The sequence below is a fragment of the Entelurus aequoreus genome, linkage group LG13 (assembly GCF_033978785.1).
Source record: "Entelurus aequoreus isolate RoL-2023_Sb linkage group LG13, RoL_Eaeq_v1.1, whole genome shotgun sequence".
NCBI lineage: Eukaryota > Metazoa > Chordata > Actinopteri > Syngnathiformes > Syngnathidae > Entelurus > Entelurus aequoreus.
The window spans coordinates 52,380,318-52,524,496 of record NC_084743.1 but is presented as its reverse complement, the minus strand read 5'-3'; the positions used below and the strand labels follow the sequence as shown (position 1 = coordinate 52,524,496).

General features: G+C 39.5%; 4 protein-coding genes and 1 long non-coding RNA gene across 7 annotated transcripts; 3 read left to right on the top strand and 2 right to left on the bottom strand.

Annotated features, from left to right (window-relative positions):
• The first annotated feature begins 28,276 nt into the window (after positions 1–28,276).
• LOC133663906 (distal membrane-arm assembly complex protein 2-like) lies at positions 28,277–36,914 on the top strand. Its single transcript, XM_062068635.1, has 6 exons — positions 28,277–28,405; positions 28,648–28,838; positions 32,765–32,845; positions 36,023–36,162; positions 36,269–36,431; positions 36,524–36,914. Exons 1-6 carry the CDS (start codon positions 28,388–28,390, stop codon positions 36,660–36,662), a joined length of 732 nt encoding a protein of 243 aa, XP_061924619.1. The 5' UTR covers positions 28,277–28,387; the 3' UTR covers positions 36,663–36,914.
• Positions 36,915–42,962: 6,048 nt separating this feature from the next.
• LOC133663905 (NAD-dependent protein deacetylase sirtuin-2-like) lies at positions 42,963–58,894 on the top strand. 2 transcript variants are annotated; one of them, XM_062068633.1, is made up of 16 exons: positions 42,963–43,141; positions 43,268–43,314; positions 43,432–43,480; positions 46,422–46,532; positions 46,611–46,652; positions 46,724–46,830; positions 46,986–47,042; positions 47,143–47,211; positions 47,293–47,422; positions 47,483–47,542; positions 47,648–47,703; positions 47,779–47,855; positions 47,938–47,989; positions 48,083–48,150; positions 53,555–53,621; positions 57,221–58,894. In XM_062068633.1, the coding sequence occupies exons 1-16, from the start codon at positions 43,126–43,128 to the stop codon at positions 57,338–57,340; spliced, it is 1,128 nt and encodes a 375-aa protein (XP_061924617.1). In that variant the 5' UTR covers positions 42,963–43,125; the 3' UTR covers positions 57,341–58,894. The 2 variants fall into 2 exon arrangements, with proteins under 2 accessions (XP_061924617.1, XP_061924618.1); XM_062068634.1 differs by having other exon boundaries at positions 42,967–43,117.
• A 1,401-nt stretch (positions 58,895–60,295) lies between these two features.
• On the top strand, positions 60,296–102,280 carry LOC133663904 (ras and Rab interactor 2-like). Of its 2 annotated transcripts, XM_062068631.1 has the most exons (11): positions 60,296–60,454; positions 60,531–60,746; positions 72,618–72,729; positions 79,368–79,440; positions 82,666–82,754; positions 84,290–84,375; positions 86,437–86,665; positions 88,625–89,284; positions 91,180–91,497; positions 91,562–91,693; positions 98,780–102,280. In XM_062068631.1, exons 2-11 carry the CDS (start codon positions 60,567–60,569, stop codon positions 99,100–99,102), a joined length of 2,202 nt encoding a protein of 733 aa, XP_061924615.1. In that variant the 5' UTR covers positions 60,296–60,454; positions 60,531–60,566; the 3' UTR covers positions 99,103–102,280. The 2 variants fall into 2 exon arrangements, with proteins under 2 accessions (XP_061924615.1, XP_061924616.1); XM_062068632.1 differs by lacking the exons at positions 60,296–60,454; positions 60,531–60,746 and adding an exon at positions 70,280–70,366.
• Positions 72,052–103,014, bottom strand: LOC133663486 (uncharacterized). The gene is made up of 3 exons (XR_009828358.1): positions 102,993–103,014; positions 101,056–101,122; positions 72,052–72,672 (listed from the first exon to the last, which is right to left on the bottom strand). It is a non-coding gene; the product is annotated as an uncharacterized LOC133663486 (long non-coding RNA).
• A 9,814-nt stretch (positions 103,015–112,828) lies between these two features.
• On the bottom strand, positions 112,829–142,888 carry LOC133663029 (solute carrier family 15 member 2-like). Its single transcript, XM_062067209.1, has 23 exons — positions 142,880–142,888; positions 142,341–142,457; positions 138,018–138,105; positions 137,003–137,144; positions 136,838–136,930; positions 136,661–136,760; positions 136,449–136,539; positions 136,302–136,379; positions 136,082–136,164; positions 135,930–136,013; positions 135,759–135,848; positions 135,638–135,682; positions 135,436–135,474; positions 135,122–135,207; positions 133,815–133,896; positions 121,275–121,400; positions 121,051–121,215; positions 120,943–120,989; positions 120,757–120,864; positions 120,330–120,429; positions 120,117–120,260; positions 119,945–120,049; positions 112,829–113,390 (listed from the first exon to the last, which is right to left on the bottom strand). The coding sequence occupies exons 1-23, from the start codon at positions 142,886–142,888 to the stop codon at positions 113,211–113,213; spliced, it is 2,202 nt and encodes a 733-aa protein (XP_061923193.1). The 3' UTR covers positions 112,829–113,210.
• Between the last annotated feature and the right edge of the window lie 1,291 nt (positions 142,889–144,179).

Below are 144,179 nucleotides of genomic sequence, written 5' to 3'. Positions count from 1 at the left end.
AAATAAATAATGTACCATAGTAAGCAAACAAGTATTAAATACATAAATAATATTTGTCTTAATAAAAAAAAAGGTTAATCATAATTCTTGTTCTGTGTACTTTGTGAACACTTGTAGTTCAAACAGTCTCTTAAACTGAATCATATTGGTGCTTTGTTTGATTTCTTTGGTTAATCCATTCCATAATTGAATTCCACATACAGATATGCTAAAGGTTTTAAGTGTTGTACGAGCATACAAATGTTTTAAATTAGATTTTAATTTAAAGTTATATTTCTCCTCTTTTGTTGAGAATAATTGTTGTACATTCTTGGGTAGCAGGTTATAGTTTGCTTTGTACATAATTTTAGCTGTTTGCAAATGCACCAAATCGTTGAATTTCAATAGTTGTGATTTAATAAATAAATGGTTTGTATGTTCTCTATATCCAACATTATGTGCTTAAGAAATACAAATAATATCAAAATGATACTTAAAAGGGAAACACTAAACGTTTGTGTTGTTGTTATATGTATTTATGAAAACTTTTGCTTCCCTCTTGGCCAGGTCACTCTTGTAAAATAGATTTTAATCTCAATGATTTTTTACTTGGTGAAATAAAGGATATTGATTGACATGCTTTTATGTCTCCAAAATATCAGAAGAAGTCGCTATATATGTCGCTAGTTGCTTTTCAGAAACAAAGGTGTTAAGAAGAGTTGGAAAGTTGTCGGATTTAGCCAGAAAGTTGCATGGTTGGCAGCACTGGATGGTGTGCTTGGGCCCATCCTGTCATGGCGCATGCGCAATCCCGCATGTCATCTGCGGCAAGCTCTGTCGGCACCTCCGCTAGAAGCGCGCCGGGAAACGCCCCTGCTCGTTCTGCGCGCATCGCGACCACGCGCCAGCAAGGCTGCAGGCAATCTTCAATCTGCGCACCTGGGTCTGATGAGGGCGGGCAGCATAAAGACAAGCGGACCCGAAGATCCAGTGCCGGAACGTAGTTCACTCTCGTAGTAAGCATCCCGTCTCTGGCTTCCCTGTTCCTGTGTCTTATGTCCTTTGTGTTTCCCGCAGTGCTTCATCTGTCTCCTGTGATCGAGCTATGGGCCTCGGCTTCCCACTGGATTCCGGATTGCCTCCCTCAATCCTCGACCCCTGCTTGGACACGGATCTCGTTGCTTCTCTCCAGCCCCCGACCGCTTGCCTGCCCACGGACTGCCTTCTCGCCTCGCCCCTTTGGTCTGACGAAGGATTCATCCAACACGCACATACAACAAACTCTGGTAACATTCACATGGTTAATTCTACACATCGTCTAGCACCTGTCACTTAGAGTAGCATACACATCCCACCTAATCATCAAGTTCAATAAACCTATTGAACTGATTCCTGCCGTGGTGTCATGTCCTTCCCCCGCCGTACGTAACACATCCCAAGCGCACGGTCGCTAGGGATGACAGGGGGCTTCGTCGGGTTCCCCATCTCAGAACATCTTCCCTACACACGATTCGACAGCGAGGTTGATAGTCCAATCGACCTCCCGAGTATCGAATTGTCAAAAAGTGGACTATTCAAGACACCCCTAGTCACGAGTACAGGTATAATGGAAATGTGTCCATGCATATCTCAATCCCACTTCAGTTTTTGTGCCCCAACAGTTTATGGACATCATCTTCAGTATCCGCACTTCAACTTTCCCCCTTTGCCTAATAGCTAATGAGCTCATATCACATTATGGTCTCACTTGGGGACATCTGAGGACTGCAGCATGAATGAAAAACGTAATTAGAACTTCTGCGTGTGTGATAGCGGGCTGTCTTTTAAAATATGCACATTCATTTTCTACCCCAACCAGGCATCTAATTTAAGAGCAATAAAATGTAAATTTGTGCAGTGGAAAGGAGGTTAGCCGCTTGTAGCTATACTTTGTGTGGCCAATGAACATGTAATGTGTAACTTAATGAGACCAGCCACAAAAAACTGTCTCGGAGGCTTTTTTAAAGTTTTTTTGAGAGCTTTCGTTTCTACATTTTTTAGCAAACGATAGCTGGGTTGCCATCATTTGACCAAGAGGCACTTCCGGTCTACTGTCCCATAAGCCACTGTTTATTTACCTGCATCAGTGAAGATTTGGGCACATTTGAAAGGTTTAGATGCAAATATGTAAGCGAGGGGTGTCGAACCTACGGCCCGCGGGCCTGTTTTGAACAGGTTTAATCCAGCCCGCGTGATGAGTTTGCCAAGTATTAAAATGAGCTGCTTTTTTTTTTTTAATGAAAAAAACTGCTGTTCTAAATGTGTCCACTGGATGTCACAATAACTATTCTGTTAGGCAAGCAGACGGTTTATACCGGGGCCAAGTAAGAAGTACACAGTAAAGGGTGACTGTGGCTCCTCCTCCTCGACCCACATGAAACTTAAAACCTGCCGTTTTATGTATTCTGCTTCGAACACATCTTTATTTGGCACTCTCGTTGCCCCAAAATGTCTCTGTAAAACACAAGAAAAGTGAACTTAACCCTTTTGAATAAGAGTGGATTGATACGTGGACATGACAAAGGAGGTATTTGATACCTAGAAGAGTTTGCTTGTTGTTTTTTGTTCAATCCCAGAAATTTAGTTTAATCTTGATGATTATTTGTGATTTGTACATTTTCATAATGTGCTTGTTCTATTTTTGGCCAAAGTAAAACAAAGAAACCAACCTGGAGTTGTCTTTATTTTTCAGTTATCATGCCATGATTTTACCCCTTGGTAATAGATTTTCCTCCATGCGGCCCCTGAGCTAAAATGACTTTGACACCCCTGATGTAAGCGATCATGAAAAACATTTTTAAAATGGGATGGAGTTGATTTATACACTCTTAATGAAAATAGTTTTTCAAAGATTTCAACCATTCATCATCACCAATATGTTATTGCTCGCTACGATTGCGCTTCATTTGACACTCACACGTATTTAGAGAAGAAAAGATTGGAGGTACATCACGTCTTTACAAATCGAAAAACATTTATTCGTGCATCGTTAAGTAACGTATTTGATTGACATAACGAGAACCGTGCAGCTGTGAACGTGACGCTAAAGAGAAAAAAGATAAGTTTGTTTGCAGTTGATTTCCTGCTACAAATATTAGTCTCATCTACATTTCATGTCTGCAGTTGTTTTTATGGTGTGAAGTTCATATTTTGTCTCATTATTTGGCTATGAATGTCCCTGTTGTTCAGCAATGTTTGCTAGCGATACCAAGATTCAGTATAGACCAGGGGTCCCCAAACTTTTTGACTCCGGGGCCGCATTTGGGTAAAACAATTTGGCTGGGGGCCGCACTATATATATATATATATATATATATATATATATATATATATATATATATATATATATATATATATATATATATATATATATATATATATATATATATATATATATTATATGTAAATGTGTGCGTGTGTGTGTGTGTGCGTGTATATGTATATGTAAATGTGTATATATGTATATGTATATGTAAATGTGTATATATGTGTGTGTGTCAGAGGTGTGGACTCGAGTCACATGACTTGGACTCGAGTCAGACTCGAGTCATGAATTTGATGACTTTAGACTCAACTTGACAAAATGTAAAGAGACTTGCAACTCGACTTAGACTTTAACATCAATGACTTGTGACTTCACTTGGACTTGAGCCTTTTGACTTGACATGACTTGCTACTTTCCCCAAAACCTAAAGCTTAAAAAGTTATTTGGGAGCGCTCCGTAGCTTTCATTTTGTACGTGTCTGTCTATCTATCAGCGTGTGTGCTGCGTGTCAGCGTGTGTGCTCTCAGTACAACAGCCAATCAAATTAGATCTACATTGTTTTCATCCCACAGCATTCATCCAATCAAATTGCAGGACAACCAATGAACAAGAGTTGTCAAACAACGCGCCAGTGAGAAAGATTTATACCAAAGTTGGTTTTGCTCGGGTATAAAAACTACGACTTGGTCAACAAAAAACTAATTGCCGTATGCAAATCACGCAGTTCGAATATTACAGACGGAGACGCAACAACTTCCAACTTTGTTCGACATTTGAAGTTGCACAAAGAAGGGTAAGTTTTGAATGTAAGCTAACGTTTATTGGCTAAGTAACATGACTTTTATTTGCTGTGTAGTTAAATCAGTGAGGCTGCAAACTCACTGCTAACGTTATAACCATAGACATCTTATAAGTAGACGCAGCATGGAGCGCTACTGCCTACAGGCGCAGACGAGACGCGGGGCCGCCATCTTGGAGTGGTGATCCGCTCCACTCAGTGCAATTCATTTGGCAGGAGCAATGAACTGTCAGTGCATTTAATTCATTTTACCTCACTGAATACCACTCATTTTCACGCGCTTTTTTGTCATACGTGTAGCTATGATAACGGAAACATGTTTTATTATTCATGGTTTGCTTAACAGTAATAAAATATTCTTATATGCTATAAGTGACCAGACGTCCGAGATCAAAACTGGGAATATAAACCCAGAGAAGAGGGAGAAAAAGGGTCAGCTATTTTTAAGTTGAAGAAACAATATGATTAGGTTATATATACATGCGTATATCCTACATAAACAATGTATGAATACATTAGATATCTATATATCTTATAGACTGTATCTCTGTTGCTGCAGCAACAGAGAGTTTATTCTGTCTTGACACTTTGTATTGATATTTTGTATTACATTCTTCCCTTAAATGATCATGTTTACAGTGATTGTTATATATGTATTTTTTATGTATGTCGCTTTGGTTAAAAGCGTCTGCCAAATACTTAAACATATATAAACACCTGAAAGTCTTTATACCAGCTAAAACCACCAATCTGTTTCACTGGATTCAGAATAAAACCAAATGCTGCCTTACCCAACAATGTTAGTATTTGAATATTGTTACTTGAAGACTTATTCCTGGTTACAATTATACTGTTAAGAAAGTATTGTCTTATATTTTGCCTAAAATGAGAATGCATCATAATCAGTGGCGGCTGGTGAATTTTGTTTTAGGTGGGGCAGAAAGTTTGTAAACCAAACCCCTGTAGGGGCGTCATCCTCCCCCAGAAGATTTCTTTGTGATTTTCACATACAAATATTGAAGATCTTTGCTCCTTCTCAACTCTGTGGTAATGTTATTTTCATAAAATACAACCAATAGTACATTAATGTTAAATCTTACTTGTGAAAAGTAATCCCCCGATTCCTATTTTCAACAGTCCGCTCATTTGAGCAGGAAAACGCTGAACACCAGCCCGGCATCTTTGTTTTCTACCTGTCAACTGTCAGTTTAGGCTGCTCGCCGGCTCCTCATCACCACTTCAAGATGCAAATTGCTCGCGTCACAGCAACCAATGCTGCGTCTACTTATAAGATGTCTATGGTTATAACGTCATTGCAAACACGGCAATCTGTTGCGTCCACTGCAGTTCGCTACCTTATTCATACTTTTTGTCAAGTGATTTTTTTTAAGCAGGGTTGCATGAGGTACCTACACTTAACGTTACGTTAGTCAATGTATCAACCACAGTAACGTAACGTTAGACGGCGGTCAGCAGCACCGCGTATTTTAGCCACCTACAAAAAGACAAACATAGTCAAATAAAGGTCAGTTAAAATGTATACTATATTAAGAATATGTGTACATATTGCATAGGGCCCTGACATCTAAAAAGTACAACTCTGTTCATTGTTATGTTCATGTATTTGTTATGTTTTTCATGTGTACGCACACATCAACACACATACAGTACGAGATGAGATCAATGAGATAAGGTAAGAACAGAATAGAAACTGCTGTGGAACTAGTTACAATGCAATATGCCACGGAAATACAATGTTAACACTTTTGTACAAATAAGTACAGTTGCACTTGTTTTTGCAAATGTGTTTATTCTGTAAAGGAATGAGTTAAATGTTTAAAATTGTTTACACTATTAAAATGACTGGTTAATAGTGCTATTATGAATTGCAATGTCAGTACTATTTTTTTTCCTGCAATTTCAAATGCACTTTTAATAAATAAATACAACGTTTTAAAAGCATACACAATCTGTGTAAAAATATTAGTCTGTGGTTAAAAGGACTTGAAAGGACTCGAAACTCAAAATGCAGGACTTGTGACTTGACTTGAGACTTTCCAGTCTTGACTTTGGACTTGACTCTGGACTTGCCTGTCTTGACTCGGGACTTGACTCGAGACTTGAGGGCAAAGACTTGAGACTTACTTGTGACTTGCAAAGCAATGACTTGGTCCCACCTCTGGTGTGTGTGTGTATATATGTATAAGTCTATGTATATGTATATGTCCATGTATGTATATGTGTATATATGTATATATATATATATATATATATATATATATATATATATATATATATATATATATATATATATATATATATATATACACACATATAGACATATATATATGTATATATATATATATATATATATATATATATATATATATATATATATATATACACACACACATATAGACACATATATATATATATATATATATATATATATATATATATATATATATGTATATATATATATATATATATATATATATATATATATAAGTCTATGTATATGTATATGTCCATGTATGTATATGTGTATATATATATATATATATATATATATATATATATATATATATATATATATATATATATATATATATATATATATATATATATATATATATATATATATATATATATATATATATATACATATATATATATATATATATACACACATATAAACATATATATATATGTATATATATATATATATATATATATATATATATATATATATACACACATATAAACATATATATATATGTATATATATATATATATATATATATATATATATATATATATATATATATATATATATATATATATATATATATATATATATACACACACACATATAGACACATATATATATATATATATGTATATATATATATATACACACACATATAGACATATATATATATATGTATGTGTCTATATGTGTGTATATATATATGTCTATATGTGTGTGTATATATATATATATATATATATATATATATATATATATATATATATATATATATATATATATATATATATATATATATATATATATATATATATATATATATATATATATATATATATATATATATATATATATATATATATATGTATGTGTCTATATGTGTGTATATATATATGTCTATATGTGTGTGTATATATATATATATATATATATATATATATATATATATGTATGTGTCTATATGTGTGTATATATATATGTCTATATGTGTGTGTATATATATATATATATATATATATATATATATATATATATATATATATATATATATATATATATATATATATATATATATATATGTATTCATACATATATTCCTCGCGCACTAATTGACTTAAAGAGCACACTTGCTGCATGTCACGTTATCGATGGTAAAATGCATTTTTAGACCATATGATTTGCCTGAGTGGCTCGGAGACGGTAGAAAAAGGACTAGTAAGCACAAATAATATACTCAGGCTTTTGAGTTTTTACAAGCTGCTTTTGATGTCATCCAGGCTCGCTTATTTGATCTTAAATTGGTTTTAAATACAGATAAAAGCAAGGTAATGGTTTTCTCTCATTCAAGGGTGCTACTGGAAAATATTCCAAATATTGTAACATCAAATGGAAACCCTATAGAGCAGGTCTTAAATTACAAGTACTTGGGTTTTACTCTTGATCAGGAGCTTTCATTTAAAGCCCATATTAACAACTTGGTCTCTAAGCTTAGGGTAAAGCTTGCTTTCTTTTTTAGAAATAAAAACTGCTTCTCTCTTAAAGTCAGAAAGAAATTGGTGACAGCGACTATCTTGCCTATAATTGATTATGGAGACGTGCTTTATTTTAGTGCTTCATCTAAATGCCTCCAGTCCTTGGACACTGTTTTTCATTCAGCACTAAGATTTGTTACTGGCTGTCGTAGTCTCACCCACCATTGTCAACTGTATATGAAGTCAGACTTATCTTCATTGAGTGCACGCAGATACACACATTGGCTGACTATCATTTATAAGGCTCTTTTAGGTTTAATACCTCCATACTTGTGTACTCTGTTGCAAAGAAAAAGCAGCTCTTACGCATTACGTTCTAACAATTTGTATGCTTTAACTGTTCCTCATGTACGGACTGAATTTGGCAAAAGAGCTTTTGGCATTGCTGCCCCTATGGCATGGAATGCATTGCAGACGAAACTGAAACTTACAGAACCACTTCCATTTGGAGCCTTCCGTTCTGTCCTGAGGGACAAACAGCGAGAGACGTTTGCACAGTGCCTGTGTTTTTAAAGATGTAAATCTCTGTTGTTTTACAGTTCTCTTATGTATTTTAAAATGTATGTCTTAATGTATTATTTTTGAAACTGCTCTGTGACATGTGCTGTTGACCTCTTGGCCAGGTCACCCTTGTGAAAGAGATCTTGATCTCAATGGGTTTTCTTATCTGGTTAAATAAAGGTTCTAAAATGTAAAAAAAAATAATAATAAAAAATTTAAAAATTAAAAAAAAAAAAAAAAAAAATTTAACTTGCGGTTTCCCGCGGGCCGGATTTTGGACGCTGGGGGGCCGTATCCGGCCCGCGGGCCGTAGTTTGGGGACCCCTGGTATAGACTGTTGAGCCTACAAGAGATGTATTCATCTTGTTTATTAATACTATTAAGGATATTTTCTTGATGCTAACAAACATCACAACATATGGTGGTCATCCGTGTCAAATAAAGCACATGGCGTTTCCTGCACAACAACACAGAATGACAAATCATAACACTTTTTATCCAAATGAGAATCGATAAATGAACCGATAAAGAACTGAGTCGTTGGGCAGAATCGAAAGTGGAATCAGAACCGGAAAATTCATATCAATCAATCAGTCAAAGTTTACTTATATAGCCCTAAATCACAAGTGTCTCAAAGGGCTGCACAAGCCACAACGACATCATCGGCTCAGATCTCACATCAGGGCACGAAAAAACTCAAACCAATGGGATGACAATACCCATCTCTACCTTTTGGGGGTGTTTCTTTCTGTAATTATAATTAATTATGACTATTATTAATTATAATTATTTAAAACAGTACAGTAATTTAAAAATGAGCTCTGAGCATACGCTTCTACGGTCATCGACTGTCTACTTTTAAGTCTGTGGTATATAAGGAGTAAAACAACACCGTAATTGAGTTCCAATTTTTTATTTAAATCCTGTGCTTTTTCAGGTGAATGCTACAAGGGACATTTAAAACTTTGATAACAAACTCGTAAAATCACAAGTTGATTCAATGTTATTGAGAAAATAAACCTCAACTTTTGCAGCAACTTTCTGAAAAAGCTGCCGCAAATTCAGGCTGCGACAATCCCGCCCCCAAAAAGCACAAAAAAATATCCTGGGGGGACTGATTAATAACATGAGCGAGGCTGATCGTGCACACTGGGACATCATAATAGGAAAAACAAATGCTTTCATGAACATGATTGTGCTGCAATACCATATCAGAATACCCCGTGAGACACACATCTATAAAGCATTTACTTTTGATGTCATATTGCAATCCAGCACTAATTTGCAAATTAGACCTAATAAGACCACTCAGGATTTTGAAGTTGCAATCGCACCACTTTATGCGAATTTAACCAATCCCTAAGAATTAAGCGTGATGTTGCAATTTTGTCCAATCCCCACTACTACCCCGCAGATTTTACCTGTTCAGTGGCCTAGTGTCCGCCCTGAGATCGGTAGGTTGTGAGTTCAAACCCCGGCCAACTCATACCAAAGACTATAAAAATGGGACCCATTACCACCCTGCTTGACACTCAGCATCAAGGGTTGGAATTGGGGGTTTGAATCACCAAAAATTATTCCTGGGCATGGCCACCGCTGCTGCTCACTGCTCCCCTCACCTCCCAGGGGGTGATCAAGGGTGATGGGTCAAATGCAGAGAATAATTTCGCCACACCTAGTGTGTGTGTGACAATCATTGGTAATTTAACTTTTTTATTTTGACTGACCGTTGTCCTTTTGGCCAAATCAATTCAAAGATCTTAAAGGCATACTTCAGCGATAGTAGAGCGTTGCACAACAGTACAGTGAAATTGGCTTCACTGCAAGTTACTTCAGCTTAGGCCCCTTCCAAACTAAGGTTATCCAGGGTAAATCCCACCTAACCTTATCCTTGTCCACACAGCGGTTGTTTAAGAATGCCCCCCCCCCCCCCCCCCCCCCGCGACATAGTACGCATGGGCGGAAAATGCGCACGTCATAGTCACCTCCAGTGTTGCTTTGTGTGCAAGTTCTTAAATTAAATGTAACTTATCTGAACAATATCCAGTGTTGTGGTATTTCAATTAACTGGAATCCAGTGTGCTATTGTAGTGAATCACACCTGAGCCATCATAAATTAATCAAATCTTTAATGGACACGTGAAAGTGAACAATGTGATAAAGAACATTTTACATCAATCAATCTAGGGATCTAGATATCTGGTTAGGACACTCCTCACTCTTTTGCCTTCACCTTCATTGTCCTTTCATTGTTGGTGACTTTATATACTCTTGACCTAGACGTTGAGTCCATGACATACATGGCGGACAATAACTGATACAGTCTGCTTTGCCAGTCCAAAAACATTCAATGTTTTCCGTAGTTGTCAGAATAATTTTATCTAAGTTATCACAAAACTTTGTGTTACATTGAGTTCAGCTCGCCCTGCGAGAGGACAAAAGCTGTCTTTGATCCTACCAAGCAAAAGGCTTGTAAAACTCCACTGTGTAGGATGGGGAGCGACATGAGGGTGTCGGTTTCTTTGATGTATTGTAATCCACAGGAAGATTTTGTCTGTACCCGAGATCTACAAAGTGGAGAGGAGGCAGGGCCTGACCTTCCTCCAGGCACCTTTTCTTTGAACTGTTTTTTACGAACTTTTCTTTGAACTGTTTTGTAACCAAAAGTGATGGCTGTTTACGACCCCCCTCACTTAGAAACAGCTGTTGCCATGTAATCAGGGAAAGTCCAAATAAAAGAGGAGGCGTACAATCTTTCGTCAGAGCGTGGAACGACACTGTACAAGGGTACAATGTCTACGCGTTTCTCCTCAATTGAGCTAAATTGAATTCTGTTTCTGTTTAATTCCTTGCTTCTTGTCTTGTTTAATAGATAGTCATCAGTCTTTGAATCTGACAGTAGTCTTCCCTCGACGGCCAGGTAACACAAAGCACACGCTACCTTTTTTATCACATCCACGGGAGCCCGCATTCTCGTTGTCTCTCCTTCGACAAATGGACAAAGTTTTTTGGTATGTAGAATCACAGCTGACCTGGACATTCGAAAGTTCTCTTGTCGTCTGAGAAATAGCTGCAATCGCTTTCTCTTAAGGTATTCATGTGTGATTTCCACAAGCGTCAGTACATGTAGAGGAAGGAGAGACACGGGCACGTCTGGATGACTCGCCTCCATCTTTCTAGTTTTTACCTCCGAGTGGAAACAGGTTGTTATGAAGCTGGCTGTGGCGCGTTGTTTCCGACGTCACTTCCTCTCCGAACTCAGTTTGTAAACGATTGATGAGTCCATACAAAGATAAGAGCCGGAGATTGAAGAAATACACGGCACACTTAACCCGTGTAAAAAATTATCCAAGGAGGGAGACCTTAAACGATGGTTTAGTGTGGCTGAAACGGGGCTTAGGCTAAATAATTATATGTTTAAGGAGTTATCCGGCTTAATGTAGACAGGGCCTTAGTTTCACACTAACACTCATTGGTTGACATGCAGTACAGGTTCCATTATCAGGCTAATGAAGTCACACTGGCGTGATTGATGACCCCAAAAAGAGGAAGAAGAGTGCACTGTTACCATGTTTTAAGTTATTCATGAGTTTTAGCTGGAACGCGCTGCCGTTATAAACCTAATGAGTCTTTTCCATTTTCTCTACCTTTTCTACTTGTTTTTGATTGAAAAGCGTGGGCGTTTTTCTGTTCTCAAGCCCTGACGTATGTCAGCAGTGTTGACACGGGCAACGAGAGGGCAGATTGGTAAAGAATAGAAATAGAAACGATCCCGCTGAGCATAATATGTAGATTCAAAATCTGGCTTGCATGTTCTTTCACAGGAAAGGGTTCTTTGTGTAAATGTTTTCTTCTGGCAGAAAGTTGGGCTTCTCGCTTCATGTATTTTTTTTTTTTGCTCCTGAAAATTAAATAGAATGGGATGGAACTTTGTTGTCAGTGCACTTAAAAAGCACAACAAAGCACAAAAAAACATAACAAACATACAAACAAACATAGTTTATTTTTCGCCACGGAGTTGAGGATTGCCGACTTAGACGCGGCTTTGCACTGTGGAGAGACGTTAGCTGCTATCTCGTTAGCGAGAATGCTACATTGCGTTGAGTCATTCACTTGTCGCTGTCAAATGTGCAGGACGCAGCTTCAATGTATCATCAACATGATATGACGATAACATCAAATTTATATTGTCTATATCGTGCAACCCTACTTCAAATGTAGGGTTGGATCACATCGGACTGTCTGCCTTGCAGGATTTTGAGGATCAGTCATAGACAATTTAGAGTGAAAAGCAAATTTTATTTTCACTCGCATACAAAACATTCTAACTTGGATTGTTTCCCTGGCTTCGAGACTCTCCCGAAGGACAGTGCGGTGAAGACACAACAAACTCCCTTCTTGTCTCTCATGGACACACACCTGTTGTTGTTGACTTTGGACTGACTATCGGCTAAACAACATCAAGGCCGCGGAACAGAGACACACTGCAGGCTTACACACACATGCATCCACAAAAATATACGCCACACACACATACCCCACCCCCAATCCAACGCCCTTGACGCAAATCCCATAGGGGTGATGGAAGGATGAGAGCTGCAGCCTGCTACCATGGCCCCCCACTCCCTCCCCTCTGTTGCTAGATATCTCGAGATGTACGTTGTAATATGTATATGTGCTTTGCTATGGAGGTTTTTTTCCCACTCCAGACTGGGCCCCCTTAGGAGCCCAGTCTAGATTGTATTTTTTTACTCATCCTTCCCCAGCGTTTACCTTTTTCCCATCCTTTACGGGGCGCCTTGTGGCGACCCATCAGCGTTCTGTAACCCTGTACACTGTTTGTCTAATCTTGAACAGGTTTGTGCTGAAACAAAGTTTCGTTGTACTTGTGCAATGACAATAAAGACCTACCTACCTACCTACCTACCCTACTTCAAATGTGTCATAGTTACTCATGTGCAGGATCAAGGGCCGGTGGATGAGAGAAGGTTTCAAATGACGGCGGAAGCAAGGCAGAGAATTGCATTAGTTTACAACTTCCGTATGAGGTGTCATAACTCATGTAGCTGTTGTGCAGAAAAAAGCCCTTTATTTCCCTTGAATAATTCAACTGCTACTATGTAGCTGACGCTTTGGAAAGAATCTCTCCAGCCTAACGGGAATTGTCATACAGGGTGTACAGTCGCGGTCCTTCAGGGGACCAGATAGTCAAAGAACTCCATGGAGTTTTTAAGATGTGTGAAAGCACATGAGAATGTTCAAAGGGTTTGATGAAACTTTCATTTTCTGAAAGGAAGTCTCTTGTGAGAAGCATAACCTCAACTTTTCAACTCGACACAGACACTCTGGAGGTTTCTTCACAGGGTCAGAAAGAGTCGCCAATGCAATGTGTGGACCTACTGTATGATATACTGTAGCAGAATATGCGTGCACACTTCAGTCCACTTGACATTCTGAGAGAAAAGGTCATTTCTGGAGTGTCAGAATTATTTTAATCCTCTGATATTTTAAGCTATTTATGGCCAATGAGCTATTTTCTCAGTGACTTCTCCCTGAAAGATAATGGTGCTGTTGTATAATTTCACAGCTTGCCAAAGGAGGAGGGGTTGGGCCGACGTGAGGTTAGTCTCCATGGTAATGAATTCTGCCAATGGAAATTAGCACAGATGTGTGAAGGAGAGAGATAACAAGGTGATAAAGATAGACTTTTTGCGCAGGTGTTTTAATAATGAGAAGATAAAAAAGACCTTACATTCGAATGAGCATGGGTCCCTTCTAATGCTGACAACATTGACACTTATTTCATAGTTCTGGTATTAAAAACTGGTTGTCCTCAAATTTTCTCTAGATAAATTCAAACAAAATGGGAACACTGATCATTTTTCCTGATAAAAAGATCCCCCTGATCAAGAACTCCCTTGGTGCTCTGGGTGCATCTGTTAAAAGCAGCCTCAGAAACCTTGGGGTTGTGTTTGATCAGTCCATGTCTTTGAAGGGTCACTGTCATCAACTGACCAAAAACAGTTTTTATTATCTCAGAAATATTTCTAAAGTGAGAAATTTGTTGTCAAAATTGGATCTCGAAATGATCATTCGGCGCATTCATTTCGTCTCGCATTGACTATTGCAATTCTCTTTTCACTCTTCAACAAGTCAACACTAAAGAGACTTCAGACTGTACAAAATGCAGCTGCCAGACTTTTGACTGGTGCACCCAGAACAGCCCATATCATCCCCGTTTTATCCAGTCTTTATTGGCTCTCATTTAATTTCTGCATTGAGTTTAAGATTTTAGTCCTGACATTCCGTGCGCTGCATGGTGTGGCCCCTCAGTACATCACTGACTTGCTAGGCCCCTACTCTTCAGGGCGCAGCCTCCGGTCTTCAGGCCAGGGTCTTCTAAAGATCACAAAAATGTGTTTTAATACCTGTTGAGACCTGGCATTCCAGGCTATAGCTCCCACACATTGGAACAATTTACACCAGTCCCTCCGTGATCTTGACTGTGTTGAAACTTTTAAGAAACATTAGAAAATGTCTCCTTTTAGTAAATCATTTAGTTAATGTTCCTTTTTAACTATCATTTTTAATCCACTTTGTATCCTTTTTATGATGTTGCCCCTGTTGTTTTAAACTGAATTGTTGTTTTACTTCACCTATGTTTTGTACAGCTGTGAAAAGCACTTTATAAATAACATTTACTTACCTACTTACTTAAAAACACAGTTGTGAATTTTGGTCTATTTTCTAATACGTTTCAGCACATTTTCAGCCCACTTACAGACGACTTGAGGCAATTTCATATTGCGTAATGTGTCTTTTGGTAGCATCTTCATCTCGTATCATGTTATTTTTGCGCAGAATTTGAAGTAATTGCAGGTGGTAGCAATTACTTTTTCAAATGATTGGAATATGAGGCAAGTGTGGAACTCTTCAGTCAAATTAAGTTAAAGTACCAATGATTGTCACACACACACTAGGTGTGGTGAAATTTGTCCTCTGCATTTAACCCATCCCCTTGTTCACCCCCTGGGAGGTGAGGGGAGCAGTGGGCAGCAGCGGTGCCACGCTCGGGAATCATTTTTGGTGATTTAACCCCCAATTCCAACCCTTGATGCTGAGTGCCAAGCAGGAAGGTAATGGGTCCCATTTTTATAGTCTTTGGTATGACTCGGCCGGGGTTTGAACTCACAACCTACCGATCTCAGGGCGGACACTCTAACCACTAGGCCACTGAGTAGTTGATTCGTGCAAAATGGGACGAACCAAGAAGCGTGTAATTTGCAGAAGGGGTGCAACGATTCGTCGACGTTGTCAGCATATGTAGACACAAAAAAAATTGTTGCGACAAATAAATTTGTCGACATGGCCATGACGTCATCGCTTCGTGATCTTCCGGAGGACGCGAGTCAGCACCGCCACTTGCGTCAACATCGGGGGTGAAACATTTTAAGTTGGGGAATATTTCCTCCTAGTCTTGTTAAATGGTAAATGGTAAATGGGTTATACTTGTATAGTGCTTTTCTACTACTACTCAAAGCGCTTTGACACTATTTCCACATTCACCCATTCACACACACATTCACACACTGATGGCGGGAGCTGCCATGCAAGGCCCTAACCACGACCCATCAGGAGCAAGGGTGAAGTGTCTTGCTCAAGGACACAACGGACATGACGAAGTTGGTAGAAGGTGGGGATTGAACCAGGAACCCTCAGTTTGCTGGCACATTTTCCACATCGTAATATGTGAACACCTAAGGAAAAATGACACATTTAATTTTTTACTCTCTATGATGCCATCAGCAGGCGACTCATTGTGACATCTACACAATTGTAAGTTAGCTTTGTGTATTTGCTGCTTCTACCGGACTCATTGACAAATTATGATGAAGGCATGCATCGTAACTTTGTTTCACACCACCAGAGGTGTATAGCATAAATTAATAAATGATAAATGGGTTATACTTGTATAGCGCTTTTCTACCTTCAAGGTACTCAAAGCGCTTTGACAGTATTTCCACATTTACCCATTCACACACACATTCACACACTGATGGCGGGAGCTGCCATGCAAGGCGCTAACCAGCAGCCATCAGAGGCAAAGGGTGAAGTGTCTTGCCCAAGGACACAACGGACGTGACTAGGAAGGTAGAAGGTGGGAATTGAACCCCAGTAACCAGCAACACTCCGATTGCTGGCACAGCCACTCTACCAACTTCGCCACACATAAAAAAATTAAGTTTCCCTGAGTAAAGGAGTTAAGAATACAGAAACATTGAGGCATGATGCAGCTGACCTGATGATAAACTCATTTGAGAAGAATGTTTTTGTAATATTCATAAGACTACTGTGTGTGGAGGGAGAGTGTGATCAGTGCACCTGCAGGAGCAAAGGTCACCGCCTCTGTCGATGGTGTTGAGGGCGGAGCACCATCGGATAGGGGAGGTCATGTGCTGACGGCGAGACACAGCTGGCAGGTGATTAGATTTCACAGGTGGTACGTGGTAATCTAATCATCTGTTGTCTTTAACAGTGAGCAGCCGGGAGCAGAGAGAGAGAGAGGATACGGACGTGGCTGAAAGGTCACGTTCTACTGGAGAGAAAACTTGTGTTGAAGTATTATCATTAAAACTTTGTTAAAACCTGCACGCTGGGCTCCTGTGCCGTGTCTGACAGTGGGACCGCTAGGAAGCGACTTCCACACTGTACTTTTTAGTTTTGTAAATATCGACTATTGTGTGTGAAACCCTACTTAGGGTTAAATTCAATTTAAGATTTAGGCCATCTAGTTAAGATAAATGCCGTGATGGTTGATGAAATGTGGATGAAAGATACCATACTTGCCAACCTTGAGACCTCCAATATCGGGAGGTGGGGGGTAGGGGGTGGTGGTGGGGGGGTGTTGGGGTCGGGGGGCGTGGTTGGGGGCGTGGTTATTTACAGCTAGAATTCACCAACTCGAGTATTTCATATATATTTCATATATATATATATATATATATATATATATATATATATATATATATATATATATATATATATATATATATATATACATATATATATATATATATATATATATATATATATATATATATATATATATATATATATATATATATGTATATATATATATATATATATATATATATATATATATATATATATATATATGTATGAAATACTTGACTTTCAGTTAATTCTAGCTATATATATATATATATATATATATATATATATATATATATATATATATATATATATATATATATATATATATATATAGCTAGAATTCACTGAAAGTCAAGTATTTCATACATATATATATATTTATTTTATTTACATAAAAGAAATACTTGAATTTCAGTGTTCCGGTGGCTATCCATTAGGTGGCAGTATTGTCCTGTTTAACTTCTCCGTTCATGATGAGTATATCATTTCGTCCACCGTGTTCAATGGAGAAGTCTGTTCTACATATTTACAGGCAACATACACCTTCCCCTTCGAACTGTCCTGGATTAACTGAGATTCTTGTTTCCATTCGTTTGAATTCGTTAGGCAAGCTGTTTATATTGTGGGAAAGCGGACGTGAGAACAGGCTGTCCCCACTCAGTCTCAGGTCCGCATTGAGCTGGAGGGGGCGTGGCCTCCAGCTCCGGCTGAATACCGGGAGTTTGTCGGGAGAAAATCTCTGCCGGGAGGTTGTCGGGAGAGGCGCTGAATACCGGGATTCTCCCGCTAAAAACGGGAGGGTTGGCAAGTATGGATACTTAAACATTTTCATTTTGCTTTGATTTCCACCCTATTATGGTTGAAGGGTTGCGTACCTCAGTGGCCTTAAGAGCTACATACCAGCAGGAGGTTAGTCTTCAGGTTCCCCCTCATATATGCCTGCCGAGAAACGGCCATGATAGAAAAAATAGCTTTTACAAGAAAGGTTTTCCTAGAGAATAGGTGCTTGTACTTGTGTTTTTCAGTTGTATAAATTAAAATTGGATTAAGAGTTTGAAAACAACAATGTTACCTACAGGCCACACTGTGGGTAGGCACACCCCTCTTGTAGTGGTAATTGTCAACATGAAGCCATTGGTCCGATGTGGTCCATCTGCTAATGGCTTTCCCGCACTACAGAGCTCCACAGAGTCCACTGGTCTTACGGGACCAACCGCTGACAGACGCTAACGGTCTTGAGAACGGCGCAGATAAGAGCTGTGTCCTACAGTCCGCCGTGTATTTGTGTATGTGTTTGTTTCAGAGCCAAAGAAGGAGCGAGACAACCCGAGACTAATGGCTTTCCCACAAGGCCATCACTTACTCCATACTTGCCGTAAAAACGAGGCAGCAGCTGCTCTCAAACCTCAGGATTTAAAAGCATTTCTGTTGATTCTTCTGAAGAGAATTATAAAACAGGTGTGGATGTGTTTCAAGGATTTAAGATGTTGATGTCTTATAGAGATGGGTAGGTTGTGAGTTCAAACCCCGGCCGAGTCATACCAAAGACTATAAAAATGGGACCCATTACCTCCCTGCTTGGCACTCAGCATCAAGGGTTGGAATTGGGGGTTAAATCACCAAAAATTATTCCCGGGTGCGGCCACCGCTGCTGCTCACTGTTCCCCTCACCTCCCAGGGGGTGATCAAGGGTGATGGGTGAAATGCAGAGAATAATTTTGCCACACCTGGTGTGTGTGTGACAATCATGGGAACTTTAACTTTAAATATGCATTGTGAGCTAAATACACACACTCTGATTTATATACAGACACACAAATTAGTACACACAAACGCAAATTGGATTACACACGCACAGATTGAGATACACATTTGCAAATAATTTTGCTACAATAATATTTCCATACATACATTAAAACACAGTGTTACTGCTCAAATGGTGTGTAATGCTACAGTGGCCAAATGATTAAATATACATGTTAAATAAAACCTCTGCCTTGTTTTAAATGAATACTTAGGCCTACTATTGTACTTTAATGTTCGTCATTGGAGGGCTAAGTTTTTTCTGAGGTGGTAGTTGGTGAAACAAGTTTGAGAACCACTGGCCGACAGTATGAAGCCTACTTAACTAGTGATGAAGTAACCAAAATGTGTATTTTTTCAAGCGTTTTGGCAAGTCCAATTTACTTTGTTTTGCTCGGTTATTTAGCATTTTTCAGGTAACATCTAAAATTGTAATACCTTTTAAGATCATTATCAAATTAGATACAAATATGTATTGTCAGTCAAAAATAAGTATTTATATACTTGTGTTTAGATGTCTATTTTTACATTGTGTAGCAATACGACACAATTAATGTATACTGAACGTGTACAGTAGAGTCTCGCTATTGGCAGAAGTCAGAAATTAGTCCTGAATTGCAAATAGTAATTGATATGCTAATAACATTTTCTATTTCTGACACTCTAAAAAAAGCCTTGACTGTGATGCTACATTAAGGCACCACCATACACTACGTCGGCTCGCTCAAATCCCAATCCAATTTTCGAACCAACCTCTCCAACAAAAAGTGATTGTGGTAATCCAGGTCACTCCTCGTTTCTCCTAAATTGCCATTGTTTGCTTGCAAAGAACGCTAACAAGCTAACTCCATGAAGGCATAATCCAAGTTGAAGACCTGATTATGTATCAATGATCATTTACTAACTTGTCTTTTTTGATGATTGTAGGAAATCAGCTATAGTTGTCAAACACAAAGCCCGGGTCCAGATGTGGCCCGCGACATCATTTTATCTGGCCCGCAAACACCTGGAAATGATATGCGTCAATAAAGTACTTAATATTTTCTCACAAAATATAATGTATTTGTCATGTCTGTGTGATCATGTTTTGTTTTGGTTATGTTCGGTTTGGTTTTTGGACTCTTTGTGCACTCTTGTTTGTTTTGTTTCCATGACAACCCATTAGTTTTCACCTGTCCTCATGTCACGCACCTGTCTCACGTTTTGCACTCGCGCACCTGTCACTAATCATGTCGGTATTATTTAAGCTTTCAGTTGCCAGGCAGTCTGTCTGGCGACATTAACTCTGATTGACTTCTATGACTTCTGCTACCCATGCTTTCATAGTTCCATGCCAAGTGAGTTTTGTCTATATTCTTGTCACAGTAAGTGTTTATTTGTTTCATGTTCATAGTTTTTTGCCCAAGTGCTAGTTTTTGTTTCATTAGTCAAGTTTGTTCTCCGCCTTTGTGCGCGCCTTTAGTTTTGTACCTTTTTATAGTCATTATTAAATCATGTACCTACTTTCATCCGAAGTCCACTCCAACTATTCTTGCATCTCAGGAAAACGAACAACCCAAAGTCCACGCCGTTATGACAGTATTTTTTTCATTTTGACAGAAAAAAAATATGTACTGCTTGAAATTGCATGCCTTTTAAAGTTTAATAGTATCCATTATTGCAACAAATATTACAGTATATTATCAAACATTTTTGTCTAAATAAAAATGAATACTTAAATATCTGCTTGATTTATGATTTTACAGCAAACTACCTATCAAATTAATGAAAATGACAATACATTTTACGGTGTTCTTTACATCAAATTCCTGTAAACAAAAACATTTTTGCATTAAAATTCTGTTTACTGAGCTGCCATATTTTTACTGTAAAATGTTGTTTTTAACGGTGTACTACTCTAAATGGTAAAACGATACATTTGTTTTTACGGTAGAAAAACTGGCAGCTAAGTTGCCAGAATAAAAAAGGAATTTGTACCGTTTTTCCATTAACAGTATAATGTTGTAACATCCATCCATCCATTTTCTACCGCTTGTCCCTTTTTTGGGGGTCGCGGGGCGTGCTGGAGCCTATCTCAGCTGCATTCGGGCGGAAGGCGGGGTACACACTGGACAAGTCGCCACCTCATCGCAGGGCCAACACAGATGGACAGACAACATTCACACTCACATTCACACAACAACCATTGTAAATGTATTTGTACAATTCTGGCAACTAAGCAGCAAGCTTTTTCCGAAAAAACAGAACAGTGGTACTGTCTTTACATTTACCGTAAAATGTTGTAAGAAATTTAAAAAAAAACACTATTTTACACTAACATTTTGTAAATGTAAAGTTTTTACTGTAAAATCGACAGTCTACTTAAAAATATATATGTATAATTAATAATGAAATCCAGAGGCAAATTCATACATTATTCGCTGTTACAAGCGCCCCTCTGATGGCAGCCATAACTGCGACGTGGCCCTCAATGAAAACCAGATTGACATCCCTGAGCTATAGCTTTCAATGTCATACAGGGCACCGCCATCTTGGACCAACCTCATATTCTAAAGGGGAATACAAGCAAACGTTCAGTAGCTCAGACCCTCTGTCTTTCCACACAATCATTTATTTGTGACGGCCCCTTACAAATAAATTTGGACAGCCACAATTAGATTTGCAGCTTATCGTTACAACTCCATACAGTAGATGGCATTATAACTCCGATTCTTAAAAGGGGAACTGCACCTTTTTTGGAATTTTGCCTATCATTCACAATCATTATTAAAGACAAGACAATGGATAGATATATTTTTCTTTTAAAGCATTCTAAATATAAAATAAACGTGAATAAAGCCAATGGGAAATCCACTATTCTGCACATAGAATCATATAAATAACCATTCAAAAAGTGCCAACAATATTCAATTTATATTTCGTGACTTGAATATTAACCAAGTATTAGTGATATTGTTATTGTAAGCGCGAACGCAGACAAACTATTTATAGCAGCGACGTGATCACTTATGTTTGTCCCTATGTTTACATCATCGAGTGGTCTGCTGTTTCCTCGCTTCCCTGCTCCCCGGAAGTTTGTTGTAAATCCTAAATCATGCCTCTCACCTGAAAAGTAAATGGCTGAGAATTGGGGATGATATTATCGGCCGATAAGTGCTTTAAAATGTAATGTCGTAAATTATCGGTATCGGTTTCATAATTATCGGTATCTAAAAGTAAAATGTATGACGTTTTAAAACGCCGCTGTTTACATGGACGTAGGGAGAGGTACAGAGTGCCAATAAACCTTAAAGGCATTTCCTTTGCATGCGTGCCACATAATATCTACCAGCTGTTCTCATCACAAATTAATGCAAGGCATACTTGATCAACAGCCATACAGGTCACACTGACGGTGGCCGTATAAACAACTTTAACACTGTTCCAAATATGCGCCACACTGTGAACCCACACCAAACAAGAATGACAAACACATTTCGGGAGAACATCCGCACCGTAACACAACATAAACACAACAGAACAAATACCCAGAATCCCTTGCAGTACTAACTCTTCCGGGACGCTACAATATAAACCCCCTGCTGCCCCCTACCCCCACCCACCCCAACCCCGCCCACCTCAACCTCCTCATAGTCTCTCTCAGGGAGAGCATGTCCCAAATTCCAAGCTGCTGTTTGGATAGATAGATAGATAGTACTTTATTGATTCCTTCAGGAGAGTTCCCTCAGAAAAATTAAAATTCCAGCAGCACTGTACAGAATTGAGATCGAATTTAAAAAGTAAAAAGTAAATAATGGGGGTATAAATGAAAACAGAATAGAAAAATATTACAATAAGAATAAAAATAAAAAGCAACAATGAGAATAAAAACATAACAGTAAAATAAGAATATAACAAGAGAAACTAGGCAGTAGTGACCATGTTATGAAAAAGTATTGCACTGTTATTGTTTTGAGGCATATTTAAAAAAAAAAGCACTTTGTGACTTCAATAATAAATATGGCAGTGCCATGTTGGCATTTTTTTCCATAACTTGAGTTGATTTATTTTGGAAAACCTTGTTACATTGTTTAATGCATCCAGCGGGGCATCACAACAAAATTAGGGATAATAATGTGTTAATTCCACGACTGTATATATCGGTATCGGTTGATATTGGTATCGGTAATTAAGAGTTGGACAATATCGGAATATCGGATATCGGTAAAAAAGCCATTATCGGACATCTCTACTGAGAATATAATTCAAAGTTGGGACACTTTGACCGCCATTTAGAACCTGGAACTGGTGAGAACGACACGAAAAGTTCTTGACTTTATATGCTTAATTGTGTTTCATTGTATCCATTAAACCATATCCAATTGTATTTACAATCGCAAAGTATGTGAAAATACCGTTTAAACATCACAAAATGCCACAAATTCAGTCAGCCACTTTGAATATTCTTCTTCTTTTTCTTTTAGTTTTCTTGCGGCACGCGAATGGGAAAAGCGGGAATGACGTATGCCGTAAAGCAAGTGAGTACATTCGTAGTTTTTTGTGTGTCAGGGTTCCTGACACCCCCCTCAAAGTCACAAAGTGCCAGTAAAAGTGATACAGACCCCCTCAGGGCATGACACAGGTGTTATTCAACTAGTTGTAAATCCATGTATCATCCCAAAAGTTATTAATATGTATTTTATGAAGGTACTTAGTTTTGCTTTAATATCATGTAAAATTATTAAGATTTAGAGTAAATTAATGTGTATTTTGTGGAAAATAAATTGCTGTTTTTTGGGCGGATTATTTTTAAAGAGTGGGGCCCTAAAGGCTCCTAAAAGACCCTTTCGGAGTCTTGTGTATGGGGGGCCCCAGAATTTGGTGCTACGGCCCTGGCTATAGTGGTTGACAAAATTTAAAAAAAACTACAAAAAAAAAACACCTGAGTATTTCATAATGATGAATATGAAATGTGTCATGTTAACATGTATTGTGCTGTGAAAAATAACAAAAATAACAGAAATAAAAAAACATGCTGAAAGTGATTTTCATTTGACAGCGTTTTGGAAGTCGACCATCAAGTAGTACTACGCTTTTCAAGAATGTACTGCCTTTAAGAAACTAAGAAACTATACATTCTTTATATGCCGTGTATACTTTTTTGCCCCCAAACATTGCCTTTTTCAGCGTGCATTAACGTTTGATAAAATATTGATGAGGCCAACATATGTAGTGGCTGCACCAGATACCAACAAAGACCCAATCAATATTACCGTATGATAGTTTCAAAGGGAAATACTTTGATGCAATCACGTCAGCGTTCTTGGCTTTGGATGAACTGGGATCTGAACCTGCCACTGATTGATCCGAGGACGTTCAGAGACATATCAATGTTGCACACATAGAATATTAATGTACGCAATAACATCAGAATGCTAATCATCCGCTTCTGTGCTAAGAGTCGGGACATAATGCACAGAAACCCAGTTTGGAGAGCAATACATTTTGTATTAGTACAGTGCTTCTCATTTTTTTTCTATTACGTCCCCCCCAAGGAAGACAAAAATATTTCTCCACCGTGACTATAAATAGTATAATTTAGCTATAAAATTGTTATAACTATACCTCTGCATAACATTGTAAGCTTTTTAACATTAAAGGAAAACAACACACTGGCCTTTCCTGGTCTCCCACCATGGTTACAGTGAAGCCAAGTGCTACATACGCTTTGTCATATTCTGTTACGGAGAAAAGCATGTTCCCCGGGGTCACAGCCGGGGTCACAGGAGGTCACTTTACTGAACCAAAAGTTGCTTTATTACAACAAGTGTCATTATACAGGATTGCAGTTCATGGAGGAGGTCAGGTCAGAATAATGAGGCATTCCTAACTTGGGGAAGTCAAACCATCAGTTTTTTTTTCATTTTATTTTTATTGACACCCAGCATCAGACATTCATATCCATTACATCATATTCACATAAATCATATATCTATCGTCTACCCTAAATGTCAAAATATTTTTGTTTATATCTATATATGTGAATACTTATGTACTGTACATGTAATTCATTTGTTTTTTATTTTTGTTAAATTTTCAAAAGTCTCCAAAAAAAAAAATGTTTTCACATCGTCTTTAGTGGGTATTGTGTGTAGAATTTTTGGGGACAAAAATGAATGTATTACATTTTGGAATAAGGCTGTAACTTAACGAAATGTGGCCCTGCGATGAAGTGGCGACTTGTCCAGGGGGTACCCCGCCTTCTGCCCAAATGCAGCTGGGATAGGCTCCAGCACCCCCGTGACCTCGCGAGGGACGAGCGGTAGAACATGAATGGATAACAAAATGTCACGGCCCGGGCGCATTCTAATGCGTATTCATCGGTGCGCTGCGCTGAGCGCACCTCCAAGCGTGCACCTGCGCGCGCCACTCCGGCAGCAGATTCACCGGTGCAATTAGTCAGCAATCTGCACACCAGTAGCCGATGAGACGCCGAGCTTCTTAAGCCAGAGCAAACCTGCGTTCCGGGCCAGAACGTAGTTCCCTGTTCCGTACAGTAAGCCAACTCGTGTCCAGCGCTATGCTCACTCTCTCGCTCTTTGTGTTCTTCCCCGTCATGCTCATTGTGTCCTGTGTTGTGTCGTCATCCAGCTACCCGTCTTCCTTACCCGTTGTCGAGATGTGTGTCTCGTCTTCCCGGATCCCCTCTGGACTCTCTGCTGCCTCTCTGGATCTCGACCTCACGCCTACCCTCTGACCACGACGCCTCGCTCCAGCCCTTGACCTTCCACCTGTCTCTGGACTCCTGAGCCTGCCTTGCCCTATATTGGACTTCTGCCTCGCACGCACCTTTAACAACTCCCGGTAACACTCAACATATAATCACTAAACATAGTCGCACACACCACACATATTTGGATTATCCATCCATCCATCTTCTTCCGCTTATCCGAGGTCGGGTCGCGGGGGCAGCAGCGGTAGAAAATGGATGGATGGATGGACTCCAATTAAGCTGTATGAAACATCTCAAGGATGATCAGTTTTAACAGGATGCTCCTGAGCTCAATTGTGCGCTTCATGGCAAAGGCTGTGAATACTTATGTACATGTAATTCATTTGTTTTGTTTTTTTGTTACATTTTCAAAAGTCTCCAAAAAAAAAAGGTTTTCACATCGTCTATAGTGGGTATTGTGCAGCAGCCTAAGCAGGGAAGCCCAGACTTCCCTCTCCCCAGCCACTTCGTCCAGCTCTTCCCGGGGGATCCCGAGGCGTTCCCAGGCCAGCCGGGAGACATAGTCTTCCCAACGTGTCCTGGGTCTTCCCCGTGGCCTCCTACCGATCGGACGTGCCCGAAACACCTCCCTAGGGAGGCGTTCGGGTGGGATCCTGACCAGATGCCCGAACCACCTCATCTGGCTCCTCTCGATGTGGAGGAGCAGCGGCTTTACTCTGAGTTCCTCCCGGATGACAGAGCTTCTCACCCTATCTCTAAGGGAGAGCCCCGCCACCCGGCGGAGGAAGCTCATTTCAGCCGCTTGTACCCGTGATCGTGTCCTTTCGGTCATAACCAAAAGCTCATGACCATAGGTGAGGATGGGAACGTAGATCGACCGGTAAATTGAGAGCTTTGCGTTCCGGCTCAACTCCTTCTTCACCACAACGGATCGATACAGCGTCCGCATTACTGAAGACGCCGCACCGATCAGCCTGTCAATCTCACGATCCACTTTTCCCTCACTCGTGAACAAGACTCCGAGGTACTTGAACTCCTCCACTTGGGGCAAGATCTCCTCCCCAACCCGATTACACACTTCATAATATCGTTGTTAAATAAATAGAGCTAAAACGACGGGCCTGCCTCTGTGCCGTCTTCTTCCCCCGCTGTACCGTAACACAAAATGTGGGAAAAGTGAAGTGCTGTGAACACTTTCTGGATGCACTGTACACACTCTGAACATTTTATTCATCTTTTCACCACATTTTTTTTTTTGGTTCATTCATGTAGTTTCCATACACTAGCACTTCTTTTCATAAAGGGAAAGAGTAAGCCATGATGGGGTTTTTTTTGGTTGTTGTTGCTAATTGGTGATACCAGCAGGTGCCAGACGTCTCTCACACGAGAGTGTTATTTGTGTGGGTGTGGGTGTTTGTGCGCGTGCGTGTGAGTGCGCGCGCACGTGTTTACTCTGTGTGCGCACGCATTGGAGGCAGACCGGGGTCACATCTGCCAGCTGAGCGCTTAACCTGCTTTTGTGTTGGCTGTCCCAAGGTAGTACAAAATGTGCCGGTTGAAAGTGTACTAGAGTCAACCTGACATCTCACAATTGTGCTAATTACATGACATAGATTAATTAAAGTACACTAACACCATCAATCTACTCAGTGGCCTAGTGGTTAGAGCAGTGGTTCTTAACCTTGTTAGAGGTACCGAACCCCACCAGTTTCATATGCGCATTCACCAAACCCTTCTTTAGTGAAAAATAAAATGGTTTTTTTCTCAAATTCAAGACAAAGTTATGTTTTTTTTTACTGGTGCTCAAAATGAACCGTACATGAACATCATCTTGTTCAAAGAACAAAACCAACACAGTGCATGAACTCACAACAAATTACACACCTGCTAATCAGATGGAAAATTAGAGGGAACATTGTTTGGGGGTATCCATAATAAGTTTTTATTTACACGATGAGTCGGGTGTGTCTTGACCTCGGCGGCAGAGGCTGCGCCGAACCCCTGAGGCCGACTCACCGAACCCCTTGGGTTCGATCGAACCCAGGTTAAGAACCACTGGGTTACCAAAGACTATAAAAATGAGACCCATTACCTCCCTGCTTGGCACTCAGCATCAAGGGTTGGAATTGGGGGTTAATTCACCAAAAAATTATTCCCGGGCGCGGCACCGCTGCTGCCCACTGCTCCCCTCACCTCCCAGGGGGTGAACAAGGGGATGGGTCAAATGCAGAGGACAAATTTCACCACACCTAGTGTGTGTGTGTGACAATCATTGGTACAAAAAATATATATATATTTGGTTTATTTTCTATTTTTTATGAGGATTGAACATGTTTTATTTGAAGAATCGCAACGCTTGAACCTTTTATGTTTAATGTACTACATAAATACTGTTAAGTGTATGCCATCTCGTCTAAGCTGTAATAGGGAAGGCACGTATCTACAGCGACACCGTGTGGTCAAGGAAATCATTACGACACGGTCTCATAAAGCGGAAGTACAATTAGACCCTCGTAGCTTCCTGTAGAACAACATGTCGGCCACCTTGGTGGTAAGTTACCCTTCACGTTTGGCTCTATTATGTGAATAATTCTCAACTACTTTGCAAAAGTGTCGAAATAAACGACACCTTTAGCTCAGCTGCCGTATTTAAATGTTTGTTTGTCATAGTCATGTTGTTTAAACGTTCACTTCGCACATGCGCAAAGGGCTACATGTTCTGTTATAAATGGCCTAGTAAAAACTGACGGTCAATGTTATGGCTTATTATAACTGTTGGGTACCTTTGCTAAGTCTCTACTCAGGTGCTGTCAGCGACCATCTTGGCTCCTTGTTGTCAAGCGACCATGGAGCTCCAGCCCCGTGAGCACGCCTTCCCTGTACACAAAGATGATGCTCTTCCTCACCCAGCGCTTCTATGACGTTGAGATGTTCCTCGGTTGGAAGTATCAGTTTATTAGGACACAAAAAAAGAAGCAGAACTCGTAAGATTTTTTGTTTGTTTCTGCAGCATGTTGGTCATCCACTCCAGTGTTTTTCAACCTTTTCTGAGCCAAGGCACATTTTTGTCATTGAAAAAGTTCAGAGGCACACCACCAGCAGAAAACATAAAAAATGAAACTCAGTAGCCGATATTGACAATGACAAGTCGTTCTCGCAATTGTTGGATATGAATTCAAACCATAACCAACCATGTATCATCACTATAGCTCTTGTCTCAAAGTAGGTGTACTGTCACGACCTGTCACATCACGCCGTGACTTATTTTGAGTTTTTTGCTGTTTTCCTGTGTGGAGTGTTTTAGTTATTGTCTTGCGCTCCTATTTTGCTGGCTTTTCCTCTTTTGTTGGTATTTTCCTGTAGCACCTTGAATGCTATTCCCCGCACATGCTTTGTTTTCGCAATCAAGACTACCGTATTTTTCGGAGTATAAGTTGCTCCGGAGTATAAGTCGCACCGGCCGAAAATGCATAATAAAGAAGGAAAAAAACATATATAAGTCGCACTGGAGTATAAGTCGCATTTTTGGGGGAAATTTATTTGATAAAACCCAACACCAAGAATAGACATTTGAAAGGCAATTTAAAATAAATAAAGAATAGTGAACAACAGGCTGAATAAGTGTACGTTATATGACGCATAAATAACCAACTGAGAACGTATGTTAACGTAACATATTATGTTAAGAGTCATTCAAATAACTATAACATATAGAACATGCTATACGTTTACCAAACAATGTGTCACTCCTAATCGCTAAATCCCATGAAATCTTATACGTCTAGTCTCTTACGTGAATGAGCTAAATAATATTATTTGATATTTTACGGTAATGTGTTAATAATTTCACACATAAGTCGCTCCTGAGTATAAGTCACACTCCCAGCCAAACTATGGAAAAAACTGCGACTTATAGTCCAAAAATACGGTATTTAAGTTGTGCGGACGCAATTCTTCTTTGTGGGCACATTGTTGATTGTCATGTCATGTACGGATGTACTTTGTGGACGCCGTCTGCTCCACACGCTGTAAGTCTTTGCTGTCGTCCAGCATTTTGTTTTTGTTTACTTTGCAGCCAGTTCAGTTTTAGTTTAGTTTTGCATAGCCATCACTAAGCTTCAATGCCTTTTCTTAGTGGCACTCGCCTTTTGTTTATTTTTGGTTTATGTGTTAAGATACTTTTTTACCTGCACGCTGCTTCCCGTATATTGTGATGAAAAAATTCTGAGGCACACCACCGGCTGAAAAGATAAAAAAATTAAACTCAGTAGCCGATATTGACAAAAAAGTCATTCTCGCAATTGTTGGATATAAATTCAAACCATAACCAACAATGCATCACAATAGCACTTGTCTCAAAGTAGGTGTACTGTCATGACCTGTCACATCACGCTGTAACTTATTTTGAGTTTTTTGCTGTTTTCCTGTGTGTAGTGTTTTAGTTATTGTCTTGCGCTCCTATTTTGGTGGCTTTTCCTCTTTTGTTGGTATTTTCCTGTAGCAGTTTCATGTCTTCCTTGAATGCTATTTGCCGCACCTGCTATGTTTTCGCAATCAAGACTATTTAAGATGTGCGGATGCAATCCTTCTTTGTGGGGACGTTGTTGATTGTAAGGCTGCAGCTAACGATTATTTTTCTATCGATTAATCTATAGATTTTTTTTTCGATTAATCGGTTAATCTATAGATTTTCCCGATTAATCTATAGATTATTTTTCCTTTTACCGATTATTTTTTTATTTAAAATGAAGATGAAAAAATAAATGTAGGCCCGTTTTTTCAAAAGGCATGGCTTTTATTTACAAAATAAAAGAAGTATGGCCACTCAGTCAACATTGACAACAACATGACAAAATATTCTGTAACAATGTAAACATTTAAAACTTCTAACATTTAACAAAATTAAAAGTAGCTTATTTGCTTTTTAATGTGCAAATATAAAAGTAAACATCTAGTGCAAATCTTAATATTCTGCAATAGTATAAGCATTTCAAATGTAAAAGTATTGCTTATTTTGCTTTAAAATGTGCAAAAATAAAGATAAACATCCAATACAAAAAAGTGCAAAACGAAATATTCTGTAACAACAGTGTAAACATTTCAACAAAAGTGAAAGTATTGCTTATTTGCTAAAATGTGCAAAAATATAGATAAACATCCAATACAAAAAAGTGCCAATCTAAATATTCTGGAGCACTGTAAACATTAAGTATTGCTTTTAAAATGTGCAAAATAAACATCCAGTCCAACACAGTACACAATAACCAATTCTACTCATTCCAGTGAGTGACTAACAGTTGTAATGAAGAAAGGTTAGCATGTCTACATGCTCTGGTTCTTTTCTTGTTTACAATATTCCCAGCAGCTGAAAATAGGCGTTTAGAAGGGGTCGATGTGGCTGGAACTGAGAGGTAATTAGCCTTCACCTCAAGCCAGGACTGCGAGTGAGCTGAGCTGCAGTTTAAGTTTCTAGAAGGTCAACGGGCTCATAGTGATGTTACTAGTAGTTGACTGGGAGGTGTTTATTATCATTTGGGGAGAGTCCGCTGCCTGATGCTCACCTGCTAAACACCTATCTGCTCGACGCTGAAGCGCTGACTACATGCGCTCTGAATACGCACTGCTGATTGACTGGTAACGTTTTGAATACGCACTGCTGATTGGCTGATAACGCTTTGTGTGTACCAATCAGATGGTTGTGTGGGTGGGACAATGCTGCGTGCTGAGACAGAAGCAGAAGGAGAAAAGCAGCTTGTTAAGACTTTAGCTTAGAAACTCGTTCGGTACACCCCCATACCGAACCGAAAGCCCGGTTCAAGACTAAACACGTACCGTTACACCCCTAGCAGATACAAATGACACATTCATGTTTTTGTGTAATGATGACAACGTATGCTCACGCGGACGATTGACTAGTTGATGGTTTTCTTTTCAAATGTTCGTTCATAGCCGTTGTGCTGCTATTATAGGCCATTTCCGCTCGACACAGTGTGCATACAACAACATTATTAGGCCGTGTATTGAAATACTCCCACACTTTTGACGACTTTTGGCGTGATTTTTTTCCCCCTCGCTCGCACCGTCTGCTTTGCGGGCCGCCATGACGGTAGTGTGACGTAAATATGCGACGCGTCGACGCACAAAAACGGCGTCGACGTATTTACGTAACCGATGACGTCGACCATGTCGACGCGTCGTTTCAGCCTTAGTTGATTGTCATGTACGGATGTATTTTGTGGACGCCGTCTGCTCCACACGCTGTAAGTCTTTGCTGTCGTCCAGCATTCTGTTTTCGTTTACTTTGCAGCCAGTTCAGTGTTAGTTTCGTTTTGCTTCAATGCCTTTTCTTAGCGGCACTCGCCGTTTGTTTATTTTTGGTTTAAGTGTTAGATACCTTTTTACTTACACGCTGCCTACCGCATATTGTGATCACGACAAACCATGTTCCTGACATCTACAAAGCAATTAGCTACCTGCTGCCACCAACTGATATGGAAGAGTATTACACGGTTACTCTGCCCAGCTCTAGACAGCACCGACACTCAACAAAAACACATAATTTGCAGACTATAATTACTGGTTTGCAAAAAATATTTTTAACCCAATTAGGTGAAATTACATAATCTCCCACGGCACACCAGACTGTATCTCACAGCACACTAGTGTGTTGCGGCACAGTGGTTGAAAAACACCGCCATTAGGTAAACACAATACAAAGTTTATAACCCACCTTTATAGTCATTTTCTCTAAATAGATTGTAGACATATACATTTCTATTAAATACAAATAAAATGTGCTGCTTGTAAATTAAAAACTAGACCAAAACACAATTTATTTACCAATTTCATTTACTATTTAATGCAATATACATTCGATTCTCTGACCTAAGTGTCTCCTTGTCTTTCACAGTTACTTCTATTACACTGAGAGCCATTACGGGGCTGACATTGCTTCCGCCTACTTTGTCTTGAAACTAAAGGGAGGATTTCGGTAAGTGGTGTCTGAGATTGTTCATGTTTATGGTGTACGTTGGTATTATTAAAAATTGCTATTAGTATTAGTAAATATGTGTGTATATATATATATATATTTGTTTATTTATTTATATATATGTGTGTGTGTATGTATATATATATATATATATATATATATATATATATATATATATATATATATATATATATATATATATATATATATATATATATATATATATATATATATATATATATATACATACATATATATGTGTATATATATATATATATGTGTATATATATACATATATATATATATGTATATGTATATATATATATATATATATATATATATGTATATGTATATATGTATATGTATATATATACATATATATATATATATATGTATATGTATATATATATATATGTATATATATACATACACACACACACACAGTACAGGCCAAAAGTTTGGACACACCTTCTCCTAATTCAACACGTTTTCTTTATTTTCATGACTATTTACATTGTAGATTGTCACTGAAGGCCTCAAAACTATGAATTAACACATGTGGAGTTATGTACCTAACACAAAAAAGGTGAAATAACTGAAAACATGTTTTATATTCTAGTTTCTTCAAAATAGCCACCATTTGCTCTGATTACTGCTTTGCACACTCTAGGCATTCTCTCGATGAGCTTCAAGCACACCTGTGAAGTGAAAACCATTTCAGGTGACTACCTCTTGAAGCTCATCGAAAGAATGCCAAGAGTGTGCGAAAAAATAATCAGGGCAAAGGGTGGCTATTTTGAAGAAACTTGAATATAAAACATGTTTTCAGTTATTTCACCTTTTTTGTTAAGTACATAACTCCACATGTGTTCATTCATAGTTATGATGCCTTCAGTGACAATCTACAATGTAAATAGTCATGAAAATAAAGAAAACGCATTGAATGAGATGTGTCCAAACGTTTGGCCTGTACTGTATATGGCGCACTGCCGATGAGCGGGTCTATGAGGGATCTATTCAGGTCTATTTTCATACAAAAGGATTAAAAGGCGCACGCATTAAAGGGCTAATATTATGAAAAAAAATCTACATTTAAAACACTTCCTTGTGGCCAACATAAAATGTAATGGTGGTTCTGTGGTCAAAATGTTGCATAGATTATGTTTTTACAGACAATCTTCAAGCCGCTTTCAGACCGTCTCTTCAGGATGCGCCGTTTTGTGGGCGGTCTTATTTACGTGCCTCCACTTTGACAGCGTCTTCTCTCCGTCGTCTTTGTTGTACAGGTAGTGTTTAGCGCTCCCATAGTGAGTCTACTGACAGATATAAAATATAATTGTGCGCTACTTTGTATTAGAACTGGCAATAGTGGAGGATGAATGCCCCACAACAAGACGATAGAGAAAAGAAGGAACTTATTTACTATGGCGGGCACATGCACATTTTCGGGACTTATACAGATCCCAAATACACAACAGCAGGAACCAAGTAAAGGTTCGCCATCAACACTGGAAAGCCACTGAAAACAGCGTCTTCTGCCAGGTAAACACACGACACAACGTCTGCATTTTGTTCAGGAGAGAACACACAGAAGCTAATACTAATAACAGAACAAATTCATGAATTAAAGAGATGGTTTGACACAAACAGACTACCTTTGAATTTGAGTAAACCAAAATAATGCTATTCTTTAACAGCAGAAGAGAGTCAAACACAAATACAAATAGACGGTACATTGAAAGAGTAAAAGAAACCAAATTATCCGAATAGTACGTTATCAAACAAATGTTGTTGTTTTTTAATCGGATTAATCACATTTTGAAATTTGGATTAATCATGATTAATCACAGCCTGGTGATTACTTGCTTGCAAAATAAACATGTGCTTAAGATTTGCTTTTATTGTCAGAATGTCATCCAGGAACGTTTTCAAACATTTTACATGAATGCATGTCATATATTTGCAGAAAAGTTGGTAACAGTTTTACTTTAAGTTCTTCCAGGCTGTATTTTGAGTTAAATGTGTCAGTGAGCACACCAATGAGTCTCCTCACTCATTGTTGTACATATGTATCCGTTGTACTGTCAAAATAAATTGCATGATTAATGCGTTATTTTGTGTCATTAATTCCATGCGTTCCATGTGCTCTGAACTCAAAACACTTGTATCTTTAATCAATGTCTCCCATTGGAATTAATACAAATCAACTTAATTGTTGCTTGCGCCCCAAATTCCGCCAAATTAAAAAAAAAAAAAAACTTTATATAATAAATATTGTATGGAGAACAATACAATAGAATGTAATGCAAACAACTACAATAGTTTTATGAAGTAATGGGATAATAATGTAAAGCATTTGGAGAGTGGACTTCTTGGGTATCCATCTCCTTTGAGCTGTTTCTCTGTTAAAACACAACATCAGCAGCTTTTCCTTATTTTCATGGATTAATGCATGATGGTTCGATATTGTTTTTCGGTAACACTATAGTATGGGGAACATATTCTAAGTAACAAAGGCTTAATTTAGAGTTGTTTGGACACTTGTGGAACATATAAGGGTTAGGGTTAATAATAAGCAATAATTCTGAGGTTTTTGAGGGAAGACTCTTAGTTAATGGCTTACTGGTTGTATAATAAGGCCATGCAGAATAAGGCATTAATAAGTACTTAATAATGACTAATTAAGAGCCAATATGTTACTAATTTGCATGTTACTAAGCAATTAATGGTGAATATGTTCCCCATACTAAAGTGTTACCTATTTTATTTTTCTTTGGCTGGCGTTAGACTCATTCTGTTTCAGTATAGGGCAGACGAGCTATCATGTTTTTGATTATTTATTGTTTTTCCATTCAATGAATATCATTCACCTTTTCTTCTCAGCACTGTCCTTCACACTCACTTTATACCGTCCCATGGTTGGAAAACAAAGTCATGCCAATCTCTAGCTATAAGCTAATGCTAGCAAGTAAGACCAGAAGTTTTGTTCGGATCTTACGGGGTTCAGTGTGACATTTGCTACGCCAACTATAATGGCGGGGATGCTTGTAACTTTGATTTTTGCTTACAATTTAAAGCATAACAATTAGCCAAGAGACGGCTCTTATCTCAAAACATTTGATGTACCAATGTATTACAAAAATATATATTTTCTGCATGTCTATTGTGCATCCTCAGCTTTGTTGGCCAGTCAGAATGGTTCCGTGCAGACCGCAACGGCAAGTTCAACTGGGACTTCTTGAATTACAAAGACACACCTCTTGAGGAAGTCGACATGAGCTATACAATCATGAATTACATTGGATTGTCCAACTTGGGTAAAAATTAGTAGTTTTGTTTTCCATTTAAAAAAATCACACCCTACTGAGTTGGTAATGCCATTAATCTTTATTATTGTGTTTTGCATGGGCCGTCCTCCCCAAGAGAAGCAGCAGCTTTTGCAGACTCTGTCCGTAAGAGGGTGTCCTGAAGTGGACGACTGGTTCCTGGCCAGGCTCCATGTGCTCCAAGACTCCCTAAAGGAGCTGGACATCTCTCATTGTCCACGCATCACCATCGGCGGGCTGGCTGCCCTGAGGAACCTCAAGTAATTCATACTCACAGGATCAGCTTCAAAATTAATGTTGATGATCACTTCTGTTATGTTAAATATTAATTGTTCTAATCTGCATGTTGCAGGGGCCTGCGTCGTTTGGATGTGTCATCCCTCCCAGGGATTACAAATCCAGGTTTGGTGGTCATCCTGTTAGAAGAAATGCTTCCACAATGCGAGGTCATCGCTAACGGCTATGAGTACAGTTTAGAGTCGGTGAGTTGAGGTACAAGACAAGTTGGGAGTAGAGTTTACACAAGGACAAGAAACGATGTACTACATCGCAGACATGGTAAGTCTAAAGAGGACTTTATTGGAGATAAGACATTTCGTTATTTTGCCATCCATGTTATATCACATTATGAAAATAGAAAAGTATGACCCATAATTATTTTTATTATTATCTTGCATACTTTCCTGTTTACTGAAAGTCCAATCATGTCCCTGTCCAGACAATGCCGATTTTGCTTGTTTACATGGCAATAATTGTATGTGTTGTTCAGTATGTATTAAATAAATAATAAAGGTTGATATGATATTGAACCCGTGTCATTTTTTAATATATAACTCCTGAGGTCATATTTCTAATTATTGTCAAATACACAATACTTGATGTAATGTCAATCAAAACCAAATGATGTTGACTTGAACCTTACAGAAATGTGTTGTTTATCGCTATTAATTGGTTCCCGGCCTGTCTAGTTAATGAATTGCCTCAAATTAGAAATTAAAGTAGCATAGTAGAGCATAAAAACCCTGTTTATGACCTTCTAAATGTTGTTTTTAATACTATGAGAGCCCTCCAGACTTGAAATAACACCCTTAAGTCACATTTACGGCAGCACGGTGGAACAGGGGTTAGTGCATGTGCCTTAAGGTCCTGGGTTCGATCCCCGGGCTCGGGGTCTTTCTGTGTGGAGTTTGCATGTTCTCCCCGTGACTGCGTGGGTTCTCTCCGGTTACTCCGGCTTCCTCCCACCTCCAAAGACATGGTTGATTGGCAACACTAAATCAGCCCTGGTGTGTGAATGTGAGTGTGAATGTCTGCGTTGGCCCTGCGACGAGGTGGCGACTTGTCCAGGGTGTACCCCGCCTACCGCCGGATGCAGCTGATATCGGCACTGTCACGCCAAATTTCTTCCCTCTACAAAAACCTTCCCTCCCCCATTTACTTCCGTGGTCATGTTTCCTCGTACGTCATTGACAGCGATCGATAGCACTTCGACTTTGACTGCCCGTCGCTGGAAGGATACTTCGTCTTTGACAGCTGCTGGAATCTGAAGAAATCGATTATTGTTTGTTTTTTTTGTACAGGCGCGAAACAGGATAGTCACGTGCAGGTTAAGGACCCCCGGCAACTTTGTGATTTTATTGGACGCAGCCCCAGAAGTAAATGGGGGAGGGAAGGTTTTTGTAGAGGGAAGAAATTTGGCGTGACAGCTCCAGCACCCCCCGCGGCCCCAAAAAGGACAAGCGGTTTAAAAAAAAAAATGGATGGATGAAAGTCACATCTACACTCATTTAATCCAATATAGTAATGTTGCCTGAGGGTGATTCAATCAGTGGCCACGTTATTGAAGAGCATGCTCTGCTTGGTTTGGTGTCATCTTTTGGCCAATACTACTGCATTTTTTAGTTTATTCAGCCATTTTAGGCTGAATTTAGGCCAAAAATACATAGAATATGCCTTAGGAAAAATATTATTTTAAATGATGATGCTGCGATGAGGTGGTGACTTGTCCAGGGTGTACCCCGCCTTCCGCCCGAATGCAGCTGAGATAGGCTCCAGCAACCCCCGCGACCCTGAAAGGGACAAGTGGTAGAAGATTGATGGATGGATGATGATGATAATCATAATCTAATTGTTATTGACTTAAATCTTTATAACAGTACGATCAAGTTAAGTATTTTATAGAGGGCGACTGTCTCCTGTGGACAACATGGGTCATCGCAGCTGGTACTGCCAGTGTGAGTGTATGAAAGTCAAATACACATAGTCATCCCACGCCAGAGGTGGGACCAAGTCATTGCTTTGCAAGTCACAAGTAAGTCTCAAGTCTTTGCCCTCAAGTCTCGAGTCAAGTCCCGAGTCAAGACAGGCAAGTCCAAAGTCAAGACTGGAAAGTCTCAAGTCAAGTCACAAGTCCTGCATTTTGAGTTTCGAGTCCTTTCAAGTCCTTTTAACCACAGACTAATATTTTTTACACAGATTGTGTATGCTTTTAAAACGTTGTATTTATTTATTAAAACAAGTGCATTTGAAATTGCAGGAAAAAAAATAGTACTGACATTGCAATTCATAATAGCACTATTAACCAGTCATTTTAATAGTGTAAACAATTTTAAACATTTAACTCATTCCTTTACAGAATAAACACATTTGCAAAAACAAGTGCAACTGTACTTATTTGTACAAAAGTGTTAACATTGTATTTCCGTGGCATATTGCATTGTAACTAGTTCCACAGCAGTTTCTATTCTGTTCTTACCTTATCTCATTGATCTCATCTCGTACTGTATGTGTGTTGATGTGTGCGTACACATGAAAAACATAACAAATACATGAACATAACAATGAACAGAGTTGTACTTTTAAGATGTCAGGGCCCTATGCAATATGTACACATATTCTTAATATAGTATACATTTTAACTGACCTTTATTTGACTATGTTTGTCTTTTTGTAGGTGGCTAAAATATGCGGTGCTGCTGACCGCCGTCTAACGTTACGTTACTGTGGTTGATACATTGACTAACGTAACGTTATGTATAGGTACCTCATGCAACCCTGCTTAAAAAAAATCACTTGACAAAAAGTATGAATAAGGTAGCGAACTGCAGTGGACGCAACAGATTGCCGTGTTTGCAATGACGTTATAACCATAGACATCTTATAAGTAGACGCAGCATTGGTTGCTGTGACGCGAGCAATTTGCATCTTGAAGTGGTGATGAGGAGCCGGCGAGCAGCCTAAACTGACAGTTGACAGGTAGAAAACAAAGATGCCGGGCTGGTGTTCAGCGTTTTCCTGCTCAAATGAGCGGACTGTTGAAAATAGGAATCGGGGGATTACTTTTCACAAGTAAGATTTAACATTAATGTACTATTGGTTGTATTTTATGAAAATAACATTACCACAGAGTTGAGAAGGAGCAAAGATCTTCAATATTTGTATGTGAAAATCACAAAGAAATCTTCTACAGGGGTTTGGTTTACAAACTTTCAGCCCCACCTAAAACAAAATTCACCAGCCGCCACTGATTATGATGCATTCTCATTTTAGGCAAAATATAAATGGGTTATATTTGTATAGCGCTTTTCTACCTTCAAGGTACTCAAAGCGCTTTGACAGTATTTCCACATTCACACACACATTCACACACTGATGGCGGGAGCTGCCATGCAAGGCGCTAACCAGCAGCCATCAGAGGCAAAGGGTGAAGTGTCTTGCCCAAGGACACAACGGACGTGACTAGGAAGGTAGAAGGTGGGAATTGAACCCCAGTAACCAGCAACACTCCGATTGCTGGCACAGCCACTCTACCAACTTCGCCACGCCGTCCCTTTATATATATATATATATATATATATATATATATATATATATATATATATATATATATATATATATATATATATATATATATATATATATATATATATATATATATATATATATATATATATATATATATATATATATATATGACAATACTTTCTTAACAGTACAATTGTAACCAGGAATAAGTCTTCAAGTAACAATATTCAAATACTAACATTGTTGGGTAAGGCAGCATTTGGTTTTATTCTGAATCCAGTGAAACAGATTGGTGGTTTTAGCTGGTATAAAGACTTTCAGGTGTTTATATATGTTTAAGTATTTGGCAGACGCTTTTAACCAAAGCGACATACATAAAAAATACATATATAACAATCACTGTAAACATGATCATTTAAGGGAAGAATGTAATACAAAATATCAATACAAAGTGTCAAGACAGAATAAACTCTCTGTTGCTGCAGCAACAGAGATACAGTCTATAAGATATATAGATATCTAATGTATTCATACATTGTTTATGTAGGATATACGCATGTATATATAACCTAATCATATTGTTTCTTCAACTTAAAAATAGCTGACCCTTTTTCTCCCTCTTCTCTGGGTTTATATTCCCAGTTTTGATCTCGGACGTCTGGTCACTTATAGCATATAAGAATATTTTATTACTGTTAAGCAAACCATGAATAATAAAACATGTTTCCGTTATCATAGCTACACGTATGACAAAAAAGCGCGTGAAAATGAGTGGTATTCGGTGAGGTAAAATGAATTAAATGCGCTGACAGTTCCATGCTCCTGCCAAATTGCACTGAGTGGAGCGGATCACCACTCCAAGATGGCGGCCCCGCGTCTCGTCTGCGCCTGTAGGCAGTAGCGCTCCATGCTGCGTCTACTTATAAGATGTCTATGGTTATAACGTTAGCAGTGAGTTTGCAGCCTCACTGATTTAACTACACAGCAAATAAAAGTCACGTTACTTAGCCAATAAACGTTAGCTTACATTCAAAACTTACCCTTATTTGTGCAACTTCAAATGTCGAACAAAGATGGAAGTTGTTGCGTCTCCGTCTGTAATATTCGAACTGCGTGATTTGCATACGGCAATTCGTTTTTTGTTGACCAAGTCGTAGTTTTTATACCCGAGCAAAACCAACTTTGGTATAAATCTTTCTCACTGGCGCGTTGTTTGACAACTCTTGTTCATTGGTTGTCCTGCAATTTGATTGGATGAATGCTGTGGGATGAAAACAATGTAGATCTAATTTGATTGGCTGTTGTACTGAGAGCACACACGCTGACACGCAGCACACACGCTGATAGACAGACACGTACAAAATGAAAGCTACGGAGCGCTCCCAAATAACTTTTTAAGCTTTAGGTTTTGGGGAAAGTAGCAAGTCATGTCAAGTCAAAAGGCTCAAGTCCAAGTGAAGTCACAAGTCATTGATGTTAAAGTCTAAGTCGAGTTGCAAGTCTCTTTACATGTTGTCAAGTCGAGTCTAAAGTCATCAAATTCATGACTCGAGTCCAAGTCATGTGACTCGAGTCCACACCTCTGTCCCACGCCATATCGCGCTTCAAAATCTGCAGCTTCACTCATTCACAGAATTTTTAAATCATATTTTTGGCCTGAAATAAACAATATTTAAGCCTATCAATAGAAAAATGAAAATAAATATCAATACTACAGTAGTGACAGCATGGTGTAACAGGGGTTAGTGCATGTACCTCACAATACAAAGGTCCTTTGTTCGATCCCCGGGCTCTGGGTCTTTCTGTGTGGATTTGCATGTTCTCCCCGTGACTGCGTGGGTTCCCTTCGGGTACTCCGGCTTCCTCCCACCTCCAAAGACATGCACCTGGGGATAGGTTGATTGGCAACACTAAATTGGCCCTTTAGTAGTAAAATGGATGGATGGATGGATGGACTACAGTAGTGTTGGCCACTACATGAGAACAATCCATCACACCAATTAGAACATGCTGGTCAATATTGTGGCCACTGATTGGTTCATTGCTGCGTTAGATTAAACAAGTGTAAAAGTCACTATGTGGGGTCTATAGGGCTCTTGGTGTTAAAAACTATATATATTTAGTTTTTATGCCCTAGCTATGAAAATATTTATTTTAAAAGCAGCACAAACTTTGCAGAAATGAATTCACCGCGGTCAGGCCCAGAACCACTCAACAGCGACAGACGAGGAATAACTGTAATTACGAAAAAAGAAACAAGCGATGGGCAAGTTCGATCGGTATTTCCACAATTATTTGTGTCTTTTTTTGTGTTGTTTTTTATATATGGTTATGTTTTTATAATTTGATATTGTTTACAAACTCTTAGAATAAGTCCTTGGACACAGCAGGACTTGGGGGCTTAAGGATTTGAATGAGAGCTTATAGTAGTTTTTTGCTTTTGTTTAATTATTTGTGTACAATTCATATGTTATTAAAGGTAATTATGTGCTATTTTGTTGTTATAATTGTTACGTTGTCTTTATTATTTAAGTCCCATCTTAAAACTAATTTGTATACTCTAGCCTTTAAATAGACCCCCCTTTTAGACTAGTTGATCTGCCGTCTCTTTTCTGCTTTGCCCCCCTCTCCTTTATGGAGAGGGGGGGCACATCTGCCGTCCCCTCCAAGGTTTCTCATTGTAGCCCATTGGGTTGAGTTTTTCCTTGCCCTGATGTGGGATCTGAGCCGAGGATGTCGTTGTGGATGTGCAGCCCTTTGAGACATACTCGTGATCTAGAGCTATATAAATAAACTTTGATTGATATTATAGTACTTGTGTATTCGTAAATTGTTCAAGTCGCATAATAAAACATGTGTAAGTCCCAGCGTCAATCGTACTAGTACTTGAAGGTTTAAAAACGTATTTAAAAAAAAAAAAAAAGAGGCAATATATTTTTTTTTTCTTTGAGGAAACACAGAATGTGTTTGTTATGAGGGGAACCAAATACGCGCTTAACGTCACTTGAAACCCGGATCCTATTTTGAGGCGGACAATAACATAGGCTAACTGGCTGGTGGCTAATCGCGAGTGAATATCAGTCATAACTGTGTGAAAACAGCAAGATTAAGCGGGCCCTAGAACTAGGAAAGGGTCCAAAAGGTGAATAAATGTCTGATGCATCAGGTAGGATAAATGTCACATTATTCGGATGACGTCATTTCTTCGCTCTTGTTTAGCTGGCCGTAGCTAGCATAAACGCCAACAATTGATTCCCAAAACTGTTCATTGTGAATTGTTTTACGTTTTTAGGACCTCCTAATAAAAAGGAAGAAGAAGACACTACATCTGAACCAGAGGTAAAAATAATGGATACTTGCATATCCAGCATGCTATCACGAGTAGACATTGTAGCACATATAGTGAAACATGACCTAATTAGTACAATGACGTCGTTTCACTTGTTTGTCTGCTAGGAGCAATCCGACGACAGCAGTGAAGAGGAAGCAGTTGGAAACTCAGAGAGTAAATCATAATATCTTTATTTATTGGTCATCACTGTAGTTATCACCGTGACCTAAGTTGTTTCTTACATTAAATTTGATATATGAGTTGGGAAATTGTGTTGGATGTAAATATAAACGGAATACAATGATTTGCAAATCATTTTCAACCCATATTCAAATTGAATGCGCTACTAAGACAAGATATTTGATGTTCAAACTCATAAACTTTTTTTTTTTTTTGCAAATAATAATTAACTTAGAATTTCATGGCTGCAACACGTGCCAAAGTAGTTGAGAAAGGGCATGTGCACCACTGTGTTACATGGCCTTTCCTTTTAACAACACTCAGTAAACGTTTGGGAACTGAGGAGACACATTTTTTAAGCTTCTCAGGTGGAATTCTTTCCCATTCTTGCTTGATGTACAGCTTAAGTTGTTCAACAGTTCGGGGGTCTCCGTTGTGGTAATTTAGGCTTCATAATGCGCCACACATTTTCAATGGGAGACAGGTCTGGACTACAGGCAGGCCAGTCTAGTACCCGCACTCTTTTACTATGAAGCCACGTTGATGTAACACGTGGCTTGGCATTGTCTTGCTGAAATAAGCAGGGGCGTCCATGATAACGTTGCTTTGATGGCAACATATGTTGCTCCAAAACCTGTATGTACCTTTCAGCATTAATGACGCCTTCACAGATGTGTAAGTTACCCATGTCTTGGGCACTAATACACCCCCATACCATCACTGATGCTGGCTTTTACACTTTGCGCCTATAACAATCCGGATGGTTCTTTTCCTCTTTGGTCCGGAGGACACAACGTCCACAGTTTCCAAAAACAATTTGAAATGTGGACTCGTCACACCACAGAACACTTTTCCACTTCGTATCAGTCCATCTTAGATGAGCTCAGGCCCAGCGAAGCCGACGGCGTTTCTGGGTGTTGTTGATAAACGGTTTTCGCCTTGCATAGGAGAGTTTTAACTTGCACTTACAGATGTACCGACCAACTGTAGTTACTGACAGTGGGTTTCTGAAGTGTTCCTGAGCCCATGTGGTGATATCCTTTACGCACCGATGTCGCTTATTGATGCAGTACAGCCTGAGGGATCGAAGGTCACGGGCTTAGCTGCTTACGTGCAGTGATTTCTCCAGATTCTCTGAACCCTTTGATGATATTACGGACCGTAGATGGTGAAATCCCTAAATTCCTTGCAATAGCTGGTTGAGAAACGTTGTTCTTAAACTGTTCAACAATTTGCTCACGCATTTGTTGACGAAGTGGTGACCCTCGCCCCATCCTTGCTTGTGAATGACTGAGCATTTCATGGAATCTACTTTTATACCCAATAATGGCACCCACCTGTTCCCAATTTGCCTGTTCACCTGTGGGATGTTCCAAATAAGTGTTTGATGAGCATTCCTCAACTTTATCAGTATTTATTGCCACCTTTCCCAACTTCTTTGTCACGTGTTGCTGGCATCAAATTCTAAAGTTATTGATTATTTGCAAAAAAAAAATGTTTATCAGTTTGAACATCAAATATGTTGTCTTTGTAGCATATTCAACTGAATATTGGTTGAAAATGATTTGCAAATCATTGTATTCCGTTTATATTTACATCTAACACAATTCCCCAACTCATAGGGATCAATAAAGTACTTTCTATTCTATTCTATTCCATACTTGCCAACCCTCCCGTTTTTAGCGGGAGAATCCCGTTATTCAGCGCCTCTCCCGACAACCTCCCGGCAGAGATTTTCTCCCGACAAACTCCCGGTATTCAGCCGGAGCTGGAGGCCACGCCCCCTCCAGCTCAATGCGGACCTGAGACTGAGTGGGGACAGCCTATTCTCACGTCCGCTTTACCTCAATATAAATACGCTTGCAAGTTCCGAAACGAATGGAAACAAGAATTTCAGTTCATCCAGGACAGTTCGAAGGGGAAGGTGTATGTTGCCTGTAAATATGTAGAACAGACTTCTCCATTGAACACGGTGGCCGAAATGATTTCTCAGTCATGAACAGAGAAGTTAAACAGGACAATACTGCCATCTAATGGATAGATAATTCAAGTATTTCTTTTATGTAAATAAAATAAATATATATATATAGCTAGAATTCACTGAAAGTCAAGTATTTCATACATATATATGTATATATATATATATATATATATATATATATATATATATATATATATATATATATATATATATATATATATATATGTATGTATATATGTATATATATATGTATATATATATGTATATATATATGTATGTATATATGTATATATATATGTATATATATATGTATATATGTATATATATATATATATATATATATATGTATATATGTATATATATATATATATATATATATATGTATATATATATATGTATATATATATATATGTATATATATATATATATGTATATATGTATATATATATATATATGTATATATATATATATATATATATACAGTGGGGCAAAAAAGTATTTAGTCAGCCACCCATTGACAATCAATGGGTGGCTGACTAAACTGTATATATATATATATATATATATATATATATATATATATATATATACAGAAAACTGTATATATATGTGTATATATATATATATATATATATGAAATATGTATGAAATACTCGAGTTGGTGAATTCTAGCGGTAAATAACCACGCCCCCAACCCCTCCCCCCTCCCCCCTACCCCCCACCTCCCGATATTGGAGGTCTCAAGGTTGGCAAGTATGTTCTATTCTATATGGAAATGGGGTTTGTATTTATTAATGGAAAACCCCTTGAGATGCAGCATTGGGTTTTCATTAGTCAATAAAGTGATTAGTAGTGTTGATTAAACTATTAATTTATATACTATTGTGCAACAATCATAAGCCACCATTAAAAGTGGAGTTAATTTTTTTGCTCTTGTCCCTGTCATCCTGCCAGTGGACTTCCTGCGGAATTTGTTTTCTCGCTCTTTGGGCCTTGGCTCAACAGAAAAGGTTTTGGATGATTTGACTTTGGAAGGAGTGGCGCAATACATTCTAAGTGGCAAATGTGAGTCTCCGTCCGTGCTGTTTCACTTTGTCATCAACTTTTGTGGTGTAAAGTTGACTACAATGTGCTTCTTTACAGGTAAAAATATCATCTGCTTGGCTGGTGCAGGCATATCTACATGTGAGTATTTAAAGGGAAGAGATAGTTGTGTTTAAACAAGGCTTCACTTCAATAACTCAAAATGTGCACAGCGGCTGGGATTCCCGATTTTCGCTCACCCGGTACTGGCCTGTATGCAAACCTGCAGAAATATAACCTTCCATACCCAGAGGCCATCTTCCAGTTAGATTACTTTAAGGTTGGTTGATGTTTTTTTTTGTTAAAAGCAAATGCAACTGACCTAAAATCATAGACTATAACACTGTAGTATGCCTATCATGATTGCTCACAAAATAAATCAAATGACAGTGAAAAGGTAACTTATACACTTTGGACCCCTTTTTTTTATCCTAGAAACATCCAGAGCCCTTCTTTGCCTTGGCCAAGGAGCTTTTCCCTGGAGAATTCAGGGTAAAACCAAGTCAGCCATGATAACATACTGTACATGCCTTGAATTATAACCTCAGCAATGGATTTACTTCAGCTGTGTTTCCTCTTTCTTTTGCTACAGCCGACCGTCTGTCACTACTTCATGAAGCTGCTGAAAGACAAGGGTCTTCTCAAACGCTGCTACACGCAGGCAAGGAGAAAAAAAATCGGGTCTCTTTTTCATACGTCCACCAGTTTCCGTACTAATATTGACTTGTTTGTGACCATTTAGAATATCGACACACTGGAGCGCGTGGCCGGGCTTAAGGGTGGCGATCTGATTGAAGCTCACGGAACGTTTCACAAGTCCCACTGCGTCAAATTCACCTGCCGCAAAGAGTACGACCTGGACTGGATGAAAGGTGTTTATTTAGGTTATTTCCACTTTCAGTTTTGGGACTAAAACTTCCTTCTCTTCGTAGAACAAATCTTTTCGGATGACATTCCAAAATGTGAGAAATGCAACAGTCTGGTTAAACCAGGTCAGTTTCCCCCCCGATTTAATTTTTCTACTGTCCCTTCATCAATCTACCTTACTTTTGACCAAAAACATGTCAGTCATCCTCTGTGCGTCCTCCTTTTCCAAGATATCATCTTCTTTGGAGAGAGCTTGCCTGTGCGGTTCTTTACCTCGATGAAGACGGTGAGCTGACATGAAGGCTGCATTTGCAAAGGATGCGTTGCAAGTTATCTGTTTATTTTCTCTTGGCACATGCAGGACTTCCCCCGCTGTGATCTTCTCATCATTATGGGCACGTCTCTGCAGGTGCAACCTTTTGCAAGTCTGGTCAACAGGTACTGTGAATCATTTAAACTTTTGCTGAATAGTTTGTATCTTTTCTCATTCTCCCTTCCTCTGTTGTTTTTTTCTATTCAGGGTTTCCAAAACCTGCCCCAGGTTGCTCATCAACATGGAAAAAGCCGGCCAGGTGAGGTCCTTACCTTATATCTGATAACTTGGCTCCGATTTATGTAGTATTAATTGTGTGTCTGGTATACTTTAAACCATATTGTTTGTTTAGTCTGACCCTATGCTAGGTATGCTGGGTTTTGGAGGAGGGATGGACTTTGACTCAGATAATGCTTACAGGTAAGATGTGATGCACCTACCGTATTTCTATCCAGCTATTTCACACACCTGTCTGCAGGGGTAGGCGGATCAATACAAATATAAACAGAAACAATACACAATATAGCATCAGTATTTGGTAGTTACTAGAATGCCATCCATCCATCCATTTTCTACCGCTTATTCCCTTCGGGGTCGCGGGGGGCGCTGGAGCCTATCTCAGCTACAATCGGGCGAATGATTAAAGAAATATTTTATATTGTCCCAAAATAAATTTCTATTTTTTAGGAAATAAAATTATTTTTTGTATCCAAACAACAGAATAATAAGTTCTTGTTACATTCTAATAGAACGGTATATGGGTCTGTGTTGCAGCAGAAAGTAACAAGCTAGGAACAGTAAATTAGCAACTAGATGCTTGTAGGATAAGGAAATAGCAAACGGATACCAGGTAGAAGTTTATTTATTTGCAACAGAGAGGTGCACAGGAAGCCGACTAACAAGTAGAGAACGATCCAGCACAAAAGGAGGAACCCAGGTGGAAAAGTTAAGTTAAAGTTAAAGTACCAATGATTGTCACACCCCCTAGGTGTGGTGAAATGTGTCCTCTGCATTTGACCCATCCCCTTGTTCACTCCCTGGGAGGTGAGGGGAGCAGTGGGCAGCAGCGGTGGCCGCGCCCGGGAATCATTGTTGGTGATTTAACCCCCAATTCCAACCCTTGATGCTGAGTGCCAAGCAGGGAGGTAATGGGTTCCATTTTTATAGTCTTTGGTATGACTCGGCCGGGGTTTGAACTCCCACCCTACCGATCTCAGGGCGGACACTCTAACGACAAGACCACAGAGTAGGTAACTAGGTAGCTAATTAATGAGAACCGGTTGTGCTGGCAGGACATGAACAGAAAGTAAAGTGGCTTCAAAACACAAAGACCAAACAGGAAATACTGACCAAACAAGAGCACCAAGACAGGAAGTGATTCCAAAACACAGGAAGTAGAAACTACAAATAAGAGCGCTGGACAGGTATTGAAACACCAAACACAGGAAAACACAAACACGACCAAACTGTCGGTAGCAAGCCTGACATAATAGTTTTAAAGAAATTATACAATATGAAATTGTATTAAATTTAGGAGCCTTTGTAACCTGTTTTAAAATGGTTCTATTATCTATAAATAAGTATATATCAGCACAATATTATAACTATTTCCTTATTCTCTTTTATTACATACAATTGTTTGAGCAAAACAAAGTCAATAGCACACAAAAGCTAAACAAAACCAAATTATACTATCTATTAGACATTCTAACCCTTTTTGCCCTGTATGTGTCCAAGGAATTATTCCATGAATTTGTAAACATTAACAAAAAAACCCTATTTAATATCGCCCTTATCACTCTAGTATCGATCATATACTGATATTACCCTTGCTCTCCACGCTAACAATTCATAGCTTGATCCGCCCTCCTCACATTGTGGCTACAACAATGCTGACACTCCAACAGTTATATTATTATCTCTTAAGACTCTTATGAATATACTCATTAATTTCATGTTAATAACTGCATACTTTCTTCTGTAACCCGTTTCCATCGACACTTCCTGAACTTTTCAATGTACTTATTTCTTATTTTCTTTAAACTAGCTAGCTTAGCTAGCACGCCTGCTCCTGTTTGCTCTCGGTGTGTAACGTGTGTCACGTCCCAATACTTGATAATGACACATAAAATACTAAGAAATGCAGTTTATTTGTGGTAATTTAAGTGATTATTATTAACTTAGGGGAGTGTCTCCACATTGTGTATGGAGATACACAATTAGCTGCTAGCTAGTCAACCGGCAGATTAAAAAAATGCCATATTAGCCAGAGGGTATCAGCGTTTGTGATCAATTTTAAAAGCTGGTAATCGGAAATGATAATAATGTGTATCTTAATGAAAACCTTCCAATACTGATCCGTGGCCGATCGTTCGCCACGTCCCTACAAATAATATATTGTGATATATATCGTTATCGTGATATAGATTTTTAGGCCATATCCTTGCCTACGCAGCAAGCATCTTGACACTTGCATTTTGTTACACTTAGCAAGTTTCCGTTTCGAGTTCAGTCTTAGAAACCTGGATACATAGCTTTCACTACACCGACTATCTCCTCCCCCTGTAAACCCTCCCACATAGGGTGCATGTAACTCTAAAACAAACTTAACGCTGCGTTGGTGCAGACCCTGAAGGCTGTGTTTTCTCATTTTGTAGGAAATAACCTCCTGTGTATAATCGACTCATTAAGAGCGCGTACATCCCTTCTCTACGAACAGACACCTTCTCCGATGTTGGATAAACACTTGAAAATGAAAAATTACTGTTGTAAAGCATTGATAAGTTCCAGCTTCAATAACACTTGCCTTCTTTCTTTAATTACCAATGTACGCTCGTGACAAAGGAATCTAACAAGCTAACTTATCGACGAGAATTGTGGTTGCTCACACTGACAAAAAGCAATAAAAGCAGGGGTGTCCTGAGTGCAGCCCTGGGGCCATTTGTTGTTTTTAATGTCCCAATTTAATGGCTCTGGTTTTATCATTATGTTTGATAAGATGATGAACAGGTAATGCTAACAAACCATTAAGGCCAAGTTGGTGAAAACAATATCTGATGGAGGTAATGATTTGTGTGGCGATTACTGGGATAGGCTCCAGCCCACCCAAACCCCCATCCCCCCTGACTCCCCGCTACCCCAAGAAGGACAATCAGTAGAAAATGGATGGATGGATAATGGATACTGTACTGTACTGATGAATGGATACAGTCACCTTCTGGTATATTCAACCAGAAGATGCCAAAGACAAAGATTATTATTGTCTCTGTTAGAAATTGTTCATTGGTGTGTTTGTTTTGTTTGGAAGATCATTTGATTTACCTCCAGCGATTTTAATTACCATTTGTTAAAGTTAGCAAAATGTATTAAAAAACAATATCCACCTCATTTATAATTGCCTCTTTCCTCAAAACGATTTTAATACAATTATAAAACAAATTGTCCTTCTGACGGCAATTGCAATGTAGTTTTAATTATATTTATACACGTTTAGGTATAAAATCCCAATAGAACATGTCATTTCTAATGTACATTTTTCTGCTTGTATAAAGAACAACATTTCAGTACTGTACCTTCTTTTAAAGGCCTACTGAAATTAATTTTTTTTATTCAAACGGGGATAGCAGATCTATTCTATGTGTCATACTTGATCATTTCGCGATATTGCCATATTTTTGCTGAAAGGATTTAGTATAGAACGACGATAAAGATCGCAACTTTTGGTATCTGATAAAAAAAGGCTTGCCCCTACCGGAAGTAGCGTGACGTAGTCAATTGAACATATACGCAAAGTTCCCTATTGTTTACAATGATGGCCGCATGAAGTGAGAGAGATTCGGACCGAGAAAGCGACGATTTCCCCATTATTTTGAGCGAGGATGAAATATTTTTAAATGAGGAAAGTGCAAGTGAAGGACTAGTGGGGAGTGGAAGATGCTGTGAGAGCCGGGGGTGACCTGATATTCAGCTGGAAATGACTACAACAGTAAATAAACACAAGACATATATATACTCTATTAGCCACAACACAACCAGGCTTATATTTAATATGCCACAAATTAATCCCGCATAAAAACACCTAGGTGTTTGTTATGCTAGCTCCTAGCTACTAGCTCGAGCTAGTTATAGCTCGAGCGGGTAATATGGACGGGATCCTGTATATATAACCCGCCAATACAATTCAAACACCTGCACAACACACACACTCACTCAGCCCAAACAACCGTTCACCTAACCCAAGGTTCATAAAGCTTGTATATTTAATCAAAGTTACGTACATGACACGCACGTACTGGCAAGCAATCAAATGTTTGGAAGCGCGCGGGTGGGACCTGATATTCAGCTGGGAATGACTACAACAGTAAATAAACACAAGACATATATATACTCTATTAGCCACAACACAACCAGGCTTATATTTAATATGCCACAAATTAATCCCGCATAAAAACACCTAGGTGTTTGTTATGCTAGCTCCTAGCTACTAGCTACTAGCTCGAGCTAGTTATAGCTCGAGCGGGTAATATAGACGGGATCCCGTATATATAACCCGCCAATACAATTCAAACACCTGCATAACACACACACTCACTCAGCCCAAACAACCGTTCACCTAACCCAAGGTACATAAAGCTTATATATTTAATCAAAGTTACGTACATGACACGCACGTACGGGCAAGCAATCAAATGTTTGGAAGCGCGCGGGTGGGACCTGATATTCAGCTGGGAATGACTACAACAATAAATAAACACAAGACATATATATACTCTATTAGCCACAACACAACCAGGCTTATATTTAATATGCCACAAATTAATCCTAATGCTAGCTCCTAGCTACTAGCTACTAGCTCGAGCTAGTTATAGCAAGCGATCAAATGTTCGGAAGCGCAGCTGTGTACTCACGTTATCACAACTGTGTATCCAAATCAAAGTCCTCCTGGTAAGAGTCTCTGTTGTCCGAGTTCTTCCATCTTGACTGCATCTTTCGGGAATGTAAACAAAGAAGCGCCGGCTGTGTACGTGTTGTTGCTGACTTCCCTCGCAAAATAGACACTTCGCACCGACAACTTTCTTCTTTGCTTGCTCAGCTTCTTTCTCCATAACGCAATGAACAAATTGCAACAGATTCACCAACACAGATGTCCAGAATACTGTGGAATAATGAGATGAAAACAGAGCTATTTCGTATTGACTTCAATGGTGTCCGAATACTTCCGTTTCAATGATTGACGTCACGCGCATACGTCAACCCTCAGAGGCGTTTCGAACCGGAAGTTTAGCGGGAAATTTAAAATTGCACTTTATAAGTTAACCCGGCCGTATTGGCATGTGTTGCAATGTTAAGATTTCATCATTGATATATAAACTATCAGACTGCGTGGTCGGTAGTAGTGGCTTTCAGTAGGCCTTTAAGATGCTAGATTGGTGGCTGCTACCAATGTTGTTGTTGTTGAACCTAGTTGTGATGTATACTAACTAAGAATTCTGTTAAATGAATGACATGTTACGTCTAAGGTATCACTGAGTTATGAATATTAAGGGTATTATTTGCAACACCGAAGAAGAAAAAATCTACAGTGTGTTATTCAACAGCAAAAATATTTTAGAAAATCGAAGCTACAGGAAATTAAATTAATAATTTATATACAAAACATAGACAGAGGAACATTTTAGCACATTGCTACTCTGCTGCTCCCACCGCTGATATAAAAGAGGATGTAAGTTTTGTTTCCGTCTAAGTGAATTAGTATCAGAAATAGCTGGTAGAAAATGTTTGATCCAGATAATACATGGATGGTTTCTCTTTCCTCCCCAACCAGAGATGTCGCTCATATCAGTACATGCGATGACGGCTGTATGGCACTAGCTGAGCTGCTGGGATGGAAGGTAATATCACTGTTTTTTACTTCTATGTTTCTTCAGTAATTTTTTTAATTGTCAGGCACTTCACTTGCAACAACAATTTAAAGCATTTGTGCTGTGTTGGTGAAAGAAATTACTTTTTCTACTCTTAAAGTGGTACTATGCTATATATATGTGTGTGTATATATATGTATATATATAAATTGTGTGTATGTATGTATATGTGTGTGTACAGTTTATGTATGTGTGTATACAGTATATATATATATATATGTATATGTTTATATATATATATATATGTGTATATATATATATATATATATATATATATATATAAACATATATATATATATATATATATATATATATATATATATATATAAGGCTGTATGTATGGGTGTGCGTGTATGTAGATATATATGTGTATATACTGTATATTTGTCAAAACAAGAGCACTACAACAGAAAGTGATACTAAACACAGGTAAATAATGAACAAATTCCAAACTGTACGCCCCCCTCACATAACGGATTGCAGACGAGGGTTGTACGGTATACCGGTATTAATTAATTAAAATGTTACAATACTGCTTTTGAAAAATACAGATACCGTTTTTTCATCCATATGATGCTGTGCGACGGTGACTACAGAGCCGAGGAGGTGCATGATGTTGAGTTTGTCAAAACACACACACAAAGTGCATACAAGCAATAACATCATGGAGCGGAAGAATGGCAAAAAAAACGTAAATTCTACTGGTTAATGCGTGAAGCGCAATATGGAGGTATTTGGGCTTCAAAACTAAAAACAGGGAGGCGCCACGCTGCAAGAATTGCTTTAAAACGTGCCTCGCCAAATGTGGCGATTAGTATTATCACCTTTGCTTCAAACTTAAAGCATTCAGAGCTGCACAATGAGTTATAAAGAGTGACAGGTAATATTGTAGTTGTTACACCTACATGCAGACCGTATTCGAGGAGCACGGGGAGATATTCCCTCCAGGCCGATGTTTTCGTCTGGGGTAACACCCTTCACTTTAACCGGCAATGGGTCTGGTAAGCTCTGCTTTCAAACGAAGCCGCCGATTATTATTAGTTTTGCAGGACGAAACCGGACCTGTTCATCACTCTACTGCGCAGTGCACAGTGCACACTCCACCCCTCTCTCTTTACTCGCCCACTCACTCACTGACATCACTCAGCCAACACTTTGCCATTCTCGCAAACACACATACGCTACTCTCATAGCATAGTTAACCAGCTCCCCTGCTGTGCACATGTAGATACGTAGCAGACGGCTGCTTGTCTCGATGCCAAATATTAGCGGAGTTAAAACCGCCCAATTAGCTAACTAATGCAAGTGAAATCACTGAATTTTGTAACAAATTACTACAATTTGTGTTGTATCTTTTACAATGTGAGTTTTGCATGCTACATGGCTTATCTGTATACTTTTATCCATAGTTTTGTTTTTAGTATTTACTAATAATCGTATTGTTCTTAAAGTACAGACCAGGAGGTGTAAATCATAAATAATGAAGCATTTAATATAATGTCAATATAGCTTTTTATTTTATTCTAACCTAATCATTGATTATGGCAGACTATATGTACCGGGTAATATGGAAAATTGTAAATTGTTGTTTGAGTGCAACAAGAAAAGCCCAATGTGTTTAATACCTTTTATTTGTTAACCATCTGAAATTGTTCTTTGAGTGCAATAGGAAACATTTGTTTAATGTATCGTAAGATTTTCTGTTAAAATAAAGCCACTATTGACATTTTTTGTAGTTCCCTTTATTTTTAAATTATCGATATACATTTTGGTGCAGGTACCAAATTATTGGTATCGGGACAACCCTATTGCAGACATTATAAGGCGGTCCCAGACAAAACATAAACAATAGGACGCTCAAAAGAAAGGCTCTAATTTTCCAAAATGCACTACCTCGATGCTAATATACTTTGGCTTTGTCATATAAGTGCTACTGGTAAGCATCAGAGACTGAAACTGAGCATTAGACTCAGTAGTGTAAGACAAAATGCTGGACAGTATAGTTATAATAAGCTTATTGTTAAATTTCAAATAAAAAATATATTTTATTGATAAAGAATTAACATTTATTAACACATTAACACATGCCATTGAGTATTTGTATTGATTCCCAGGTACTAGGAATTGGCACCGTATTGGTTCAAATGTGAATGATACCCTCCCTACTTCTCGCACAGCTGTTTTGTGAACAAAGCACAGTTGGACACTGGGATTGTCCAATAGTCATTCAAATATATCCACTATCTAATTCTTCTTTACTGTTCGCTAATAGCCATTAGCATGTAACCGCTTGAGAAGGTGTCGTCCACTGACCAATTGCAACAGAGTAGGCTTGGTCAGGAAAAGAGGAGAGAATGCAGATTTACCCAGTATCAATCCAAATTCAATCAAAGTTTATTTATATAGCTCTAAATTACAAGTGTCTCAAAGGGCTGCACAAGCAACAACGACATCCTCGACTCAGATCCCACATTAGAGCAAGAAAAACTCAACCCAATGGGATACAATGAGAAACCTTGGAGGGGACCGCAGATGTAGGGCACCGCAGATGTGGGGGACCCCTAACCCACTCCCACTATGAACTCCCACCACTTGAGTGGAGACAAGTCCCCAACCAATGCACAAATGAGTGGTCCACCCCGGGTACCGACTTTAAACAGCTAGCGCGTCATCTGTGGTTATCTAATAACCTCTCCACGCAGGAGAGGGGGGCAGAGCAGAAAAGAGACGGCAGATCAACTGGTCTAAAAGGGGGGTCTATTTAAAGGCTAGTGTATACATATGAGTTTTAAGATGGGACTTAAATGCTTCTACTGAGGTAGCATCTATAACAGTACACATTAGGATTATGGAGTATTTTTGTTTTTATAGTGCTGGGATCCAGTAGCATAGTATAGGACCCCCTTAAGTACAACTAAAACATTGTATGAACGAACTGAATGAAAATGTAGTATTTCAAATGTATACTCTTGCTTGTACAGCTTTATGTCGTACAAAGTTTGTACTCTTTCCTGCTGCCTGATTCACTTCAACATATTTACCAATAGGCGTCGTTATTTTGCTCCAGTTGTGTAGTAGAAGAAAACATATAGTTTTTTTCATTACAATAGGATGGACCTTATATATCCCACAATGTGGAAATTCTGTGGTTGCAGTGCAGATTTACATACGGTAAAAAAGTAAAACGTAATAAAAACAATACAAAAACTAAATACGAGTAAAGATAATGATAATAACCCTATTGCATGCTAAATGATTGCACTATTTACAAATTATAAAACAACAACACCAAATAGGTTATTTCTATTTTGGTGAATTTTAGATTGATATATGTTGGAAATATGGCTTAGTTTAAAGGACATATTGTCAGTTTCTTGTAAATGCACACCAGCAACAGAAACCACAGACAGCTTCAAATGCACCCTCTGTGTTCCTGTGCTCTGTGGTCGCCCGTCACCACTGCCGAGGGTCTTCTCAGTATTGCACTGTTAATATTGCACCCAATTGTTGGTTCTTGTGTATGACATCCGTGTCAGTTTGAGTCACCAAAAGTTGTCTCGTGTCACCAGGCTGAGCTGGAAGAATTAGTCAAGCGAGAGCATGCCAGAATCGACGCTCAGGGCGTGGAAGGAAAGTCGAGCCAGAGCCAAGGAGCAAGCTCTTCTTCAGTGGCACCAGAGTCCAAATAAGAAGTGTAATCCTTAAGAAAGCTAGATGATGGTAGAAGTTGTCCTTTGAAAGGAGATTATTATGGCTATATTTATTGTTCACAAATGAAGCTCTGTGTAAACTAACATGCTCTAAACTGCATTTGTTTTGCACTTCAATGAAACATCTTATGTCTGTTCAGTTTTTTTTGATACCGTATACCACACAGCTGTTTATTTTCCTGTGAGGTGTGCCAATAGATTTTAGTGAGTTGACTGTGATGGGTACTCAAGATCAAAACATCTATCGATCTAATTGAGTGCAGATTTACTGATGCTTATCATGGCCATTCCACTGCATCGGTTGCATTTGTGTCCCTAGGAAATAAAATGCATATAAATTCCCGATGAAATTAATATATTTTTTTTACTAAGCGGATTGAATCGATTGCATATTTACCTAAAAAAATGTAAAATATTGATTTAAAGTACTTTGACTTCACCATGAAATATAATACCTGTAATTTATAATACATGCATAATATTTTGTATCAATCACTATTATTATTGAAATATTTTTTAATATTATTATTAATAATAATATCATGCAATCTTTATTTTACTTTTTTATTTTATTTTCATTCTCTTTGACTAATCCCAATGGGAACAAAAAAAAACATTACATTTAATTATATTAAGTCCATGCTCAATAAAAATTAAGTCAATAAATAAATGGTATTTTTTATATGCGTTACTTCCGATGTTCAACAATATGTTTTATTTAAAAACAGCAATTTGGTTATATTTCACAACTAAGTCGTCACTGTTACCCTAACTAAATTTGGAATATTCAACAAGTAACATGATCCACAGGAAGTTGCATAATTCAGCTCCTATTCAAGCCATGGGACCGCCAAAAGTAGGTCCACTCATTTATGTTTCTGTATTTCCGAAGATACTGTTAACGACAGAGCGGGGGGTAAAATTGTAATCATTGAATAATTTTGATTTGCTATTTTTGAAACATCTGATTAGCATAAATGCTATGTAAATGTTGTGTATTTGCTAATTGTATGCTAAAAACTCACTCCTGTTATTTTCGGTCGTGGCATTTTAGGCTCGTTTTGGCTAATAGACATTTTGTGTAGTTCATTAGATTGAAAGTTGAAAAAAAGACAGACAATAGGTTTATTTTAGGAGAATTACAACAACTAAGTAATATGGTGGAATCTTATAACCAGTCTGCTTGGTTTGATCTAACATTGTTTCTCTTGTTACAGTCAAAAATAATTATGTAATGGACTAACAATGAACAATTTTGTACTGTAAGTAAAGTGAGGTGGGTCGTCAGTAAGAACAGTGCAATCTTTAATCTTTTGGGGTGGGGGGGGTGATGTGGCAGTTTTGAAATATTTAATTTGCTTGGACAGAAATTGCAATATTCAACAACACATTATGTGTGTTCAATACAAATATTGACAAAAAAATTACAATGCGATGTAACATCTGTTTAATGAGTGAACTCAATATTACCATATATGTGCAAAACAATGCATAAATAAAGTCTGGCAATAAATTTTACTTTTTTTAAACTAATTTATGTTTCTTGTCTTATTGAAGATGTCTGCTTTATTGTTCAACCGCATGCATTTAACCACTTGTGTGAGTGATAAGCCCTGATTTAGGTCACACAACCACTAAAAACATTCTAATAAAGCCAGGGTGAAATGTACAGTGCAAAATTCCACTCAGTGAACTTTCTCACAGCAATCAATTTTCAAAACAGTAAATAGAATGAGCAGCACAATTAGGGGGATTACACTAAAAATATAAAACCGATTTTTATCAAACATTGTAAAGGGGTGACAAGGGTCAAAGAAAAATTGCATTTTGATGAGCTTCTGGATAAAGAAGTTATTCCCAGAACGTGTTACTACAGTTCGAGCCACTTAGAATTTGGTTTGTTATCCTCCATTAATCAGGAAGTGGTCTACATCTGACATTTGTGTGATGTAAAAGTAGTTCTTAAACAACATTTCTAATGGAGATGTAAGACTTTTGCGCAGTTGATTTTTAATGCCTTCTTCTTTGGTTGTTGAATTCTAAGGACTATGCTCGCATCTGTCGAAATAGTTTGGGAAAATGTCCTTCTGTGCTGCACCATGACGGTGCATAAAAAAGGCCTGGTTGGACAAGTTTAGCCTGAAAGAACTTAACCAGCTCCCTAGTTAGTTAACTATATCCATATCTAGATTTGTAGTGAACATTTGCATGACTTTATATCTTCCTGCCAAGTCTGGGAACATGTCAGCAACACTAAGCTTACTTTGTTGAGCATTTAATATGTAAGTTGAGTTTGTGGGAGCCACAAAAGAATATAATACAGTAAATTACAATATAATATTGTTCATAATTATCACCTCAACATCTCAGAACATACACTGAAATGTTTGAAATCACATTTAAAAAAACAAAACACTGTAAAAGAATTAAAAGATTAATATTAAAGCTAAACCAAATCTTGTCTAGGGCCACAGAAAGCCATAAGCCTCTGTGAAACTTCAATGTAATGCATCTTGTAGGCAATAAAGCCGGGCCTTCAAAATAAAAGCACATCGGTAAAATAACACGTTTGCACCACAGTGGACATTCAGGTTGTTCCCCATCACAATTTGACATATTTTTCTGGAAAATGTCCTTTTTTTTCTCCAAATACAAATGTTGACAGGTACAGTACTTTTAAGAATGAAATAATATAGTTTTATCAATGCAAATATATGCTAGTAACATAACAAAGGCTTTGAGATCATGCAACCGAAACTAGTGTCTCTATATGCATTGATGACGTATATTTGTTGCTGCCTCTAAAGAAAGACAATACAACAGGACCCATTTTGTATGTCATGCTGCAGGGCGAACCGCAGAGAGAGAAACCACAAGTGAACAGTTTGACTTTAAACTGCAAGCACGTTAAAAGGACAGACGCACCAAGTGACAGTTGTTCATTCGTTGCTTTCTTGGAAGATTTCTGACAACACCGTTAGCTTCCCATTTTTCAGTCTGTGCTGAAATAGATTGTGCCATGCAGAAAGGAAGAGAGGCTTGCATCACGTGGAGACGTTTGAGTATAGATGAAGTGAAATAGCCACAAAGCATGTAAGTACAACAAAAGATTACAGTTTGTGACACAATCTGATTTTTTTTTGTCATTTCTCTGCTTGTGCACACACAGCATCAGGGGTGGCGCAAGGGTCGTTTGTAAAGCAACATGCACGTGTCCAGGGCGGATCCCTGTCCAGTTAACGGGACAGCAGCCATTCCAAGGAGGCGCAGCATGAGGAACATGTCTCTCCTGGAGCACCTGCGAGGCTGTCAGAGAGGCTGGTGCCCTGTGGCGCCCTGGGATAGAGCGAAGGCCCACTCTGCCCTCTGTGGGACGCCTGCTGGGGTGAGCTGCTATTGGTTTACATGAGAATGTATTTCTATTAATAGGGCTGTCAAACGATTAAAATATATATTGCGATTAATCACGGTTTGTTCATAGTTAACTCAAAATTAATTGCGATTAATTGCAAGTATAATTTTTCATCATTATTTAGGTGTATCTAGACCAGTGGTTCTTAACCTTGTTAGAGGTACCGAACCCCACCAGTTTCATATGCGCATTCACCGAACCCGGTGGCAGAGGGGTTAGTGCATCTGCCTCACAATACGAAGGTCCTGAGTAGTCGTGAGTTCAATACCGGCCTCGGGATCTTTCTGTGTGGAGTTTGCATGTTCTCCCCGTGACTGCGTGGGTTCCCTCCGGGTACTCCGGCTTCCTCCCACCTCCAAAGACATGCACCTGGGGATAGGTTGATTGGCAACACTAAATTGGCCCTAGTGTGTGAATGTGAGTGTGAATGTTGTCTGTCTATCTGTGTTGGCCCTGCGATAAGGTGGCGGCTTGTCCAGGGTGTATCCCGCCTTCCGCCCGATTGTAGCTGAGATAGGCTCCAGCACCCCCCGCGACCCCGAAGGGAATAAGCGGTAGAAAATGGATGGATGGATAGACCAGTGGTTCTTAACCTTGTTGGAGGTACCGAACCCCACCAGTTTCATATGCGCATTCACCGAACCCTTCTTTAGTGAAAAATATATATATACACTACCGTTCAAAAGTTTGGGGTCACATTTAAATATCCTTATTTTTGAAGGAAAAGCACTGTACTTTTCAATGAAGATAACTTTAAACTAGTCTTAACTTTAAAGAAATACACTCTATACATTGCTAATGTGGTAAATGACTATTCTAGCTGCAAATGTCTGGTTTTTGGTGCAATATCTACATAGGTGTATAGAGGCCCATTTCCAGCAACTACCACTCCAGTGTTCTAATGGTACAATGTGTTTGCTCATTGGCTCAGAAGGCTAATTGATGATTAGAAAACCCTTGTGCAATCATGTTCACACATCTGAAAACAGTTTAGCTCGTTACAGAAGCTACAAAACTGACCTTCCTTTGAGCAGATTGAGTTTCTGGAGCATCACATTTGTGGGGTCAATTAAACGCTCAAAATGGCCAGAAAAAGAGAACTTTCATCTGAAACTCGACAGTCTATTCTTGTTCTTAGAAATGAAGGCTATTCCACAAAAGTGTTTGGGTGACCCCAAACTTTTGAACGGTAGTGTATATTTTTTTCAAATTCAAGAAAAAGTTGTATGTTTTTTTACTGGTGCACAAAATGAACCGTGCATGTACATCACCTTGTTCAAAGAACAAAACCAACACAGTGCATGAACTCACAACAAATTACACACCTTACACACATTACCATGAATTGATTAACGTGGACCCCGACTTAAACAAGTTGAAAAACTTATTCGGCTGTTACCATTTAGTGGTCAATTGTAATGTTGTCTGTCTATCTGTGTTGGCCCTGCGATGAGGTGGCGACTTGTCCAGGGTGTACCCCGCCTTCCGCCCGATTGTAGTTGAGATAGGCTCCCGCGACCCCGAAGGGAATAAGCGGTAGAAAATGGATGGATGTACGGAATATGTACTGTACTGTGTAAACTGTACCGTGTATTCTCTTCCTTTGCAATCTGCTAGTAAAATTTTAAATCAATCAATCAAAAAACCTGCAAATCAGATGGAAAATTAGAGGGAACATTGTTTGGGGGTGTCCATAATACGCTGATAGGGAGAAGTTTTTATTTACACGATAAGTCGGATGTGTTTTTACCTCCGTGGCAGAGGCTCTGCCGAACCCCTGAGGCCGACTCACCGAACCCCTAGGGTTCGATCGAACCCAGATTAAGAACCACTGATCTAGACAGATCTTTTTCAAGTTTTAAATACCATGACTAAACATTAGTTTACTTTAATGAAATGTTTGTTTAAACATTATGCTTTTTTAAACAGCTCAACACAAAAATACATATACATGCTTTTAATGACTATAAAAAAGTGTTGTTGTCTTGCTAGATTTTGTATTTTGTAGGATTACAGAATTTGTATTGCTGCTGTAGAAGCACTTGAATTTAGATTGATTCATTGATTGATTGATTGAGACTTTTATTAGTAGATTGCACAGTACAGTACATATTCCGTACAATTGACCACGAAATGGTAACACCCCAATACGTTTTTCAACTTGTTTAAATCGGGGTCCACGTTAATCAATTCATGGTAGATGAGGAGCAACACAATATTTAGACAGCAGGTTCACGCATCAATTGTTATGATCATGCTTTGAATTTCAAAGGCGGTAATGTAATCTCTATCTCTTATATTTCTACCTAAAAAATGCTTCTGATATTCTGTACATTGCATGTTGTACAAGTTTATTGCATTCATATCTCTGCATGACAATGTTTTAACCTTCTCTATTTATTATCAAAATGTAATATTCAGCCTGCTAAAAAATTATGTAATTGCGAACTATCAATCAGAACCGGTTATAGAAGAATATACACTTTAGTTAAATCTGCCAGAAAACATTTATTTTGGTACAAGTATCACAGATTACATTACAAACATTTTTTACAAAGCATGATCCTAATGTAAGACAATTTTTCAGTTTGTTTTAGTAGTTTGACCGGATTTGACACATAGCATTATTATTGTGAAGCCGGAAGTGTGGGATTGGTTTGAGAAGAGGTGTCTTGACTCTAGACTTCCTCTCTACCGTCTGTTTTTCTGCTGAGCTTTTATTCCATCTTACTACAGTGGTTAGTGTAACAATCTACATTTTATGTTATCAATGCACTCAACCGTATTCAAAACATGGAAGTAAAGCTCTACCTCCCTTCCAGCATGCGTTCGCTCCGATGATGTCGTCTCACTGCCATCGAAGATAAATAGTCTTGTCCTGTCAGGAGAACGACTTGCCATGGCTTTTGACCTGAGATTTTCATAATGTCCCCATTTCTTTGTGCATTTCTGCTCGCAATTTTCGAGCTTGTGGCTCAACAGTAACTGAACGTTATTACGTTTTCTCACGCTAGGGAATAGACCGAGGTTCAAAAATGAGCATACTTGCCAACCCTCCCGAATTTTCCGGGAGACTCCCGAAGTTCAGCGCCTCTCCCGAAAACCTACCGGGACAAATATTCTCCCGAAAATCTCCCGATTTTCAGCCGGAGCTGGAGGCCACGCCCCCTCCAACTCCATGCGGACCTGAGTGAGGACAGCCTGTTTTCACGTCCGCTTTCCCACAATATAAACAGCGTGCCTGCCCAATCACGTTATTCCATACGAGGCGTCCGGCATACCGCCAATGAGCATGGTGCAGATGGAGAAGATCTTCTCGGCGTCCGTGTTGGCGCACACGTTGCCAAAGCTGACGCTGGTCAGGCTGCTGAGGGTGAAGTAGAGGGCGGCGATGTACGAGCTGCGCACCGAAGGGCCGCCGACCGTGTTGTTGACGTAGGGCATCTCCAGGCGTTTGCCCAGCTCATGGAGCCATCCTTGGGGAAGAGACGGGAGGACAACAGGGTGACAAGAACTAAATCATCCAGTCTAGAGATAAATTGTATTATTATGTTTATCTTACCTAAAAATAAATATATTTATTAATTTTTTTTTTTAAAAACTAAATACATTTTTACTATATTTTGCTAAAAACATCAAAATTAATTCTATTTTTATTTGTATTTTTTCTGACTCCTTATTACATCCAGCCATAGAATTATACATTAAAATAAACATATTTGAAATAATTAATTTTAAATGATCATAATAATTCATTTAAAATGACCATATTTAATTATTAAAATAATTGCTTGTTTATCAACAACTTTAGCATTTTATTCATTACATTTTGAAGCCCTCAGAAGCCCAGTTATGTTATATTCCTTAAGATTTATTTATGCAAGAAGTATCAATTATCTAAACACTGTTTTGTTTGCATATTTTCAGGATGTATATATATATATATATATATATATATATATATATATATATATATATATATATATATATATATATATATATATATATATATATATATATATATATATATGAAATACTTGACTTGGTGAATTCTAGCTGTAAATATACTCCTCCCCTCTTAACCACGCCCCCCCTCCCCCCCACCTCCCGAAATTGGAGGTCTCAAGGTTGGCAAGTATGAAAATGAGTCAGAACACATGCACGTTTCAAAAAATTATCGCAGTTGAAAGAATTTGTAGTCAACGCATTATCGTGTTAACTTTTACAGCCCTAATTTCTATTGATATTGTGACCTTAAAATACCAGTAAAGTGGAAAGGCAAGATGCCTCTATATTGAAGCTATCATCACATATATCTGATTTATGACACCTAAAGACTTCCAAAGTTTACAAATAAATAGATATGATAGAAGTAGTTTCAATCTCACAGAGATTCCCAAAGGGATTTAATTAAGATTAAAGATTAAAGTACCAATGATTGTCACACACACACTAGATGTGGTGAAATTTGTCCTCTGCATTTGACCCATCCCCTTGGGGAGCAGTGGGCAGCAGCTGCGCCGCGCCCGGGAATCATTTTGGTGATTTAACCCCCAACTCCAACCCTTGATGCTGAGTGCCAAGCAGGGAGGGAAACGGGTCCCATTTTTATAGTCTTTGGTATGACTCGGCTGGGATTTGAACTCCAACCTACCGATCTCAGGTGAGGAAGCCAGTTATGTGATCGCGTGACGTTGCGCTAGAAAACAAAGATCCCTTCCCCATCAACAACAATGCAAATCAAGCAGACTTTGTGAGAGCCAACAACGATAACTTTGCGAAAAATTATGATACAGGACCTTATATTTTTGAACCCGAACACAAAGAGTTATGAGTTATAGGTTTTAGAAAGCAGAGTGCTGAACGGATGCAGCTTTATTGTGACACTAGCATCCGCAGCATTGCTAGTTGCTGAACATACAAACTAACAGTGATTGTCAAGCTACTTGGAAATTGTAGTAAGCTAAGCTACAAGTTACTCTCAATCAAATGTAGCTCAGCTACAGTGGAAGCTATCCCTGAAGAATTGTAGCAAACTACACTACAAACTGCACAAAAGCAAAAGTAGCTTACTACATCAAAGCTACATTTAAACGGCATTTATATTTATGAGCCCACATTTATAATATCAATGTTAATGTAACTGAGAGTGTACAAATAAGGGTCCATTAATATTAACTATCTGTCATTTAGTTGGGGACAGCCGACATCCATTCTTTTTTTTGAGTCGTCAGCTTGAAGCGCCCCTCTGTCTCCGACTCCCTCGTCCTCATGTGACATGCGTGACTCTTATGATTTTGCTTACTATTTTCGATGGCCCGCCTTATCTTGCTTCTGATTGGCCAGTCCGTAATGTTTTGCCCTAACCTTAGCCAATTGTGACTCATCACACGAACACCAACCAATCATCATGGATTTTCTCCGTATGGATGGATGTTCTCATACATCCAGGTCATTGTATTTTCTCCATATTTTTTCGGCCTAGATTAGCAGTCCATTTTCTCTCTTTGTAGCTTGCAGCTTTGATGTAAACTACCTAGCTACATGGGTCTAAGGCCATGTCTACACTAAGTCGTTTAACCCCTTAAACAAATAATTATTTAGCCTAAGCCCCGTTTCAGCCACAATAAACCAGCGTTTGAGGTCCCCCTCCTCGGACAAATTTTTACACGGGTAAGTCAGCTGTGCAATTCTTGAATCTCCGGCACTTAGCTTTGTATGGACTCATTGATCGTTTACAAAGTGAGTTCGGAGAGGAAGTGACGCCAGAAAGACCGCGCACCACACAGGAAGTGACGCCAGAAAGTCCGCGCCACACACAGGCACGGACATAACAAAGATGGAGGCGGATCATCCAGACATGCCCGTCTTTCTTCTTCTTGTACATAAATATAGCTCTTTTAAAATAACTTCACAGTCAAGTAAAGTCCTCTACTTGACTTTTTGTTTTTTTTCTCCGCGTATGCGTACTCGGTTGCGTTGCGCCGGCGGCCGGAGGGGTGCGGGGGTCTTAAACGGTGGCATTGTTGTGTGTGGACACGGGTAAGGTTAGGTGTGATTTACCCTGGATAACCTTATCCTGCCTAAAAGTAGCTAAGTTACAGAAAAAGATACCATACCTGCCAACCTTGAGACCTCCGAATTCGGGAGATGGGGGGGAGGTGTTCCAATCATTTTGGAACTTGCAAGCGTATTTCTTCTTCTTACTCGTCATCGCCATGTCTCTTCTTCGTTATTCTGCTTCGTCTCCTTCTTGTTGCGTGTGCAGTCGTGCACTGAGCTCCAAAAGCCGTAGATGTTATTGTAGCGTCCCGGAAGAGTTAGTGCTGCAAGGGGTTCTGGGTATTTGTTCTGTTGTGTTTATGTTGTGTTACGGTGCGGATGTTCTCCCGAAATGTGTTTGTCATTCTTGTTTGGGGTGGGTTCACAGTGTGGCGCATATTTGTAACAGTGTTAAAGTTGTTTATACGGTCACCCTCAGTGTGACATGTATGGCTGTTGACCAAGTATTCACTTGTGTGTGTGTGTGTGTGCTTGAAATTAACGTTATCATTAAACCAGTTAAAAGATCATACAACGTGTCAGTGTTTCTTGGCATCTTCGAGTAAAGACCATTGTTAAACCCGTCCAACGCTACATTATTATGTGACGCTGTTTATATGGAGGAAAAGCAGACGCCTGGACAGCATGCGGCTGTTAAGGGGTGAAGGTTTCAGGTGAGAGAGGACGCTAAAGGCAATGCCTTAAATATTGTTGTCCGGGTGGAAATCGGGAGAATGGTTGCCCCTGGGAGATTTTCGGGAGGGGCACTGAAATTCGTGAGTCTCCCGGGAAAATCGGGAGGGTTGGCAAGTATGAAAGCTACTCATTAAAAAAAAGTAGCCAAGCTACTGGAAAATGTAGTTAAGTTACATAGCACAGTTACATGTAGCTTGTTACTGCCCATCACTACAAACTAACCATATTAAACCATAATAAAACAAACACTTACTGTAATATTTCCACTCCCGCTGGGATGCCGGCCGACGGGACGCTTACATAATCCTGTTTAGATGAAGATTCAATCACAATCCCCACAAAGGGTTAGGAAAAAGTTGCTGAAACAAGCGTCTTTTTGTGCCATCCTCGCCATCTCGGGAGATGTGAAAGTCGACCAGCCTGTCGGTCCATTGCCATATTTGTCTACTACCAGGTGAGAGATGCATGAATTATAATCTAGAATTTACTTTTAGCAAGTTTGAGACGAAGCAAAAGCAGCCGCCGGCTTATAGTGTGTCGACAGCAGCAGCGTAAGCTAGCATTAGCTCACAGCTATCAATGCGCCGCTAAAATAGTCTGTATGCGTTGGCGCTTATAGTAACAAGATAACTCATATTTGGTTAAATTTCAGGTCATGACATGTGAGTAAGAGTATTGTTGGTGGTTTCTGGATGTTTTTAGAGAGAATATAATGACCGCAACAGAGGACCCTCGATCTGTTGACTTAATTGTTAGCTATTTATTTACAATTTTGAATGCATAAAAAAGCCAAGCATATGTGTTTTTGTCTTATATAAGGACTATGAATGATAAACAGCACACCTCTTTCCAATTTTTTTCATATTTCCAGTGTGTCTGATCTGATAATATGGTCAGAGCGCAGAAGCGTTCCCATTGTAATGTCAATCTACAAAAATTACAGAAGGTGTTGGGAGCGGAATATTCAAAATTGCTGACTGAATTTGTGGAATTTTGGGACATTTTACAAAACCCAAAACCAGTGAAGTTGGCACGTTGTGTAAATCCTAAATAAAACAGAATACAATGATTAGCAAATCCTTCTCAACTTATATTCAATTGAATAGACTTCAAAGACAAGATATTTAATGTTCGAACTGAGAAACTTAATTTTTTTTTTGCAAATAATCATTAACTTAGAATTTAACACGTTACAAAAAAGTTGGCACAGGGGCATTTTTACCACTGTGTTACATGGCCTTTCGTTTTAACAACACCCAGTAAACGTTTGGGAACTGGGGAGATCAATTTTTGAAGCTTTTCAGGTGGAATTATTTCCCATTCTTGCTTGATGTACAGCTTAAGTTGTTCAACAGTCCGGTGTCTCCGTTGTGGTATTTTAGGCTTCATATTGTGGCACACATTTTCAATAGGAGACAGGTCTGGACTACAGGCAGGCCAGTCTAGTACCCACACTCTTTTACTAAGAAGCCACGCTGTTGTAACACGTGCAGAATGTGGCTTGGCATTGTCTTGCTGAAATAAGCAGGGGCGTCCTTGAAAAAGAAGTTGCTTGGATGGCACATATGTTGCTTCAAAACCTGTATGTACCTTTCAGCATTAATGGTGCCTTCACAGATGTGTAAGTTACCCATGCTTTGGGCACTTATACACCCCCATACCATCACAGATGCTGGCTTTTGAACGTTGTGCCTATAACAGTCCGGATGTTTCTTTTCCTCTTTGTTTCCGGAGGACACGACGTCCAGTTTCCAAAAACAATTTGAAATGTGGACTCGTCAGACCACAGAACACTTTTCCACTTTGCATCTATTCATATTAGATGAGCTAGGGCCTAGTGAAGCCGGTGCCGTTTCTGGGTGTTGTTGATAAATGGCTTTCGCTTTGCATAGTAGAGTTTTAACTTGCACTTACAGATGTAGCGACCAACTGTAGTTACTGACAATAGTTTTCTGAAGTGTTTCTGAGCCCATGTGGTGATATCTTTTACACACTGATGTCGCTTTTTGATGCAGTACCGCCTGAGGGATTGAAGGTCAAGGCTGGGATCTGCTTTTATACCCAATCATGGCAACCAACTGTTCCCAATTAACCTGTTCACCTGTGGGATGTTCCAAATAAGTGTTTGATAAGCATTCCTGAACTTTCTCAGTCTTTTTTGCCACTTGTGCCAGCTTTTTTGAAACATGTTGCAGGCATCAAATTCCAAAATAGCTAATATTTGCAAAAAATACCAAAGTTTTCCAGTTCGAACGTTAAGTATCTTGTCTTTGCAGTCTATTCGATTTAATATAGGTTGAAAACGTTTTGCAAATCATTGTATTCTGTTTTTATTTACGATTTACACAACGTGCCAACTTCACTGGTTTTGGGTTTTGTAGACGGTATTTTCACATACTTTGCAGATTGTAAATACAATTGGCTATGGTTTAATGGATACAATGAAACACAAATAAGCATATAAAAAGCAAATTGTTTTTTCCACTCTACAGGTACTTTAAAGGAGCAAAAATAAAAATATATATAAACATCTGTTCCGATACAATACAGTTCTAAACCACTACAAAAAACAATCAAAGAAGTGCATCTTGCTGCTTAAGTCCTAACTAGGTTATCTGTCCGTATTTCTTTTCAAAAAAATGCACTAGACAAATGCATTTTGTTGTGCTAAAGTAGATTTCTGCAACTGCACAAGCTGCTACTATAAAAGGACATGCTGTTCTTTGACAAACAACTATAGTTCCTTTTTTCTGTTTGGCATCCAATGACAGAACATAAGTTGATTGCACAAGTAGTAGAATACAAGAGCAAAGCATTGACATATCACGCTGAGCGAGGATGTGAGGACCAACAAGGTAGAGTCTGCATTTATATTTGATTTTACAGCACGTTACTAACCCCAAATGCAAAGTGGTCGCAAGCATGAATGCATGTCTTACAGTGTGTAGTGTGGAAGGAAATACGAGAAGAGGCTGGCTTAGATCATGTTTTTAGAAGGTATTTTTTTGCTATTCTGTTGAGTTCATGCAGTCAGTACGGAAACTGGATTCTCGTGAGCACAAAGCCACTTCCTGTTTAAGTGCAATTAAGGCCACGTGCAAAGTTGCAGTGACAAAAGCTAGTATTGATTAGGGGTGGGCCAAAAATATCAAAATGGCAACTGCAAATGAATGCAATGTTATAGCAGCCAAATTAGGAGCCTTTGTAACCCATTTTGAAATGTTAAATTTGTTATTTATTTGGCAAATAAAATATGGTGATATAGATTTTAGGTTATGTGGCGCATCCTTAATTTTCATGTTTTTTACTCACCTTATGCCAGGGGTGTCCAAACTTTTTCCACTGAGGGCCGCACACTGAAAAATCAAAGCAAGCGGGGGCCAATTTGATGTTTTTTATTTTAAAAACCAATACAATATATGTTTAAAAAATATACATTTAGGCCTCCACTCAGGCTTGATCCTGGGGACACCAAAGGGTTTTGGTCAAAAAAATTTAAAAAATGTGTCATTATTCAGTATTATTATTATTATTATTAATAATATTATTCAAGGCTTAAATCTCTAGATAAACATTAGGTCTATCTATCAATATAAAATTTTCAAAAATTTAAGTTGTATGCTCTTTTTGTCAAAGAAAACCATTTTTTTTATAGAAAAAAAACAAAATATGCAATATTTTCAACCAATAACATTTTTAAGTGGAATATTTCATATTATATAATAAGTTTAGCTTTAAAAAGGTCAATAAGTCATAACAACATTGATTTTTGAGCAATGACACAAAAAAAAAAAAAAATCACACTAAAATGATTGGGGATCCAAAAGGGTCCATCTCATTAAAGTGTTAAAAAATAAAACTTTTTTTTTTTTTTACTGTTTACTTTTAACACAATAATCTCGAGATCAACTTCAGATCCATCCGTCAATTATAAGTTTTATTGTTGTTCATGTTTTTTGTTTGTTTGTTTTAGACCCTTATTTAAAAAAACAAAAAAACTTATGGCAAACACAAAATATGCAACAAAGTGGAATATTTAATGTGACGTAATTGGAGCCTTGAACAGGTCAATAATTCATAATGACATTGATTTGGATTCTTTTTTTTTTTTTAAAGAAAGAAACAGCCTGCATGGCAGCTTTGTGTTATTAGAGTCAACATTGCAACATTTTCTCGTTAAATTTCACCTGTTTGCTCTTTTATACCACTTTTTATGTGTTGTATTTTTTTAATCGTATTTTTAGAATGTGCCGTGGGGGCGATAAAAAATTCCCTGCGGGCCGCAAATGGCCCCCGGGCCGCACTTTGGACACCCCTGCCTTATGCAAATCTGTCATTACATTATTCCTGCGGCCTTGTGGCCGACATTAATGGCTTATAATGAAGCCCGGGGATGGCAACAGGTTTTTTCAAGCCGTCATCTATCATTATTACACCATTAATGTTTATCATTTCCTAGACTTGTGATAGGATGTCAATTCACTATAATAAACTATTGAGGTGATCAACAACAGCTAAAAAGAAAAACTAAGGTTAATGTAATATTTTATTATTACATATGAGCTATGATGGAATAAAAGCATTGTTTCTCACTTTTGCAGAAGCTATATGCAAATACAGATCCAGTCATATTTAAAAGGCATCTACAGTGAGCATGGCATGTCCATATACTGTATAATGCATGATGCCTCTCTTGGTGAACTGACAAGTGAGATATAATATTAAATATAAAAAACATCCCCTGGATGGATGTGAGGTCTCTGAGGCCCATTGAGAGGCTCAGACATGCTAATGGTTGAGAGCAACAAGTTGCGGTGGTTTAGTTTGTACTATGACCACTATTGACTTATTATTTATTCATTCAATTAAATGTGCAACTGACAGAAGACATTTCTAAATGAATTAACAGTTGCGTAGAAATGTGTAAAAAATGCATAAAAAGGAGTGAATGTTCCAGCAACGGTGTGACGTCATGGTTCACTTTCAAGATAGTTTCCAGGCTTCTTCTTTGTTTTGGTCATTGCTGTATTTTAGTGTTTCTCAGCAGGCTGCTGTCACGTCTTTCCGTTTGAGGTACTGAGATGAGTCATTCTGTGTCTCCTCTAGAGTTTCATGGTCGTGCGGGATGGTTTGACATCTCTGCCCAGTTTGCTGTGCGTTTCTGCAGAAGGAGAGGATGAAGCGGTTCTTGATTATGATGTCACATGCACAGGCACAGGTATACAGCGGCGTCCCACTTGGGGGGTAGGTGGGGATGTTGTAGCAGGGCCCCCAGCACAGGGGTTGGGGGCACTTGGGCTTTTCTTTTTTCAGCCATTAAATATGTATTTAGTTTTCTTTACAAATACATCATAAATGTTAATATAAGATTCATATAGCCCTGAAAGTTCAATAATAAGGTTGCTTGAATCAAATTAAGAATATCTAAGATTACCTACACCCCATATCAAAAAAGACCTAGCATTGAACACTTCACTCAACACAGACGTCATAATGACATCAAAGCTCCGCTTTAAGCATTCACACACTGCACCAGCATTTTGGAACAAGAATAGAAGAAAGGTAAAAAAAATATAATAAATCTATCTATATGTTCAGGTTTCACTTACAGTATGTATCTCATTGCACATAACTGTGGTGCATTCAAGGACGCCCTATTAAAGTTATAAACAGAGGTGTCACTAGTTTTTAAAGACTGAGGAGACTTAACCCCCAGGAGATGCACATAATAATAAAGTGATTTATTATTATGATTCATTTTATCCACTGATACTTTTATGTGAATGAGCTAATTTCTCTTTTACACTTTGAAGTCAAGGAACACTTGTTGTATTTATAATCATATTCAAGACAATAATGGCAGGTAGTATGAGTATTTAAAGTCATATTCTGAATTTGTCTGCTTTTTTTGGTTAAAAAAAAATAATTTTTTTAAACATAACTAAATTATTTTGGGGGTTTTATCAAGATATGTTGTAGATATGTTAAACCTATCTTTTAAAAAATAAATAAAATAAAATTAAGGTTTTCACATGTGTTTTAAAAAGCTGGTTTCAACCAAATCCATGCAATAATTGTTTTTTTGTGTGCATGTAAACCAGAGGTGTCAAACTCATTTTAGATTGGGGGGCCACATGGAGAAAAATCTACTCCCAATTGGGCCGGACTGGTAAAATCACAGCACAATAACTTAAAAATAAAGACAACTTCAAATTGTTTTCTTTGTTTAAAAATAGAAAAAGCACATTCTGAAAATAACCAAATCATAATGTTGTTGTGTTTTTTTTTACACTTACATGGTTAATAGTATTGTATCTTTGTCATAATTTTGAATAAATTATGTGATTATGTTCATCAGTCAACTCATTGGTGTTAATTTTCAATCTATCAAGATAAAAAGATTATATCAAAATCAAATTACAGGATGTTATTTATGTGGTTTGCTCATTTTCCTCGACTGGTGCACTGGTTTATTTTTTATTTTTTTACATATGTAGCATAATCTACAAAGATACAAAGGATTGCTATTGCCACATCTAGTGGACACATTTAGAACAGCAGTTTCTTTCATTCAAAAATTTTGGCTAATTTTTATACTTAGCAAACTCATCCCGCGGGCTGGACAAAACCTGCTTGTGGGCCCGCGGGCCTTACGTTTGACACCCCTGATGTAAACATATCAAGTGTGTATGGGGCGGCCACGTTGGGTTCAGGGTGGGAATGGAGGGCCCTTTAGGAGTTCTGTGTATGGGGGCATAGAATTTAGTGCTATGAGACTTGCCATTTATTTTGGTAAAAAAAAAAAGGCCACTGAATGTTTTATATTTAGTAGCTATTTTATCATTAAGGCTCAGGAGTCTTTCTCAGTCACACAGACGCTCCATTTCAACTTGTGTCAAAAGCACAGACGTCAAACATTCTTTAAATGGAGAAACTAGGTCAAGTAAAACCTGATCAGAGATGTCCCACCATGGTTTTGTCATTGTGCTGTCACGTTATTTCTCACTTGTAAGCGTTTTATGGGGCAGGAAGTAGAGCTGAGACATTCGCAAACGAATCGCGCCTTTTTAACGGCTCTATTAGGTGAACGATGAGAACCGATTCGCAGTCGTGAGCCATTCGTTTGGGTGCCGTTTTTTATGCACATGCAAAAACAGCGTCCTCATATTGCATGTGCGTGCCACATGCATATATACAGTATATACTGTATATATATATATACAGTACAGGCCAAAAATTTGGACACAGCTCATTTCAATGCGTTTTCTTTATTTTCATGACTATTTACATTGTAGATTGTCACTGAAGGCATCAAAATTATGAATGAACACATGTGGAGTTATGTACTTAACAAAAAAAGGTTAAATAACTGAAAACATGTTTTATATTGTAGTTTCTTCAAAATAGCCACCCTTTGCTCTGATAACTGTTTTGCACACTCTTGGCATTCTCTCAATGAAGGCATCAATACTATGACACCTGTGAAGTGAAAACCCTATCAGGTGACTACCTCTTGAAGCTCATTGAGAGAATGCCAAGAGTGTGCAAAACAGTTGTTAGGCATATATATATATATATATATATATATATATATATATATATATATATATATATATATATATATATATATATATATATATATATATATATATATATATATATCCATATATCCATGTATATATATATATATATATATATATATATATATATATATATATATATATATATATATATATACATATATATATATATATATATATATATATATATATATATATATATATATATATATATATATATATATATGTATATATATATATATATATATATATATATATATATATATATATATATATATACACATATATATATATGTATATATATATATATATACATGGATATATGTATACAGATATATATATATATATATATATACATATATATATATATATATATATATACATGCAATACAACATGACACCACCTTCCTATTGGTGGTTAAAAACAGCTTGTCCTCAATCAATCAAAGTACTGTATGAACAGTCATTTGGTTGCAAAGGGAGAGAGGGTAAAGGGGATCCAACATTGCCATCAAGTGACACCAAAGCCCAATGATGCAAAAAAGCATATAATGGCCAACACAGGCCTGACATTTTACTCTTCACTGAGGATATCTTATTTTTAAAGGGGACACATTATTTATTATGAACAAAGTTATTAAATAGTACCTTGCCTGGTTTAAAGGTAAATAATTATTGTAACGTAAGTATTTGAATCCATGTATTTTCTTAGCTAAATATGCAACTTATATTTTTAATATATACATTTTATATTTGCATTTTATGTTGTAAGAAGGGTTTATTACCCGTTTTACACAGTTTTACACTATAGCGATACCTGAAATTAAGAATGTTTTGAGATAAGACTCTGCTATTTTTTCTGCTTCAGGTTACAAGCATCTCCGCCATTAGTTGGTGTAACGATTGTCACGGTGAATCCTGTAAGCTCGACCCAAACATCTGTTTTTACTCGCTAGCATTAGCTTATTGCTAGAGATCGACATAAGGTAGAAAGTGAGCGTGAAGGACAGTGCTGAGGATAAGAAGTGGATAATATTTATTGAATTAAAAAAATTATTAATCAACAACATGGCAGAGCATGTGCACATTACTGAAGCAGAATGAGTCTAATGCCAGCCAAGAATATTAAAATGATATCTAAACGGCAGTCATTAATCAATGAAAATATGGAAAAGCTGCTGATGGTGGGTTTGACCGAGAAGCAGTTGGAAGAAAATACCGTAGAAGTCCACTTTTCAAATATTGTACATTATTATTAAACTCCTATATAGTAGTACATTATATTGTATTGTTTTTAAACAGTTGTTCTTATCTAAAATTTAGTTTTCTTTTTAAAAGGCATGTTACTCGTTAAGGTAGCATGGTGGTACATGGGTTAGTGTGTGCGCCTCACAATAGGAAGGTCCTGGGTTTGATCCCCGTCTTTCTGTGTGGAGTTTGCATGTTCTCCCCGTGACTGCATGGGTTCTCCCCGGGTACTCCTGGGGATAGGTTGATTGGCAACACTAAATGGTCCCTAGTGTGTGAATGTGAGTGTGAATGTTGTCTGTCTATCTGTGTTGGCCCTGCGATGAGGTGGCGACTTGTCCAGGGTGTACCCCGCCTTTGCCCGAATGCAAGCTGGGATAGGCTCCAGCACCCTTGCAACCCCGAGAGGGACAAGGGTTAGAAAATGGATGGATGGATGGATGTTACATGTAAAATTGTGGAGGGGAAAGCATGAGTCAAATTGATTTTAATTCATTTTATTGGGAGATGTTGATTTTAGACATAAGTGTTTTGAGTTAAGAGCTATGTCACAAAACCAAATAAGCTTGTAAGTTTAGGTACTACTGTGCTCACGTGTTAAAATTTGGTTGATTTCAGGCCCAATGGTTTAACACTGCGTACTACACTAACATAAACAAACATTTTTTAAGGTGAGGTATAAAGGTAAACACAAAAGTGCAAGGCACCACTAAAACTTACCAGAGGTGGGACCAAGTCATTGTTTTGCAAGTCATAAGTAAGTCTCAAGTCTTTGCCCTCAAGTCCGAGTCAAGTCCCGAGTCAAGACAGGCAAGTCCCGAGTCAAGTCCAAAGTCAAGACTGGAAAGTCTCAAGTCAAGTCCCAAGTCCTGCATTTTGAGTTTCGAGTCCTTTCAAGTCCTTTTAACCACAGAGTAATATATTTACACAGATCGTGTAAGCTTTTAAAACGCTGTATTTATTTATTAAAACAAGTGCATTTGAAATTGCAGGAAAAAAATAGTGCTGACGTTGCACTTCATAGTAGCACTGTTAACCAGTCATTTTAAACATGTAACTCATTCCTTTACAGAATAAACACATTTGAAAAAACAAGTGCAACTGTACTTATTTGCACAAAAGTGTAAACATTGTATTTCCATTGCATATTGCATCGTAACTAGTTCCACAGCAGTTTCTATCCTGTTCTTACCTTATCTCATTGATCTCATCTCATACTGTATGTGTGTTTATGTGTGCGTACACATGAAAAACATAACAAATACATAAACATAACAATGAACAGAGTTTTACTTTTTAGATGTCAGGGCCCTATTCAATATGTACACATATTCTTAATATAGTATACATTTTAACTGACCTTTATTTGACTATGTTTGTCTTTTTGTAGGTGGCTAAAATAGGTGTTGCTGACCGCCGTCTAACGTTCCGTTACTGTGTGTGATACATTGACTAACGTAACGTTATGTGTAGGTACCTCATGCAACCCTGCTTAAAAAAAATCACTTAACAAAAAGTTTGAATAAGGTAGCGAACTGCAGTGAACGCAACAGATTGCCGTGTTTGCAATGACGTTATAACCATAGACATTTTATAAGTAGACGCAGCATTGGCTGCTGTGACGCAAGAAATCGGCCGCCATCTTGAAGTGGTGATGAGGAGCCGGCGAGCAATTTGATTGGATGAATGCTGTGGGATGAAAACAACGTAGATCTAATTTGATTGGCTGTTGTACTGACAGCGCGCACGCTGACAGACACACACACATACACAATGGAAGATACGAAGCGCTCCTGAATGACTTTTTAAGCTTTAGGTTTTGGGGAAAGTAGCAAGTCATGTCAAGTCAAAAGGCTCAAGTCCAAGTGAAGTCACAAGTCATTGATGTTGAAGTCTAAGTCGAATTGCAAGTCTCTTTACATTTTGTCAAGTCGAGTCTAAAGTCATCAAATTCATGACTCGAGTCTGACTCGAGTCCAAGTCATGTCACCTCTGAAACTTACCCTTTAAACCAGGGGTGTCCGGATCAGGCCCGCCAACAGGTTTTATCCGGCCCGCGTGATGAGTTTGCCAAGTATTAAAATGAGCTGCTTTTTTTTTAAACTAAAGAAACTGCTGTTCTAAATGTGTCCACTGCATGTCACAATAGCTAATCTGTTAGGCAAGCAAACGGTTTATACCGGGGCCAAGCAAGCGGTACACAGTAAAGGGTGACTGTGGCTCCTCCTCCTCGACCCACATGAAACTTATGTCTTCTGCTTCGAACAAATCGTCATTTGGCACCCTTACTCCCCCAAAATGTCTCTGTCAAACACTACAAAAGTGAACTTAACCCTTTTCAATAGTTTTTACCTCCGTTTCTTACGGTTTGTTGAGTTAGCACTGGATTGATACGTGGACATGACAATGGAGGTATTTGATACCTAGAATAGTTTACATGTTGTGTTTTTTGTTCAATCCCAGAAAGACTGTGACTTAAAGTTTAATCCTGGCTTTGTAGATACACTGAGACGAAGTGTACGCTCATTGTGTTTTTAAAGCTGCACCAATTTCCTCAGAATTTTCAACAAACTTGAAGTGTTTTGTCCAGAGGGTTATTTGTGATTTGTGCGTTTTCAGAATTTGCCAAAGTAAAACAAAGAAAACAACCTGGAGTTGTCTTTATTTTTAAGTTATCATGCCATGATTTTACCATTCCGGCCCACTTGGGAATAGATTTTCCTCCATGCGGCCCCCGAGCTGAAATGACTTTGACACCCCTGCTTTAAACACTCGAAAGGGGTAAAACATGCACAACAGAATGTTCTAATGAACAAGTGACAGCTTGATTAGCACAAGTAAAAAGATACAGTACACTTAAAATTACAAAAACATGAGGGAGTATTGTATAAAAACTAAAATAAAGACCAGGCCAGCTTCAGAAATCCCCCTTTATGATAACTGGTACAATATTTTCAGTGTTTACAAGAATGTAAAAACATTTCACACCTAAACCCTGCCCACTCTTCTCTTGTTTCTTCTACTTTAGTCTTCCAGCTGTCTGAGTCGTGTCTTTCTTTCTCGGAGTTGGCTCACTTGGTGTTCTTCTACTCTTTGAGCAGGTGAGCTTTGCAGTACGGCTAAATTTATTTGAGCTAAAAACCAGCAACATGTCAATCTGTGCACAGACTGCTCACACTATTAGCTTAGTTTTGATTGCCACTGGCACAGGGCTTTTAACAGGGGTGCTGGAGAAAAAAATCGATTCACATCCAATTCACGATTATTGTTTAAAAAATGGATTAAAAAGAAAAAAATATAGAGAAAAAAAAAACATCTTCGCCTTTATAACATGAAACCTGATATAAAAGGTTTTATTATAATTTTTATACCAAATAATATACTGCAAAAATCTAATTGAATCGAGAATCAATTCTGAATCAAATCGTCACCCCAGGAATCAGAATCGGATGGTGAGTTGTTGTAAAATTCACGTCCCTAGTATTTACTATCATATGCATTTATCACTGCAGTCATTTTCAACAGGTTGTGTCCAATATTTTCCCACCTTAGCTAGTAAATAAGGCACCTATTTAAAAAGTTTTAAGTATGACACAGTGAAGTTCTTTATTGCTGCAAACAATAAAGAAATACATACAGCAGTACCTCAGTTTCGTTATTAATTTGTTCCACAATGTCCGACAAAGACCTGCTAATCCAATGTATCTGTTCCAGACACCCAAAAATAATAACACAAACACATTTTATAGAGAATAATTATAGTGTTACATGCATAAAACAATGTCAAATACATATAAATGAGCCTAGCATATCTCCAACAAACAGTTTCATTTAGAGATGTCCCAATCCCTAAAATGGGATCAAATTGGGGGCTGATATCAACCTTTTTTAACTGATCTTTACTGCTGATGTTTACATGGCTAAAGAGTTCACTCTCGTGAGAGATTCCTTCAAAAGGGACACAATTACGTGTCCATATTCCTTGTTACACACATGCAGGAGTTGCGCTGTAAGGCGCGTGTCTTGGCTCGGATTTGAGCACGAGCTACAACGAAACTGTCACAAGCTGAGGAGGTGTTTGTTCAGCTTCCTTTAAAAGGTATTCATGCCTTTAAGAAGAGGCTGAACTAACACCTCCTCAGCTCTCAGCTTGGGACTGTAATCCCTTAAAGCTCAAGGACTTTTATTCATCAAACATTTAATTCATATATACCTAGAGTAGAGTAGATGCAGATCAGTGATAGGTTATTTGAATGTATTTTCTTAAACCTGTATCCGCAAAAGCGTAACAAAAAAATAAAATAAACAAAAACTAACATGTTGTCTATCCACAGTGTAGAGCCACTTCTGCGATACTAATCTTCAACACCATGGTGAAAAATTAACTAAGTTCTCACCATACTTGCCAACCCTCCCGATTTTCCCGGGAGACTCATGAATTTCAGTGCCCCTCCCGAAAATCTCCCGGGGCAACCATTCTCCCGAATTTCTCCCGATTTCCACCCGTACAACAATATTAGGGGCGTGCCTTAAAGGCACTGCCTTTAGCGTCCTCTACAACCTGTCGTCACGTCCGTTTTACCTCCATACAAACAGCGTGCCGGACCAGTCACATAATATATGCAGCTTTTACACACACATAAGTGAATGCACTGCATACTTGACCAACAGCCATACAGGTCACACTGAGGGTGACCGTATAAACAACTTTAACACTGTTACAAATATGCGCCATACTGTGAACCCACACCAAACAAGAATGACAAACACATTTCGGGAGAACATTCGCACCGTAACACAACATAAACACAACAGAACAAATACCCAGAACCCCTTGCAGCACTAACTCTTCCGGGACGCTACAATATACACCCCCGCTACCACCAAACCCCGCCCACCTCAACCCAGCCGCAAGGTTGGCAAGTATGGTTCTCACTGGAGGACTAGAGAAAAAGGAATTGCTAAGCATGCTACACACACACACACACACACACACACACACACACACACACACATTCTTATGTTTGGTACCTTCTTGAGACCTCCGAAAAATGCCTACATCTTTAGGACCAGCCTTTCTAGATATATAAAGATTTGTATTTACAACATTAATGATATATATATACTATGCAAATATAAAAAAGGTAAGCTTTGAGTTATTTTTTTGTTGTTGTTTTGTTTGTAATTGTTTTTTATTCTTCATTATTTACTTCAAGTTATGACAGTGTGTCTCTCTATACATATTTTTTTAAATTCATTTTGGCCAAAGGGAGCACATTTCAATTTCTTACACACATGTGTTATTACATATGTTGGCCAGAGGGGGAGCACTACAAATTTTTTACACACACTTGTTATTTCATATGTTATTTCATATGTTAAAACCGACACACAGTCAATTTGAAAAATCCCTCCTTTTTTGGAGCCACCCTAATTTTGATAGATTTCACCACCAGGGGTGCAAATGAGACATTCTTTATTAGATGCAATGGTTTTCCGTATTGGGACCATGATTTCGGTCCTAAGTTGTTCTCCGGTCCTCATATGGAAGGTACTTTTCCTTGTTGATGTCTCAAGAAGGGTAGAAATACAAGAACACACACGCACACGCACACACACACACACACACACACACACACACACACACACACACACACACACACACACACACACACACACACACACACACACACACACACACACACACACACACACACACCGAGCAGTACAACACAAGAAGCTTTAGTGTAAAGGGGTGATCGATCCAGATGTCGATACTATTGATACCTAGAGTACTATCACTATATAAACGATACTAAAGTGATTCGATCAGTATTTTTCTTTTTCTTGTTTTTACTATCACAAAATACATTTTTTGGTCGTTTCTGTTATAGGTTAACAAGTTCCGGGAGTAAGTGTATGGATAGAGGAATGATTTAAATGGGAGCCAATAGTTTTTGTTAAGTGCACTCGCCACTTTATTTTGTTAAAAAAAATTATGTGTAGCATTCAATATGACACATTTTTAGCACATCATTTGATTTACAACAATACTAGCAAATTTCTACATTTAATAAGATAAGCTTCATGAAAAGGTGTTATTCTGTTAACTTTAGTTACTGTACTCACTATAAAACATTTTCAGTTCTATATTATCCGATATGAGACCCAAATAAATTGCATCAGAGGCCAAAAATGTTGGTCGTAACATCCCTAGTTTCAATTCCTATTTTTGTCAACAGTGGGATTTAAACCAGAACCCTCTGTATAGGAAGTTTGATTTCTGTAAACCTGTGCCTTAAATGTATGTTTATCTTTCATGTTAGGGACGTGTTGGCTGTCTGTCTAAAGTTTCCTCGCTGGATCTACAATGTAACTGGGATCGCCAAAGATCGTCTTTCTCAGCTCCAACCCAGTGAGTATTTTGTTTGAGTCATGAGCTCGGTGTACACACAAACTACACACATCAACATAATCAGGCTGATCTAGTGGTGTTGGGGGATTTTTGGGGATAAAATTGTATTAGTGCCTTCACAGAAGTGAAGGCACCATTAGTACATACAGGTTTTGGAGCAACATACAGTATGTTGCCATCCAAGCAACGTCTTTTTCATTGACGCCCCTGCTTATTTCAGCAAGACAATGCCAATTAAGTCACATTCTGCACGTGTTACAACAGTGTGGCTTCTTGGTAAAAGAGTGCGGGTACTAGACTGGCCTGCCTGTAGTCCAGACCTGTGTCCCATTGAAAATGTGTGGCGCATTGTGAAGCGTAAAATACCAAAACAGAGACCCCGGACTTTTGAACAACTTAAGCTGTACATCAAGCAAGAATGGGAAAGAAATCTACCTGAAAAGCTTTAAAAATTGGTCTCCTCAGTTCCCAAATGTTCACTGAGTGTTGTTAAAAGGAAAGGCCATGTAACACAGTGGTAAAAATGCCCCTGTGCCAACTTTTTTGCAATGTGTTGCTGCCATTAAATTCTAAGTTAATGATTATTTGCAAAAAAAAATTAAGTTTCTCAGTTCTCAGTTAAATATCTTGTCTTTGCAGTCTATTCAATTGAATATAAATTGAAAAGGATTTGCAAATCATTGTATTCTGTTTTTATTTATGATTTACACAACGTGCCAACTTCACTGGTTTTGGGTTTTGTAAATAGTGAATTGATTGTCAAAGCCTGCAGATATGGTACCACCTAATGGAATGTACACAGTAAAAAGAAACGCTAGACAGATTAAATTATGATATTTTACAATAATTTCCACTAACAGAGTAAATACTGGTGGGATATCTACATTTAAATAAATAAATGGGTTACACTTGTATAGCGCTTTTCTACCTTCAAGGTACTCAAAGCGCTTTGACACTATTTCCACATTCACCCATTCACTCACACACTGATGGCGGGAGCTGCCATGCAAGGCGCTAACCAGCACCCATCAGGAGCAAGGGTGAAGTGTCTTGCCCAAGGACACAACGGACGTGACTAGGATGGTAGAAGGTCGGGATTGAACCCCAGTAACCAGCAACCCTCCGATTGCTGGCACGGCCACTCTACCAACTTCGCCACGCCGTCGATCCATTTCAATTACTGTATTCAGAGATTAATCTAATCTTATAACTGTAGTAAATAAATAATAATTTTCAGACCAATTAAATGAAATTGGATATTTTACCGCCAACCTGACGATCTCTCATGGCACACCAATGTGCCACAGCACAGTGGTTGGGAATCACTGTCCTTATAGTAACAATAAGAACATACGTTAGAGTCTTTAATATTTACGTCTCCCACATCCAGGAAATCTGCTTTAAAAATCTGTACTCATGCCTTCTTCCATGCGAATTATGTAAACTGCCTGACTGCAAAAGTGCCTCATCAATGATTCCTTGTCATGGACCATCAACATATTTGACGAATATATAATATAACTTTCATCATGTAGAAACCTGGCTCAGCACACCGCCTGACCAGATGACTGATGCAGATGTGAATGAGTTGGAGCCAAACACCATGATGTGCTCCATACAGGTATGACATAATAATAATAATAATAATGAGTATAATGTGGAAATTCAAAATCAAAAACTGAACTAGAGCTGCTAATAATACAAGCGCTGCAAATGCCTTTATAAAGATATTAATGTGCAGTAATATGATTTATAATTTGTTTTCAATGTACTGTAGTTGTGTATAGATGCAATGAAATATTGTTATACTGAGGGACGGATGTATGGGATGGTGAACTGCAGGTGTATTCATGTTGAGTAGAGATGTTCCCATCAGGGTTTTATGCTGCCAATTCCGATGCAGATCATCCATGGGTGAGATCGGCCGATACCAATACTGATCACATGTATCAACTGTACATTGTTCAATGTATTTATGGTGAGACATTTGATCAATACCAACACAATATTTAAAATAGGTAATTTTCAATTGTCAATTGTATAAAATAACTAAACCAAAGCAAAAACTACTTAGTTATTCATTTAAACCCTTTGGATCATGCTCTCCCGTGCCCAGGAAATTATTCCCTTAATTTGTAAACGTGATAAAAACAACAAAATATTTTGAGTATGTAAAAATATCGATCTGATCACATTAGTATCGATCCTATGCTGGTACTACTCTTTGGTATGGACACCACCACTTACTGTGACAATGCTGACACATCAACAGTTGTTGTCATGTTATCCTTTCTCTAGCTTTGTCCTCCAATGATAATAATACTTGATAATGACACTTAAGATACTAAGAAATGCACTTTATTTGCCCTAATGGAAGTGAATATTATTAGTTTAGAGAATGGGCTCCACACTGTGTATGGAGACACATAATTAGCTGCCAACCGCTTGTCAGCCAGAGAGGATCAGCGTTTGTGATCGGCATTAATCGGTAATGGCCAATCACATACTTTTTCACAAAAAAACGGTCAATACCAATCAATCGGCACATCCCTAATGTCAAGTATATACAGGCGTGGTCAAGAACATAATGTCATGGCTGTCTTGAGTTTCCAATAATTTGTACAACTCTTATTTGTTTGTGATAGAGTGATTGGAGCACATACTTGTTGGTCACAAAAAACATTCATGAAGTTTGGTTCTTTTCTGAATTTATTATGGGTCTACTGAAAATGTGACCAAATCTGCTGGGTCAAAAGTATACATACAGCAATGTTAATATTTGGTTACATGTCCCTTGGCAAGTTTCACTGCCATAAGGCGCTTTTGGTAGCCATCCACAAGCTTCTGACATAGATAGAGACAAAGATAAGACCTTCTTGAGGAAAGTTCTGTGGGCAGATGAAACAAAAATTTAGCTGTTTGGCCACAATACCCAGCAATATGTTTGGAGGAGAAAAGGTGAGGCCTTTAATCCCAGGAACACCATTCCTACCGTCAAGCATGGTGGTGGTAGTATTATGCTCTGGGCCTGTTTTGCTGCCAATGGAACTGGTGCTTTACAGAGAGTAAATGGGACAATGAAAAAGGAGGATTACCTCCAAATTCTTCAGGACAACCTAAAATCATCAGCCTGGAGGTTGGGTCTTGGGCGCAGTTGGGTATTCCAACAGGACAATGACCCCAAACACATGTCAAAAGTGGCTAAATCAGGCTAGAATTAAGGTTTTAGAATGGCCTTCCCAAAGTCCTGACTTAAACGTGTGGACAATGCTGAAGAAACAAGTCCATGTCAGAAAACCAACAAATTTAGCTGAACTGCACCAATTTTGTCAAGAGGAGTGGTCAAAAATTCGACCAGAAGCTTGTGGATGGCTACCAAAAGCGCCTTATTGCAGTGAAACTTGCCAAGGGACATGTAACCAAATATGTAACCCAGCAGATTTGGTCACATTTTCAGTAGACCCATAATAAATTTATAAAAGAACCAAACTTCATGAATGTTTTTTGTGACCAACAAGTATGTGCTCCAATCACTCTATCACAAAAAAATAAAAGTTGTTGAAATTATTGAAAACTCAAGACAGCCATGACATTATGTTCTTTACAAGTGTATGTAAACTTTTGACCAAGACTGTATACATTGCATTTACAGCTTGTCCACCTTTTGTGTGTGTTCCTGTAGTTAACCTCAGCCAACGGAGCTCTGTGTGTCATCAACCCGCTCTATCTTCTTGAGCATGGAGATGATTGGCTGACGCATCAGGCAACCAGCGTGCAGTGCCCAACACAGACGCCAACTTACAGGCGAGAGAGGCGCCTCAGTTCCACTCGAAAGTGGGTTGGGGCCGGCCTGAGGAGCAGCCGAGCCGTCTCACTGGACCAAGAAGCCTTTGTTGGCACTGAAGTCTCAGGTAGATTTTGTTCCTGACTGTCACACTTTTGTCCTTTGCTGAATTATGGTGGCCTGGAAGTGCAAAACACTTTAACCTGTGGTTTGCGCAATCGGAAGTTGTTTTGTTAATTGCTTCCTTTTCTGTAATTGTAATTTGTTTGATCAACTTCCAGGCCAGCATATCTGACTAAATGTACCAAAAACACTCAAAATATTCATGTGCATTATGGATGATGCATTTGAGGACAGCATTTACTTATACTGCCAGCTTTAGTGCACCTGGCACAAGATACATATTTTCATTTTAATCCATTAGGTTTTTAAGATTTGCATCTAATTGATGCAATATTTTAGATTCAAATAAGTGTCGTAAAACTTGTTTGATTTGAAGGTGGATTCACATTTAAGATCATGTCGACATTAACGGCATGGAAATATTGTCACTGGGCACTCAAGGACACCGTACAAAATCACAACAATAAAATCAAATTGGATTAAAAAAAAAAAAAACAAAGAGAAAAGAAAAGATGATTACAATGAATAAGCAGTCAGGAATAGGTGTGTTTTGAGTCTTGATTTGAAGAGGGATATTGAATATAAGTTGCGAAGGTCTGGTGGTAAAGAGTTCCAAAGATGTGGGGCAGAGCGGCTGAAAGCTCGGGCACCCATGGTGGACAGTTTAAATAAAGGGACAGTGAGATGGATGGATGAAGAGGATCTTAGGGAACGTGAGGGCGTGGCGACATGGATCAGGTCAGAGAGATAAGATGGAGAGAGGTTATGGATGGCTTTGAAAGTGAGGAGAATTATATTAAAGTGGATGCGATGTTTGATGGGTAGCCAGTGGAGTTGCTGCAGAACAGGGGGGAGGTGCTGGACTGAAGGGGTTCTGGTGATTATCCGGGCTGCAGAGTTCTGAAGAAGCTGAAGTTTGTGAAGTGACTTGTGCGGGAGACCAAACAGGAGAGAGTTGCAGTAGTCCAGGCGAGAGGTGACCAGGCTATGGACTAGTATGGCAGCAGTATGAGGGGTAAGGGATGGGAGAAGACGATTAATGTTCCAAAGATGAAAGTAAGCAGACCGGGTAATGTTGTTCATGTGGGCTTGAAAGGAGAGTGTGCTGTCGAGGATGACACCCAGACTTTTGACTTGGGAGGAGGGTGAGACAGAGAAATTGCAGAGAGTAATGGACAAGCTGTTGTTTTTGGCGAGAATGGTTTTTGTACCGACAAGTAAGATTTCGGTTTTATTACTATTGAGTTGAAGGAAATTGGATGAGAACCACTGCTTGAGTTCACTGAGGCAGTCTGTAAGGGAGGAAGGAGGGAGAGAGGCAGTTGGTTTGGTGGAGATGTAGAGCTGGGTGTCATCCGCATAACAGTGAAAATAAATTTTAAATTTACGGAAAATATTGCCCAGGGGAAGAATGTAAATGATAAGAAGCAGGGGACCAAGAACAGAGCCCTGGGGGACACCAGAGGAAACGGGAGACGGAGGGGATTTGAATGAACGGAGTTGAACAAACTGAGTGCGGTCGGAGAGATATGATCTAAACCAGTGAAGGGGTGTGCTTGTGATGCCAATACTGTGCAATCTATGGAGGAGGACAGTGTGTGAAATGGTGTCAAAGGCTGCAGTGAGATCTAAGAGGATTAGGATAGTGAGAAGACCAGAATCAGCTGCCAGGAGGAGATAGTTAGTGATTTTTACTAATGCTGTTTCAGTGCTGTGCAGGGGGGCGGAAACCAAACTTTTGAGTAATTTCACTTGTTTAAAGCCTTTACAAACATTCCACAATACAACATTTTAAAAGCATGCATGACTTGTGCCGATGTTGTATCGGATCAATATTGGTATCGGCCAATACTTAAGGCTCCTATATCAGTATTGCATCGGAAGTGATCGGGAAACCCCTAATCTTTACTGTGTTTTACCATGTGACAGACATGAGGTGTTAATCATCCTGTTTGGTATCCAGGTCGGATCAGACGCAAGTCTGAAGAATCCGAGCCAACCTCGTCGGTGTCATCCCCTCAAGGAGGCGTTGTCCTCAGGAGGTCCAGCCAAGGTTCCACCTCTACCCTCTCCAACAAAGGGAGCACGGGGAGCTTGTCTGCTTCTAGCACTGAGCTGCAGAACCGTGACAGCGCCGGGTCTCAGTCCCCTCACAGGGTCTCCTGGATCGAGGATGGCTTCTGGCTGCCACCGCCCACCAGGCCTTCTTCGTTACTCCCGCCACCGTACTCTGAGCTGGACTCGCTGTCCATCAGCAGCATAGAAGAAGAACAGGAACACCAGTCGCCGAGCCCCACGTCCCATCACCCGTCGGCCCACCGGCTGGCTGACAAAGTCATAAATCGCCTCTCCGCAGTGGGCCAGGCGCTCGGCAGCCTGGTGTGTCAGAAGAAGAGGCTGACCAATCGCGTTGTGGAGCTGAGCGACAGGAAACGGGGACCTTTTGCAATGGCCGTGAAGGAATTTGTGGAGGCAACGCTGGAGAGAGGAACTGACATCACGGGGTCAGAGTTCTTACAGGAAGTGAGGTCATCGCTTACATCACTGAGGGAGACTCTCCTGGATTACCCTGATATCCAGGCGCTGTTGGACAGTATGACCGACCTCAGTGACTCAGAGATAGGTAAGTGATATCATTTCATTTCTGCAGGGAACCTTTTTCTTTTGCAGTTTTGGACAGATCCAATGCAAAAGCTTGACCAAAAAATGTTGATTTTAAAATACTTAAATGCAATAATGCTATTTTTTTCACTGTATATTTGAACCTGGGCAATGTGGGAGTCTCAATAGTCTAATGGGCATAAAAAAAACATTTATTAATTGAAAAATGTATCTATTTATCCCACACTTTTCTTTTGTAAAGTAAATTTGTACAGCCGATATGGGCATCTACAGTCATGGCCAAAAGTTTACATACACTTGTAAAGAACATAATGTCATGGCTGTCTTGAGTTTCCAATCATTTCTACAACTCTTATTTTTTTGTGATAGAGTGATTGGAGAACATACTTGTTGGTCACAAAAAACATTCATGAAGTTTGGTTCTTTTATGAATTCATTATGTGTCTACTGAAAATGTGACCAAATCTGCTGGGTCAAAAGTATACATACAGCAATGTTATTATTTTTTTACATGTCCCTTGACAGGTTTCACTGCAATAGGTGCTTTTGGTAGCCATCCACAAGCTCCTGGTTGAATTTTTGACCACTCATCTTGACAAAATTGGTGCAGTTCAGCTAAATGTGTTGGTTTTCTGACTGACATGGACTTGTTTCTTCAACAAAAATTTAGCTGTTTGGTCACTATACCCAGCAAAATGTTTGGAGAAGAAAAGGTGAAGCCTTTAATCCCAGGAACACCATCCCTACCGTCAAGCATGGGTGTGGTAGTATTATGCTCTGGGCCTGTTTTGCTGCCTATGGAACTGGTGCTTTACAGAGAGTAAATGGGACAATGAAAAAGGAGGATTACCTCCAAATTCTTCAGGACAACCTAAAATCCTCAGCCCGGAGGTTGGGTCTTGGGCGCAGTTGGGTGTTTCAACAGGACAATGACCCCAAACACATGGCAGAAGTGGTAAAGGAATGGCTAAATCAGGCTACAAAAATAAGGTGTTAGAATGGCCTTCCCAAAGTCCTGACCTACACGTGTGGACAATGCTGAAGAAACAAGTCCATGTCAGAAAACCAACAATCTTAGCTGAACTGCACCAATTTTGTCAAGAGGAGTGGTCAAAAATTCAACCAGAAGCTTGCCAGAAGCTTGTGGATGGCTACCAAAAAAGCCTTATTGCAGTGAAACTTGCCAAGGGACATGTAACCAAATATTAACATTGCTGTATGTATACTTTTGACCCAGCAGATTTGGTCACATTTTCAGTAGACCCATAATAAGAGAAAAGATAAAAGAACCAAACTTCATGAATGTTCTTTGTGACCAACAAGTATGTGCTCCAATCACTGTATCACAAAAAAATAAGAGTTGTAGAAATTATTGGGAACTCATTATTTGCCTGAGTAGCTGGACAGGACAAAAAATTTAAAATTAAATTAAATTAAATTTAAAAAAAATTATCTATTGAGCACTTGACGCCAGACTAACACCAGACTGGATTAACTTGCTGGAATATAAAGACAATATAACATACATCCATAAACCTGGATGCATATGCAAAAGTGCAATATATTTATCTGTACAGTAATTTATTTATTTATATCTGCACCTTATTGCTCTTTTATCCTGCACTACCATGAGCTAATGCAACGAAATGTCGTTCTTATCTGTACTTTAAAGTTCAAATTTGAATGACAATAAAAAGGAAGTCTAGTCTAGTCTAGACTGCCCTCCTAAGTTCAGTCCCAAACTTGGGAGAGTCTTTACATGTTTGCAGCCTTTTTAAACAGGTTTGTAAATTGTCAGTATCAGACATCGGTACCATTTTGCACAACTGCCTGTACAGTCAAATACACACATAGATTAATATTAGTAACCATAGGGATGTTTTCCCTATTCAATAGACCCCCTGGTGGAGCTCTCCGTGCACAAGGTGGCCTTAAAGCCGGTGTCGGCTCACCTCTACTCCTGCATCCACATCTGGCGGTCCAACGACGGCAGTTTGCAGCGTCTGGAGCACAACCAGCGTGTTCTGGAAGACAACGGCGTGGAGGCGCTGGGGGGAGCGTCGGGCGTCGGAGTTCCGGACTTAGTCACCCTTGAGCGGATCCAGCAAAGATGGGCAAGTATGCACAAGGCCTACTCCCCCAACAAGAAGGTCCATATCTTGCTCAAAGTCTGCAAGAGCATCTACCACAGCATGAGCTCCAATTCCAATTCAGGTACTTTTTTTTTTGTCGCACGAAAGATGGCGTATAGTCCCAGTCCTCCTTTCCTGTCTTGCAGATGTGGTATTGGGAGCTGACGACTTCCTGCCCTGCCTGACGTGGGTGTTGCTGCGCAGTGACCTGCTCAACTTGCAGATTGACACAGACTACATGATGGAGCTGCTGGACCCCGCACAGCTTCAGGGAGAAGGTATGGAAGATACACCCAGACTCGACTAACACTAATTAAAGCAGCACTAACTAACTTTTCAATCTTCATCAAATATTTTCATCACTTTTGGGATGATACATTGACTTACAACTAGTTGAATGACACCTCTGTCATGGCCTGAGGGGGTCTGTATCGCTTTTACTGGTACTCAGCGACTTTGAGGAGGGTGGCAGGAACCATGACACACAAAAAAACTACAAATGACTTGCTTTACGGCATACGTCACTTGCCCTTTCCTATTCGTTAAAACGACGGAAGTCGATGCGACGCCAAAAACAAATAGAAGAACGCCTACGTGCAATTACTGCTATCATGGCAGAAGCTCCAAAACAACCAAAGAAACAAAAAGTTTTTTCTGAGGAGACAAGAAAAGAAAAACGGAGCCTCCCCAGATAAAAGGACAGTCAAGATCAACTAGTATGTGACTTTCGATGCTCAAATCAAGATGATAATGCTAATTAGGGGTGTGGGAAAAAATCGATTCGAATTCAAATCACGATTCTCACGTTGTGCGATTCAGAATCGATTCTCATTTTTAAAAAATCGATTTTTATTTTTAATTTTTTTAAATTATTTTTTTTAATTATTTGTATTTTTTTATTAATCAATCCAACAAAACAATACACAGCAATACCATAACAATGCAATCCAACTCCAAAACCAAACCCGACCCAGCAACACTCAGAACTGCAATAAACAGAGCAATTAAGAGGAGACACAAACACGACACAGAACAAACCAAAAGTAGTGAAACAAAAATGAATATTATCAACAACAGTATCAATATTAGTTGCAATTTCAACATAGCAGTGATTAAAAATCCCTCATTGACATTATCATTAGACATTTATAAAAAATTTAAAAAAAAGAACAATAGTGTCACAGTGGCTTACACTTGCATCGCATCTCATAAGCTTGACAACACACTGTGTCCAATATTTTCACAAAGATAAAATAAGTCATATTTTTGGTTCATTTAATAGTTAAAACAAATTTACATTATTGCAATTAAGTTGATAAAACATTGTCCTTTACAATTATAAAAGCTTTTTACAAAAATCTACTACTCTGCTTGCATGTCAGCAGACTGGGGTAGATCCTACTGAAATCCTATGTATTGAATGAATAGAGAATCCTTTTGAATCGGGAAAAAATCGTTTTTGAATTGAGCATCGTGTTGAATTGAAAAAAAAAAATCGATTTTGAATCGAATCGTGACCCCAAGAATTGATATTGAATCGAATCGTGGGACACCCAAAGATTCACAGCCCTAATGCTAATGTTAGCTATCAGAAATAAAAAGCCACCAGCTTTATAGTTCGCAGTTCCACACTATTTCCTTCGTAAAAACTCTCCCGCTGGTCTTTCTTTGCTTCAGACCTGCTTCAGACCTGAATCCGCCCCGATACATTCTTAATAGTATCGTCATGTTTGTAGCAAAATCCAAACTAATTTTTTGATAGCGTCTGCTATTTAACATCAGCATAGCCATTAGAGACATAATATTTGTGCCAATAATACATGTCAGTTTGACGCTATATGTGCTTGTCCTCATGGGAAATGTGGTCTTTTTCTGGCAAAACACTACCGCTTTGGTCCCCTGGCGTTGCCAAAATCAACCAAAACTGAAAGTTCTTAAGTGGACTTTTAATAACTTTTCTTTGCCTTAAGTGCAAATTAAGCACACATTTGTGAAAGTGGCCACAAGCTTTATTATAGACATGAATGTAGTTCAATTCTACTTATCTATGTGAATGTGTGAGCACTTCAGGGGTGGTGTAGATCAGTGTTTTTCCACCTTTTTTGAGCCAAGGCACATTTTTTGCATTGAAAAAATCCGGAGGCACACCACCAGCAAAAATCACTAAAAAACGAAACTCAGTTGACAGTAAAAAGTCGTTGTCGCAATTGTTGGATATGACTTTAAAGCATTACCAACCATACATCAATATAGCTCTTGTCTCAAAGTAGGTGTACTGTCACGACCTGTCACATCACGTCGTGACTTATTTTGAGTTTTTTAGTGTTTTATTTCTTGTCTTGCGCTCCTATTTTGGTGGCTTTTCCTCTTTTTTTGGTATTTTCCTGTAGCAGTTTCATGTCTTCCTTTGAGCGATATTTCCCGCTTCTGCTTTGTTTTAGCAATCAAGAATATTTCAGTTGTTTTTATCCTTCTTTGTAGGGACATTGTTGATTGTCATGTCATGTTTGGATGTACATTGTGGACGCCGTCTTTGCTCCGCAGTAAGTCTTTGCTGTCGTCCAGCATTCTGTTTTTGTTTTACTTTGTAGCTAGTTCAGTTTTAGTTTCGTTCTGCATAGCCTTCCCTAAGCTCCAATGCCTTTTCTTAGGGTCACTCACCTTTTGTTTATTTTTGGTTTAAGCATTAGACACCTTTTTACCTGCACGCTGCCTCCCGCTGTTTCCGACATCTACAAAGCAATTAGTTACTGTCTGCCACCTACTGATATGGAAGAGTATTACACGGTTACTCTGCCCAGCTGTAGACAGCACCGACACTCAACAACAACACATGATTTGCAGACTATAATTACTGGTTTGCAAAAAATATTTTCAACCCAAATAGGTGAATTTAGATAATCTCCCACGACACACCAGACTGTATCTCACGGCACACTAATGTGCCGCCGCACAGTGGTTGAAAAACACTGGTGTAGACCACTGTTTCATAACCATAGGGCCCAAGCGCCCCTCAGAGGGCCACCAAAAAATATATGTTTCTCAGCTGTGGTGTGTGTCACTACGCGATCGGTCCACGCATTAGCGAAGACGATGTCACTTCCTTTCTGGAAATATAGCGTTTGAGATGCCACGTGCTGTGTAATTTGGTTATAAATATTATTGTTTATTAAATAAACAGACTGAATTGCCTGTAGTAGTAAGAGAACAATAATATAAAAATGAAGATAAAAAATAGGCAGTATTATTGCCTCAAACTTAAACAACACTCATTCTTCTGTCATTGCAATGAATGACACATGGGGGCGCCATTGAATCTTCTCACTAATTTATTTTTTAAAGTTGATTTTTTAAAACCTATATCTGCAGCCTTACAAAAAGTAGACTTTTAAATTGTCAGTATTGTGAGTTGATATATTTGATGTAAATAGTAGTAAAAAGATGGATTTCTTTGCATCGTATACATCGTTCAGGTTTCTGTACGGACCTGTACGGTTTCTGAAAATAAATACTGTATACAGTGTTATAGCTTCTTAAATGTGTTTTATTTTGTATGTAATATTTAATATGTAATTGTTCTTGATATAAAGATTCCAACAACAAATAAGAAACATTGAACAGACATAACTGCTGTAAAACAAAGTCTTTGCGCATAAGTTGACTAATCGGGTCTTCCGGTACCGGTCGGGTCGTGACAGTCCGTATGGGCCACAGCGGTACTCAGTTGTAATACACTTTTCCACCACTTGTGGCAGTAATGCCAATATCAAACAGACAGAAGAAGTCTGAAGCGAAAGTGATAGAGAAGTTTCTTTAGTGCAAAAATTATGACTTAAGTTATCAAGCTGTATTCTAATTTTATTGACAGTTTATTTATATTCATTATTATTTCATGTTTATTTAGTTTTATTATTATTTTTAGTTTTTTATGACTCCCTTCATTTGCAGTATATTTGATTCATATTTATTTTTGTAATTAGCCTGACCTAAGACTTGACAATAATCTTTTTGATTAACACATGGTTTCATATCATTTGACAACAATTGTCCTGTTAAACTTCAAGTAGGATAGATATGAATATTGACGACAACAGTAAGAATACTAATTCAATGGTAATATTTGAGTGAGCTCCGGGCCCCTCTGTAGTGGAAATAGTGGGCCACGAGGTCAAAAAATAAGAACCTCTGTTGTAGACTTCCATTGAACACTGTAGTTAGACCTTAAACCCACCAGATGGCAGCAAACAAGTATTTTAGACTACAACTATCCTTACTGCACAATATTATAGCTCAGGGGTCCCCAAACCTTTTGACTCGGGGGTCGCATTGGGTTAAAAAAATTTGGCCGGGGGCCGGGCTGTATATATATATATATATATATATATATATATATATATATATATATATATATATATATATATATAGGTTTTCTTTTGCATTTGACCCATCACCCTCACCCCCTGGGAGGTGAGGGGAGCAGTGAGCAGCAGCCGTGGCCGCGCCCGGGAATCATTTTTGGTGATTCAACCCCCAATTCCAACCCCTTGATGCTGAGTGCCAAGCAGAGAGGTAATGGGTCCCATTTTTATAGTCTTTGGTGTGACTCGGCCGGGGTTTGAACTAATATATATATATATATATATATATATATATATATATATATATATATATATATATATATATATATATATATATATATATATATATATATATATATATATATATATATATATATATATATATATATATTATATTGGCCTGGTCACATCATTTAAATGGCCCGACACATCATTTGAGTAGCCCACCATGTCATTTTATGTGGTCCGCCATGTAGTTTAAGTGGCTGGTCACATCATTTAAGTGGCCCACAACATCACTTAATGTGGTCCACCACATCATTGCCCACCACATCATTTAATGTTGTCCACCACATCATTTAGATGGCCTACAAAAAACATGTTATGTGGTCCGCCACTTTATTTTATAAGGTCCGCCATGTCATATTACTAAGTTGCTCATCACGTCATTTTATGTATTCCGACACATCATTTTATGTGGTCCGCCACTTCACAGACCACCATATAATTTTACGTTGTCCACCACATCATTTAGGTGGCCTACCACATGTATTGTGGTCTGCAACTTTATTTTATAAGGTCAGCCATGTCATATTACTAAGTTGTTCATCACGTCATTTTATGTATTCCGCCACATTATTTATTGTAGCCCGCCGCGTTATTTAAGTGACCTGCCAAGTTATTTTACGTGGCCTGCTACGTCATTTATAGTTGCACACCACATCATTTATAATGACCCTCCATATCATTTCATGTGGCCTGCGAGAGGCTGTAAATTACAAAACACGTTCTGGCTCAATGTATTTGTTCTTTCAGTTTTGACAGAAACATGCACTGCTTACACGTGCATATGTTCTTCACTTGGATATTATCTGATCTTGCAACAAGATGTCCGAAGCATTTTTTTTTGTAATCAAAAGTAAATACTTTAATGTCTGTTTGTCACCTTTACTTGTGATTTTAAAAAAAAGTTGTCCATCAATTCGTTAATAAAAAATATAATTTTCAAAAACAGTTGCCTATGCAAAGTGTGTAACAGGGCTATTATACGTCTACAAACCCCAAAACCAGTGAAGTTGGCACGTTGTGTAAATCGTAAATAAAAACAGAATACAATGATTTGCAAATCCTTTTCAACTTATATTCAATTGAATAGACTGCAAAGACAAGATATTTAATGTTCGAACTGGAAAACATTGTTATTTTTTGCAAATATTAGCTCATTTGGAATTTGATGCCTGCAACATGTTTCAAAGAAGCTGGCACAAGTGGCAAAAAAGACTGAGAAAGTTGAGGAATGCTCATCAAACACTTATTTGGAACATCCCACAGGTGACCAGGCTAATTGGGAACAGGTGGGTGCCATGATTGGGTATAAAAGCAGCTTCCATGAAATGCTCAGTCATTCACAAACAAGGATGGGGCGAGGGTCAATACTTTGTGAACAAATGCGTGAGCAAATTGTCAAACAGTTTAAGAACAACATTTCTCAACGAGCTATTGCAAGGAATTTAGGGATTTCACCATCTACGGTCCGTTATATCATCAAAACGTTCAGAGAATCTGGAGAAATCACTGCAAGGCCGAAAACCAACATTTAATGCCCATGACCTTGGATCTCTCAGGCGGTACTGCATCAAAAACCGACATCAGTGTGTAAAGGATATCACCACATGGGCTCAAGAACACTTTAAAAAAAAAAAAGCTATCAGTAACTACAGTTCCTCGCTACATCTTTAAGTGCAAGTTAAAACCCTACTATGCAAAGCGAAAGACATTTCTCAACAACACCCGGCTTTGCTGGGCCCGAGCTCATCTAAGATGGACTGATGCAAAGTGGAAAAGTGTTCTGTGGTCTGACGAGTCCACATTTCAAATTGTTTTTGGAAACTGTGGACGTCGTGTCCTGCGGAACAAAGAGGAAAAGTACCATCCGGATTGTTATAGACGCAAAGTTGAAAAGCCAGCATCTGTGATGGTATGGGGGTGTATTAGTGCCAAAGACATGGGTAACTTACACATCTGTGATGGTATGGGGGTGTATTAGTGCCAAAGACATGGGTAACTTACACATCTGTGATGGTATGGGGGTGTATTAGTGCCAAAGACATGGGTAACTTACACATCTGTGAAGGCACCATTAATGCTGAAAGGTACATACAGCTTTTGGAGCAACATATGTTGCCATCCAAGCAACGTTACCATGGACGCCCCTGCTTATTTCAGCAAGACAATGCCAAGCCACGTGTTACATCAACGTGACTTCATAGTAAAAGAGTGCGGGTACTAGACTGGCCTGCCTGTAGTCCAGACCTGTCTCCCATTGAAAATGTGTGGCGCATTATGAAGCCTAAAATACCACAACGGAGACCCCCGGACTGTTGAACAACTTAAGCTGTACATCAAGCAAGAATGGGAAATAATTCCACCTGAAAATTTTCAAAAATTGGTCTCCTCAGTTCCCAAACATTTACTGAGTACCAAAAAAAATGTAATTTCTCAGTTCGAACATTAAATATCTTGTCTTTGCAGTCTATTCAATTGAATATAGGTTGAAAAGGATTTGCAAATTATTGTGTTCTGTTTTTATTTACGAATTACACAACGTGCCCACTTCACTGGTTTTGGGGTTTGTATATTCATATATATTCACTGTTAAACGCGGCCCTTTAAAGGCAGCCACAATTGCAATGTGGCCCTCAACAAAAACAAGTTTGCCACCCCCCCCCCCCCTTTTGTCCATTTCTGTACTTTTCGAGATTGAATTGTCGCTTTCTTCCTCAACAGGTGGCTACTACCTGACAACCTTGTACGCCGCTCTCTACTACATCAGCAGCTTCCGGCCGCGCTTGGCCGCCCGTCAACTCAGCGTGGAAGCCCAGCACTCTCTCAGCCAATGGCATCGCAGGCGCACCGTGCACAGCAACCAATCCCGGCACAGTAAGCGCAGACGGACCGTTCGCAGACAGACGAGTCCTGAGAAGGCCGTGCAGGCGGAGGATGGCGACACCGGGGAAGTGGGGGAAAGTGTGATGGGTGATCCACAGCAGCAGACAGAAATGAACACGGATGAGACGCTGGACTCTAATGACAACTGGACACAAGATTAAGTGTGTCTTACTCTCACATCCCACCCAGAAAGCCAAATTATGGTAGATATTCAAATTGATATCATGGGAATATGACTAACTTTGTTCAGTAAACACATGAAAGAACATACAGTATATTACTGCTTACATGTCATTGGGGACTTTATATTCATAAAAATGTATAGATTATTATCATAGCATAAATAGATGTTTAGAGTTTGATTTATATTTTTGTATAGTTGACACCTGGATCATAGCCATGTTGATGAAAATTGACAGTAAATAAATAACCATAACAATAATGAAACACCAAATAATTGAACAACGTCAGTGGCGCTTATTCGCCACCAGGGGGCAGTAATGTGTGTTCTGAAGCAGAGTCATGTATAAAGAGAGCATGGCCAACTAAGCAACAGGCGCCATGACTGCTACTAAGGACGTGTGCGGCCGTGCACAGATGCATGCAATTGCTGTCATTTTGATGTTCGCTTTTCTGACCAAATAAACCAAAGTAATACGTCCAAATATAGTTCTAAACATACTCCAGCGCATACACTTTCGTCAAAGTATAATTTTGCCGCCGTAGTCGACGCACTCTGCTGCTACGTTCCTGCGACCAGCGACACTCTAACACGCACTCGGCGGGGCAACAAACGTAAAAAAAAATACACAGAACGACCAAAAAATAACTTGCTCCTCTCATTTTGCCAAAATCTTCTTTAGCTTTAGAGCAGGGGTCTTCAAACGTAAGGCAGGTTTTATCCGGCCTGCGGGATGAGTTTGCTTAGTATAAAAATGAGCCGAAATTTTTGAATGAAAGAAACTGCTGTTCTAAATGTGTCCACTAGATGTCGCAATAGCAATTATTTGTATCTTTGTAGATGATGCTACATGTGTAAAAAAAATTTGTGCACCACTCAAGGAAAATGAGCAAACTACATAAATAACATCCTGTAATTTGATTTTTATATTATTGTTTTATCTTGATTGATTGAAAATTGACTGATGAACATTATTACATAATTTATTCAGAAAATATAAATAACGACAAATAAATGTAGAATACTATTAACCGCAACATGTAAGTGTAAAAAAAACAAAAACATTATGATTTGTACATTTTCAGAATGTGCTTGTTCTATTTTTTAACAAAGAACACAATCTGAAGTTGTCTTTATTTTTAAGTTACCCTGCCGTGATTTTACCAGTCCGGCCCCACTTGGGAGTAGATTTTTCTCCATGTGGCCCCCCCATCTAAAATGAGTTTGACACCCCTGGTTTAGACCAACAATCACGCAGAAATAGTGCTGTGTGTGTGTGAAGTATGTCAACTGTGGTGTCTGCCACCAATGTATTGTAATCACTCATTATGTATTATTCAAACTGATCTTTCTTTTTTGTATCATGCTAAGTTAATAAGTGTACATGTTCTACCTATTTCCCCATATTTCTACACAATAACTCAGAATATAAAGAATATGGCGGGATTTTTGGTCCAGAACATATTTTGCTTTATTCATTATTTACATATTTCTTGCCACCTTATGTCGAATGTTTTTTATGAGATTTTCAGTTCACTTTCTCATCCATTATTACACCCAAAATGTGGTTTCTTTTACTCTTTCTCCATCTATTTGTATTTGCGTTTGACTTTCTCTTCTATTGTTACCAAGATGCATTATTTTAGTTTTACTGAGATTCAAAGTTAGTCTGTTTTTGTCAAATCTTCTGTTAAATGTACTCATTTCTTCTATTATTATTATTATTATTGGTGGCTCTCCAGTGTTTGACAGCGAACCGGCACTTCCCATACTTGCCTGATTTCCGGGTTGTTGGTAAAGCAATGGAAACGCTTTCCAGAATTCACGCAGGACTTTATGCTGCACAACAGGACATTTTTTGCATGGCAAAAAACTAAGGAGGAAGCACCGCAAACAAATAGAATCAGCTCAAAGTTGGAAGTACGGTAGTCACCTGAGTGCCTTTTGACCAATTGTTGAGGACTTTCTCTTCATACACGACTCTGTTCTGAGGGAACTCCCTGAAAAAAGAAAATATATATACATATATTTTTATCATTTTATATTTTTTTTAATTTTAACGGGCAAAATGGTGCGCCGTCGTCATATCGTGACATTGCTGGTTTTAAGAGCAGAGGAGCATGTTCGGCAGCGCACAATCACAGAGTACTTACAAGCAGACACTGTGTGTAGACAGAAAAGGGAGAACGGATGCATTTTGGCTTAAAAAACTAACGATAGATGTCAAGCTACAACACTGAAGCGCCGCCCTACAAGAGGTGCTTTAAAACATGGCTAGCAAGTTAGCGGGTAACGTCCATCCACAGTCCGGAGTGTTTCGGCTCCTTCTAAATCACTAACCCTCGCCTCCATGGCGACAAATAAAGTACGTTTCTTACAAGTATCATCCCTGCATGACGAGGAATAGCTAAACATGCTTCACTACACACTGTAGGAGGATACAATAGCTAACCGGCGTCACCACTAAGAAAAGCTAGCGCTCCTGAATGTAAACAACTGCCATGGATGAATCTACACCTGACATCTAGTGTAATTATACCAAGTACAAGAGCGTATCCAGTTGATACTACAATGATAACATAGATATTTTTTACCGTCGCAAAGTCGTTTTTTCTTTTCTTAAATGTAAATTAAGTTTATAATAAATATGTCCCTGGACACATGAGTACTTTAAATCGGACCAATGTATGATCCTGTAACTACTTGGTATCGGATTGATCCTAACATTTTTGGTATCATCCAAAACTAATGTAAAGCATCCAAACAACAGAAGAATTAAGAGATTATTACATTTGAACAGAAGTGCAGAAGGAACATGTTAAAACAGAAAATAAGCAGATATTAACAGTAAATGAACAAGTAGATTAAAGATCAATTTTTATAGCTTGTCCCTCATAATTCTGACAAAATAAAAGAATGGTAAAAGAATGGTTAATAAGTATCGAAATACATGTTGGTACATGCAACCAGAATAGTTAATTCTAATGCTATGTCCTTTGACTGTGACTTATTTTCCAGTCCTGTCGGGTCTCGTGCACATACCTGGGCAATTTTTATTAAAAAAATAGCTTGCAAACTAATCATTCGCCCCAAAGAGCTGTTCAAAAGATTTGACTCTTTCCAGAACTGCACATCTCAATAAAGGATCCATTGTTGGCAGGCCCAGAACCGGTTGTCCTTTTTTTTTATTCATGTGAAACGATTTTTATACTTATACTTAAGCAAATATTGGTTAACACTTTGTTTTGTCTTTCAATACAAAATATCACAGCCTTAAAAAGTCACATTTGTACTCCAAACACCAGCAGCTAGACGGTTAACTAGCTAGCTAGCTAGCGAGCTGCTACCAAGGTAAGGTATTGACATTTTTACAGACTATTCTTGATTCTCAAGGTAAAAGTGTCGCTTTTGCTTCTAAATTTAAAAAAAATAAATACAGCATCATTTTTCAACAGACAGTTGAACAGATTTTATTGCCCTGTTCTAAAAAAATGTTTAGTTGTATCACGATTACCCTGAGGTCGTGGTTAGCATTAGAGTTGTTTTTCCCCCGTGTGTTATGTGTACAGTTTTAAATGGAAGACTAATATCAAAAGAAATACGGTAAATTCAAACAAACATGTCAGTTTCAGGTGACTTTTTTTTTTAAATTACTCCTACTGTCACGATCGGGATTCAGCATGCTGCGGTTCGTTCACCCGGAATGCATTACTGACGGCTCCGGACCCAGGCGTGAAGTTAGGATTTGATTTACTAACATGAATCACCCAACTACCAAAAACACAGGCAAAGAACAAAAAAGACAAGCGTGCCTAAAACACGTGAAGCTAATACTTAGCAGAAGCTATGGCATGGAACATGGAAACTTACTTGGTCAGAACGTGACGTAAACAATGAAACCACACGAGTGACCGGAAAAGGCAGACTTAAAAAGAGTCTCTGATGACAAACAGGTGCGCGTCCGGAACACAAGCGGCAGGTGAAAATAATAAGTAGCCATGGTGACAAAAACAAACAAGGAAGCGCAGACGGAACTAAAGAAGTCCAACACTAACAGAACATAACTAAACTAAACATGATCCGGACCACGGATCATGACACCTACTAATTATTTGACTTCAAGGTCCCTACTTTATAGGATGCTGGGATAAATAAAAATAATGATAACAATTTTATACAGGAGATGTTTCCTTTACGTTCTTTGTGTGCATTGAGAATAAAACTAAAACTGTTGAAATCAGGTCTATAAGGTGTTAATGCTCTTCAGATGATGACGCTACATGGCACACATCACAGACCAGCTTCCATAGTATCTGCCAGACTACAGATCCTGCTATGTAGAACAGAGCATTTTCCAGCAAACTAACAAACCGAATGGGAAGATAACTGTGGTCACACACCAAGACCAAAATGTGGCCTAACGGAGATAGGTGTTCTTTTGCAAATTCAGCAGAGGACATCTCTACTGCAGAGAGGGACATCATGTTATCCTCGGCTGCCACGTTGCCGGTTTCACAAGTTGAGACACCACAGCGAACCTGAAGATGGCATGCAACTGGTGTGCAGGCCACCTTACAAAGAAAACAGACACTATACAGAATTACACCCACAACTTATCATATAAAGACATCAATTGTTTTCCAATTGTATTAGTTAAAGGCCTACTGAAAGCCACTACTACCGACCACGCAGTCTGATAGTTTATATATCAATGATGAAATCTTAACATTATAACACATGCCAATACGGCCGGGTTAACTTATAAAGTGACATTTTAAATTTGCCGCTAAACTTCCGGTTCGAAACGCCTCTGAGGATGACGTATGCGCGTGACGTAGCCCGGCGAACACGGGTATGCCTTCCACATTGAAGCCAACACGAAAAAGCTCTGTTTTCATTTCATAATTCCACAGTATTCTGGACATCTGTGTTCGTGAATCTGTTTCAATCATGTTAATTGCATTATGGAGAAGGAAGCCGAGCAAGCAAAGAAGAAAGTTGTCGGTGCGAAATGGACGTATTTTTCGAACGTAGTCAGCCACAACAGTACACAGCCGGCGCTTCTTTGTTTACATTCCCGAAAGATGCAGTCAAGATGGAAGAACTCGGATAACAGAGACTCTAACCAGGAGGACTTTTGACATGGATACACAGACGCCTGTAGAGAACTGGGACAACACAGACTCTTACCAGGATTACTTTGATTTGGATGACAAAGACGCAGACGTGCTACTGTGAGTATGCAGCTTTGTCTTTTTTTTGCGTATGTACGTAACTTTTTTAAAATATATAAGCTTTATGAACCTTGGGTTAGGTGAACGGTCTTTTGGGCTGAGTGATTGTGTGTGTTGATCATGTGTTTGAATTGTATTGGCGTGTTCTATGGAGCTAGGAGCTAGCAGAGGAGCTAGGAGCTAGCATAACACGTACCGTACCGTACGTGCGCGTCACGTACGTAACTTTTTAAAAATATATAAGCTTTATGAACCTTGGGTTAGGTGAACGGTCTTTTGGGCTGAGTGATTGTGTGTGTTGATCAGGTGTTTGAATTGTATTGGCGTGTTCTATGGAGCTAGGAGCTAGCAGAGGAGCTAGGAGCTAGCATAACAAACACGCAGGTGTTATTATGCAGGATTAATTTGTGGCATATTAAATATAAGCCTGGTTGTGTTGTGGCTAATAGAGTATATATATGTCTTGTGTTTATTTACTGTTGTAGTCATTCCCAGCTGAATATCAGGTCACCCCCGGCTCTCACAGCATCTTCCCTATCTGAATAGCTTCAACTCCCCACTAGTCCTTCACTTGCACTTTACTCATCCACAAATCTTTCATCCTCGCTCAAATTAATGGGGAAATTGTCGCTTTCTCGGTCCGAATCTCTCTCACTTCATGCGGCCATCATTGTAAACAATAGGGAACTTTGCGTATATGTTCAACTGACTACGTCACGCTACTTCCGGTAGGTGCAAGCCTTTTTTTTATCAGATACCAAAAGTTGCAATCTTTATCGTCGTTGTTCTATACTAAATCCTTTCAGCAAAAATATGGCAATATCGCGAAATGATCAAGTATGACACAATGAATAGATCTGCTATCCCCGTTTAAATAAAAAAAATTCATTTCAGTAGGCCTTTAAAACATCATCAACTCTACCTGATGCTCCGATTGAAAATCAATAGATTGTCCAACGGATCCTGGGTGAACCTGTAGGTGAGTACATACCGATGAACTTTGAGCAGTTACGGAATCATCAGCATCAGTGTGTCAATATTGATGACAAATCCAATCACGGACGACTGTCTGCACAATAAAAAAGTCGTATTACTTTGATCATAGCGAAACAAGAACCTCCAAGAAAGCAGCATGTAATGTTGTTCTTTCAAAGCAGTTAAATACAGTTTCCATCACATCCATCTGTAATGTTTCATCACCAATTGTTGAGTGCTTATCACAGGGACGCAAACTCATAGAGAATGAGAATTGGAAACAGCTACCAGGGCGGATAGATAATTAGTTTGCATCTATGTTTTTAGGAATGGGATCAGTTTCTTGTTGAACTTATACAGTGTACTTTTAGGACAATGTGATTGCAGAAATGAGAGAACTCACGCAAGAGCGTTCACTGAACACAAGGTCAATCCAACAAGAACAAAACTGCATATTGAAAATGATTTAAAGGAGATCATTATATAAACATATTTAACCATCCTTCTGATACCTGCAAAACACTAATGTTGTGTAATATATGGCATTTAGAAGCATCTAGGACAGGGGTGGGCAATTAATTTTTACCGGGGGCCGCATGAGCAACCCGAGCACTGCTGGAGGGCCACATCGACAATATTTCAATTAAATTTTGCTCAATATTATTTTTGATATATACCGTAAGATAAATAATAATAATAATAATTATTATTATTATTCTTAATAATAATAATTATACTTTCATTTAACCTAACTTAACTTTATAACAAAATCACTGCTTTGGAAATCATTTGTACCCCTTTCAGAGATCACATTTAGTTCCCCTTAAACATCCTCATGTTGCACAATGAAATGTAAGCATAGGATGAAGTGTGCATTCCTGTAACTTTCTCTAGTAACAGCATTCCATGATTAATATAAATAAATTAACAATAATAATAAATGACAGTAAAATAAGCACACTTATGACTGAGGAGTCATAGTGTAACTTTGTGTGGTGTTTGAGTTGTCCGACTTTTTGTGTGGCCATAAACGCACCAGTGGTTTAGTGGTATGCGTGTTGGTGACAGATGACAAGTTGGTTTTGGCCTGGTTTGTACGGCAGAAAATGACTAGTTTTTCGAGATAGAAGTTTTTTACTAATGTTTTTGGAGTGGTTATGGCCGAATATAAACAGTTTTGCTCAATAAAGTGATCGATATAATTCCTGGCCTCGAAGCATCTCGATAGACGTTACAATAATTGAACGGTGTTGACGAACACCGTTAGGGCCGCTTGTTGTCACTGTCACTCAAAGTTGCATTGCAAAATTACACAGAATAAATGTGTTTATTTTGTTTAGAATTCAGATGGGATTTGATTTGGTGCGTGGCATATATTTGCTGTGCGCAGAGGACGCTTGAGCAGTGCGCAATTGGGAGGGAACGTTGCTTGGCAGTCCATGTCTTGTTGAAAACACGCCATTCGTCATCAACTTTTCTCTTTTTAGCGTCTCGGGTGTAAACCGTGCATCACTTGTGGCTGTGCACCTTCACTCACAGGTTACACACGGACATACGCCCATAAATAACTCTTTTCAAAATAAAAGCAGCACAGTTGTATTGCGCGCACGACATAGATGTTTTTTCAACTTTATTTTGTAATTTGTGATTGCAGCTGTTCACATTCAATCACAATCACGCACGCGCATACGTCCACACGGATGTAATACAAATAGCGCTTTTCAAAACAAAAGCAGCACCGTTGTATTGCACACTCGACATATACTTTTTTAAATTTATTTTGTAATTCATGATTGGCCTCACGCGGGCCGGACAGGGACGCACAAAGGGCCGGATGTGGCCCGCGGGCCGCAGAATGACCAGGTCTGATCTAGGACCTGCAATACACTGCAAATAAGAAACAAAACAGTGAAAAACTTTGAAATGAGCATAATTTCAGCATACATGTTGTATTGACAGTTGTGTCATGCAGAACTTAGTACAGGTCAATTAAACATTTATTTATCAAAACTCTTATTTTGATGCATAGTATTTGACAATGCAGCAAGGCTGCTAAAATTGTTCAGTTGATTATATTTTCAAGTAAATGTATATTAAGACTGCGAGCTCTCTATTTGGGAATTAGATGACCATTCTGTGTAAAAAAATAAAATAAATGTCAATGTCATACCACTAATATTTGTTTTGTATCTACAATATCATTATGAAATATGACTATTAAAGTTTCAGTTCAGAACACGGGCACTAAACATAGCTAAGCTTAAAGGTAACTGGCAACAATTTTGCCGGTGGGCATAAAAACCGTAGAATAATCTTCAATTTATAAAATATAACCAATCGTAAAGTTCACTCTTACTTGTGAAAAATAATCCCTCGTGACCTGTTTCCCACGGTCCGCCGATTTGCGCAAGAATAAGCAGCACAATGCTATAGCTTCGTGTTCTTCCTTCTTCTTTCTGCTGCTCGAAGAAGAGTAGACGACCGGTTCAAGATGGGGGCCGAAATTCCTGCGCCGCAGCACCCAATACTGTTTTAATGATTTTTTTTATAATTCGGGAGCTTTGGAAAAGAAAGCATACATAAATTGAATGAATGAATCATTTTATTCATGTTTGACACATGTCAACTTCCCACAAACATATTTGTGTCTTCACTACAAAAACACAATAAAGTGCTAAATCATCAGTGCATGTGAAAACAGTACAAGTACGTTTTACACTCATTTCACAACGTCGAAAAAAACATGATCGCAATTTTAGCAGCTACTGAGGAAAATATAATTATTGTTTTATAAAGGAGGTACAAAAACATGAAAAGTAAGATCAGGCGGTCCATGTTTTTGTTCGGTTTCTACAACAGTGTTGTAAATTGAATTATTGTATTTCATATATTTAATTGGGGCAGTGCTCATTAATCAACACTTGAATAAACAGTGTAAATGCGCCGGACTTAGCATAAATGCTAGTTTTCAGCCGTAGTCCCAAGGCAGGTTTCTAAAATAACACAGTGAGACACATAAAACTTTAAAACCACGATGACAGAAATAAGAACCAAATAAATAAGACATAATAATACAGACAAGACAAGCAGTTGCAATACACAATTACAAGACAATAGACCAGGAGAGACAATTCACTCACAGCTTCAAATACGCTGGCCAGAAAAGCCCACTGGAACAGGCTGGAGTCTGGAAACAGTGTTTAATGGTTTAATGGGTGCATGTCTGATTTATTTTTATCCAGTGTTTAGGCTATTTTTTAAAAAGTGGATAGTTATCACAGTCTCTAATGTGTGTGGGTAACTTATTCCAGGATTGTGTTCTTTTTACAGCCAGTGTTGGGACTAACGTGTTAGTTACTTTCGGCGGTAAATAGTAATCTAACGCGTAATTTTTTTATATTCAGTAACTCAGTTACCGTTACTACATGATGCGTTACTAAAATAACGCAGTATCGGCTAGAAACTGAGAAGATCTGAGTATGTTTTATTGGAGCGCTGCAGAAGAGGCGACGGAGAAGAGGCGCGCTCTGTGTGGGGCGGGGGCGTGTCTGTGTTTACTAACAACACATAATGGCGAATATATCTCCATGTCTTAACATGGAGATATTCTCACTACTTTTCTTTTGTCAACCACAAAGAAAAGAACATTTTAGTTAAATGTAAGTTGTGTCTTGGATCAAAGATCCCATCTACTGCCCAAAACAGCAATTAAAATCTGCTGAAACACCTACAAAAGCAGCATGCTTCGACGAAGCTAGTAAAGACAGACACACTTCACCTCCTAAGCAACAGCGGCTGGATTTTAACAAGGCACTGCTAGCCAGGACAACATTGATAGAGCCATTGCAGCGTGTGTGCTAGAAGACATGCAGGCTATTTCTACAGTGGAGTCACCCGATTTCAGGCAGCTAATTAGCATGATACCGGGCGTCAAATGGCACCTGGACAGTGAGTACATAAAAATGGAAAGCGAGCTAAAGAAAACACTCCAAACTCTGCTTCTGCTCATCATTCAGCACTAAAGGTACACACACTCTGTCAATTCTCTTATATACTCTTTCATTCTAGATTTCTAGAATGTTTGATTATCACATCACTCTAAATGTATAGACTATAAAGTTCACAAACATAAAGAGGGATCCTAGTGGGCCAAGCCAATCTTTCCTTTTCTCTAAACTAAAACTGGGGAAATGCATAGAGTGTTCTGGGCTTCAGACATGATTTCATTTCAGAATTCCTTGAGAGAGAAAAACGCCTGGTTAGGCTTTGTGTATGTAGTGTGTGCCTTCCTTGGTTTACAGCTATGTTGTTATTATGCTGTTTGTTACTTATGTATGTTATGTTGCAGCTATTTTAAATAGTTTTGTCCATTTGTTCTGGCCTGAAACAAATTGGCCCTTTGAAACATATCTTTGTGTGTTGTACGTAGACCACATTGCTTAGCAGAGTTCAGTGATGCAAATGCATGTCAAGTTGATCAACAGATTGTATTATTCGCCAGTGCAATAACAGTACTGAAATGAAGGCTAAAAGCGCATTAAAGGGGGCCTTAAAAAAAAAAAAAATTAATAATAATATATATACTGTATATATATTTAAGTAACTAAATAGTTACTTTTCACAGTAACGCATTACTTTTTGGTGTAAGTAACTAAGTTAGTAACGGAGTTACTTTTGAAATAAAGTAACTAGTAACTGTAACTAGTTACTGGTTTTCAGTAACTAACCCAACACTGCTTACAGAGGTGACGATTTGACCAAATTTTGTTCTACGTCTTGGTGTATTGCAATCACCTTTGGACAAGGCCCTAGTTCTCCGTCCTTCACTGTTTCTTCTCTGAATGAATTAATCTAATGGTAGGGGTGCAAGCGCATTTAAAACTTTGTAGATGAGACAAGCATCCATAAAGATCTGGTGGCTATCCAGATCAATAATGTCAAGTTTTTTTTAGAATAATACAATTGTGGAAGTGCATTGGTTTCCTGTCAAGGATTTTAACTGCCCTTTTGAAGAGAGACTTGATGGGCTTTAGTACAGTTTCTGTTGCGTGTGTCCAAATAGTGAAACAATAATTTATATGTGAGAATATCATGGCATGCATATAGACTTTAGCCGTCTTGGAAGTGAGGAATGGTCTTATGTGATTGAAATTTGACAGATTGTTTTTAACAATATTTGTGATTTTTTTTAACATGCGCTTTGAATGATAAATTTGTGTCAAAGACCACTCCAAGATATTTGAATTTTTCTACGATATCAAGACTCTCTCCATTAACCACTACAGACGGTTGATTGCCCTCTGCTAACTTACAAGAGAAGAACATAGTCTTTTTGGTATTGAGGTGTAAACAGGATTCACTGCTGATAGTTTTGTCGCAGCTTCTTGTTTTGATTTAGCTTGGACATTGTGGGGAGGCGGGGCCAGGGGATCGACAACGAGCCCGCTCCAAGATGGCGGTGAGGAGGCGTGGCCGGTAGTCCGTCAGCGGGGCAGGGCACACCGGGGCCCGCTCCAAGATGGCGGCGAGGAGGCGTGGACCCGCGTCCAAATGGACTACTGGTGCGTGGGTCGGGCAGCTGGGCCCAATCAGGTAATCCCCTCTCTGTAAAGCGTGACAGCCGAGAGAGACAGGGAGAGAGTTGGAGAGCCAGCAGCCACGCATGCAGCGAGAGACGGAGAGAGAGGCCGGAGCCAGAGAGAAGCGGACGCCCAGCGAGAGCGGAAAAGAGCGCAAGACACACGGCGACGCCCGCAGCTGGAGGGAAGGAGCGAAGAGAGAGAGAGAGTGAGAGCGCGAGGAAGACGACGTGCTGCTGGAGAGCGGACGGAGGAGCGAGCAGGGAACGGCGAGGCTGAAAAGCAATCCGCAAAAGACTTGTTTTATTGAAATAATAAAGAAGTCTACACCTGCTCAGCACAATGTCCTTCCTTGATGGCCCTACGAACCCGGACGACAGTCAGAGTCGTTCACAGACATAGAGCACTGTATCATCAGCATATAATTGCAAATGAACATCTGGGCAGATTGTAGGTAAGTCGTTTACATAGAGACTGAACAGAATTGGGTCCAAGATAGAGCCTTGGGGTACCCCTGTTGAACAGCTAAGGAAAGGTGACATTGAGTTTCCGACCTGAACAGTCTGTTTTCTATTTGACAAGTATATGATCTCATCCAGCAGAGTGCACTATCAGAGATATTAAAGTGGGACATTTTTTAAATTAATACATTATGATTTAGTGAGTCAAAAGCTCTTTTCAGATCCAGGAAGACAGCTCCCACATAACCACCGTAATCCAACATACCTCTGATGTTCTCATGAAAATAACAAATTGCGGTTTCGGTTGAATGGTATTTCTGAAAACCAAACCAATATTTTAGTGTAATGTCCAAACATTTGACTGGTACTGTAAACTAAAGCACCGTTTTTTTTTAAAACAGTGACAGTGTCAGTGTTGTTGCTGTGAAGCTCCAAAAAAAGGCACACAAGTACAGTACATTATTACATTATTTGTGTTTAAACACACTGTAAATATGAGAAACATTTTTGCAGGCAGTGAAGACCATGATCAAAATCTGAGTATTAAACATGTTCCACATAATTACAAACCTCTAAATTGAACCACTAAAAATTACGGGAGATGATTTACATAATGTACCTGCACCTTTCTTTCTTTTTTTACAGTATTAATAATTTGTGGGACTGACTGCCTTTATACAACAGCGAAGTGTATGTAAATATTGTTGAATAAGAGTATGAAATATTTTTTAAGACAGAGGAAGAAAAAAATCTTGTGTCGTCTACTTGCTTAATTATATAAAAAAAATATATAATACAGACGATACAACGGCCTACATCAGGGGTCCCCAAACTTTTTGACCCGGGGGCCGCATTGGAATAAAAAAAAATGTGGCCAGGGGCCACTCTACATATATATATATATATATATATATATATATATATATATATATATATATATATATATATATATATATATATATATATATATATATATATATATATGTACAAACGTATATATATATATATATATATATATATATATATATATATATATATATATATATATATATATATATATATATATATATATATATATATATATATATATATATATATATATATATATATATATATATATATATATATATATGTATATATATATATATATATATGGTAATTGAAATTGTAGATGCGGACAGACTCACTGCATTCAGAGCATCTTTCTTGTTCGGACAAAGGCGTTCAAACACTTCTTTACAAACTACCCATCAGTGAATGCCTTTCCACAGCTAGCAATTATTTTAGCTACCTCGAAGCTGGCCTGAAGAGATGACAGGTTTGCCTGTGTTTGGCATAGCATTTTACTCTGCTGGGCAGCAAATTCCCGGTTTAGCATAGCCAGCTTTTCTCCTCTCACTTTGCCCAGCGAGCTCGCATACTGCCCTCCGTAGCGAGTTTCATAGTGTCGCCAAATGTTAAATTCTTTAAACACCGCCACTGTGTCTTTGCAGATTAGACAAACTGCAAAAAGTCAAAACTCTACACTCGGAAACTATTTTTCCCCAACGATTTCGCCATTTTTTTTCCTCGCGCACTAATTGACTGAAAGAGCTCGCACTTGACGTCACGTTATCAATGGGAAAATGCATTTTCAGACAATATGATTTGCCTGAGCGGATAGCAGACCCCAAGAGTAACAAGCGGTAGAAAATGCATTGATGAATGGGTGAGAAAGGATACATTAAAAAATTATTTAAAAAATAAATAAAACGTGTTTTATTTTAACTTGGGACTTCCCGCGGGCCAGATTTTGGATGATGGCAGTAGTTTGGGGACCCCTGGCCTACATGGTTGTCGCTACACTCTAGTGGGCTCGCCTGCTTCGTTCTTCTGCGGGACGTTATCGTCCTCGCGCTTGTCCTCCAGATAGAGCGTGTCCATCTTCTGAGGCTGCACGTATGTGTAGAAGTAGGACATGATGGAGAAGACGACGACGACACTGAGTAGCAACCCAGCAAACAGCAGAAATTCTTTCCACTGCCAAAGATAGAAATCAGCATATATATGAAATAAGAATGAGATTAAATTACTAATTGTGTCGTATTTTAGAGAGTGAATCGAATAGAACTGGTAGAGCGGATCCTCTTAAACCCAACATTATATTTTCCAGTACGTCCTTCGATACAACTTTTCCCTGTTTTAATAAGTGTAGAGTATTTTTGTTTAAAACATTTATTATTTGTGGAAAAATCCACCCATTTGCGCTGTTTCTGGAGTTCAAATCCCAGCCGAGTCATACCAAAGACTATAAAAATGGGACCCATAACCTCCCTGCTTGGCACTCAGCAACAAAGGGTTGGAGTTGGGGGTTAAATCACCAACAGGATTCCCGGGCGCGGCGCCGCTGCTGCCCACTGCTCCCCAAGGGGATGGGACAAATGCAGAGGACAAATTTCACCACATCTAGTGTGTGTGTGACAATCATTGGTACTTTAATCTTTAATCTTAAAAATAGGCCAGGTTATTTTTGTTTTTTTTTTCAGAAAAATAATCTCATTCAACCTAAATCTAAAAGTTAGGACAATCTTAAAATGTTAATAATAAGCTAAAAGTGCAACAGAGACATGCAAAGACTGACGGCTTTAGCTATCCACCTGAAGAGGTACACAAGAGAAGTAGAGTCCAGGAGAATAAACATGATGTTCTGCAATAACCGGGCTAACGTCGACTCTCAGTGGCAAAGTAGCAAGACTGGAACAGACCCACCCAAGGCTGAGACTGAGCAATATTGGAGGAGTATCTGGGAGAAAGAGGAATCACACAACACCAACGCTCAATGGCTGGCAGACTTACAGAGCACAGCAACCTCCCAGAAAAAGACCCAGTAGTCATAACAGTGGCAGATATCCAAGCAAGAGTGTCCAAGATGGAGAGCTGGACATGATTCACACTTACTTCCTTCCGTAAGAAGCTAACTGCACTCCATGAACAACTATGCAGCACAAATGAACCAGCTGCTAACTCTAGGTCCGACAGTCCTGATCATGAAAGAGCCCAAAAAGTAAACAGTACCATCAAACTAGCGACTTATAACCTGCTACAGCACCACATGGAAGCTCCTATTAGGCACTGTTGCAGCCAAAGTGAGTAGGGACATGGATCAATACATGAGCATATTGATAATAACACTAGGGGAGCCAAACATCAGCCACTAGTTGACAAGGGGGATGCAAAACAACAACATATACCACCATTTTTTATTATTTATTTTGTACTTTTTAAATTCGATCTCAATTCTGTACACTGCTGCTGGAATTTAAATTTTCCTGAGGGAACTCTCCTGAAGGAATCAATAAAGTACTATCTATCTATCTAGCTATCTAAGAAAGCCTATGATTCAAAGCCACCCACATGGATACTGGAGTGCCTAGAACTGTTTAATATCAACAGGACGCTAAGATCCTTCATCAAGAACTCGATGAGGCTGTGGAAGACAACTCTGGAGGCCAAATCAAAGCAAATTGCACAGGTGAGCATCAAAGGTGGCATATTATTATCCATCCATCCATTTCCTACCACTTGTCCCTCTTTTATTGTATACAGTCATGGTCAAAAGTTTACATACACTTGTAAAGAACATAATGTCATGGCTGTCTTGAGTTTCCAATAATTTCTACAACTCTTATTTTTTTGTGATAGAGTGATTGGAGCACATACTTGTTGGTCACAAAAAACATTCATGAAGTTTAATTATTTTATGAATTTCTTATGGGTCTACTGAAAATGTGACCAAATCTGCTGGGTCAAAAGTATACATACAGTAATGTTAATATTTGGTTACATGTCCCTTGGCAAGTTTCACTGCAATAAGGCGCTTTTGGTAGCCATCCACAAGCTTCTGTTTGAATTTTTCACCACTCCTCTTGACAAAATTGGTGCAGTTCAGCTAAATGTGTTGGTTTTCTGACATGGACTTGTTTCTTCAGCATTGTCCACACGTCAGGACTTTGGGAAGGCCATTCTAAAACCTTAATTCTAGCCTGATTTAGCCATTCCTTTACCACTTTTGACGTGTGTTTGGAGTCATTGTCCAGTTGGAACACCCAACTGCGCCCAAGACCCAACCTCCGGGCTGATGATAGGTTGTCCTGAAGAATTTGGAGGTAATCTTCGTTTTTCATTGTCCCATTTACTCTCTGTAAAGCACCAGTTCCATTGGCAGCAAAACAGGCCCAGAGCCTAATACTACCACCACCATGCTTGACGATAGGAATGATGTTCCTGGGATTTAAGGCCTCACCTTTTCTCCTCTAAACATATTGCTGGGTATTGTGGCCAAACAGCTCAATTTTTGTTTCATCTGACATCACATGGACAAAGATAAAACCTTCTGGAGGTAAGTTCTGTGGTTTTAGAATGGCCTTCCCAAAGTCTTGACTTAAACCCGATTGAGAACATGCGGACAATGCTGAAGAAACAAGTCCATGTCAGAAAACCAACAAATTTAGCTGAACTGTACCAATTTTGTCAAGAGGAGGGTTCAAAAATTAAACCGGAAGCTTGCCAGAAGCTTGTGGATGGCTACCAAAAGCGCCCTATTGCAGTGAAACTTGCCAAGGGACATGTAACAAAATATTTACATTGTTGTATGTATACTTTTGACCCAGCAGATTTGGTCACATTTTCAGTAGACTCATAATAAATTCATTTAAAAAAAAAACTTCATGAATGTTTTGTACCTAACAAGTATGTGACCCAATCACTCTATCACAAAAAAATAAGAGTTGTAGAAATTATTGGAAACTCAAGACAGCCATGACATTATGTTCTTTACAAGTGTATGTAAACTTTTGACCACGACTGTATATATTCCAAGGAGATGCTCTGCCCTACTGCTGTTCTACATGGGCCTGAACCCCTTCAGTCAGATCATAACCAAGAGTGGTTTTCATATCGGTTTAGAAGTGGAACAACAATCAGCCAACTCCTCTTCATGGATGACAATAACTGTACGCCTAGAACAAGTGTGACATCGACTCCCTGATTCACATGAGAAGACTATACAGAAACAACATCGCAATGGCATTGGGACGAGATAAGTGTGGGCAAATTATATCTATAATGATATCGAGAATTACATCTAGACGAGGGAAGATGATCGCAACTGAAGGGGTTGAACGACCTACGGGCAACATAAGAGACATACAGGTCAAATATAAATACCCGGGATCCCACAGGACAATGATAATGCTGAGGAGGCTGCTCAGAGGTCAGCCTCAGCCAAATATCTACAGAGGGTAAAGCAGATCCTGAAAAGCTAGCTGAAATGTCAAGAAAAAGATCAAGGCCATTAACACCTATGCCCTGGATACTGAAACAGATGCAAGCCATTGATATCAAGACAAGAAAGCTTCTTACAATGCATGGAGGATTCCACTTTAAGTCCAGCATCCTTCAGCTATACACAAATCAAAAAGAGGGGGACGAAGGACTAGTGAGTGTCACAGGCACTATACAGGAGGAAACAACAGTCATCCAGGAATACATGAAAAAGATGACTCACAGGGTGACCTGAAATGACTCAGGCAACAGAAGCCTAGTAAGAAGCAGGATCAAACAGGCTGTCATGGAGAGACAAGCCTGTGCATGGCATGTACCGCTGACAAATTGAAGAAATGGCTGACATTGAGAAAACATACTAGTGATAAAAGGCTGGACTGAAAGACAGCACAGAGGCACTAATTGTGGCAGCACAACAATACAAGATCAATAGAGGCGGGGTCAGATATAACCAAAGGTAGTTAAAAACAATCAGGCCAAGATTCTGTGGGAGCCCCGGATCCAGACTTGCAACATTGTGGTGGCTAAGCAGCCTGACAAAGTGTTGGTGGATTAATATCAGAAGAGGTGGTGATAAATGTAGCAATCCCCAGCGATAGCAACATCTGCAAAATGGACAAGGAAAAGCTTGAGAAATACCAAGAAGTGAAGGATGAGCTAGCTAAAATGTGGGGTGTGAAGCAACACTAGTGCTAATAGTGATGGGGGACTGGGGGTAGTAAACCCCCAGTTGGGTGGATGACTCCAGCAGATAGCAGGAACAACATCTGACATCTCCTTCCAGAAGAACACAATTTTGGGAAAGATTACGATCCTGCGCAGGACCCTCAAGTTGCCAGGGTTCTGGTAGAGGATCCGAGCTTAAAGGCCTACTGAAATGAATTTTTTTTATTTAAACGGGGATAGCAGATCTATTCTATGTGTCATACTTGATCATTTCGCGATATTGCCATATTTTTGCTGAAAGGATTTAGTATAGAACAACGACGATAAAGATTGCAACTTTTGGTATCTGATAAAAAAAAGGCTTGCACCTACCGGAAGTAGCGTGACGTAGTCAGTTGAACATATACGCAAAGTTCCCTATTGTTTACAATGATGGCCGCATGAAGTGAGAGAGATTCGGACCGAGAAAGCGACAATTTCCCCATTAATTTGAGCGAGGATGAAAGATTTGTGGATGAGTAAAGTGCAAGTGAAGGACTAGTGGGGAGTTGAAGCTATTCAGATAGGGAAGATGCTGTGAGAGCCGGGGGTGACCTGATATTCAGCTGGGAATGACTACAACAGTAAATAAACACAAGACATATATATACTCTATTAGCCACAACACAACCAGGCTTATATTTAATATGCCACAAATTAATCCTGCATAAAAACACCTGCGTGTTTGTTATGCTAGCTCCTAGCTCCTCTGCTAGCTCCTAGCTCCATAGAACACGCCAATACAATTCAAACACCTGATCAACACACACAATCACTCAGCCCAAAAGACCGTTTACCTAACCCAAGGTTCATAAAGCTTATATATTTTTAAAAAGTTACGTACGTGACGCGCACATACGGTCAAGTTATCGAATGTTTAGCAGCCAAGGCTGCATACTCACGGTACCTGATATTCAGCTGGGAATGACTACAACAGTAAATAAACACAAGACATATATATACTCTATTAGCCACAACACAACCAGGCTTATATTTAATATGCCACAAATTAATCCTGCATAATAACACCTGCGTGTTTGTTATGCTAGCTCCTAGCTCCTCTGCTAGCTCCTAGCTCCATAGAACACGCCAATACAATTCAAACACCTGATCAACACACACAATCACTCAGCCCAAAAGACCGTTCACCTAACCCAAGGTTCATAAAGCTTATATATTTTTAAAAAGTTACGTACGTGACGCGCACTTACGGTACGGTACGTGTTATGCTAGCTCCTAGCTCCTCTGCTAGCTCCTAGCTCCATAGAACACGCCAATACAATTCAAACACATGATCAACACACACAATCACTCAGCCCAAAAGACCGTTCACCTAACCCAAGGTTCATAAAGCTTATATATTTTAAAAAAGTTACGTACATACGCAAAAAAAAGCCAAAGCTGCATACTCACAGTAGCACGTCTGCGTCTTTGTCATCCAAATCAAAGTAATCCTGGTAAGAGTCTGTGTTGTCCCAGTTCTCTACAGGCGTCTGTGTATCCAAATCAAAAGTCCTCCTGGTTAGAGTCTCTGTTATCCGAGTTCTTCCATCTTGACTGCATCTTTCGGGAATGTAAACAAAGAAGCGCCGGCTGTGTACTGTTGTGGCTGACTACGTTCGAAAAATACGTCCATTTCGCACCGACAACTTTCTTCTTTGCTTGCTTGGCTTCCTTCTCCATAATGCAATGAACATGATTGAAACAGATTCACGAACACAGATGTCCAGAATACTGTGGAATTATGAAATGAAAACAGAGCTTTTTCGTGTTGGCTTCAATGTGGAAGGCATACCCGTGTTCGCCGGGCTACGTCACACGCATACGTCATCCTCAGAGGCGTTTCGAACCGGAAGTTTAGCGGCAAATTTAAAATGTCACTTTATAAGTTAACCCGGCCGTATTGGCATGTGTTATAATGTTAAGATTTCATCATTGATATATAAACTATCAGACTGCGTGGTCGGTAGTAGTGGGTTTCAGTAGGCCTTTAAAGATGATACCTACACCCGGGTAGGCAAGAGGACATTTTTCTTTCTTGTGCATAACAATTCATGATCTCAAGTACTGTACAACTAATTAACCTGGCCAACATTGCTACTACTTCACTACCCCCAGACATGGTGTTAACAACAGAGTCAACCAGTGCTACTGGAGTTGACTGTCCCCTGTGAGGACCGGATTGGCAAAGCCAATGAGCGCAAGAGGGCCAAATACTCTGAGCTCACTGCAATATTCCGGAGCAGTGGCTGGAAATACGGCTGCAAACTAATCGAAGTTGGTTGCAGGACTGCAGTCGAGGCCGTAAAAAAGGCCTTCCGGTGGCTGTGGATTTGTAGGGGGATTCCTAGTGCGCTACTTGAACACAAGTCGGGTTCTGATTACCGCTGGTTGGGTCGCCCAGGGGAGTGTGTCTGTTGATTTAAGACCTGAAACACTCTATGACCCCAAGTTTACCACTGATGACGTGTTTAAGTATCACCGTAAGGTGTATGTTAGTACTACCAGCCATGAACACATTCATTATGGCAAATGTTGAGTCCCACCTGCTCTAGATCCACCCAATGCACCACCATCAACACAATGACGTCTCCGAAGGCGATGGTCATTAGCCACACGGCCAGCAGCACTGACTTCATGCTGGCAGGAGCCTGCATGGAGATCACATCCATGCTCAGCTACAGAACACCTGCTTCTAACCTGCAACAGAAAACTAACCTGTGAGTAGGAAAATTCTAGACCCGTGGGGATAAACATGACCTCCCCCAGTGTCATGAGAAGGTACTGAGGGATCTGCCAGGTGACGTGCACATTGTTGGGCTCCACGTCCACCATCTTGTGGGGCACCATCCTACCTGAGTCCTGGAAGAAAACAGGGCCGAGTTAGGACTCTGTCAGGATGGACGGCACACAAGCAGAGAACTTCCTGACCTCCACTAAGATGATAGTGTAGGAGGCTCCAAAGTCCAGAAGACCCAAGTCGAGGTCAGAGAATGTCTTGGACCTGAGGCTACAGCTCACCTTGTTGTACCTGCAAGAAGACACAATATTTCATTCAGAACACATTTGTGTCCATTAAGGGGCTTCTTCCGCAGCAAACTCCTCCTAACAGACCCTTATAGAGTATGCTTTGTGCAATGGTAACAAAAAAGGGTCTTCTTCAAAGTGTCCCCACAAAGTAGAAAGCATACGAAAGTCAAAAATGTCTTGCTGAGATGAAGAATTAATATTCGGGGATAGCTAAGGACTCCAGTCCAATCTCTTATTGATTCATTCATTGAATAAAAAGCTACTTTTTGTTAGCAAAGAAACAATCTGCGTCAAAAAGAAAACAGGAAGTGATGTCACACACACTCACTTTCCCCTCTTTACTGTCTTATTGGCGGAGACGTTGTAATCTGAGGACACATGAAACATCTTGTTTCCCACCGTGACGTTGACCGCCTCCGACAACGTGTTGAGGAACCTGTAGGGTCATACGTGTCACAACAACGCTAGCTTGTCTTAGCATAAAAGACAACGCAACGGAAGTATCTAAATGTACCTGAGAAGAGGAGCACCTTCCTCATTCTTCTTGATGTGATCCTGCACCTGAAGAAGCACAAAGGTATTTATTGAAGGAAGCTTTATGTGTTTTTGTATCGTCACACACCAGTGAGCATCGTGTTCCATTGGCCGAGGGCTGCAGGATGAGACTGTACGCCTCCTGCTGGACAAACATGACGTCGCACTCAGAAGAGAACCCGCTCAAGCGGACGTCGACGCAGACGTTGTTGCTGGGTGCCCCTAGTTGGAGAGTCACGTAATGTGCAGGGTCCTGACACCAACACAGAGATACTTTATCATGGTCTTTATTCAGTGGTGTTTCTTTCCCACCTGGAGGTACGGGATGGGCTCAGGAAAAGGGTCTTCTTTAGGAAAGTGGAGACGAACAACCCCTGGTGCCAAGTTGAATACCTGAAGCAGACACTTCCCAACTGGTGCTGGATCCACCACCGTTTTCTACAACATAAACATCAGAGGACAACATTTCAAAGGGCAGTGTCACGGCTAGTTACACTAGGCCATGCCTTATGTTGCGTTTGTTAGTGTTCTCCTGTGTTTAGTGCTAGTTCCTGTCCTGCGCTCTTATTTTGGTGGCACTTCCTGTTTCGATGGTGTTTTTTCGTAACTGCTTTATGCCTGCCTTTGAGCACTTTCCCCCTCACCTGTTTTCTGTTTGTGATTAGCTCTATTTAAGTTGAGCTTGCAACCCCATGGTTTTGTCAGGAAATTATTCTCTGTTCACGAGTGACGATAGACGATCCTTTTTGATGCTAAGCTCTAGTATGCACTACTTTGTGGACGCCGTTTGCTTTTTTGCTGCATTCCAGCATGTTGTTTTGTTTCTTTCATAGTCTGGCCGTTCATAGCACTTCACTTCTGCTCTCGCTTTTTGATTTGTCTGTTCAATTAATAAATAACCTTTTTACTGCACGCTGCTACCTCGTTCGTCTGCATCTTTAAAATCACTACAACCTCCGACATCTTCCACGACGCCTCGCTTGACACCACTTGACAGAATGTCCCAACCACGTGATTTTGCAAACAAGGAATTCGATTTTTTGGGCAAATCTGGAGGAAGAGGCTTCGCGGTACGAGAGACTTTAATATGGGGGCCAGATGGCTTTCTGGTCCCAATATACTCTTGTTGGCCGAGTGCCGAGCCTGCGTGTCGTCTACGAATGCGGAAGCCACCTTCATCAAGCCGTCACAACGCGCAGCCTCCTCTGCTACAGGGGGCTCAAACACAGCACGCCTCCTCTCCTAAGGGACTGGAATACGGGAATCCCATTGATCACTTTGCCTCCTCATTCACTGCTTGGGCTATTAGCCAGTGCTCAAGCTTCCCAGAGCCCACTCACCCTGTTCTTCTTCTCCAGCTCAGGTCGAGGGTCGGTCGCTCCTCCCTCAAACCAGGGAAAACGTCTGGTATCTGCTTCCTGAGGGGGGGACTAGGGCTGGTAGCTGTTCAACTGGGGAGGCACAGCTGCATCCAGCCAGGCTGCTAATTCCTGCTCGGCCCTCGCCGCCATCGTCTCCAGTGGGTCTTTCCACGCCGCCGCCGCCATCATCGTCTCCAGTGGGTCTTTGCAGGACACCGCCGCCATCATCGTCTCCAGCGGGTCTTTTCACGACGCCGCGATCATCGTCTCCAGCGGGTCTTTCCACGACGCCACCATCAACGTCTCCAACGGGCTCATCGTCGCTTCTTGTCCTGGAGTCAGTCAATGTCAGCTCAGTGGAGTCAGTCACCTGTTTTCTGTTTGTGAATAGCATTATTTAAGCTGAGTTTGCGACACCATGGTTTTGTCGGGACATTATTCTCTGTTCACGGGTGATGATAGATGATCCTTTATGATGCTAAGCTCTACTACGCACTACTTTTTGTTGACGCCGTCTGCTCCACATTTCCAAGTAAGTGTTAAGTGTTTTTGCTGCGTTCCAACAGTTGTTTTGTTTCTTTCATAGTCTGACCTTTTAGAGCACTTCCCTTCTGCTCTCGTTTTTTGTTTTTTATGCTTAATAATAAACACCCCTTTTTACTGCACACTGCTACCTTGTTTGTCTGCATCTTTAAAATCACTACAACACCTCGCTTGACACCGCTTGACAGGCAGTTGTGTGTTGTTTCTTTTCTTAAAATAATCCATTGGCCGGCGTTTTGAAGCCCACCCACACATTCAGGTTTAGGGTTAGGCCTAAACCTAACCCTGCCCCCTACTCTTTTGCAATTGGTCAAGGGTCGAGGCACAGCCCTTACTTTCATCCCTCAGTTACATGCTAATATTCATCAGCAAACAGCTGTGAAGTGGCGAGAGCAGAGGAGCAAATGAAAGTTGGAGGAGTTTGTACTGGACAACGTGTTGAGAGCTCAAGCTTTTAGCTTGTCAGCAAGCGCTCTCTTCTCTCAATCTGCAGACGTGGGTTGAAGACCCAGATGAGACACAGGGACTGGGCAAGCAGGGGTACAATCAGCTGACAGTCCAAACAGTTCCTTCATGATCTTCTCTCTCAGATCCGTTGTGCTTGCGGGGCTCTCTCCCCAGTCTAGATATTCAGTGGTGATAATGAAACCACCCCCACGTTGACCTGTTGTCCCCTTAGTATAGCATCTTGGTGTAATCTCCCAATGGGATAGCAACATTTAGTTACCGATAATTCAACACTGAGCGATTAGTTTTTTCTTATTTATTGTGGATGCAGGGTTTTGAAGAATCAATCATATTCTGTGCATGCATCTCATTTTGCTAAATCAATGAGTAAATGAGTAACAAACCATTATCCCCCCGCGAACAAAACCCCAAGTTACTTGAACTTCTCCAGTCGGATCCCTGACCCGCAAATGGCACGCCACCCTTTTCCGAGCAAGACCCATGGACTTAATTAAAGGTGCTTACTTTTATCCCTATCGGTTCACACTCGGCTGTGATCCTATACAGCGAGAGTTGAAGATCACAGCCTGATGAAGCCAGTAGGACCACATCACCTGCCAAAAGCGGAGACCTAATCCTGCAGCCACCAAACCGGATCTCTTCAACTCCCTGAATGCGCCTAGAAATGATGTCCATAAAAGTTATGACCGAATCAGTAACAAAAGGCAGCCCTGGCAAACTCTAACCCTCGATGGAAACGGTTTTGACTTACTGCTGGCAATGTGGCCAAAGCGCTGACACCAGTCATACAGGGAATGGTCCGCCAATATTGGATCTGTGATGAACACAAAAGTCCAAAAACAAAGTACCGCTCGGGTTCAGATAAGTTGGGCCTTTTCTCCCAATCACTCCTCTTCGGGTCTCACTATCATTGCCAACGTTAGCTTTGAAGTCGTCACCCGAAACGTATTACCCAAGGAAGCACTCTCCAGAACACCGTCTAAAGAATCCAAAAAGAGCGGGTACTCTCTAAATACATGAGCGCAAACAACAGTCGGGACCCATCCCCCCTCCCAGTGGTGGAGGGAGATTACCCTCACAACTACTAGGTTAGGTTAAACAGCAACATACAAGATTGCCACTCCACCTTGTTGCCTGCACTGCTTGCAACACCGGGGGAGAGTCCAACCTCTCTTGAGAGGACTGGTTCCAGATCCCTTGCTGTGCATCAAGGAATGTATCGAGCCGGAACGTCTCAACCTCACGCACCAGCTCAGGCTCTTTCCCCCCAAAGAGGTGACAAGCTCCGTGCCAAGAGCTAGGTAATGCAGCCGAGGATTGTATTAGTCCCTGCCGTCGGTTACTACCATGCTTACAATGCACTGACCCTTTTGGCATCTCTTATGAGTGGCAAGCCCATTGGAGGGGGAACCCACGCTGCCTCTTCAATGAGTGCAGGCCTAAACGCCACTGTTAGTTTTGACAGCATTTTTTAAATTTAGTTTTAGTCATAGTCTTTTGACAAAAATGTATTTTAGTTTTAGTCATATTTTGGACATCTAAGTGAATTTAGTTTTAGTCGACGAAAGTCCTCAACCTTTTAGTTGACTAAAATTACAGTAAATTTCGTCAACTACAATAAAGTATAGCGTAACAACACATCTTTATTAATCATTTATTATTGCAGAGCATCTCAAAAACTAAATTCATAACAAGACCTGCACTCTTTGAATATTTCAATAAGTACATTTCACACTAACCCTATTGTGTGTTGCTATTAGGGATGCAAACCGAGTACCGGTATTTTTTAGTACCGGTTCCTAATTGGGTTGGTCCTCCTGGACCACGAAGATTCTGGACTAACGGTGCTGCTATTTATCCAGCTGACCGTGGTAATTATGACACACTGTCACATTCGCTTCAGCTGCCGTTGCATACACATAACAAATCAACTTGTAATAATTACAAATAGGGAGCAACACCACACAAAAGCTTGCAACACCACAATTCATCCTCAAGAGTCCCTCAAAGTCTTGCACGCTAATAAGAGCTCTACAGTTTTAAGTGAACGCTGCTTAACTCACTACCGCCGCTAACAGGCTTCATCAACCGTCCTCATAACAATCCATTAATCCACAGGCTAATAATAACCTAGGCTGACCATATTCTGAAATCCCAAAAAGAGGACACATATATGCGTGCCAAGGCGGGCAGCACGCCAAGGCCGGGACTAGGTGGCAATTTGCCAATGATACTCGAACTTGCTTTATAAATAATATATTTTTTTAAATAAAGCATTTTTTCTCCTCTGTTGACAGCAGTGTTGGCGCTAGGAATTTTCAAAATGGGGTCCCAGGGACCCCATCAAGTCATAAAAATGGGGTCCCACAGTAAATTTTTGGGGTCCCACTTTTTTGTAAGCGTTTTGAAAACAAATGACAAATGTATGCATTATCCTTTTATATCTCACATTCTATATTGTGTTTTGGAAAAAGGTTGTCATAAACGTTACTTAATTCATTAAAAAAGATAATACAAAAGAAAACAAATGTGTATACATATGTAAATGTATTCAGTTATAAACATTCATACACTTTCTTCTTTCCTTCATGGATCTAAACTTTACCGCTGCTGGTAGTTTTTTCTATGTTTGTATTTAATAAGTTATAGGTGTATTTATTTCAGTATAAAAGTGTAAAAAGTGTTTTGCTTGGGTCATGAAATGATGATAATGGTGTGCCAGGGCATACATACATTTTATATTTAACGCTTAAATCTCTGGAGTCTACATCAACTTCAGATCTATTCCTCATTTCAAAATGTTTTAGTTTTTTTATGTTGTTTTTTTTGTTTGTTTGTTTTCTGCCCTTTTTTGTCAAACAAAACTATGTTTTTTATGGCAAACACACAAAATATGCAAAATCTTCCACCAAAAATATTTTTCAAAGTGGAATATTTGATGTGAAGTAATCGGAACCTCTGATAGGTCAATAATTCATAATAACATTGATTTTGATTCAATATTATGTTTTGAGCAATGACCGTTGGAAAGAAAAAAAAAAACAGCTTTGTTTTATTAGTCAACATTGCAACTTTTTCTAAATTACATTTCACTTTTAAGCTTTTTTATTTCACTTTTGTTATGTTTTTGTTTATTTTAATAGTATTTTTTTAATGTGCCGTGGGCCTTTAAAACATTAGCTGTGGGCCACAAATGGTAAAAAAATGTTTAACAAAATGTATAATCTGCGTCCTTTCTGATTTCAATGCGTTAAAAAGACACAAAAAGTGTGTTAACGCCAACACTGCTTGACAGTATAACAAAATAAGTCACTTATATTCTGTAACATTCACAGTTTTGGAAAAAAAAGTGCAGAGGTAGAAATATTCAAAATAACCTCTTGTATACAATGTAAACAAATAATGCCTCAAAACAAGTTAAATAAATTTAAACAAAAAACAGCAGACGAGCTCTCGCCCTGCACAGCTGTTTTGTGCTTTGTAGTGTCGATATGGGCTTGTAGATCTTTATTTGCCACAGATACATACGTTGCTGCTTTGCACACAGTGCATTCTGCTTTCCATATGTCACGGCCAGGACCAAAACACAAATACTTTTCCCGCAAATCATCCGTGAAGTTGCATTTACATTTCGGCATTTCTTATTCTCATGTCTCTCTCCACTCACTAGCTCTCTCGCTCTGTCCCTCCCTCACGAATGTTGGTACGTGTGCGCACCTTCAGTTGTTTTTTTTTAACCCCTTCTTAACTTAACCTTGGGCGTACATTGAAAATACACGCAACCCTAACTCAAAATGCCGGACATTTGAGGCATTTAAGAAACCCCGCCCAGACACCCCAGACACCCCCGCAAAAGAGGACATGTCCGGGGAAAAGAGGACGTATGGTCAGCCTAAATAACCACTCAAATGAGTGAGAAATTGAAGTAATACAATAACCCATAAAGGTGCTCTGACACATGATAAAATCCTCTGACAGGTCCGTAGCCCGTCTGATGTCACTCCATCTCCGCACATTTGCGACGTGGCATTAATAAGACACCTTGCTTAAATGTGTTTCAATTAGTTCTGTCTCTTGACTCTACAACTGGACTATTGAGCATTACACTTGATCACCAAGTCTTTTTATTCTTATTGTTCACACAACAGAGACACATACATAGGTCGCTAGCTGTCAACCTCTGGTCCGTCACTCATATTATCATATACGTCTGTGTGCAACATAAACACAAAACTATTTGTATTGTTACAAAATGCTTGCTTGCTTAGGCGGTCCATCGTAGTCGAAGATGACGTAGCTTCCATTTTGTTGCTCTGGTCGGTGGCTATCGTTGCTGACGACGATGCCACTCCATATGACTATGAAGTCCGATCCTGGAACCACACGTCCTGCCACAGTGGGGCCTGGATCAGGGGGCTGGGATGGTTCTGGAACTGCATGGTGGTGTCTTCGCCTCCGCTGATCTCTCCGGTGTTGGTTCCGACACTCCTCCAGATACATGACCCCGTCATGGCATAGCGAGCGCCACAGCGATCGATTGGCTGCAGCTGTCTCAAGTTCGTAGGGTTTGATGTTGCACCTCTTCAATATCCCTTTCAGTTGGTCTTTGTACCGCAGCTTTTGTCCTCCGGGCTTTCTGCTGGCTGAAAGGAGCTGACCATAAAGCATCTGACGAGGCAATCGGTGTCCTGGCATCCGGATGGTGTGACCAACCCACGGGAGTTGTCGCTGTGCCAGGGTGGCCTCTATGCTTATGGACTCAGTGTGCTGTAAGATGTCCGTATGAGGAACTCGATCCTGCCATGTGATGCCAAGAATGCGTTGGAGACATCTGATGTTAAATGCATCAAGGCAGCGGATGTGTCTGCGGTATATTGTCCAGGCTTCTGACCCATACAGCAGAGTTGAAACACACACCGCCCTGTAGACAGACACTTTCGTTGAGGTTCGAAGGTGGTTGTTTTCAAACACCCGGGAGCGCAGTCTTCCAAAGGCAGAGGAGGCTGAGTTTATACGAGCCTGGATGTCATCATCGAACTGGCATGTTGGGGTCAGAGTACTGCCGAGGTAGCAAAACTGCTCAACGAGTTTGAGGGGTGTGCCGCTGATGGTAAAGACAGGGGGTGTAGGGGATGGGGACCTCTCCTGGATGAGAACCTCTGTTTTCTGGATGTTGATCACCAGACCTAGTGAGCGGTAGACTGATGACATGGTGTCTAGTGCATGCTGCATGGCATCAGGAGTGTGGGCGAGGAGTGCGCAGTCGTCTGCATATTGCAGCTCCTGGATGTTGGTGCCTGACATCTTCGTCTTTGCCTGTAGGCGCCGGATGTTGAATAGGCTCCAATCCAGGCGAAACTCGATGGAGACACCACTATCCTTTGTGATGGACTGGCGGAATAGGAGTGTGGCTGCTGCCAGGAAAAGATTGAAGATCGTTGGGGCCAGTACACACCCCTGCTTCAACCCTACTTTCACTGGGAAAGAGGGGGACTGTTCACTGCCTACAAGTACACAGGCCTGCATACCATCGTGAAACTGTTTTAGGATGCTGAGAAACTTGGGGGGGACACCAAACTTCTTGAGGATGCTCCAGAGCAAATCACGGTCAACTGTGTCAAAGGCCTTGGTGGGGTCAATAAAGGTAATGTAGAGGTCCTTGTTTTGTTCCCTGCATTTCTCCCGGATTTGACGGGCAGCGAAGATCATGTCTAGAGTACTTTGGTTCTTTCTGAAGCCACACTGTGTCTCTGGGAGGATGCCCTCTGTTAAAAATGAAAGGCGAGAAAGCATAATTTTCGCAAGTACCTTGCCGGCCACTGAGAGAAGGGAGATGCCACGACTGTTTCCACAAGATGATTTATCTCCTTTCTTCTTGTAGATGGTGACAATGTTGCTGTCTTTCCATTCTTGAGGTAGGGCCTCCCTGTGCCAGATGGCTAGTATGAAGTGAAACAGCTTCCGCTTCAGTACATAGCCTCCCTTCTTCAGTATCTCAGCCGGAATTCCGTCAGGGCCAGGGCTCTTGTTGTTTTTGAGGCTCCTGATTGCAGTAAGGACCTCACTGAACATGGGGGGATCATCAAGGAAGGGAGAAGGCGGGAGATCTGGGAGTGCATTGAGCACTGATGGATCAGAGGGGTTTATTTTATTGAGCAGTGAGTCGAAGTGCTCAGCCCAACGCTCAAGAATTTGTTGTTTATCCTTGAATAACACGTGTCCGTCTGCGGATCTTACTGGAGCGATGCTTCGCTTTTGTGGGCCATAGATGGATTTTGCAGCAGCGTAGAATGCGTAGGTATTATTAGCATCTGCATATCCCTGGATCTCCTGGGCTTTTTTGAGCCACCACTCATTTTCCATGAACCGCAGTTGTTTCTGTGTCTCAGCTCTGGTTGTTTTATAATGGTGGAGGAGTGATGGAGAGTGAGGGTTGGAGAGCAGGGGAGCATGGGCTTTGCGCTTGGCGTCCAGCAGCTCCTGTATTTCTACCGAGCTGTTGTCGAACCAGTCTTGATGGTGCTTCTGAGTAAAGCCGATGGTTTCAGAGGCAGCTTGATTTAATGTTGACCTCAGTTTTGCCCACTCACTGTCCATGTCACAGGTGGTACCGTAATCCTCCAAGGTGGAAAGCCCCGTAGCTAGCTTGCTGCGGTAGTGAGATGTACACTCTGGAGAATCCAGGGCCCTGCAGTTCAGTCGCTTTCTTGGCTGCTGTTTCTTGTGCGGGGGTTGGATTTTCATCCTCAGCTTGGATCTGATCAGCCGGTGGTCAGTCCAGCATTCAGCCCCACGTAAGGCCCTGGTTATGCAGACGTCTTGTCGATCTTGTTGCCGTGTAATTATATAGTCCAGCAGGTGCCAATGTTTGGACCGTGGGTGCATCCAAGATGTTATGTATTTCTTTTTTAACTGAAAAATTGTGTTAGTGATGAGAAGTTGGTGCTCAGAGCACAGAGAGAGGAGTCAAATGCCGTTGTTGTTTATTTTCCCAGATCCATGAGGCCCGATTATTTTAGTCCAGAGCTGGGCATCTGTGCCAACTCGGGCATTGAAGTCACCCATGAGGACAAGCTTATCGGACTTAGGGACTCTGGATAGGGCAGCCGCAAGAGACTCGTAGAAGGCATCGTTGATGTTGCTATCAGCATCCAGGGTAGGGGCATACGCACTGAGTAGCGTAGCAAACCGGCCTTTCACCAGGGGGATACGCCAGGTCATGAGCCGCTCACTGATGCCTTGGGGGGGGCTCTGGGATGTTATTGAGTAATTTGCTTTTTATAGCAAAGCCAACTTCATGGAGCCTACGTTCGCCTTCTGGGAGACCCTTCCAGAAGAAGGTGTAGCCTTCACCGACTTCTGTCTGGGAGTCTTCACCCGACAACCGAGTTTCGCTGAGTGCTGCGATGTCGACATTGTATCTCTTGAGCTCATGTGCTAACTCCATGGAGCCTACGTTCGCCTTCTGGGAGACCCTTCCAGAAGAAGGTGTAGCCTTCACCGACTTCTGTCTGGGAGTCTTCACCCGACAACCGAGTTTCGCTGAGTGCTGCGATGTCGACATTGTATCTCTTGAGCTCATGTGCAAGGAGCGCCGTCCGTCTATGAGGTCTCTCCGTCCCATCCTGCGTGTCGAGGAGGGTGCGGACATTCCAGGTAGCCAGGTGTATAGTCATATGCTTTCCTTTGTTATGTTTTCGACCGCAGTAGGGGATGCCTTGGTGGCTGCGGCTTGCCACCCAGGTGTGAGGAACAGACAATTTTTGGGTCACCTTTTCCAGACCCTTCCCCAATTTGGGGTGAGCAGTGCGGACCCTAAATAGGGCTGCTCAGTCACATGGGCAGCTGCCGAAGGAAGATCATGTTCCTGATCCCAATCTTCACAACGACCATCACACCCATGCCGCCTCTGTGCAGGATTCAAGCTAGGAGCTCCCAGTCACATCCTTGACCTGCCCCCATCGCTTTATCCTGTCGCCAGAGGACTTTTCGGAAGAAGCTGAAGCCTGCGCAAAGAGTGTATTTGTGTGAGGGATGGTGCGCGCAGTTCCTTCCCCCACAATCTTGGCCACACCAACCATATTCCAGTGGCACGAGAAAAACTCGAGACGACCTTCAGGTGAGTGCAGTTGCAGGGGACTGCCAGAGATCCGGTCTGCTGGAAACCTGCCCATGTGTGTGTCCCCGGAGCACAGATTTTTCATTTGGGGTTTACTCCCGTAGCCATACTGCCTCCCGGTTTTACCCACATGGCTGTGGGGTGCCTTCGGCACATTGCTTTTCTGTCAGGGTGTGCTCCCTTAGCCTTTGCCTAAATAAGCTGACCCACAAGGCAATGGGGCTATTTACCCATAGTTGGGGCAGGGTTGACGGGCGTCAGGGCGTGTTCCACACAAAGGTGGGCCTATACGCCACGTCTCTGGGGCCCACTGCTGCTCCGAGATCCCCTTCAGTTTAGTTCGGGGTCTGCAAAGACCCTTATCCGTGTGTGGCCACGAGGAGGCACTGAAGGAGTCTTGGTGGTGGAGAGGCTTTGTACCAGCAGGAGGAGACTTACACACTCTGCTCCTCTTTTCACCCCCCAAAGGGGGCTAGCTGGCGGCGGTAGCTGTAAGCAGAGAGTAGCAAGCAGAAAGCAACATGCACTATCTACAGACATCTCTCTACTTCTACTGCACTAGACGCGTCACACACCCTGTGTAGATACACACACACGTTACAAAATGCACACCCACATAACATGCTAATTGATTGTATTGATTTATATGAAATATTTGATACAACATATCGTTTAAAAGGTCTGTGCTCTGTACAGGAGTCCATAAATTATATTTCCAGATGTAATTGTAATGAATATAAACAGTGATGGATCTGTGTGCTCTTTACAAGATGATGACATAACAACTGCATTAGCAAACATAGTTGACTTGTTTAAGACTTAAAAAGCTGATGTTGATAAAAGACTTCCCCGCTGTGAGATGTTGTATCATGTTGCGGAGGTGTACAACCTCTTGTGCTAAAAAAAAATGGTTTAAAAAATTCATTTTTTTCCACATCTTTATTTACATCAGTTACATATTGTACCGATAAGAGTAAGGAAAAATACCGGTATCGATAACGAATATCGATAAGGGCATCGTATCGATAAAATCTTAACGATATACATCCCTAGTAACTATTTTAGCTGAAATTAAGTATTTTTTTCAAATGTTGAATAATAGGTGACTAAAATGGTCACGTGAAGAAATAAACCAGTTTTATTCTATATTGTGTATAACTACACTGAGTGTGCACAATTGGCGTCTTGGCCACTGTCCTGTTTAAATACAGCAAGCAGTGTTATACTATATAGCAGTGGTCCCCAACCATCGAAAAATACAATCCGCGGCCCGTTACCAATCAATCCACGGCCACACAAGAAATAAAATAAAAAAAACTTATTTTTTAAAAAATAAAATCAACATAAAAAACACAATATATACATTATATATCAATATAAATCAATACAGTCTGCAGGGATACAGTCCGTAAGCACACGTGATTGTATTTCTTTATGACAAAAAAATAAATACAAAATAAATAAAAATAATAAAAACATAACCCCCCACCACCACTGCTATATAGAATCTATATGTATCTCACATACCTGTCTTCCTTTGTATGTTGTCAAGTTGTGCAATTAATAGCTAAACAGTGTGCCGAAAAAAGCGATTGTAGTGCACTGTACAAGTATCTTGCCTAATAAACTGGCGGACAAGCTCGCCTATAGTGTACTACAGCCTGCAGATGGTGCTTCAAGTCGGTTGTATTTTTTACCGGACAAAATTGAGCCACAATGTTTACAACATGTCTTGTTGTCTACCGTTGCAAAGGTGAAATGTGACCATATGTTTTCTCTTTCTTCCAGGTGTAGAAGACATATTGTAATGATGCTTGTAACAATACAGTAGGGATGTAACGATATGATAATTTTTTATCACTGTTATTGTGACCAAATTATCAAGGTTATCATTATTATCGCGGTATTGTGAAATGCGCTCAAAAGGTTTTTTAAACATAACTAAAATAAATAGATACCACTATTTTGCATGTATTGTGATTCTTATGCTTCACTGAAGTGTTTTAGTCTGAGTGTTTTATCTGTTTTAATAGCTGAACTTTTACTGTTGTACTGTAAATATTAGTTTGTATCACTTGGAGATTTATTTAAATGAAAAGTGCGTAACAAAATCTATTAAAATTATGTGTCACTTCTGGCGTTCGTTGTGTCTGTCCTACTCTTTTCAGCTGTATTTGAACGCACCGTAAAACACCTTCTCCCTTTTCCTCTGAGGAAAGATCGATCATTATAATTTATTGCTAAGAGAGCACAGCTTGTAGGTTGTAGATTGCTTTCTACATCTTTTATGTACAAAATGTATCAAAGTTAGAACCCCTGCTTCCAAACACCCCTGCATAGAGTATACGAAAATATGCATACCACAACGCTGACCTCCACCAGAGCGGCAGCACAAAAGGCGAGTGCCGCAAAAGCCATGCCGGTTGTCATTTTCCTGAGCGGCCTGAAAAAACAAAGAACACACGGCCGCCAGTCAACAAAGCGTGTCATGTACGTAAATTTTATTTATTCAGGACAAAGCACATTGATGAACAATTTGATTTGCTGACCGTAAATAAGACAGATTAATTTACATCTGTAGTGACAAAACATAAATGTGTTGCCAAATTATGGACAGAAAATAAGCTGTCCCTCTAAGATTTCGCGAGCGGCTTTTAACATTGTTGTGGCCGAAAAGGCCTGATTTCCCCTACAACTTTTTAAAAAAGTTGTGCAAAACTTGCAACATTTTGAAGCTTATTTTCTTTTTATTAACATTGCATCAGCTTGTGATTTTACCAATTTCTTATCAGTGTTTTAGGCGTTTTTTGTAACTGTGCCACACATCAATGTGTGGACTTGTACTTTATAAATATACTTTATATTTTATTTAATCAACATTAATCTTGGGAATTGTATCTCCATTTTACCACGTGGGGCTATTCCCATGTTAGTGAGTCTGTGGTTAAGGGAGGCGTTGTTCTGCTCGGTCATACGGAAGCGGGGGAAGAAAATACATGTCGTCTGCCTTATCGTTTCTGTGTCCTTCACAGCAGTGGTCCCCAACCACCGGTCTGGGGACCGGTACCGGTCCGTGACGCATTTGCTACCGGGCCGCAAAGAAACATAAAATTATTTATAAACTGCATTTTCTCCAGCTTAACTTTCACCTGTCCCACTAGACACACCAATAAGCTTGTTTATAGGGTTAACCCTAAACCCAATAAAACTCCTCAGAGGAAGTTGCCATTTGTTATATATGTTCTAACTTTGTGATATGACATAATGCACATTAATGAACATATAAAATAATAATTGTGACAGATTTTAGCCAAAGTCTGATTTCCATCTGCATCTCATTGCAAAGAAACGAGCACCAGTATCCCACTAATTCAGCGTTATAGTGGGTTGTATTTTTCATGCACTTATTTTTGCTGTATTTATCTGGCACAAGTGGAAATCCGGTCCCTGAAAATTATTTGCCTACAATAAACCGGTCTGTGGTGCCAAAAAGGTTGGGGACCACTGCTTTACAGGACCATGCAAAATCTTTGATTGGCGAAAATTACTAGGATTGGCCCAAATTTTTGGGGAAATGTTTAATTCGCAGGGATTGGGTTGAATTTGTGCCATCGCAACACTGCAAAATCCTGGAGGGTCTGAGTAGGATCTAGACAATAAGAACTGACGTGATTTTAATCCAGTGGCCAACCAATGGATAGATGACTTTGTTAAATAAGGGCACAACGATGAGAGGAAGCCCTGCATTCAGCATCTAGGGAAACAGAAAATTCATAATTGTATTTTCAATATACATGAAGATAAACTGAAAAATTGTGCTTTAGCAGGAAATAAAACACTGACGCCAGCAATGAGCTACTGGGGCCTATCTTCAAGAGTTTAAAATAGATTTTGCCTGATTAAGCCAGTAGCTTGTCATGTAGTACCAGTGTACCACTTTCCTCCAAAGGAGGCATAAGTGAGTCAATGTGCTGGTACTCACCAGCATTTGATCAGGTTGGATGGAAAAGGCATACGATCCCTGACACACACAAAAATCCTCCAATTAACGTTTGAAATGGAAGTGGATGAATGTACCAGGAAGTTTACAGAGCGACAAATCGAGGTGACGAGCAAATGATTTAATCATATCGTAAAAGTTACATCAATAAAGGATATGTTCAAATTTTTGACGTCCAACTCACAAAGACCATGTTCATCCTGGCGGCCTGCAGCGTCCAGCGGGAACCCTTGAAATTAAACAATGCACTGTTAGCTCTGGCACCATTCAATCTGCAGCGGTTTTAGTGGGTCAGGTTCTGGTACCTGTTGCTCGAACAAAGCCCAGAACATTGGCAGAGGGATGAAGAGCACCAAAACCCTCAAAACCATTTTGATCTCCATGATCAGACGCTTCTGTTGACGCAATACACAAAACCACTTACAGGAAATATCCTCCTAGCTAGCTGGGTCCATCGTCACATTAAAAACTGGTACCGAGTGCTTGTCCTTAGCCCAGTCCAGCCAGTGTTTCCTGCTGGACTCATACTTGGACCTCCTCCTGCGATTCATGATTGCAAACTGGAAGTAAAAGAAAAACCAGTAGAATTTTTGATGATAACCACTGAAGAAGTGTTTGGTAAGCTCACGCCGACGCAGTTGCAGACTTCCAGCAAGATGTTCCCCTGAGGAAGGTTCTTCCTGTAGAGTCTGCTGCCTGCAATGAACACAACTGCACGAAAATAACAACACAAACGGTTTTACTATTGCTATGCACAGATATGCTATTAACTTTCTTGCATTTTCTATGTGTATTCTGTAACCATTTTGAGCTTGCAGTTAAGCTAAGTTAATCAGGAAGGCACTCACTTAAACCCACCGCCATGACAGCGCCAGGGACGCCAAAGGACAGAGCGTAGCATTCGCTGCCATAGCACTCCACGTTTTCTGCAGGTGAGGAGACATCATCAGTACTTGTTCATCATGCACGCTAATGTCCGAGGGTGAGGACCTGACCTTTGAGATAGGGAGTGGTGATTCTGGCCAAGAGACTGCCTGCGTTAACCCAAATGAATAAGTTGGAGAAGAAATTATGTTCCTTACTTGCCTGCAAACAACAAACATGTATTTCTATTGGGATACCAAAAGAAGTGATGGGTGCCACTTTTCTTTTTAAACTGGTATGAGAAAAAGGCTACATGATGTCAGACTATAATGTAGTGACTTACTTGCCCATCTCGGAACTGGTCTCCTCCGAAGGCAGTCACACAGGATCTGACACTACCGGCTCCGAAGGCGATGAGGATCAAACCCACAATGGACAAGGCTCTAGAAGACACAATCAAGTCCACATCACTGCCTGAGAAGGATAATTAGTCTAACGCTGACTGTCATTAGTAACTTACATGTGTACACTGCCGCTTCCCAACGGGGGAGTGGCGGCCAACATCATGACTGCAAAACCGATTAGGTAAACGAAGGACAGATAAATGATGGTCCTGTAGGGACAGAACACTCCTTACTCATATTTAGGTACTTGGACTTTTTTGTGGTGAAAGGCGAGTACTTACTTGTATTTCCCGATCCAGGAGTCGGCGATGAGCGCTGCCAGGATAGCCGAGAAGTAGCAGAGGCTGTTGATTGTGTGGTAGATGGCCGTGGATAGGTTGTGGTTCCAGTGAAGGTACGTCAGGAAATAGATTGTCAACACGGCTGTCAGCAACAACAACAACGTCACACACTCAACGTGACCAAGCACTACAGTTCCAGAAAACAGACTCAACAAACTTTGAAATCCGAGTTAACTTACCCCGAGATTGGAACCCCCGAGTTTTCAGTTCAACTGATCTGAGTTAGTTCAATGAATCCTGAGAATGTTGGCGCTGAGATAGGCGTGTGCATGACCATAAATAGAAGTCATCACTAAAGCCCAGATACTTCGTTCCACTACCAAATATATGTAGTTCAGCAGGTAAGGTACAGTTGTATATCGTCCTTAGGGTTCTGTGTTGCCCGGGTGCTTCGGATTGCCTGACTGATGTGCGGCATGCAGGGGTTTGGGGCCGGTGTCTGGGGCCCCGTTGCCAGTAGTGGCTTTGGTATGGGGTAGACTCTGGGGGGACTGTCTTTAAGGGGTTAGGTTGGCCAGATTGTGAGGCTGCCAGGGGAACTTGGGTGGTTCTAGACCACCGTGGGTGGCCTCTCACCCGTATTTTCTGGTCGCCTCCAGCCTGGGCTAGGGAGGCTTTGGAAGGTGTGCATGGGACCCTGCCATCACTACCCCACTGCTACAGCACACACACCTAAAAGGACTTTGGGGGAGCGGCTTGCAGGGGGTCATTGCCGGGGAATGGAGCTCTCTCGCTTTCTGGCGTGTCCCCTGCTTGTCCGCCCCTCCATTTTAACCGCATGATAGATGGGTCAGCAGTCATTCACATATTCCTTTCTCATGCTCCGGCACACACTCCACTAGGAATATGGACGACAGCTATAAAGGGCTGCCAACCTAATTTTAACTACAGAGTCAACACTCTATCACACGCAGGTGTCTAGTTATCTGGAAAAACCCAGTTGTTGTTTCAGTACCTCTGGTGCCATCAATGGCGAAACATTCACAGAAGCCGTTGATTTTGATGAACCAGAGGCTGGCCGAGTTATTGGTCTCACAAAGTTTCTGCAAAAAAATTAAATTAAATAAATGCAACATACACCCTTTCCTTAGTGACAGTGAAAACTCTGATAAAATCTACAAAAATTGTACATCTGAGCTGTGCATAAAAAATTAATTGTGTACAGACAAAAGGTCCATGGTCCGTGTATGTTTTGGTATTTAATTTTTTTTTTCATTAATCAAAATGAAAAAACAACAGGTTTTTTTTATTTATTTCGCTTTAAAATACACTAAATGAAATTGAAAAACAAAGCATTTTCCTTTTTTGGTTTTGAAAAGAAAAATGAAGATCCCCAGTAAACAAAAACGGAAAACCAGACCAAAATGGATGGTTTTTCTTAGTCTGACACCGGAAGTCTTTATTTAAAAAAAAAAAAAGTGGGCATACTACAGTACCCGTGTCCATGTGTCTGGCTAAAATGTCTTTGGAGCCCTACACAAGGAGGTCTGATGTCTGCATATATCTACGTTTGTATATGCACATGTGATACTAAGAGGAGGCAAAAAGAGATTTGATCGCGCATCTTGGTACAGATTTCGTACCAGGACTTTGCCTAAACCTTAAACAATGTGAATTGTTTCCTATCCATGAATGTGTGAATACAAATATTTGCAATGTCGCTTAAAGTCTGAGGTGCAGTATTTAGGTATTAACCTATCAAAAAATTCAAAACTCTCAGAAAACAAACATAGAAAATAAAATTAAAAAATGCCAAACTAAGCTAAATTTATGGCAACAAAAAGATTTGTCAATACTTGGATTTATTTACTTAACCAAAAAAATTGATAAATATTGTTTGTGGTTTTAAAGTGAGTTTCTTTCACTTTGGCTGGTAATGGAACAACGAAATATAATGCTTGTATTTTTAAAATGGTGTCATCTTCAAATTTAGTAAAAATGCCATTATTGTTTTGTTTACCTGGATTAAAATGTACTGTAAGACATGATAAAATAAAAAAGTTAGTGCATCAATGAAATGTTGTGTAAGATTAGTTCCATCCATCCATCCTTTCGGGTCGCGGGTGGTGCTGGAGCCTAACCCAGCTGCAATCGGGCGGAAGGCGGGGTACACCCTGGACAAGTCGCCACCTCATCGCAGGGCCAACACAGATAGACAGACAACATTCACACTCACATTCTCACATGAGGGACCATTTAGTCTTGCCAATCATCTGATTCATAAATTCATAACACATAAGTGCCTTTATGGAAGCAATGCGGCAAACTGTTTTTATGCAGAATAAAGATTTGTTTTGGCAAAGCTTTGTGTGATTGTTTCAATTCAGAAAGTGGTGGATGAAAGTGAAATGTGTTGCTCATAATCATGTAAGTTGGGTCTGTCCATCCAAAATATCTACAACCCACCAAATAATTTTCTGCATGCAACCATCATAATTAGCCATTTGATTGTGTGTCAAATAAATCTGTTCTCTCATCTTGGAATGGGATGAGGTGGCAAGTTATGTGTGTATTTCATCTTCCAAAAAGATACATCTGTTTGTGAAAGTCGGTTAATTTTACAGGAAGCATCAACATCTGAAAGTCGCATATCATGAAACCTTAATCCTTCTAATTTATCAACTATTTTTTTGGGGGGGTGGGGGGGGGGGTAATCCATGACTTCCGAAAGGGACAAGCGGTAGAAAATAGATGGATGGATGGACTTCCACCAGTTTAATTTCAGGGTACCATTTAAATCAGTGATTCTCAATGGCTCTATCTAGTGGTTTGCCAAAGAATCACTTGATTAAAGTAAAGTGTTTTATTTTCCTATATTCAAACACAGGGTTACTGTTCAAATTATGTGTAATGTTACAGCGGCATAAAAATATTAAATACACTTGCTAAATAAAACCTCTGCATAGTTTTCAATGAATATGTAGGCCTACACCGCTATTATATTTTAATGTTGGTCATTATGGTGGTACTTGGTGAGCAAAGTTCTTTCTGAGGTGGTACTTGGTGGCAAAAGTTTGAGAACCACTGATTTAAACAATCATCATTCATCTTTATATTCTGTCACCATGTTGCCCTTTTCTTATAATGAGTCTTATTTTTATAAATGAAATTAAAATTGCGCTGTTTTTTTAAAAAATTATTCCTAATAAGTATGAAACGAGAATTATTGAAATATTGACAAATCTCTTTGTTGCTCGCATTAATTTAGCTCAGTTTGTCATTCTTTAATTTTATTTTCTATGTTTGTTTTCTGGGAGTTAATTAGTTTTTTGTTTTTTTGATAGGTTAATACCTAAATATTTCACCTTAGACTTTACAGGGACATTGCAAATATATGTATTCCCTCATTCATGGATAGGAAACAATTCAGATTTTTGAAAGGACCAGGCAAACTTCTGATACATTAGAGCGGTGTTTTTCAACCACTGTGCCGCGGCACACTAGTGTGCCGGGGTCTGGTGTGCCGTGGGAGATGATCTAATTTCACCTATTTGGGTTAAAAATATTTTTTGCAAACCAGTAATTATAGTCTGCAAAGTATGTGTTGTTGTTGAGTCTCGATGCTATTTAGAGCTGGGCAGAGTAACCGTGTAATACTCTTCCATATCAGTAGGCGGCAGCCGGTAGCTAATTGCTTTGTAGATATTGGAAACAGCGGGAGGCAGCGTGCAGGTAAAAAGGTGTCTAATGCTTAAACCAAAAATAAACAAAAGGTGAGTGCCCCTAAGAAAAGGCATTGAAGCTTAGGGAAGGCTATGCAGAACGAAACTAAAACTGATCTGGCTACAAAGTAAACAAAAACAGAATGCTGGACGGCAGCAAAGACTTACTGTGGAGCAAAGACGGCGTCCACAATGCACATCCGAACATGACATGATAATCAACAATGTCCCCACAAAGAAGGATAAAAACAACTGAAATATTCCTGATTGCTAAAACAAAGTAGATGTGGGAAATATCGCTCAAAGGAAAACATGAAACTTCTACAGGAAAATACCAAAAAAAGAGAAAAAGCCACCAAAATAGGAGCGCAAGACAAGAACTAAAACACTACACACAGGAAAACAGCAAAAAACTCAAAATAAGTCACGGCGTGATGTGACAGGTCGTGACAGTACACCTACTTTGAGACAAGAGCTATATTGATGCATGGTTGGTTAAGGTTTAAAGTCATATCCAACAATTGTGACAACAACTTTTTACTGTCAACTGAGTTTCGTTTTTTAATGATTTCTGCTGGTGGCGTGCCTCCGAATTTATTAAACGCAAAAATGTGCTTTGGCACTGCATTAAATAATTATTTAATCTTTTCAATGGCAGTTAGAATTTGTTCTTTATTTTTTAGGAAAAGGTTGTGCCTGAGACTAGTAAGACACAACTATATGATCATAAAGTCTTCTAACTATTTCCCGAAACTGAATACAAAATCCAGTGTGTTCCAGCACTAAAAAAAAAAAGTCATGTTCCAGGAAGTCAAGCGTTTTGTAAAAGTCCAAGAAGAGCAGAAGACCATCTTGTGTAATTAAATCCCTTTTTTCAATATTGTCCATGGCAGTCTTATGTTGTTATGAATGGAGCGTCATTTGAGGAATCCTGGTTGTGTTTAAAAAGCGGGTGTAATTACTACGGTACCGTGTGCCTGTGATGCTGGCTAACATGTAAAGAAAATACTTTAGTCGTGGCACAAATTCCAAGACTTCTACAGAAATATCTACACACATATCAACAGAAGCTGAAACTGGAAAGCAGACCAACATTTATTTGTTTTCATTTTCAGACACCGGAAACGGAAGTAGTGATTTTAGAATCTGTGCTATGATGCGCGATCACATCCCCTTTTGCCTACACTTCCGTATGATGTGTGCATATAGATATCTGTAAACGTCAGACCTCATTGTGCTCTGTCTAAAATATTTTTTGTGTAGGACTCCAAACACATTTTACCCAGACACACGGCCGTACTGTAGTATCTCTGCTTTTACTTTGACAATAAATACTTCCGGTCTCAGACTAAGCAAAAAACATTCGTTTTGGTCATTTTTTCACGTTTTTTGTTTACTGGGGATCTACGTAAAAAAAAACCGCTTTATTTACTGGGTTTTTTTTTGTATTTTAAAACGAAATAAAAACGGTGTTTGTTTGTTTTTTTGTTTGTTTTTTTTCATTTTTATTTATGAAAGGAATATTGAAATACCAAAAGATACACTGACCATACACGGACCCTTTACACAGCGTATAAGAAGAAGTACGGGGAAAGGGAGAGAGGACACTTTTTCACCTGCACTGGTGGTGCATTCGGGTCCTGCTGGGCCTTGAAAGCAGACCCATCATAGGCGGCAGGAGGCTGCACGTCGCCTCCAACTGTCTCACTATCACTGCAGGCGCCTGGAAGGCTCTTTACATGACATCACATTACGTTACGATACGTGACATTACATCGCATTATCCCCTGGGCACTTTGTACACGAAGAGGACATAATGAGTCATTCAAATGAATTGCGCTAATGTGGCTTTGATGGTGTGTCCAAGTAAACAAAAATAAATACAACAATGAACACATTGTTTCATGTTGTAAAGTTTTGAAGCACAAAAAGCATCCAAATGATCAAAGTATGTGTTTTTAATGACGCCAAGATAAAATATTGTTGGCCTGAAAGCGTTTGAAGCTGCAGTCACCTTCCACAAACACAACTTTTTGTCGCTTGGCGCAGGGTACCTGAACGCACCGCCAAGCAAACGGTCAAACGTTTGGTAAGTAGGACTTTGTGACGTCACATAAAAATACAAAAGGAAGAGGGAGAAAAATATTAATCTTACCGAACTCATGTTGGCATCGGAGATTGAAAAAAATATGTTAATTTCTCTCACACACCCGATCCCCGCCCCCTGCACATAAATGAGCTCTTTAAACACACGTTTATACTAAAAGTATTTATGTGTAGGGCAGGCTATGTAGAAAATATACAGTATAATAGATTATGTAGAAATAAGCATGAAAACAATTAAATACGACGAATTATTTTTCTGCTCTGCACAAACACTCTTTCTCAACCTCAAAACATGCAAACCATTAAAATAAAAATAGAATATAATACAAAAAGTATAAATAAGCATGCACAAATGCAGAAAATATAGAACAGATAAGCATGCATATGTAATATATTCAAACAGAGTACTGCACGCTCACCTGTGAGAATAACATGTTGATGACGAATGACATCATATAATAAGGAGACGATGCACACATTGTGATGACATCAGCAATATTAGACTGAACATATTAAAATGAGGCAAAATCATTGACAAGATGAGATATGAGAGGAAATAGATTAGATTAGATGAGATGAACGTCTGCTATTAGGTCAAATGAGATGATAAAATATTAAATCTGATTGATTGATTGATTAAGACTTTTATTAGTAGATTGCACGGTACAGCATATTCCGTACAATTGACCACTAAATGGTAGAACCGGAATAAGTTTTTCAACTTGTTTAAGTCGGGGTCCACGTTAATCAATTCATGATAAAAAGATGACATATGACCTAATATTAGCAGATCAAATCAAATGAGATAAATTATGAGATCATGAGGAAAATATGATATGAGACAAATACGAGATGTGATACAATACAATGAGATCAAACAATATTACATTAGACATTATATGAAATATAATGGGATGAGATTAAAAGAAGAGGTAGTATCATTTCAGGTGATATATAATCATTGGCGTTGTTAGGCATATTTTAGGGGGGCTCAAGCCCCCCTAAAATATTCTTAAACCCCCCTAAATAATTTGGTGTTTAAAAAAAAAAAAAAAAAAATCTTTTTTTTTTTTTTTTACAAATACATGCCGACATATTCATTATAAAGTGGTCCGAATATAAGTTTAAATAAATAATCATATAACCTGTCATTATTCACTCAGTTTCCTCTCACTTCATAGCGTAAGGTAGAGAGCCCCTTTAGTGCGTCGGTATCCAATCCATTCCCCTTGTTCATATAGAAAATGCCCACATCACTCAAAATCCAGTCCGCATTTTCTCTGCGACCTTGCTTGCGGTCCTTGGACTTGTTCATATAGAAAATGCCCACATCACTCAAAATCCAGTCC

Excerpts from the sequence above, each read along its gene's own strand:
- LOC133663029 (XM_062067209.1), bottom strand. Across the intron at positions 135,849-135,929 it reads GGGCTAAGGACAAGCACTCG|AAGCGTCTGATCATGGAGAT; the intron begins GTACCAGTTTTT and ends TTGCGTCAACAG. Across the intron at positions 121,216-121,274 it reads AGCCCATCCCGTACCTCCAG|GACCCTGCACATTACGTGAC; the intron begins GTGGGAAAGAAA and ends TGTTGGTGTCAG.
- LOC133663904 (XM_062068631.1), top strand. The coding sequence starts at position 60,567 with ATGCACGTGTCCAGGGCGGATCCCTGTCCAGTTAACGGGACAGCAGCC. Across the intron at positions 84,376-86,436 it reads CCATGATGTGCTCCATACAG|TTAACCTCAGCCAACGGAGC; the intron begins GTATGACATAAT and ends GTGTTCCTGTAG. Across the intron at positions 91,694-98,779 it reads CGCACAGCTTCAGGGAGAAG|GTGGCTACTACCTGACAACC; the intron begins GTATGGAAGATA and ends CTTCCTCAACAG.
- LOC133663906 (XM_062068635.1), top strand. Across the intron at positions 32,846-36,022 it reads AAACTAAAGGGAGGATTTCG|CTTTGTTGGCCAGTCAGAAT; the intron begins GTAAGTGGTGTC and ends GTGCATCCTCAG. Across the intron at positions 36,432-36,523 it reads GCTGCCCTGAGGAACCTCAA|GGGCCTGCGTCGTTTGGATG; the intron begins GTAATTCATACT and ends TGCATGTTGCAG.
- LOC133663905 (XM_062068633.1), top strand. Across the intron at positions 43,315-43,431 it reads ACACTACATCTGAACCAGAG|GAGCAATCCGACGACAGCAG; the intron begins GTAAAAATAATG and ends TTTGTCTGCTAG. Across the intron at positions 47,043-47,142 it reads TTTTCCCTGGAGAATTCAGG|CCGACCGTCTGTCACTACTT; the intron begins GTAAAACCAAGT and ends CTTTTGCTACAG.